Raw genomic sequence first — 144,179 nt, forward strand, 5'->3', positions numbered from 1 at the left:
CGGCGGGAAACGGCAATGGACGTTCCACGTTGGTGGAGTTCAAGAAGCATGCACCACCCACCTTCATCGAGACTGCTGAACCCCTGGATGCAGACGACTGGGTCCGCACCATTGAGGATCTGCTGTAACTAGTCGGATGCACTAAGGACCGTGAGAAGGTGGCATATGCTGCTCACTGTCTCGGGGGAACTGTTAGAGCTTGGTGGGATGGATTCAAGACCATGCATGCTGAGCGAAACATCACTTGGAATGACTTCAAGGCAGAATTCTGCAAAGCCCACATTCCTTCCGGAATCATGGCCATCAAGAAGCGTGAGTTCCGAGCCCTGAAGCAAGGTAGTAGCACTGTCAAGGAGTACATGCAGAAGTTCAGTGTTCTCTCAAGGTATGCCCCTGAAGATGTCAGCACTGATGCTGCCAAAAGGGAGCGCTTCATGGAAGGCCTTAACCAGACTTTGCAGTACTCGCTTGTTGTGTGTGACTACCCGACCTTTCCTGATCTGGTGAACAAGGCACTCATGCTTGAAGACAAGCGACGTGCTTTGGATGATACCCATAAGCGCAAGATGATCAGCAAGGGTAGCTCCAGCAACCAGAAGCCTCGCCCGTGGCAGCCAGCCCCGGTCAAGCCAACCTATCAGCAGCCAAGAGCTCCTGCACCCCGCACCAACTATCCACCCCAGCAATATGCCAACCCCAGGCCAGCTTACAACAACCCCAATAACAATGCCGGCAAGAGCAGCAACCCCAACCAAGTCACTTGCTTTGGATGTGGTCAGCCAGGACACTACTCCAAGAATTGCCCCAACAAGAAGCCAGACGCCCCGCGCCCGAATGCGCAGGACCCAGGACAAGGTCGTGGAATGCCACTAAGGAACCAAGCTCCCCGCAACTCGCCCAACAACGGCAGGGGTCATGTGAATCATGTCACTGCTGAAGAAGCCCAGGAAGACCCGGACGTCGTGCTGGGTACGTTCCTTGTCAACTCAACACCTGCAACTGTCTTGTTTGATTCTGGAGCCACGCATTCATTTGTCACCCAAAGATTTGCATTAAAAAGTGGCATGACCCCTACACCCCTGAATAACCCTATGGTGGTACAAACCCCCGGAGCAGAGATGAGAGCCAAGATAGGATGTAACGAAGTCGGGATTGTCATTAATGGGGTAGACTTCCAAGAAGACCTTATCATCTTAAGATCGCAAGGCTTGGATGTGATCTTAGGAATGAATTGGCTCATCAAGAACCAAGGCTTGTTAGATTGTGCCAACCGGACCATCACTGTGACCAATGACCAAGGAGTCAAAGTTAAGTTTGCTCCCAACCCCTCCTCTGCTCAAGGCGCCCAAGTCAACTGTCTGTCAGAAGTTGGACTGGAGCAAGTGCTGGTAGTATGCGAATACCCCGATGTCTTTCCTGATGAGCTACCGGGAATGCCTCCTGACCGAGACATTGAGTTCATCATCGAGCTCATGCCCGGAGCAGGACCCATCTATAAGAAGCCTTATAGAATGGGATCGGAAGAGTTAGAAGAGTTGAAGAAGCAACTAGAAGAGCAGTTGAGGAAGGGATTTATCCGCCCTAGTGCCTCCCCTTGGGGATCACCTGTTCTGTTTGTGGCAAAGAAGGACGGTACCATCCGCTTATGCATTGAGTACCGCTCCCTCAATGAAGTTACAATCAAGAACAAGTATCCACTTCCCAAGATTGAAGATCTGTTTGATCAACTCAATGGGGCAAGGTGTTCTCCAAGATCGACCTCAGATCTGGATATTACCAGCTGAAAATCATACCCCAAGATATTCCGAAGACGGCATTTGTAACCAGATATGGCCTGTATGAGTGCACGGTCATGTCCTTTGGATTGACCAATGCCCCAGCTTACTTCATGTATCTCATGAATAAGGTCTTCATGGAATATTTGGACAAGTTTGTCGTTGTCTTCATTGATGACATTCTTGTCTTCTCGAAGACGGAAGAAGAGCACGAGCAACACTTGAGGATGGTGCTAGACAAGCTTCGAGAGCACCAACTTTATGCCAAGTTCAGCAAGTGCGAATTTTGGCTGCGCGAAGTTGGATTCTTGGGTCATGTTTTGACTGAAGAAGGATTATCGGTTGATCCCACTAAGATTGAAGCCATGACTGAATGGCAATCCCCAAGCAATGTGAAGGAAGTCAGAAGCTTCCTCGGACTCGCGGGATATTACCGCAAGTTCGTCGAAGGATTCTCAAGCATTGCACGACCCATGACTCAGCTCTTGAAGAAGGACAAGAAGTTTGAATGGACGCCGAAGTGTGAAGAGAGCTTCCAGGAGCTGAAGAAGAGAATGACCACCGCCCCAGTTCTGGCCACACCAGATATACACAAGGAGTTTGTGATATATTGTGATGCGTCAAGAACCGGACTGGGAGGTGTTCTGATGCAAGAAGGCAGAGTCGTAGCTTACCCTTCAAGGCAACTACGGCCTCATGAAGAGAACTATGCTACTCATGACCTCGAGTTGGCAGCTGTAGTTCATGCCCTGAAAACATGGCGACATTACCTCCTAGGGAAGCGGTGTGAGATATACACAGATCATAAAAGTCTGAAGTATATTTTCACTCAGAAGGGATTGAACATGAGGCAAAGAAGATGGCTAGAGTTGATCAAGGATTATGACCTCAGTGTTCAATACCACCCTGGGAAGGCTAATGTGGTAGCAGATGCATTAAGCAGGAAGGCTTGTTCCTTGAATGCTATGCTTAAGGAAAGGCTACCCACCTTGTATGTAGAACTTGAAAGCTTCGGGTTGGAACTGGTTGCACCAGGATTCTTAGCCAACCTTGAAGTCAAGCCTACCCTGATGGATGATATTAAGGAAGCTCAGAAGGGACACGAAAGTATTGAAGGCATCAAGAGGAAGATTAAGGCAGGCAAGGCCCCAGGATTCTCAGAGGATGAGCAAGGAATTGAGTGGTTTGGGAATCGCATTTGCGTACCCAACAAGATTGAGCTCAAGAATTTGATCTTGCAAGAAGCTCATGACACCCCGTATTCCATCCACCCCAGAGGAACCAAGATGTATCAAGACCTAAAGGAAAGATTCTGGTGGCATGGCATGAAGAGAGAGATAGCCACTTTCGTCGCTAAGTGTGACATATGCCAAAGGGTTAAAGCTGAACATCAGCGACCCGCTGGATTGTTACAGCCTCTCAAGGTGCCTGAATGGAAATGGGATAAAGTCGGAATGGAGTTCATCACTGGATTACCCAGGTCAAATAAGGGACATGACTCCATCTGGGTCATAGTCGACCATTTGACCAAAGTAGCCCATTTCATTCCTGTCAAAACGACTTACAAGGGAAACCAGCTAGCCGGCCTCTACATCAACAGAATCGTAAGCCTTCATGGTGTTCCCAAGGAGATTGTGTCAGACCGAGGAACCCAGTTTACCTCAAGGTTTTGGAAGAAGTTCCAAGAGGCCATGGGGACCAAGTTGTCCTTCAGCACTGCTTTCCACCCACAAACCGGAGATCAGACAGAACGAGTGAATCAGATACTCGAAGACATGCTCCGAGCCTGTGTCTTAGCATATGGAGCTAGGTGGGAAGATTGCCTCCCTTTTGCCGAGTTCTCCTACAACAACAGTTATCAGTCAAGCCTCCAGATGGCACCATTTGAGGTGTTGTATGGACGCAAGTGTCGCACACCCCTCAATTGGTCAGAGACCGGAGAAGGACTAGTCTTTGGGTCCGAAATCCTCCGTGAAGCAGAAGAGCAAGTCCAGCTTGTCATAGAGCGTTTGAAAACTGCCAAGTCAAGGCAGAAGAGCTACGTTGACTCACGTCGGAGAGACATGACCTTCCGAGTTGGAGACCATGTCTATCTCCGGGTCACACCTCTCAAGGGAACCCAGCGTTTCCATGTCAAAGGGAAGCTCGCCCCAAGATACATCGGCCCCTTCAAAATCACTGACCGACGAGGAGAAGTGGCTTACCAGTTGGAACTGCCACCTGAACTATCTGATGTGCACAACGTATTCCACGTGTCACAACTCCGGAAGTGTCTCCAAGTCCCAGACAAGCCTAATCTTTACAAGGACGTCGATCACCAAGCCATTGACCTTCAGCCTGATTTGACTTACCGTGAGAGGCCCATCTGCATTTTGGATGAGGCTGAGCTACGCACTCGAAGCCGCACCATCAAGTACTTCAAGGTCCAGTGGAGCAACCACACTGAAGCAGAAGCAACCTGGGAACGTGAAGACTACCTTAGATCCGAGTTTCCGTATCTCTTTAAAGCCTAGTTTAGGAATCTCGGGGACGAGATTCTTGTAAGGGGGGTAGGTCTGTCACACCCTGCATTTTGTAACACTTCATTTGCATTATTAAAGCATGAAAATTTGGACCAACAAAAAACTTTTGCATTGTTTGGCTTTTTATTTTGGAGTTGGTTTTTCTCTCTGTGATTTTTCTTGTGCTCTTTAAAGTCAACTACTCCACCTTCTATACTTCATCTCCTTGCCCCAAACTTCTGCCCAATGATCATGCCATGTGTATAGTACAATATAGTATTTTCTTACAAAAATAATTTGGCCAAAAAGTATTTTCTAAAATTAGATTTCCAAAACCCCTTGAATTGAGATTTGCACTGAAAGTACTTAATTAAGGGCAGCAAAAATATTTCCAAAAGTATTTTTGACTCCTATTAGATATAGGATACCCATAAACCCCAAAAATATAATTTTAAAAGTTATTTTCCAATTTTATTCAAAGGCTTTTTCTTAAGGCCAGAAATGGTCTTTAATAGGGAAAAATTATTTTATTGATTCAAAAATATTTGACAAAAATCAGGGAAACTCAGCGGGAATATATTTCCCATATATAAGAGTTTCAACACATGGTCATGTTCAAAATATGGGACAAAACCTCCCAAAACCATTTCTGCCCATTTCAAGGATTTGAAATATTTCTACAGGAAATATTTCCATAAAAATCCAAGAAAAATCCAGCAAGTCACAAATGCATATTGTGATGATCTTGCAAAGCCTCACTTCAATCAAGGTCATTTTGGTCCACCAAAATGCCCCATAACCCTTTCTGTACAGAACCTAATTTGAGCAAGTTTGTACTACCAACTTTCTCTCCTTGACCTCAACTTTTGTGAGCATGTTCAAATCCCAAAATGATGACACTACACCAAGTGGTGCATCAAGGAGAATGGATTTGCATGACTAGATCTTGGAAAACCCATTTTTGTTGATTTCTAGGGTTTACCAAAGTTACACTGGCAACTTTTCCCAAATGAGCTCAAATTTGGTGGCACACCCTATTTCTAAGTGTCATTTCATCCTGTTAAGTATCATGGCTATTGGAGTTCATTTTCTTTCCCAAACCAACAACAAACACCTTCTGCCATTTTTCCAAAAACACCATTTTGACCACTAAAACTATTCTCCTTGAGCTAAACTTTTTACCACAGCCCCTCCTAGACCTCCTCTACCTCCAGTAACAATGGCTGCACCTCAGCTCAATGATGGAGGGGTGAAACCACTTCATTTACCCCTTTGGACAGCCCCTGTACCCCTCTTCCTCACCTCCCTCCTCACTCCATTAGCCATCCATGGCATCCAATGCTTCCTCCCCTTTCTTTACTACTCCCTAGCACTACTGGACACAAGTGGCCGCGCCCACTTCCCGATTTTTATGCCATGGCATGCCATTTGGGCGCTCTGGAGCGCGCTACAGTGCGCTCCCGCACTATAGCCGCCCCCTTCCAACCGCCTCCGGCCACCTCGGGCCTCCCCAGCGCGCCCGACGATGCGCCTCGACGTTTGCAACATGCCACGGCGCTGTCCCCTTCCTCTCCTCCTCCCCGCACCTCCGCGCTAGCAAACAGAGGCCGCCCGAGCGCGCCAATGGCGCGGCTCACACGCGCGCGTCTCTGACCCCTTCCCGCTCTCTCCCTTAGCTCCCCTCGGCGTAGTCCACACCCAAGAACACCCCAGACACGGCGCCAGCTCCTCCCGAGCCCTGTGGCGACGAGCAGGAGCTCTCCGGCGCACGAGTCCACGGCACCTCGCTGTTCGCCTATTTAAAGGCCTCCCCGAGCCCTTTTCTCCTCACCACTCGCTCTCTGCACCACCAAAACCTCCCCCTGCACCCCCAGTTCCTCTCGAGAGCCGCCCGAGTTCGAGATCGAGCTTGAGCTCCGCCACTTCGGCTCGCCGGAGTTCGCGAGGTATAGGCCTCCCCCGCTCCTCCTCTGCCTCGATCTGGAACCCCTGCATCCCACTGATCATTTCCCCTCTCTCCCCCGCCTCGTTTGCAGCCGGAGTCGACCAGAACCGTCGACACCCAAAGCTCCTCCGCCGCAAGACCTCGTCGCCGGCAAACCAGGCAACTCCGGTGACGTCCACCACCTCCACCCAAACGGCGACACGACGCTGAGCCCAGTCGTGCGCTTGCCCGACCTCGCCGTGCCCTGCATCGTCGCCGGTGAGCTCGCCGGCCTCCTGGACTCAGGGTTAGGGATGACAGGCGGGCCCCGCCTGTCAGCCTCTCCCCTCCATCGCCCCCCTCTCTCTCGCTGATGCCTGGGCCCCGCCCGTCAGGTTTAAACCTGGCACGCGCGCGTGCACTAGTGCGCTGGGCCGCCTCGCTGGCTGGGCCTGTTGCCCTGTTGCTGTTCTGGCCCAGCAGGCACAGGGCCCTTTTTCTTTTTCTTTTCTGTCACTTTTTCCAAAAATTCTACAGGACAGAATATATGTCCAAATGAATTAATTCCAATTCCTAAATTCCTAAAATATTGCAACCTATTTAATGGTGCAACTTTCATTCCAATCCGACAACCTTTTCTTCACTGTAAATATTTAAATGTGATTTTAAGCATTTAAATATGCCTTTGTAAACCCATTTCTCCTATCTGCTACACCAAGTCCAAAACTAGGATTTTTCCCCTTCTTAGTTTTCAACCTAGTATTTTACAAAAATGAGTTGACATTTTTCTGAGCACTTTGGTTTTTCTGTTTTATTATTGCCTTATTTTTCTCGTTATTATTTTGCGACGATAGATTGCATTGCTGACGAAGGAGTTGGACCTGAAGACTTTGAAGACCCAGAAGACCTTGTTGAGCCAGGCAAGCAGCCCTTTGACCATGTCTATGAACCCCTTATTATGCATTTCATGTAGCACTTTATTATTGTTGCATCGGAATCATGATGAGGTGGAACCACTTTGATGGTTTGCCTTTGTTACTTCCTCGTTGATACTTGCATTGTGCATGACCCTACCTCCTCATGAGGGTTATGCCCGTGGGAGCAGATAGGATGCTAAAGTAGTGCTATGCAAAAAGGGACGGGAATATGCATGGTGATGGAGACATAGCATTTTCAAAGGACTTTTCGAAAACCCCATCGGGTGACACTTATGCCCGGGGGAGATGATGAGTTGGGTAGCCACTTGATGATGAAGTGGTGTACTGAGGCAAGTGTGTGTTGTTTTCAAAACGGATTGGTTTAAGTTGCGACCGTTATTCCAACCTTACATGCGCAACCACTCTACCCTTATATGGGAAAGGGCATTATTGATTACCTAGGCTGATACTAGCTTGGAGCCCGCATTACTAGTGACGGGGGAGAGTTGGTGCTCTCTCTCGGGACGGGGTCGTGCTAGGTAGGGCGGCCAAGAACAGTTTTATGGGGCACCGAACACACCGTTGGTACCCTGTGCCAGTGGTATGTGATGAATATGGGAGCGAGGCTCCACAATTTTAAGTTCTGAAATGTTGGGCACGGGGGTTACTACCAATCGAGTGGACTCCATGTTAGTGTCGTCTAGGGAAAGATAGTGATCGGGTGCTTACCCCGGGTACTTGAGGTACCGCGGGTCGTGGATGACACGGAAGTTCCCCGGATCTTGTGGGTAAAGTGTGCAACCTCTGCAGAGTGTAAAACTATTCGAATAGCAATGTCCACGGTCAAGGACAGTTGGGTAACTGCTCTTGGGCTACGTCCACTTGTTTACAAACCAGTGTGTGTGTTGGATAAGTGGGAAGAACTACTTGGGTCAAGTCAAGGACTTGACATAATTGAGTTGGGTTGGTGCCCGCTCTATTTATGTTGATATCTGTAACCTGTCCTCATGGTTCCTTCAATTCTCCTGATGCATGTCTTACGAGTGGTCGAACTTGTCATTGCACTCAAAACTAGCTTTCCGCAAAAATTTACCTATATCATGCATTGTTGTATCTTGAACCAAAACATGGGTTGCTTGCGAGTACATTCAAAGTACTCATTGGCTTGCCACTGGTTATTTAATTGGCCAGGCATGGAAGAACAGGAGTTCGAAGAAGAATTCTGTGGAGACGAACATGCGAACTAGGACGCTTCCCAGTCAGAATGCCTGTAGGGTTAAGGCAGATGGCATGGGTTCTACTTATCGACGAAGATTTCCGCTGCTTGTGTTTCATTTGATGTTCAGCCCTTAAGGCTTTATCAATGTAAGGCTTGACCATAATGGTCATAATTTGTGCAAGACGATATGTATGGATGTAAGACTCTCGTTATTCAGCTTCTGTGTGTTCAGTGAGTATTGATCTCTGGGATCACTGTACACGTGCATTCGGTGATCACGACTTATGAGTCGGGGTCCCCACATACCGACCCCGTCAAGGAATCCAAATTAGATGTGCTTCAAAGTCAACTTGACAAGTTCAAAATGAAGGATGGTGAAGTTGTCGCTGAAATGTACTCTGGGCTTGCTCTCATCACAAATGAGATTGCCGGCTTAGGAAGTGAAGAGATGACTGACTGATTCATCATCAAGAAGATCCTAAGAGCCTTGGATGGAAAATATGACACCGTGTGCACATTAATCCAAATGATGCCCAATTACAAATATCTCAAGCCAACAGGAGTCATTGGTAGAATTGTTGCTCATGAGATGTCACTCAAGGATAAAGAAGAGCTTCACAACAAGTCTAGTGGTGCTTACAAAGCCTCATGTGATGCTCCTACATCATCAAGTGAGAAACAAGTATTCAATGAGGAATTGAGCCTAATGGTGAAGAACTTCCACAAGTTCCACAAGAGTAGAAGCAAAGAAACAAGTTCCAAGTCAAGGTCCTACAATGACAAAAGATCTTCTAGTCATGAGCGTAATTGCTACAATTGTGGAAGCCGAACACTACTCCAATGAGTGTATGGCTCCCTACAAAAGAAGAGAAGACACACCTAAAAGGAGAAGTGGAAGAGAAGAATCACCTCCAAGAGAGAGAAGGAGTAGAGATGATCGTTATGAACGAAGAACCTCTCGCAGAAGGAAGGATTCGGAAAGGAAGGACAAGTCATCAAGGAGCTATACAAAACGAAGACATCAAGCTCGTGTTGGTGAATGGGTATCCGGCTCCGACTCTGACCACCACTCCAAGAGAAGTTATCACTCTGACTCCGAATATACTCAAGATGAAGGTGTTGCCGGTCTAGCACTTGTGTCAACCAACTCCTATGACATATTTGACTCACCAAATGAAGGAATTGGAAGATGCTTCATGGCTGTCGGTGCAACAGACCCTGGGTCTGTCGCCCCAGACTATTCATAGGCACGGGAACAAGATTGAGGAACCAACTTAAGTTAGAGATTGAGGGACCAAGAGATTTGAAGAACCAACATGCAGTTTGGAGGGACCAAGATCAAGCCAGAGGAGCAAGATATCGGCAAGAGAAGGGCCTCCCTTGCCGGGTAGGCGAGCCCGGCAAGGGGCGAGACCACCGCTAGAAGCAGGCAACCAAGGCACCCCGGCAAGGTCTGCCGGGGCTTGCGGGGGCAGAACCACCCCACCAACCACTCAAGCATGACCCACATTATCAATCAGTGTGGTGTCAAGCCGCAAGGTGATTAAGCTGCAGCCATTCACCACATGGCAGCCATTTTCTACAGAAGAAACCCACAGATGACACCCGTCCTGCGACATGTCAAGAGAACAGGCACATAGTTGGCAAGATAGCCCGGCAAGCCTTCCCGGGCAACCAGTGATGTGACACTAAGCGGTGCATTTAATGCACCCTGTCAGCCCGCGGAGTTAGGTATGATAGAACTATTTGCTATCATATCAGTGGATAATGACTACTTCACCATGGTGGTGACCCCTTAATCTATAAAAGGAGGCCCATGGCACCCTTAGGAAGGGTTAGAAGGTTGGAAAGTTGACAAACCCACACCCCCATACGCGTGTAGTCGCCACTGCCCTACGGCGACCCCAGTCGGGCAAGTGTACTGCGTTTTGCCATTCCCATTCCACCATCAATCCACCAAAGCAGGAGTAGGGTCTTACGCCTCGATGAGGCCCGAACCTGGGTAAATTTCTTGTGTGCTCTCTGCCATGCTGCCGTGCGCTGGTCTGCTCTTTGTGCAACGCGATGTCCCCTTCCCGAACCAGCAAGGGGCCTCCTGGTGCCATAGGTGGTCGTGGATATACCGCGACATCTTTTGCGTGCCAGGTAGGGGGCTCACTTTCTCGAACCTAAAAGCATGTGCAGTGCATCATCTTCATCACCATCTTCGTCTTTGACGACACCATCGATCATGGCGCCTAAGAAGAAGAAGTCCGCCCCTGCAGCCCATTCATCCACCTCAAAAGCTCCGCCGCCCGCGGCCTCTAGTGCCTCGGAGGATGCGGGGGCGAGCGAGGATGTGAACCCTACTGGGGGCATGGTTGGAGCGGGTGGCACCATCACCACTCCCCCCGCGGCCGACACGGGGGCTGGAGATGTCGTAGGAGAACAACATCAGCAACACCTTGGTGGTCACGCTCCACAAGGTGCGGACGAGGGGGTCACTCCATTTGCGCCCCCTCCTCCCACTGACAGGCGCAGCCGCAGCAACAACGCTTGGTCCGGGTGAGCCATCGCCCTCCGGCCGCCCCGCTGCGAGAGCGACCGCAGCCCATGCGCCTCCTCCTGGACGAGCCGACCCGACCGCTACGCCCGACGGAGCCGCTGACCCTCGAGCACCACCGCCTCTGACCTCACTGCCTAGGTGGTCATCCCACAGCTGCGTGGACGCGGCACCACCGCCGTCGCCGCTGCTAGCACCGTCTGTAGCCAAGTGATGGTGCGGTTTCCGTCGGCGGCCGAGCAGATGGATGAATGGTGTGCCACCATCCAGAGCCTGCTTAGTTTCATTGAAGCTAGGGGCTCACAACAAGCTGGCCCGCCACGACATCCCAAGCGACAGCAACCGCCCGCACCGCTGGCCGAACGGAGGGGGCTGTCCCCACGGCACAGTCCCCACCACGGCAGTCGACATGGGCACAGCAGAATCAAGACCCCGACGACGTCTCGATGGCCTCTTCTCACCCTCGAGCACGTCTAGGGCAACGTCGAGCCCCAGAGGATAGGCGGCAGGGAGACACACGCGTTGACATAGATCGGCGTCACGACGACCTCCGTTAGACCGATGGGTGCGGCAGCCTCAACGTCGACGAGCCTGCGCTCGGTGTTGGCGGGTGCCTACCTTTCGAGGTCGGCTGCCCTGCCTTTCCATGAAAGCTGCAGCAAGTTAGTTGGCCGTCTGTTCGCATGTTCAAGCCAGAGATACCTGAGAAGTACGACGGGAGGCTGAACCCGGCAGAGTTCCTGAGCATCTACACCATTGCTGTTCAAGCTGCTTGGGGAAGAGATGAGAAGGTGTTCACCAACTACTTCCCTTTGGCGCTCAAGTCCAACATGAGGTCTTACCTGATGCACCTATCGGAGAACTCCATTTTGTCATGGGCAGACCTGTGCCACGAGTTTATCGGTGCCTTCACCGGTGGCCACCAAGAGCCCGGCAGGCCCAGCGACCTGCAACTTTTCTTGCAGAAGGAAGGAGAAACTCTCCATAAGTAATTACGGAGATTTAGTAAAGTTCATAGGAATATTTCAAATATCCATCCGGCAGCCGTCATAGCAGCCTTCCAGTCCAATGTGCACAACCGTCGCATTCGTTCTAAGATGAATGTGAAGTTGCCCAAGACTGGGAAGGAGCTATACACACTGGTGGATAAGTGTGCTCGGATGGAGGAAGGAAGGAAGTTGCCCGGAGAGGAGGATTGCATCAATGTTGATTCAGAGGATGAAGATGAGTCAACCAGTCAAAGAAAGGGCAAGAAGCGCAGTAAGAAGCCAAGAGATAGGGCGGTGATGACTATAGAAGGTTCAGGCACACCTAGTACTGGCAAGAAGGTCAAGGCTGAGGCCCCTAGCAAGGAAGTTTCCGCTTTTGTGGCCTGCCGGGAAGCCGCTGTCGTCGAGAAAGCTGGGAAAGGCGATGGCCCATACTACAAGATCCACCGGACCAAGGGCCATGACCTCCAGGAGTGTTACCAGGTTGAGGAGCTTGTCAAGAAATAGAGAGCAGAATATGATAAGCGTGACAAGGAAAAAGGCCATAATGCCGCTGGCGGAAAGGGCCGAGGCGGTGAAGCAAATCACCCCGGCAAACCCTTTCGGAGCCAAGGAAAACCTACCAGGGGCCAAGAGAAGGAAGTTTGTGATGATGTGACTGATGAAGGGAATGAAGAGGAAACATGAGCAGGAATTTCAGAAGGCCACTGACGCCCTATGCATTGATGGGGTGCATCTTTGCAAGCCTCCCACCGCCAGCTCAAGCGCTAGAGGCCCAGAAACCGCTCAAATGGACCCGCACGCACCACCGCAGTAGGGTGCTTGACATTATTGGTCTCCAAGACAATTCACAACCTCAAAGTCACAAAGATGCTAGTGGATGGCGGGGCCGGATTGAATCTGATTTCCCCAGCAGTCATCAGTGTCAGGACCGGGTTTTCGGGATATTAATTTCCTAGAAAATGGCCCTTGTGCTCACCAGCCCAAGGATTACTGTTAGCTGATGAGACACCAACTTGATACGGAAACTCCAAGCAAAATACAAAATGTGTAGTACAAGACCATCCTGGCCTATGAGTATAACAAATGGTTTCTAGTGGTTGATGGCGGAAGCGGTTTGTGGTTCATCAGCGTCTATGGGACTCCATTTCCCACAGGAACAGCTGACCTGGATAACTCCTATCTTTGCGAGGCTGCTATCACCATTGCGTAGGTTCTGGGGCTGTCATCGCAACGCTCCTCTCCACGCAAGAAATCTGGCCAAGACAATAGCCATGGACAAGCCAGTGAGTACTTTGAAGGTACTCGCAAATATTATGAACACATGTATAATATAACAAATGGTAATCGTACTCTGAGATATTCCATGATGACAGCGTTAGTCACGAAATAAAAATCCATGATGCACGCAAGCAGGTTATTCATGTCAAATATGAATATGTAGTCAGAGAGTAGAATTAGAATGCACCGATCGGGTGTCTGAAGCGACGCCTCGACAGGATAATAATATAAAGCATGCCTCGGTCGGGCGTCTGAGAGACACCACATAAAGTGCTTATAAGTAAATGAATAACAAGCATGCCATAGTCGGGCGTCTCCGCGACACCACATAAAGGGCTTATAAGTAAATGAATAACAAGCATGCCACAGTCGGGCGTCTCCGTGACACCACATAAAGGGCTTATAAGTAAATGAATAACAAGCATGCCACAGTCGGGCGTCTCCGTGACACCACATAAAGGGCTTATATGAGAACAATTACAGTGAATATCCATGAGGTAGAACCGTCGCAGGGATATTCAAATAATGTAAATGGTTAGTCCATAATAACAATAATCATAATCATCATGAGTCACAAGTCATGATCCATGTTATGGTTCAGCAATCTTTCCTCCGAAGACCGACACTAAGACCGACACTTGACCCATCCCAGACTGTAGTCCTTCACCATGGACACGGCTATTCGAATAGATAAAATCTCTGCAGAGGGTGTACTTTTTACCCACGAGTAACGGACTCCTTTAGTCCATCGAGACTAATTCCGTCTACGGTCTTTTAATTGAAAACACACCTGACCGCACACACCAGCCTAACTTACCGGTGTCTGGAATCACCCACGACACCCGTAAAGCGAAACTTTAAGTGGGGAGGCTACAACCTCGAATAGCATGGGATCACAAAATTTATAACGCGCGCAAACAAGGGGAGCTACCCCCTTCGGCTCCAACCGAAAACACCCATGCCCCCGTACTAGGTGGCATGCCTACCGGATGCAACCGGTATATTCCACCATGGTCTCTCTGTACTGTGTGTGCTAGGAAGGGGTTGACAACTTAATGAACCGTACCCTACCTATGGCAGGGACGAGTGGTAGTACGAAACAAGTATGGGGTTACTGGAACAAGACTCGATCTATGGTCAACTCAGGAGGTTAAAGCATTTCCTGCATGATAAGCATAATAAATATATTTCACACCAATCAGAAAGAATCACCACTCATCATACCTCACCATGCCTTACCGGACACAACCGTCTCGATGAAGAACTAGAGACAAGCTCGTGTCTACCCAAGACAAAGGCTTTCCCGGATTCCCTCCGGTAGGCATAAAAGGCATACGAGGGTGATTACCATCACAAACATATCAAATTCCAATAACACTGAATCATCGATATGCACTCATGAGTATGATCATGACACCACATAAACTACCGAATACTTCGCGTCAAGGTGGTGTCATATTTGCATCAAATGACACACAACAAATATTATGCCGGGGTTCAGAATGCTTGCCTTCAAGAGTATGCAAGTGGGAGTGCACTTTTGAAAGTTGCTTCCTTCTTCAAAAATCCTATTTTAAGAAAATCTAAATTAACACATAGTTTCAAAACAGTACAAAAAAGTTGCTTGGAAAATATTCAAATAAATATGAAAATAAACTAGACAAAATTTGAGAAACAACATAAAAGAATCAAGTCAATTGGACTTATATTTAAAAAGTTATAGCTAGTCAAAGTTTAGTCAAAAATCTGTTTTTAATAAAAATCAGAAAAAGAAAATGTTTCGGGGAGCTTACGCTTTTATTTTAGCGAAGACGTAATCGGTGGAGTACGCTTCCACTTAAGCCAGCGCGGGCCGTCGCTGTGTCGCTGACAGTGGGTCCCTTGGGCCCACTGGTCAGGTTTGACCAGTCGCCCACGCCTCCATCCTCCTCTGGCCGAGCAGAGGCGGGGCTCCGGCGATCGCCGTCGACGAACGGCGGCTCCCCACGGGGTCCCGAGGGCAGGGATGGATTCGCCAGTCCAGGGCGGTCCTCCCAGTGGTCGGAGGGCTGGCGGGGATGAAGGGAGTTGCTGGCGGCGAGTTTCGTGGCGGACGGTGGCTTCGGGAGGATTGGGGTCTCGAGCTACGGTGGCTCCCGATCGTGTTTGAGAGGTGGGGTGGCTCCGCAAGGTCGAGGGGGAGAGGATGGTGGTGCTGGAAGGACAGGGGAGGCCCTGCTCACGACGTTCGGCACCGGAGCGTGGCGGCGGCCGAACTGATCGGAGACGAGGAAGAAAGCCTCCCTCCATCGATTGCTGACCGTGGGGGCTCTAGAGGGACGGCCTGAGGTCGCCTGAGGGTCTGGACGAACTCGGGGGTCCCTATTTATAGCGGTTGAGGTATGTTCCGACAGCGGCCGTGGATAGGAACGGCGAACCGCTGTTCTGTAGCCAGGAGGCTGCGTGGCAACGACGGGTGCTAGAGGACGTGTGCGTGGATAAGCTTGTGCTGCTCAGGGGAGAGCTGGCGCGCGGCTGTGGCTCGGGCGGCGCCGTCCATGGCAGGGGCATGCTGTGGATGCCGGCGTGCCGCCAAGGGGCTCTGGCGGCGGCGTTGTAGGGTGCCAGGGGTGGTTTGGAGGGTTCTGGCGAGTGGATGAGGACAAGGCGTGGCCCTACGGGCGAGCAGAGGCCAGGGGCAAGACGCGGCGACTCAGTTGTGCGCGCGTGCAAAACGTGCACTCTGGGCACGCCCAGAGCACGCACGCCAGGTGTTCGACAAAATGCCAACGCGTTCTAGGCCTCTCTGATGCCTCTGCAACTAAACAAAACTAGGCTAATGACTATATGAGAGCTAATAGACATGGTGGTAAGGCCATTAGAGCAACTTCCTAATGCAAGTCTAAAAGCATGCCAAAACTAGCCATGCTCCTAACCTGCTCGACAGAATGCCATGGGGATCTAGGCATCTCTACTGGTGGCCAAAAACTCCAGATCATAGTCTCTTTAGATGTAGGTGATGGTGGCAAGGTTAGTTTGGCAAGACCAGAAACTTGTTAGTGCAAGTTTTTGAGAAAACCAAATTTGGACAGAAAATGAAAGGCATTATTGCATGGACCAAAAATACTCCAATGGGTCCAATCTCCTAGACTTAGCGGTTTGGTAGGGTGGTTTACAAGCAGGAGAAAGATCAAGGGCAATAGGGCAAGATAAAATGTGAATGTAGTGCAAAACACTAAACTGGACCAGAATGAAGATGAGGATGTTTTCCTCAAATTTTTCAAAGAACACCAAAGGGTTTTTGCATAAAAGTGATGTGGGAACATCACATGACATCCCCAATTTTTGGTGGGGATTTTAAAGGAGTATTTGAAAGGGTTGTAGTGCAAATGGAACCCTAAAACTTATGAAAACCCATTTTTAAAGAAATAAAGCTCAGGAAAAATAATTATAGAAATAATTCCACTGATAAAAGAAATGGTCTTGGAAAGATATACAAGTCCAACAATATTCTGAAAGGTTTTCACTTGGGGTGAAAACTCCACAATATCAAAGAAAAGAGTAGTTCTAAAATCAAAAGATAAATCCAGAAAATAAAAATTTAATTTACCATGGCCAAATTTTAATTAATAAATCATGGTTAAAATTTTGGGGTGTTACAACACTACCCCCTTAAGAAAAATCTCGTCCTTGAGATTTACTAAGGGCTGCTTTGAAAAAAAATTACTCCTACTATCTCAAAGTAATATCACAAAAAAATAACCATCCTACCCATTTAATAAAATGTGGCAACAGTGAATGGGCAAATAAGTGGTGTAAAACTACAGTGTGGGATACTGGCGCTGCGTGGAAAAATCCATGGTTGGGGGAAAACGAGATATTTCTACTTTTGGTTACAGAAAATTTAGAATTAAATTCTAAATTTCTAAAATACGCTGGTCGCACTCGAGAGCACAGTGCTCTCTCTGGCTGACGGGTGGATGCAAGGCCCACTGTCAGTCTCTTCTTCTACCTCTGGCTCTCTCTTCTTCCTCTCTCTCGCACGCTTTCCCGTGCTTTCTCCACCAGCGACGTCTAGCGCGTAGGGCATCTAGGCCGTACTGCGGTAGTGCGCGGCGTGCTAGCTGCCGGTGCAGCGTGCACTCACCTCGCGGGCTAGTGCGCTGTGGCACTGCTCGCGGATTCGCCTCCGAACACCGGCGATCGAGCGACGAGCGGCGCTGGTGGACTTCCCCCACCGTACACCGATCTCGAGCTATAAAATGACCGAGGTGCTCCTTTCTTCTTCCTCACACCTGGCCTCGCCTATCCTTCTCCTTCCTCCTCCCGCATTTCAGTTTGCAGGAGCTCGAGACGGGGCTCTAATGGCGGAGGTGATGCCGGACTGGTACATGATCCTGGTGTGCGGAGGGTTGGTGGCATTGCTGGGGTTCTCCATGCTCCTGTGCGTGATGATCCTCGATGATCGTCGTAATGCTGCCGCTCGAGTGTTAGCTCTTCATGGTGGCGGTGATCATGAGGATTAAATGCGGTGTTTGGTGCTAACTGTTGTCAGTGCTAGAGACAACTTGCACCCGAATGATTACCAACTAATCTCTCCTTCAGAGACTATGGTGTGCTAGGGTGGGATCAGTTAGGTTCAAAATGTGCACGTGGATTTGCAATTAGTGCACGTGGTCGAGTGGTTGTGGTTGTGAGTCTGCTGTCGTGGTGCTGCGTGAATAAAAATCTATGTCGTGAAGAGATACATGCCGCAACAAGTCAGGGAAAAATCTCACTTCCGAATTTACCGAGAGTGACGATAGTTAATCAAAATTAACAGCAGTAAAAACTACTTCACATTAATTGAACCCAATTATTTAATTTGTCGCACAAATTTAGGATACCACACATAAGTTGCAACACATAAATAAAGGCTGGGACAATAAACATAGCAGTGACGCCTACAATGAAAAAGGCAAACAGACAGGGTCTTGAGAAAACGTCTCTGGTACTGGGGCACACTATTCTTCTATCGGGGGAAGCAGGTTGACTAGTCGATGAATGCGTCTCTCCTGGTCGGGCCTCAATGGTCTGCCGATGGCGATCTAAGGATTTAAATCAGCGAGGCTCTGGAGATAACCCATTACTCGCTGGGTCAAACGCTCTTGAGCGGTAACATACTAGGCAAGGTTGGCCAGTACTGGGTCTCTCTCAATTCGTCCACCGGGAAACGATGCTACTTCTCCGGGTGCTGCACGACTCGGGAAGTTATAATACCCTCGTCCGCTGGCATAGGGTACCGCGAATCGAAGGCGAGCAAGCACTTCATACCAGCAACTTCTATGGCCATTTGCGGAGTCGGCATAGATTTTCCCATGAAGGAGACTTCTGTTGGGTCTTGGTTTGGGTTTGCGGGAGGGATGTGCACTACTGTCCAATACTTCGAGGTGGATGGGGTGATCCTCGATTTGAGCAACTCGTACTGGGGTGGATGGGTAGAACTCATTGTACCGCAGGTAAAATCCCACAATATTTTAACAAAGCTACCTGGGGTTGCATCTGGAGTTCTGAGATAAATACTAGGGCTCGGCATGGCAAAGAAATGGCTGTGAGGGTTGTGCATGAGGAAAGGGATGCTTGGTAAGGTCACGAGGTGGCCTTTTATATAGCATCTGGGCTGGGTCATTTATCACGGTGAGGGGCAACTAGTTTGTCGGTTCTGCTCTATGGCGCCGGGGTTAATGCCACAGATACACATATCTCACAAAAGTGACGTATTACTGTGGGTGTTGTCGGGGTGGTTTTTGGAAGCTACGCCCGGAATTAAAAATGCAATCGTACACCAACATACTTATGCATGGCTATTATTTAAAATAGGGGCGCACAAGCAGACAACATTTAATTATGGTGATACAAGATCACACAATTACAGGGCGTGGACATACTAAGAATCGGTACTACACGAGTGACTTAGTCTACCTCGTTTATATCTAAGCGGGCGTGCCTTGTGGACGTCGAGGCTTCTCCATGGGTTTCACCGTCGGGGATAGCTGGAGGGGGTTGAGGAGCTGCAGGGTCGGGGTAGCGATGATGACCATCGCGGGGGTTGTTGGCCACGATCCTGTTGGAGCGTGTTCCCAAGAGGTGACGAAGCACTTCTAGGGACACCAAAGTGTTTTGGTCGACGGCTAGGGCAGACCTCAAGGATTTGATTGGTTGTCAGAACAGCACGATTGGGTTATCGTCGTCGGGCTCATCCCCTCGTCTTGCCGGGGCTCGGCGAACCAGTTCCCCACGAGCTGCGATCAGATCAAGGGTGATTTGATCGAATAGTTCCTCTAGTGCACTTACATAGCGCACCAGATGCAACAATGCAGGATCCGTCTCGTGATCTCCGTTGGCAACCTGGGGTGGCCTACCATACTCGTCACGGCTGGGGTAGTAGTAGAACGAGCGACAGTTAACCCTGGGTGACAAGTGCCGGAGTTGAACTATAGCCTCTCGAGTAGCTAGTTGGATGGCTTGTGGCTCAAAGGAAGTTGTCCTTCCGGTGAACCGGTAGGGGCGTTCTGGCGATAGACCCCTACCATAGACGTGCATAGTGTCCCAAAATTGACGGCTCTCACTGCTCATGGGTCCTTGGTACACAACATATTCTGGGGCTCTTCTAATGCAAAGGCACGGCGGGTGAGGTTTGCTAGCACGGTCACAAAACCTCCAAGGTTGGTTGCTGTGGTCTCATTGTGAACAATGGGTCCTGGCATTTTAGCTCGGTTTGGGGTAGAGGCTGTGTTGTGCTGGGTTGAGGCTAGCGTGCCCTTTTTATAGAAAAAAGGGGACGCAGTCTTCCTTCGCACGCTTGCGAAAGAGACAATTTAGGTGTCGGTCACTGGCGCGTGATCGACAGGCTAGGATGATAGGTTGGGCACCGACTGCCAACAGGTGTCGGGGTCACTATGTAGCTATCTTACACGAGAAGCTTGGCCGGGGTTAGGTTAAGGTCTGGTGGGTTGATTTACCTAGGTTTATTGACCTGGCCAAGATAGGATTAGCCAATGGTCAGCCTGGATCTGATACCAAGGTTGTCAGGACCGGGTTTTCGGGATATTAATTTCCCAGAAAATGGCCCTTGTGCTCACCAGCCCCAGGATTACTGTTAGCTGATGAGACACCAACTTGATACAAAAACTCCAAGCAAAATACAAAATGTGTAGTACAAGACCATCCTGGCCTATGAGTACAACAAATGGTTTCTAGTGGTTGATGGAGGAAGCAGTTTGTGGTTCATCAGCGTCTATGGGACTCCATTTCCCACAGGAACAGCTGACCTGGATAACTCCTATCTTCGCGAGGCTGCTATCACCATTGCGTAGGTTCTGAGGCTGTCATCGCAATGCTCCTCTCCACGCAAGAAATCTGGCCAAGACAATAGCCAGGGACAAGCCCGTGAGTACTTTGAATGTACTCGCAAACATTATGAACACAGGTATAATGTAACAAATGGTAATCGTGCTCTGAGATATTCCATGATCACAGCGTTAGTCACGAAATAAAAATCCATGATGCACGCAAGCAGGTTATTCATGACAAATATGAATATGTAGTCAGGGAGTAGAATTAGAATGCACCGATTGGGTGTGTGAAGCGACGCCTCGAAAGGATAATAATATAAAGCATGCCTCAGTCGGGCGTCTGAGCAACACCACATAAAGTGCTTATAAGTAAATGAATAACAAGCATGCCACAGTCGGGCGTCTCCGCGACACCACATAAAGGGCTTATAAGTAAATGAATAACAAGCATGCCACAGTCGGGCGTCTCCACGACACCACATAAAGGGCTTATAAGTAAATGAATAACAAGCATGCCACAGTCGGGCATCTTCGCGACACCACATAAAGGGCTTATATGAGAACAATCACAGTGAATATCCAGGAGGTAGAACCGTCCCAGGGATATTCAAATAATGTAAATGGTTAGTCCATAATAAAAGTAATCATAATCATCATGAGTCACAAGTCATGATCCATGTTATGGTTTAGCAATCTTTCCTCCGAAGACCGACACTAAGACCGACACTTGACCCATCCCAGACTGTAGTACTTAGCCATGGACACGGCTATTCGAATAGATATAATCTCTGCAGAGGGTGTACTCTTTACCCACGAGTAACGGATTCCTTTAGTCCATCGGCACTAATTCCGTCTACGGTCTTTTAATTGAAAACACACCTGACCACACACACCAGCCTAACTTACCAGTGTCTGGAATCACCCACGACACCCATTAAGCAAAACTCTAAGTGGGGAGGCTACAACCTCGAATAGCATGGGATCAAAAAATTTATAACGCGCATAGTCTAGGGGAGCTACCCCCTTCGGCTCCAACCGAAAACACACATGCCCCCGGACCAGGTGGCATGCCTACCGAATGCAGCCGGTATCTTCCACCATGGCCTCTCTGTACGGTGTGTGCTAGGAAGGGGTTGACAACTTACTGAACCGTACCCTACCTATGGCAGGGACGAGTGGTAGTACGAAACAAGTATGGGGGTTACTGGAACAAGACTCGATCTATGGTTGACTCAGGAGGTTAAAGCATTTCCTGCATCATAAGCATAAGAAATATATTTCACACCAATCAGACAAAATCACCACTCATCATACCTCGCCATGCCTTACCGGACACAACCATCTCGACGAAGAACTAGAGACAAGCTCGTGTCTACCCAAGACAGAGGCTTTCCCGGATTCCCTCTGGTAGGCATAAAAGGCATACGATGGTGATTACTATCACAAACATATCAAATTCCAACAGCACGGAATCATCGATATGCACTCATGAGTATGATCATGACACCACATAAAATATCGAATACATCGCATCAAGGTGGTGTCGTATTTGCATCAAATGACACACAACAAATATTATGCCAGGGTTCAGAATTCTTGCCTTCAAGAGTATGCAAGTGGGAGTGCACTTTTGAAAGTTGATTCCTTCTTCAAAAATCCTATTTTAAGAAAATCTAAATTAACACATAGTTTCAAAATAGTACAAAACAGTTGCTTGGAAAATTTTCAAATAAATATGAAAATAAACTAGACAAAATTTGAGAAACAACAGAAAATGAATCAAGTCAATTGGACTTATATTTAAAATGTTATAGCCAGTCAAAGTTTAGTCAAAATCTGTTTTTAATAAAAATCAGAAAAAGAAAACGTTTCGGGGAGCTTACACTTTTCTTTTAGCGAAGACATAATTGGTGGAGTACGCTTCCACTTAAGCCAGCGCGGGCCATCGTTGTGTCGCTGACAGCGCCTCCTTCCTACTCTGGCCGAGAAGAGGCGGGGCTCCGGCGATCGTCATCGACGAACGACGGCTCCCCATGGGGTCTCGAGGGCAGGGTTGGATCCGCCAGTCCAGGGCGGTCCTCCTAGTGGTTGAAGGGCTGGAGGGGACGAAGGGAGTCGCCGGGGGCGAGCTCCGCGGCGGACGATGGCTTCGGGAGGATTGGGGTCTCGAGCTACAGTGGCTCTCGATCGTGTTTGAGAGGTGGGGTGGCTCCGCAAGGTCGAGGGGGAGAGGATGGTGGTGCTAGAAGGACAGAGGAGGCCCTGCTCGCGATGTTCGGCACCGGAGCGTGGCGGCGGCCAAACTGATCGGAGACGAGGAAGAAAGACTCCCTCCGTAGATTGCTGGCCGTGGGGGCTCTAGAGGGACGGCTTGAGGTTGCCTGAGGGTCTGGACGAGCTCAGGGGTCCCTATTTATAGTGGTTGAGGTCGGTTCCGATGGCGGCCATGGATAGGAACGGCGAACCGCCGTTCTGTAGCCAGGGGGTGCGTGGAGACGACGGGCACTAGCGGACGTGTGCGTGGATAAGCTCGTGCTACTCAGGGGCGAGCTGGCACATGGCTGTGGCTCGGGCGGCGCCGTCCATGGCAGGGGCGTGTTGTGGACGCCGGCATGCCGCCAAGGGTCTCTGACGACGGCGCTGTAGGGCGACAGGGGTGGTTTGGAGGGTTCTGGCGAGTGGATGAGGACGAGGCGCGGCCCTGTGGGCGAGCGGAGGCCAGGGGCAAGACGCGGCGGCTCGGTTGCGCGCTTGCAAAAGCGTGCGCCCAGAGCACGCATGCCAGGCGTTCGACAAAATGCCAACGCATTCTAGGCCTCTCTAATGCCTCTACAACTAAACAGAACTAGGCTAATGACTATATGAGAGCTAATAGACATGCTGGTAAGGCCATTAGAGCAACTTCCTAATGCAAGTCTAAAAGCATGCCAAAACTGGCCATGCTCCTAACCTGCTTGATAGAATGCCGTGGGCATCTAGGCATCTCTACTGGTGGCCAAAAAATCCAGATCATATTCTCTTTAGATGTAGGTGATGGTGGCAAGGTTAGTTTGGCAAGACCGGAAACTTGTTAGTGCAAGTTTTTGAGAAAACCAAATTTGGACAGAAAAATGAAAGGCATTATTGCATGGACCAAAAATACTCCAATGGGTCCAATCTCCTGGACTTAGGGGTTTGGTAGGGTGGTTTACAAGCAGGAGAAAGATCAAGGGCAATAGGGCAAGATAAAATGTGAATGCAGTGCAAAACACTAAACTGGACCAGAATGAAGATGAGGATGTTTTGCTCAAATTTTTCAAAGAACACCAAAGGGTTTTTGCATAAAAGTGATGTGGGAACATCACATGACATCCCCAATTTTTGGTGGGGATTTTAAAGGAGTATTTGAAAGGGTTGTAGTGCAAATGGAACCCTAAAACTTATGAAAACCCATTTTTAAAGGAATAAAGCTCGGGAAAATAATTATAGAAGTAATTCCACTGATAAAAGAAATGGTCTTGGAAAGATATACAAGTCCAACAATATTCTGAAAGGTTTTCACTTGCGGTGAAAACTCCACAATATCAAAGAAAAGAGTAGTTCTAAAATCAAAAGATAAATCTAGAAAATAAAAATTTAATTTACCATGGCAAAATTTTAATTAATAAATCATCGTTAAAATTTTGGGGTGTTACAATCAGCAAGCTTTAGATAGGAGAAGAAGAATTAGAGATTACTAGCATGTTTCAAGGAGTTAGCCTCGACAGGAGCCATCCTAAAGGGAAGATTACGTTGCCGGTAACGTTTGGGGGAGAACTGAACTACCGGACAGAGAACGTTGTGTTTGATGTGGTTGATGTCCCTCTGCCGTACAATAGGATTCTTGGACGCCCAGCCGTGGCCAAGTTCATGGCAGCATCCCACTAAGCTTATAACACTCTGAAGATGCCTAGGCCACTTGGAGTCATCACTATCCCATCGGATGAGAAGAATGCAATTATCTTCGTGGACAAGATGTACCGGGATGCAGTCGCGGCAGAGGCTGCGGCAGCAATAGCTCCCGCCAAGGAAAGCAAATGAAAGAAGAAGGATTGTAGGACCTCCGTCAAGGAGTCCGGGAAGCGTGCCCCGGCCGAGTGCACGACACCCCTTGACGATGTGCCGGAGTGTTCCAACAGCAAGAGGTCCAAGGTTGCTGCACCCCAAGTGAAGAAGGTCCCGGCAGGGCTGGCTGGCATTGACGGTACTTTCACCATGAGCGCCACCCTTGATGACAAATAGGAAAGCACGCTCGTTGCCTTCCTACATGCGAATATCGATGTGTTTTCCTGGCAACCATCTGATATCCCCGGTGTTCCCAGGGAGGTAATCGAGCACCACCTTGCTGTCTGCCACATGCCCGACCTGTCAAGCAGAGAGTACAGAAGCAGGCCTTGGAAAGGCAGCAGTTCATTGCCGAGGAGATCAAGAAACTGGAGGCAGCTGGTTTGGTTAGAGGAATACTGCATCCTACATGGCTAGCAAATCCAGTGGTAGTTCGGAAGGCTAATGGGAAATGGAGGCTGTGCATTGATTTCACATATCTCAACAAGGCTTGCTCGAAGGACCCATTTCCCTTGCCGCGCATCGACCAGATTATAGATTCCACTTCAAGGTGTGATTTGCTCTCCTTTCTGGACGCGTACTCCGGATATCACTAGATCTTCATGTCCAAATAAGATGAAGAGAAGACATCGTTCATCACTCCATGTGGTACATACTGCTTGGTCCGCATGTCATTCAGACTAAAGATTGCCTGGTCCACTTTTGCAAGGGCAGTTCAGATTGGTTTCGAGCCACCGTTACACACAAACATTGAAGCTTATATGGACGATATCATGGTCAAAAGCAAGGATAAGACCACTCTTATCCACGATTGGAGGAGACATTTGCTAATCTGCGCAAGATCAACTTGAAGGTTAATCCGGACAAGTGTGTGTTTGGTGTCCCCTCCGGCAAGCTGCCTGGTTTCTTCATGTCCCATCGGGGGACTGAAGCTAACCCTGACAAGATCAAAGTCATCAAGCAGATCCAAGAACCAAGGACAGTTAAGGATCTGTGGTGCTTGACGGGATGTGTTGCCGCGCTAAGTAGATTCATTTCCAAGTCTGCCGAGCGTTCTCTACCGTTCTTTAAAATTTTGAAGAAGGCAGGGCCTATGAAGTGGACCCTGGAAGCAGATGCAGCTTTGCAGAAGTTGAAGGCCTACCTATTGTCTGTGCCAACCTTGGTTGCACCCAAACCCCAAGAGCCATTGTTGCTATACTTGGAGGCAACCAACAAAGAGGTCAGTGCGGCCTTGGTAGCACAGCGAGAAGTGGATGAGGTAGAAAGTGGACAGATAACGGCAGAGTCAAAAAAGGATTAGAACGGCAATGAGCATGGCAATGAGAGAAATCCCAAGGACGCTGCAAGGAAGAAAGTGGTGCAGCGCCCAGTGTACTTCGTCAGCTCCTTGTTACAAGGGGCTAGATCGAGGTACTCTGGCGTGAAAAATTTGATCTTTTGTCTCATTATGGCCTCAAGGAAATAGCGCCACTACTTCCAAGCCCACGAGATCACGGTTGTCACTCGTTTTCCGTTGCAAATGATACTCTGAAACCATGAGGCTATCGGAAGAATAGTGGAGTGGGCTTTGTAGTTATCTAGCTTTGGTTTGAAGTTTGACAGAACATCAACTATTCAGATAAGGGAGCTGGCAGAGTTTATTGCAAAATGGATGCCCACCCCTAATGAGGAAGTGACAGGGACAACTATTCCTGGCAAGGAATCACCCCAAGAATGGATTATGTATTTTGATGGTGCTTTTTCCCTACAAGGTGCAGGGGATGGCATGCTTCTTGTTGCCCCATCTGGGGAGCACTTGAAGTACGTCATCCAAATGCACTTTACCCGGGAAGAAGACACCAACAATAAAGCTGATTATGAAGGGCTCCTTGCCGGGCTCAGAATTGCAGCAGAATTGGGAATCAAGAAGCTGATCATACGAGGAGATTCACAACTTGTGGTCAGACAAGTCAATAAGGATTGTCAAAGCCCATTGATGGAAGCATATGTCGAGGAAGTGAGGAGATTGGAGGAGAACTTTGATGGGTTGCAAACAGAGCACGTACCCCATGCGGAAAACAACATAGCTGATCACATGTCAAGGTGTGTTGCGCAGAAGCTTCCTATGGAACCAGGAACTTTTGTTCTCTATGTCTCTCAACCCTCCGTATCACCAGCCACAATGGCCCGGAAAAGGAGAAAGTTGGACTACGGTAAGCCTCTCCCGGTCGAGCCGTCTTCTCCCGGCAGAGACCCTACTGGAAACAACTCCTCACAGCCTGCCGGACCACCCCCTCCAGCCGGGCCCATGGACCCCGCGAACGAGGCTGGTGCTCCCGTAGCAGAGGAGGTGCCGCTAGTCCTCATTGCCGAGCCCCAGGCTCCAACTTGGGCAAGGCACATCGTCCGCTTCCTCCAAACCAGAGAACTTCCCGGTGACCAAGATGAAGCTGTGAAAGTAGCCTGGAGGGCTAGTATGTATCAGTTTGTCAATGACACTCTATATAGAAGGAGGCCCAATGGAGTCAAATTGAAGTGTGTCTGCCAGGAGGATGGAAAGTAACTGCTAGGTGAGATTCACAGAGGAATGTGTGGCTCACACATTGGATCAAGGGCATTAGTTGGGAAAGCATTCCGGCAAGGATTCTATTGGCCCACAGCCCTCCAAGATGCAGTTGAGCTCGTCACGACATGTGAAGCCTGCCAGTTCCATTCCAAGCACTACAAGAAATTTGTTAATCCATGACGGATTTCTTATGACGTTCTCATAAATTGTCACGGAAACTGTCATGGGTCTGCAAGATGCGAATGGGCCTCAAGACAATTAACCCATTATGATGGACAACGATGGACTGTCACGAAAACCTTCACTGATCAACCAGCTGGGCCTCACTTTTTTTATTTATACACCATTTGGACCATCACAGGTGGCTCTTGCTGTGTGTGCCATTTTGTTTGGCCTATTTGTCAGTCGAATGCAACAGTGAATACGAAAAAAAAGAAACGAAGAGCACGCGTGAGCAGGGCGATTTTAAGTCGCCAGCGCGGGGAGTGAAATTTTTCGAGCCAACCCATTTAACAGTAGAGTCCACACCATCCTAACCCTAGTTGCCCTTCTCCCGTCTCCTCCCATACCCAACCAGCCGCCGCCGCCACTCCACCTTCCCTCCTCGCATCGCTTCATGTCGCCGCCGGCGGCGCCAGCCCCCTCCATCTATCTCTCACCGGATCCCTCCCCGTCTACCCCACCCCATGCCCCTTCCCATTCAGGTCGCGCCCTCGAGCTGCGGCGGCCCAATCCTGCCTCTCGAGATGACGCGGCCGTGGGGGTGGCAGGACCGACTGGCGGGTTTGGAACCCCCCGAGGTCGGGGGCGGCGGGCACGGATCCAGCTCCGCGGTGAGCCAACATGAGTGAGGAATCAACCCTCCCCCCCCAACAAGCCACACACATGCTTCTCCTCTGCTATTTGTTCATCGGGGTTGAGTTTTTACACAGCTTCTTATTTGGCTTGGGGGATTTGCAGGCCAGTCTCGTGGGGATGGTGAGCGGCAAGGCGGAGCTGAAGACGGACGTGCCCTTCACGCTAGACGACGGCATCGACCGCATCAATTGCATCAAATTGTGAGTGCAGCTCGGCAAATGGGTTTGTTTTACTTGGGCTCCAGATGTATTTTAGGGGTGCAGTTTTAGAATTTTGTTTGGACTCCATTGCTGGATGTTGGCTATGGGATTTGTCCACTTCTACAACTTCAATCTTCACCGGATTGAAATGTTGTTGGTTGTTAGTACGACAGTGCAAGAAATCCAATAATTGGAATTAAAACATGTAGGTTCTTAACCATCTCCACTTAATTCAGAAATTGAGTTCCAAGCTGATCGTAGTCTCCTAAAGATTGGATTAATGGGCTGTCCTCCTTCCTGAAAAAAAAAACTGCACACCACCGCCTGCCTGGCCTCGCACTCTTGCTTCCCAAGGTCGAAAAATCGACCCTCCTGTCATGCTGCTGATGTTGCCAGGAAGCCAGACGCCCCTAAAGAGCAACAGGTAAAACTGATGGATGTTGTGACATCGATGTTGCAGTTCACACATGTCCAAAGTAATTGCAGTAATATCTTGCACTGTACATCTGTCCATGGCTGGCCTGCATGACGAGGATGGTTAGATTGATTTACTCCTCTGCTTGGTATGCTTTGCTATTTGCTTTCACTGGGATAGTGTGTTATTCCTCCTTATTCTTCTATGTTTCTAATTGATCTTTACGTTTTGTATTTCCTGAAGTTTCAATTGATTCTAGATTTACGTTAAGAGAAAAAAGCACATTTGGGAATGGATTCTGATTCGTATGTATACATTCAAATTTAAGGTGCTACATTGTTCTTCCCTGGGGGAATTGGTGCAAAATCTATACCAAAACAATTTCAAGTCCAGGACTAAAGGTGATGTTCTTTTGTTACAGTTCTTATGTATATATGTAAGAATTTATCTGTAGTAGGCTGATATGTTCAACCAATTTTCCAGCCTATTGATACTTTAAAGATATCAGCATCATGCCGGTGCAAGGTACGCACCGTGTCTCTTCCTCCAATTATCCCATCAGTAGCATATCACTATGGCATATGTGTGATGAAATAATCTTCGGTCAAGATATGTTATTCTTACCATCAAGTACTAACTAGCCTTCTCTTTTCACCATATCCTGTAACTTTTGTTGAATTAATTGGTTGTGAAATACCCATTATTCCTTGCAAAGAATCATGGTTATTGATCAAGTGAAAAAGTAGAATAGCAGCCGATTTGATCCAACTTATTTCTGTAGTAAGTTTTATTTCAGAAAGGAGGTGCGTGTTGGTACTCTTTAATCATGTCTACTTCTAAATGTTATAGCTCGCAGTTAAAGTTGTAAGCCTGGTAAAAATAAGCTTTACACAGCTACTTTTCATATGTTCGAAGATTATTATTACTCAAAGTACTGCTAGATTGTAGTTAGTATGTAGATGTTGTTCAAAATTATTTTTTGTCAAGTGATCACATTGTACTACGTTTTTCTGGCAGCTATATTTATATCTGTTTTGTTTTTGATTTTGTGAAGTGATCTGCATCCAATCACACACACGAACAATATTTGTTCTGAATTGTTATCATAGTCTATCACATTTGACACCCCCAATATCTCCAGTTCACCGGCGAACACGTTAAATTTATATAGTTATTTTAAACTATGATAAAAGGAGTCCCGCTGGGATGTGTGGAGTGGAGGAAAAATGTTTAGATATATACCTAAATTGATAAGATGTCCAAAGAACATCTAATAATTACATGCATGTAAAACCAGTACAGATTTGTATAGGATGTAGCAGATTTACTGTACTTTGTTTATTTTGCTACCAACTTTAACCGTGGGCTTTTGAACAAGCCAAGTGTGTTTTATACACTAATTTCAAATTATGAGCATGGCGACATATGCTTAAATGCCTTAAAGGGAATTGTAAATGAAACATTTTTTAAACTTGTATATAGTCTGCTTTTTTAGTGTGTGTTGTCCACATTTTCATGGTACCTTATTATAGTAGTGGTGTCTATCGGATGATTTCTTGGAAAATAAACTAATATTATTACTCTGTAGATTGATATGGGAGTTTGCTGTTATAAGTTATTATAATTTTGTATGTCTTTTGGATTCCATGCAGGTTGGGTGGTTAGTCCGTGTTACTTGAGATTGAAGTCTTTTAGCAGGAATTACTTGGGTCCGTATAGCTTCCTGGAAGGGTGCTGGTGTTGGAGACTAAAATCAGCTAGGATATTTTTTCATGGAAGTCATGTTACTCAAAAAAAATTCTCATGGCTCTTTCCAGATATGCTTGTGCTGATTCGATATTAAGCTTTGTTTTGTGAAATCAGACTAAATTGTTGATACTCTGTATTATGATGTGAACAAATGTTAATTTATGAATGAATATAATTTGGTTGTCTTGTTGTAAACTGTGCTGCATTAAGAAAACAAGATGGACTAGAAAAGGGGCTAATGGGTTGGACTAAAAAATTGGTAGGCTAATGGGCAGGAGCAAAATAATAGAAAATGGGTTGGACTGGACTGAAATTATTGTGCAAGACACTAATTGGGCTGGTTACTACACAAGCCACGCTAGCCTCCACGTCAGGACCACACAGATGCCATGTCAGGTCCATGTTGCTTCCACGTCATGTAAATCGGTGATAGTTTGTTCCGTCATAGCCTAGTTTGGGCTGGGAAGGCCTGGGATAGATCCATGACAGCCAACTACCGTCATGGAAGGTACGATGTGAAATTATGACGCGATATACATGACAGATTTCAAGTCCGTCATGGATGGATGCGCATGACAGTTTTTGGCTGATCTGTGACAGGCAAAGACCGTCATGTATTGACAAGTTTCTTGTAGTGAAGAGAACACACCTTCCTGCGCAAGCCCTTCAGACAGTCCCTTTATCATGGCCATTTTCGGTCTGGGGGCTCGATATCCTCAGCCCCTTCCCTCGAGCAATCAGGGGCTTTGAATTCTTGTTCGTTGCTATCGACAAGTTTACAAAGTGGCCGAAGGTGACTGCCATGAGAAATGTTACTGCTCAGTCGGCTATCAAATTCTTGAAAGAATTGGTGTCTCGTTTTTGAGTTCCGGCAAGGATCATCATCGACAACAGCACCCAGTTCATGAGCCACGCATTCATGCAATATGTTCGTACCCTCGGATGTAATATCTCATTTGCCTCTATGGCACCCCCTCGGAGCAATGGACAAGCTGAGAGGGCGAACGCTGAAGTACTACGTGGACTCAAGACAAGAACTTTTGATATGCTGCAGAAGCATGGCAGGCGGTGGATTGAGGAGTTACCGGTAGTTCTCTGGTCCCTCAGAACGACACCTAACCGAGCTACCGGGCAGACTCCCTTCTCCCTGGTCTACGGGGCAGAAGCAGTTATCCCCATGAAACTCATTTGTGGGTCCCTTCGAGTGCATGCCTACGACGAAGTAGCGCAAGATCAGCACCGGCGTGATGATGATGTGCTACTCGAGGAGAACTGTCTCCGTGCTGCTATGCATGTTACACGCTACCTGCAAGCCCTGTGTTGCTATCACAGTCGCAGGGTTCATGCCCGATGTTTTGAGGAAGATGACCTTGTCCTTGGGCGCATTTAGTCCGCCAAGGGTACAAAGAAGCTGTCACCAAAGTGGGAAGGACCTTACCGGGTGGTACGAGTCACCAGACCCAGCGTAGTCCATCTGGAGACCGGAGATGGCACTCAGTTGCTGTCAGCGTCCTAGGAACGGGGGTCCCCAGACTTGCCTGCCTGCGGCCCGCGGTGTGGCTCCACCAGCGGCCCATCTTCACCAGCAAACACTCAAGACCCTCGAGAGGGGCCAAGCCTCGCGAGGCGGATGACGCAAGACCTCCTCGGGGGCGGCCTCACTAGGCTGGCTCGGGAGGGGCGGAGAGATCAAGGCAAGGGGCACCTCGCGAGGTTCCTGTGACGCAAGCCATGACGACAAAGACCAGGCGGGCGCCAGCATGTGCAGTGTCCTCGTTTCCTCGTTGGTGCAAAAGAGACAAGCGCAGGCGCGGAGTCCAGAGGCATCAAGCAAAGGTTTCTATATCGGTGCAACTAGACCAAGACCAGCAGGACGGAGGTCACCGTGGAGCCCAGGACGGCGTCATCACCAGATCCTTTGACATGCGAAGACCATCTTTTGTCAAGATAGCTTGTACTAGTTGTCCCCCTTCAAAACTGGCCATTGTGGGATCCCTTCCAGCCTAATATTTGGGAGGAGGACCCGGACCTCTATATATAGGGCTAGCCACCATCGTAGGAAGGGGACCCGGGAAGGATCAGTACATCGAGAGAGAGGGACAATCCTCTACCGCATCAACTTACCAAGCACAAGAACACCTCTCCTCAGGAGGCTGTTCTTCCCTTGTAACTATTCATCCTCAGCCCCAGAGGTAATCCACCACACCACACTCGAGTAGGGTATTACACCACTTCGGTGGCCCGAACCAGTATAAATCTTGTGTCCCTTGTTCTGCGGGTTCGACGCACTAAGCCTTGAGATTGCGGTGAGGGCGTGAGCTAGAGGGAGAGAGATCTTCGTGCACATCCCAGTGTTCGAACCTCAAGGGTTTTGCCGAAACCAGAAATCCGACATTTAGAGCGCCAGGTAGGGGTGCGCTGAAGCTTTCCTTCCGTTGATCCGCGTCCCACCGCTCCACCACATCCATGTCGGACATGTGCCGAGCCCGCGCCGAGCGTCGGGCCACCCTCGCCGCCCATGTCGCTCAGACAGCCCCTATCGATGGGTCTCCCTGTCGTGCTCCGTCTCCTGTTGCCAACACCGCCACGGGCCCGGCAGCAAATGAGCAGCAAGCGTCCTCACTGCAACCCTCCATGCGGCGGGACGGCCGCACCGTGACCCTATCACTGACTCCGGCCGGCTCATCGTCTCACGCTCGCCGTGCACCCACAGATGCGCAGGCTGCGCCGCTCATGGCACACAAGCTCCTGCGCTACCGCCCGGTCGACAACCTCTACGAGGACTGGTTGGACCGCATCCCTGAGCTCGTCAGCGCCGCTGGAGGCTCTCCTACACCATCCCTCTCGCTACCTCGCCCACCTCCAGCCGCGGGCGATGTAGCTCACGGAGCGCCTCCACCGCCTCCGCATCAAGTCGGCGCCCTCGGACCGAGACGCGCAGCTCATGGAGCACCATCGCCTCCTCCGCATCAAGACGGTGTCCTCGCCCCAAGACACGCGGTCCCGCGGCATGATCCACCATGTCGTATGCCCGCGCACGAAGAAGGAAGCTGGCAAGAGGTTCCCCGGCCGCAAGAAAATGCTCCAGCGCTCTCGGCGCCACGACAAGTCCGCGTGCTGCCTGTGGCGGCAGTGCGTGGACATCAAGGGCAGGCTCCGCCCCTGCAGAGGGCCCGGTCGCCACGGCAGGCTGCCACGCCCTCGTTCCCGAGCTGCGTAGTGTCATCTGGACAGGCAAGTTCAAGGCGGACCTGCCTCCTCGCTACGACAGCACCCCTGATCTCGCGGAGTTCCTGCAGCTCTACGAGCTGAGCATCGAGGTGGCCAACGGTGACGAGAAGGTCATGGCGAACTAGTTTCCCATGGCTCTCAAGGATGGCGCTCGCTCATGGCTCCTGAACCTGCCCCCAGGCTCGATCTCCTCCTGGGGTGAGATGCGCGACCGCTTCGTCGCCAACTTCTAGGGCCACACGACCGCCCTCCAGCCACGGGTGACCTGCACCGCATCAAGCAACAGTCGGGAGACACCCTGCAGAAGTACATCCAGCGCTTCAACACCGTGTGTCTCAAGATCCCCAAGGTGACGGACGAGGCCATCATCTCAGCATTTTCCGATGGTGTCCGCGACATCAAGATGAAGGAGGAGCTCATTATCCACGAGGAGCTATGCATGACTCTGGAGCTGTTCAACATAGCGACCAAATGCGCAAGAGCTAAGGAAGGGCGTCTTTCCCTCCTCGAGCTCCCTGCTACCGACGCAGAGGGGAAGAAGGCCAAGGTCAAGGACATGAAGCGCAAGGGAGTGGCCGTACTCGCAGCAGAGCCAGACACCAAGCGCGGCCGGGACCTGCCCGAGTCGTCCAAGGGTGGCCGTCCGTTCTGTGCCTTCCACAACATGCGCAGCCACAATACCAATGATTGTCAAGAGCTCAGGTCCATTCGAGATGGAAGCTTCGGTCGACGCCCTGAGCACAACGACCGAGGCTACGGCCGAGGAGGAGGACGAGGCGGAGGACGTTGGGACGACCGTGGCCCCCGCCAGGAATGGCGCGACCAGCCTCGTGAGGACCGCTGGCAGGACCAGCCTCATGAGGGCGCCTGGAGGCACCAGCCTCGCGAGGACCGTCCTCAGGGTAATCCTGGTCTCCCTCCGTTGCCGCCACCACCAAGTAGGAACGACGACCACCATCAGGACGAGGGGCTGGGGGCTTCCAGGAGCCGCGCACCATCGCTTGCATCTTGGGTGGTGCTCAGGCCCCGGCTTCCCAGCGCATCTTCAAGCAGTTCTCTTGCGAGGTTAATGCAGCCCTCCCCAAGCTCGAGGCCACGTGCCCGCTCAGATGGTCCAAGTACTCTATCACCTTCAGCTCGGCGGACCAGCTCAAATGCGCAGCGACCGCCGGCGTCCTCCCGATGCCCTGTTCACCTGTCATCAGCAATGTCGAAGTCACCAAGATACTCATCGACGGCGGCGCAGGGCTCAGTGTCTTGTCCATTGAGATGTTCGACAGACTTCAAGTGCCATACGATCAGCTTCAGCCCACCAAGCCTTTCTTAGGAGTGACCGACGGCTCCACCACCCCGATAGGGCAAGTTCGTCTCCCTGTCACCTTCGGTCAGCGTGACAACTACGACAACGAGCTCGTCGACTTCGACGTCGCCCACATCCGTTTGCCGTACAATGCCATCCTCGGGTTCCCAGCATTAGCCAAATTCATGGCAGTGACCCACCATGGCTACAACGTCCTCAAGATGCCGGGAAGCGGCAGAATCATCACAGTCCCCTGTGAAGAAAGAGATGATGTGTGCTCCCTCGAGCGCACCTTCCAAGCTGCAGCAATCGATGATCCTGACAGCGTGGGTGCGCAGTACCCTCCTGAGGCCAACCCCAAGAGGAAGAAGCAGCTACTCCGCACTGGGCCTCAGAGGAGCGGCGCCTCTAGCCGTGTCACCTCAGGATCGGTGCCCGCACATGGGGCGCCTCCCTCCCTCGCATAAGAAGGCGCGCCCGATGCCCTCCTCGGGCAGGGCTCGGGGGCTTTCTTCTGGAGGGCCTCTGACCTGGCCAACATCACGAGGGAGGCGCTCGGGCACCACATGGAGGCATGCTTCATGACACGTTTCCCTTAAGAGGGCACCAGCCAAGGAGCGCCGAGCGCTCAGGAGTTCATCGTCAAGGCCACCCAGGAGCTTCAGGAAGCAAGGGCAATACGCAGCGACCGCCGCCCACCTGGTGTTGCTCCCCACCCAGGCGAGGGTGGCGAGCTGCGCGTCGGCGTCGACATCCCAAGGCTCAAAATGGCTGAATCCCAGGAGCGTTTTTGGCCTTCGTGTGCTGGCCGATGTGAGGCTCCACCTCACAGCTACGTGCGCATGCCGTTTGGCCTGCCAAGCGTGGCAGCCGCCTTCCAGCGCAATCTACAGAGCATCCTGGCAACCTAGGAAGCCAGGCATCATGCGGTCCTGGCGGAGATGGAGACGGTTCTCAGGAGGCCACCTGAGCCCCCAGAACCTCCCGAGGCTCAGGGTCTCGACGGCTCGTGAGGAGCAGCTTCTTCAGCGCGCACCTTCAGCTACCCCAACGCTCCTTCGACGACAAAACCAGGTGACATTTCCCAAGTTCATTCAGCTGGGAGCGCCCCTCGGGCTGCATTATTCCTAGGTCGCATGGGCCAGTCCCTACGGCGTGTATCCTCTTGCATCTTTAGTTTACCCTGCTGGGGGCGCCCCTCAGGCTGCATCATCCCAGGCCGCTCGGGTCCGACCCAGTGGCATGTATCGTTCTTGCATTTACCTAAGCTAGTTTGCTCTCCATGCACGAGTTATTTATGGTCATTACCTACTTGATTATCACCCACCACGGGAGCCACTCATGCCGGCATGACGCTTGTGCTCGGGTCCGTCCCTGCAATGCTAACAAATCTGAGCGGTTAAGCTCTGGCTCGCGGCACACCCACGCACGTCACCTCATCGGACCCTCAGTGCCTTCACCTTCTTGTGGAGCAACCAGTAGCAGACCGACGATCATAGCGGCAATTTGTGTCCCTCCTCACGCTAACCTGCAGGAACCTCCTGAGGGCAACAGCGGGCGGTACCACGGGCTCCCTCTTCTCCCATGAAATTCACTTGCGTGTTAAAAGGGGAGCTCCTGAGCATCGTGACTCAGGAGCTCTTACTAGCTCTCCAGCCCTCACCCCCTGGCCTTGACCACGACACCGCAACCTGGCATACCAGCGGCGACTGAGCTCGCTCGAGGGCCGGGACCTAAGGACGTAGAGCACATAGAAGAGCATGGAGAAGAGGGGGAGGCTTGCACAGTCCTAACCTGGCTACACTACGGCCGTCGGCATGCGAGTCTGGCATAGCACGAGGAAACAACTCCTGACTACGAAGATAAGTTTCACACCAGGGTCGGCCAAGCGCTATGGCAAAAGATTCCCACCTCTCGTAGCCCTGCTGCGGCGGCGTCGCCTCCCTTTCCCACCATTAGGTAGCTGCTTGCACACTAAAGGGGACCTATTGAGCATCGCGCCTCAGGAGCTCTCACTGGACCTCGGGCCGCTCACCTCCTGGCCTTGACCACGGCATCGCGACCTGGCATACGAGCGATAGCTGCAGCCTGCCTGGGGACCGGGACCTATCGGCGTAGAGCATCAAGCTGCTGCAGGGTTGGAAAGGGTAGACCAAGCCGAAGCAAGACATCTATTCGCATATTTTCATAATAAGGATAATATCAACAAAAGACATTACATACCCTTTACACGCCACCACGGGGTCCATCTTGATTCCTCGCAGCGAACAAAAGAAGGAAGTTTCTAGGGGCCCTATCTACACGCGCCAAATTCCGCCAATGCCATCATCAACAGTGGGCCATGAGAGGCCGGCGCCAACCTCTCCAGACCAGCGATGACAGTGGTCGGACGTTGTGGCCTTACTCCGGGCACGGCGAGGGCTCCGAGGCACGTAGTTGCTGTCGCTCGTCTTCGGAGTCTCGTCGAGCTTGGGAGAATCATTAACCCACCTGGAGTCGCCGCTACTGCTGGAGGAGCTGCTGGCGAAGCCAGCGGCAGGCTCGGCGTTGGCCGCTACGCCGTCTTGATGACCCCCTTCAGGGCAGCACTCCAAGCGGCGGCCTTCTTCTTCGAAGACCTTGAAGAATATCATGGTGGCGCCATCGTACTCAAAGTGGATGGCGAGGGCGCCTTCCGCATGGCAGACTCGGGCGACCTCGCCCCAGCCACGGGTCATGAAGATCTTCCCTCGAGAGACGGCATCGACCTCTACTCCAGTCGTCGGGGCATCGCAGTTGGCGTGCTGCAGCCAAAGCTCGAGGGTGCCCCTCGGCGGCATCTCAGCGGCGAAGAACTACGGGAAGCAAATCCAAGTGCACGGAGGCATCGTCGCCCACATCACGAGTTCGCGCGAGGAGTCCGCGGCGTGGGCTCGTGGGGCGACAACGTGCACCACCACGGTGCGGCGACCACGGCCACGGCGTGGGCGGCGCCGTTCGTCGCCTCTCCCTCCGGAGCACTCGGCTCAGGAATACAAGGGTAGCGGATACACGGGAGGTGGCCGCTCGTACCAAGGCCTCGACACCTCCGGCCTCACAACTATGTCGCAGCGATGGGACAACCTCTTCTTTGGCAGAAGTGGCTCAGGCTTGTCGAGGGGGGGTTTTCCCTTCTCTGTGGCTGAGAAGCTCCATCTCGACGCCATGGTTGACGCAGCAAGCGATGAAGCAAGGAAGAAGAAGGTGCAGGAGGAGCGGAGGAAGAGATGGGTGACGGGGTTTCTGCTCCCCCTTCCCATTTATAGCCAAGGGGTGGCCAACCGCCGACCTCCATGATCTAAGATAATAATGATCTTTTGCATGCAGCATGGACTCGTCAAGTCGGGAAGTTGCCTAGGCAGCGTGTGGAAGTGGAGACGCCCATGTCCAATCAACCGCCGCGTGTCAAACAAGGCCGCAGGCTATTGGGGCCCGCGACACTCCACACTTGCTCCTTGGCCTTGCCTCAAAGCCAAGCCTGAGCGCGCCTTGGGCCCGGGGGCTACCATCGGCATCCTAGGAACGGGGGTCCCCAGACTTGCCTGCCTGCGGCCCACGACATGGCTCCACCAGCGGCCCATCTTCACCAGCAAACACTCAAGACCCTCGCTAAGGGCCAAGCCTCGCGAGGTGTACGAGGCAAGACCTCCTCGGGCCGGCCTCACTAGGCTGGCTTGTGAGGGGCGGAGAGATCAAGGCAAGGGGCACCTCGCGAGATTCCTGTGACCCAAGCCATGACGACCAAGACCAGGTGGGCACCAGGCGAGCGCCAGCGCGCCCAGTGTCCTCGTTTCCTCTTTGGTGCTAAAGAGGCAAGGGCAGGCGCGGAGTCCCGAGGCATGAAGCAAAGGTTTCCATATTGGTGCAATGCGACCAAGACCAGCGGGACGGCAGGATGGAGGTCACTGTGGAGCCCAGGACGGCGTCATCACCAAAGCCTTTGACAGGAGAAAACCATGTTCTATCAGGATAGCTCATACTAGCTGCCCCCTTCAAAACTGGTCATTGTGGGATCCCTTCCCGCCTAATATTTGTGAGGAGGACCCGGGCCTCTATATATAGGGCTAGCCACCATCATAGGAAGGGGACCTAGGAAGGATCGGCACATCGAGAGAGAGGGACGATCCTCTACCGCATCAACTTACCAAGCACAAGAACACCTCTCCTCAGGAGGCTGTTATTCCCTTGTAACTTTTCATCCTCAGCCCCAGAGGCAGTCCACCACACCACACCACACTGGAATAGGGTATTACACCACATCGGTGGCCCGAACTAGTATAAATCTTGTGTCCCTTGTTCTGCGAGTTCGACGCACTAAGCCTTGAGATTGCGGTGAGGGCGTGAGCTAGAGGGAGAGAGATCTTCATGCGCACCCCAGTATTCGAACCTCAAGGGTTTTGCCGGAACCTGAAATACGACAGTTGTAAAACTCATGGAATATTGAGCATCTCCGCAAGTACTACCCGTAAGGCTTGAGGCTGTCGGGCACTGCCCAGCAGCCACCCTTTTGTACAGGTCTTGCCTCAGCTGCATGTAACCCCTTGTACAAAGCCGGGGCGATGACCCCGTGCAAGATAAAATGAAAAAGCGTTGTAGGGGGCCCCCCAACTAAGATCGCATGCATGCATGAGCAAACCAAGATCACTGCATAAGCATTTCATGAGCATTTGCATATGCATATAGATAGGATTGCATCCTGCATTCATTCTCATCTACATGGAGTTGCAGGTTCTTGCCATGAACTTGGCTTCGACAAGGGACGAGAAGATTGCACGGCACAACAATCCCCAGCAAGCCAAACAGATAAGTTTTACCTCTTGTATATTAGTGTTCTGTAAGGCTATAACTTTGCATGAGAAAACCTCACCTCTCTTTTGAAACTTAAGTGCTCCCATCCATGACTCGAACGTTGCTTTAGTAAGGATGGTCGCAGTGGCCTTTAGTAAAAAGGAGCTGGCGGGGGGCTGGCCCCTCTGTCTATTCCCTAGCAGACATAGCTCTCCAGAAGATAAAGAGGGTGCCGGCAGGATATCCTGCCGGGGAAAACTTGTTTATTTTCATCAAAGAGGCACTCCACCTCTGCATGGACATACACATGCATAGGTTCCCGGCAAGTATCATCTTTTTCATTCATATGCTAACACAAGTACAAGCATTACAGGACACTAAGATGGACTTGAGGGATTACATTTATTGAATTAAAATTCGGCGATTGCCTACATGTTTAAGATTGAAAAAATATAAGTGCTTCGTAATGCCTGTCCTGTCCCTCTTCTCCTAGGGACGGCTGTTGAAGGCGAGGAGGGAAAAAGGATCGCCAGGGCAGGCATCCAGTCCGCTCCCGTCGGGCTCCAGGAGAGGTAGCCCGGTAGGAACGGGAGCGCGAGGTAACGCCTCAATGGAGAGCACGACGGAAGGCATCCCTGTCAACCACTGTCACCAGGGCCAGCGGGGCTCGGCAGGGCTAATGGAGCTGCAGCCCAAGAGGAAGCCTGCCAGGGTCCAGCTGCAAGGCTGCTGGAGGAGCCCGGCAGCACCATCCACACCTCTGCATCCAACTCCCTGGCAAATCACATTGCCAGGGAGGAGGCGCAGATGCAGATGATGGTGCTATCGCCTAATGAAGATGGTGCGGGCGACGATCAGCCGGAGTCAGAGTCGTCGCTCCTCCGCCCGCTACTGTTGTCATCACCGTCACTATCCTCTTCGCCGCTTTAGTCCGAGGAGGAGGTTTTGTCATCGTTCGAGCTCTCCACCCAACACCCTAAGCGACCTCCTGAGCGCCCGAAGATCTTAATAGAGAGTAGGCCGCTCTCCATCAGTTTGAACTGGAGAACATGCCCCACCAAGAAGCTATCGGCACGGGCGAAGGTCATCCAGCCACGGCGAAGATACATCACATGAGGGGCAGGGAAATCGACATCAACCCACATCCTACCATTCTCACAACCCCTCACGTGTAGCCTCAGGGCATGTGGTTGCTCGAGCACAATCTCCCGCGCGAAGGGAGTTGGAAGACGAAGGTGACCACACAAGGTCTTATACAGCCTGATGATGAACTCTCGAGGTTGGTCCCCAACGTGGTCTTCTATTGGAGGAGGAGCCGTCGGTGGGGGCGCAGCCAAGGCGCTCCCCCGTCCTCCGCGAGCACCATGGCGACCTCGACCTCGCCCCCTCCCTCGTCTCATAGCAGGCTCCGCCGCCTCAGGTTCTAGAGGGGGAGGGATGCGTTGTCGAGTGGAAGCCCTCGTCGCCATTGCCGGAACTCTACTATGCCCTCGCCCTCTCACCATGGCTAAGGGAGAAGAATTGAGAAGAAGGAGAAGTATGTGCAGAGAGGTACTTCCTTTGTCTTTTTATATAGAGGGGACGAGGCATGGGGCTGGCCCCTCGCACGGGGCATAGCCGCCCCACTCCTCCAATACGGCCTCTCTGCACCCTCGATAACTTTGGGAATCAAGGCCGACCCTCTACTCCAACCATCAACGCTTGATTTTCAACCATGGCACTCCTCCCTGTGCCCTCCGCATCCACCACCTACCGCACCCAATGCATGCGGACCACGTGGCTAGTGCATGTGGGGCAGAGGGCGAGTGGGTTTGGCGGTTTCCGCCCCGTGATCATGGGGCGAGGCAAATCCACAAGCCACGATCGAAGTCCCCCCGCGGTGTTATGCACGACGTGCGAGAAAACTAGAAACTGGCCCGAAATCAAGGCTAATGAAGCAGCTATGGAAGACTTCAAGATACCAACCTCTTCAGCAAGCCTTGCCTGTGCACTTATTAGGCCCTACCCCAAAAACACTCAACAGCGCGTTCGGGGCAGGCCTGGGGGCTTCTGTGGGTGCAATAGACCCTGGGTCTGTCGCCCCAGACTGTGCACAGGCACGGGAACAAGATTGAACACCAGCTTAAGTCAGAGATTGAGGGACCAAGAGATTTGAAGAACCAACATGCAGTTCAGAGGGACCAAGATCAAGCCAGAGGAGCAAGATATCGGCAAGAGAAGGCAAGGGGCGAGGCCACCGCCAGAAGCAGGCAACCAAGGCACCCTGGCAAGGTCTGCCGAGGCTTGCGGGGCAGAACCACCCCACCAACCACTCAAGCATGACCCACGTCGTCAATCAGTACAGTTTCAAGCCGCAAGGTGATTAAGTGGCAGCTATTCGCCACATGGCAACCATTTTCTGCAGAATAAACCCACAGATGACACCTATCTTGCGACGTGTCAATAGAACAGGCGCAGAGTTCGCAAGATAGCCCAGCAAGCCTTGCCGGGCAACCAGTGATGTGACACTAAGCAGTGCATTTAATGCACCCTGTCAACCATTGTGGTGACCCCTTAATCTATAAAAGGAGGCCCATGGCACCCGTAGGAAGGGTTAGAAGGTTGGAAAGTTGACAAACCCACAACCCCATATGCGCGTAGTCGCTGCTACCCTACGGCGACCCCTGTCGGGCAAGTGTACTGCATTTCACCATTCCCATTCCACCATCAATCCACCAAAGCAGGAGTAGGGTCTTACGCCTCACGGTGGCCCGAACCTGGGTAAATTGCTTGTGTGCTCTCTGTCGTGTTGCCATGCGCTGGTCTGCTCTTTGTGCAACACGGCGTCCCCCTGCCGAACCAGCAAGGGGCCTCCTGGTCCCATAGGTGGTCGTGGATATACCGCGACAATGGCTAAAGAACCAAAGGTATCACACCCTAAGGATGTTGATTTCAATAGTGATGAAGATTATTTGCTAGGTGATGATGATTTACTTGTTGACAACTCTAGTGATGAAAACTATGATGAACTTGCTATTAATCATGCCAATTAAGACAAAATGAATGATGATGATAAGAAGGTGATTGAGCGTCTAACTAAAGAAATAAACACTCTTAAGTTAGCTCATGAAACTACCTTAGAAGATTATTGAGAACTTTTAAAGATTCGTGAGAAGGCACACTTTGAAAATCTCAACCTAGAGCAAGAGCATGGGCTCTTAAAAGCAATCAATGATGATCTACGTAAGAAAAGTTCTTACATTGCCAAGTGTTTACTCTTGTCTACTTACATGCCACAAGTAAAATCTTGCAATAAGAGTAAGAACGATTCTTCTTCTAGTAGTAATAACAATAATCATGCTAAATCCAATGTTGTTGCTTCTAGTAGTTCTCTTGATTCCACTAACGATTCTCTTAGCCAAGTTACAATTGAGGAAGAAAATAGTTTATTTAAGTGAATTATAGACAAAGGTGTTAACAAGAGCCTTGCTGGAAGTAAGCAATTTGAGGAAACTGTGCGCAAGCAAGGAAGGCACCGGAAGAATCAACGTATTGGTTTTGAACGAAAGTTCAATGCCAATGGAGTTGAGTGGGAAGAAGATCCATACCCAAGACGAAGTTCATTCGTCAACAAGAGAAGTATGATCCTACTTCCTTCATGGGAACACAAGCTCAAGATGATGTTCCACCACAAGACCATAAGCTAAAAGGCAAGGACAAGCTTCAAGAGGATATTGATGCATTTGAAGAAGCTCCTAAGGCATTGGTCAAGTGGGTTCCCAAGACTACATCAAGTACTACTTCATCAAGTACGACAACAACTCCAAGGATTCCCATCAAGATGATGTGGATCCCAAAGAAGAAGAACTAGAGAGTTCTTGAGGGTGACTCCGCCAACATACTTCACTCATATTCATTTTGGCAAGAACAATTGCAAACAACCTCCACATCTTGCACCAGTTCAAGGAGTCACAAACTCTCTAGTTAGTAAGACAAGGGACAAGGTAACCTAATGCTTTCATGGACATCATCTTGTGTGTACTTCACTCTATGTCTATGGATATCTTTGTCTGTTCCTTGTGGGACTAACCCATGTAGGTATTGAAAGTGCAATTCACTCAAATGGATTGCTCCAAATGATCTACATCAACATTGTGCATCCACATCTTCAACATCTACATGAAGTCATTATTGACAAAACCCAAGGTTAGTTCATCCCTCTTAGGGGGGATATCACATCTAGGGGAGCTTTACTCTAAGAATTAAGCTAAAGAAACTCTAATGGTGTGAACACAACAATGCTTTATGTAAAAGTGGTAACCCCACTTGTGCTTAAACAATGAGTATGACCTACGATCAAATGTTCTCATTTGACTCCTCCGTCAATATACTCATATATAGATGACCTATTCATCACCAATTGCTGGATAGATGCTAGAGTGTTTGTGCATGCTTTGCCACATATTTCATTTGCTATCTTATTGTGTGAGCATGCTGAATGCATATTTTTCTCATTCGAGGACATCCATTTGTTGCTTTGATTGTTTGGTCTTTTTCTTTGTGTCAAATGGATGGACAAGAATGCCTAAGTACTCCCTCTAGCTATCTATGTTTTTCTCGTCGCAAACTCTATTCATGACACATCACAAAGTTTGATCAAGTCAGATTCGAACCCTCTGGGTAAGGAGCACTCGGAGTCACCGATTCATCATAGACTTAAACTTCCAAAACCTCTTTGTGTATTTCAGTCTGACCGATTGATTCCTTTCGGTCATACCGAGTTCATTGAGTTAATCTAGGTTTTCAATCTCGGTGCAACCGATTTGAATAGTTCGGTCACACCGAGTTGCATTAATCGCTTGCGATTCTGCATCTCAGTGCCACCGAGTTGTTCCACTCGGTCACACCGATAGTGTCAAGATATATATACTCACGGGTCAAATTTTGGAAATTCCTCCGAAACCTTTCGCCCACATGTGTCCTTCTTTGCCGACTCAGGTCTCCGGGTCGTCTCCTCATCACCAACAACCTTCCGCCGCTGGTCACCACTGCCGTCAATGGGAATCTTCACCGCCGTTGCTGCCGTAGCGAGTTCACCGCCGAGTTAGGGTATGAACTCGACCCCTATGTGCAATCTTTACCCCTGATTCTTGCACTTAGGTCAATGCCATGATCATTACCACATATGAGATCACTCTATCCAGCTAGAACTCCCTTTAGATTAGTTTTGATTCGAAAATTTAGGATAAGGTTTTCGCTGAACTCATCTCAGACCGACCGAGTTGTATAAATTGGTCTCACTGATTTGGCTTAGGCCATTGCACTTGTGATTTTCGGTCTGACAGAAACTTGCAAATTGGTGTGAATGAGTTCGATTCTCCGTGAAAGCCTAGCAATCTCGGAGCCATCGAACTGTGTCTTTGTTTCACTGATTCCACTAGTTCAGACTCCCATATTGCTTCGGTGGCACCGAGTTTAACAAATCGGTAGCTCCGAAATTCTTTCTGTGGAAAACTAAAACTATGTTTTTGACTCAATTGTTTACAAAATTTCTGCACTTTGTGAAGCTCATCCACTCTATCTCAACTACATCTATTCACATGGCCAGCTTTGAGTTTGGAGTATCAGCTATGTCAGATCAAAGTGATAGAAAGAACATGTGTGAGGAGCAAGTCAACTTGAGTGAGGGCACTAGTCCCTCTGACAGCTATGATGATGGAAGTAGAAGCATTCCAAGCAACTTGCCCAAGGCAGCAACCAGGACAAGGAGAAAGAGAAACTCTGATTCCGAGGATGAAGATTATGTTGCTGCTGAGAAGGAGGTCAGCTCCAAGAAGAAAGTTGTCAAGAAGGAATTTGGCACAGTAGCTTCAATCAAGCCTGGTATGCACAAGAAGGCTCCTGCCAAGAGAGTGCCCACATCAAAGGCCAGAGCCTCAACTCTTGAACCCTCCAAATCAACTATGGAAGAGGCTGCTGGTGAGGGCAATAAAAGGAAAGAAACGGCCAAAAAGACTATGGCAAGAGTTATTGGAAAGCCGTCAGTGATGACCCAATCAGATTAGGAAGAGGAAGAAGAGGATGATGCACCAGCATCAAAGACTCAGAAGCTGATGGGGGATGCCATCAAGTCTGGTGCTGCTCCATCGAAGCCAAAGACTGCCCCCAAAGCTACTTCTCAAGCTTCAAAGGCTGCACCAAAGAGATCCACCAGGAATATACCAGCTGCTAAGAAAACAAGGCCCCAGTCCCTGAAATAGAAGAAGATGATGAAGCCCAAGTTCTCAAAAAGTTGAAGCCAAATTTTTTTGATCATGATGACAATCACCCAGTGGCTGAAAACATGAAGGAGAGAAAGGATGTAGGTCTCAGATTCTGGAGACAATCAGGCCCTTATGCTGTGAGGAGAAGGACTGCTGTGGACTACATATTTCACACCAAGGAACATCAGGTCTTCTATGAGACAGTCCTTTTGGATAAGAAGCCCATCGTGTGTGACATGAAGTGGGTGGATTGGAACTACATCGACAACAATGAAGATCACTTCCCTGGAGTACATGAAAGTTTCACACTCAATGGAGTAGACACCTTTGTGGGTCAGAAATTAACCAAGTGGAATGATGAGGTTATTATGCAATTCTATTCAACAACTCATTTTTATCCAGATGGGAGGATTGTATGGATGACTGAAGGTACAAGGTATCAGTCTACTGTTGCTGAGTGGGCCAAGCTTATCAATGCCCCTGAAGAGCATGAGGATGACATTGATGTCTATGCTAAACCTAGGAAGGGTCACAACTCCATGGCCAACATGTACAAGGAGATACCTAACAAGGCCTTGGAGACACACAAGCTAGGCTCAGTGTATTATCTGTTGTTTGGACTGGCCACTATGAACACCATTTTGAGGCACACCTTGCTGCCCAAATTAGGAGATCACAGGATGATCAGAGGCCACTCCATCAACTTTCTTTAGATGTTTGATGTGCCCCTGAAATTCAAAGTGATGAGTTTGATTGTTGAAACCATCAAGAGGACTGCTGTTGATCCGAAGAGATCATGTGGGTATGCTCCACATGTTCAGATGATCATCAACTCCAAGATGGGCAAATGCATGTATCTCTTGGACAATGAGCACCTTCTCTTGAGGCCTGATCATGAGGACAACACGGTTGTTATGTATGCTTCAGATCCTATATCTATAGAGGCTCAAGAGAAGAGAGAGAGAGAAGGCAAAAGCAGAGAAGGCAACCAAGATGCCAAGTGTTGAAGAGGCTTCACAGGTTTTTCTCAAGTCAAAACAAGACCAACTTGGCTATCTCATTCAGGCTACTTTGAGGATTGAGAAAGGCTTGGCCAACCTGACTCAAAATCAGGAGACTCTTGAGAGAATTTTTGAGACAAAACTTCATGAATTGGATGTCAAGCTGACAGAGATTCAGACATCAGTGGGGAAGATCCAAGAAGAGCTTGAGGATAGGAGTGACAAGATCACTACTGATGCCTATCAAAGGGTGCCCAGGAGGCAGAGGTCTGCAGCAGTGCCAGTGACAGATACTAGAGCTATAACTTTAGCTCTTGCAGCCACAACTTTAGTTGCCCCTCCAGTTGCAACTCCACCAACTCCTACAACCTCTATAGATGCATTTGTTGCAGAACTCCTCTCTGTTTCAGCTTCGCACTTTGAAGCTCCCAAAGATCAAGCTTAGAGAGCCGCATAGCACTATGCATTTTCAAGATTTTTGGTAACTTGTTGCCAAAGGGGGAGAAAGTGTATAAATCATAGGCTGAGAGAGAGAGCTTTGCTTCTTTTTGCTATCTCTTTTGCTACTTATTTGCTACTTATTTGTTTGCTTTCTTGATTGATACTCTACGATTGTGTGTGTGAGATACTTGTATGGTCATGTGTTTGATCATATCATATGTTAATGTTTGTGCTTGGATGATGATATTATCTATCTCTCATGTATGATTATTCACTTTGTCTTCGTGATGAGTGTATATTTCATATTCTGTCATTTTGAGCACTCCACCAAGATGTACGTGACATGCAAGAGTAACCCATGATCCTAATCGATTGTGCATTTGCATTCAAAAGCAAATTTTAAATAATGCACAAATTTAGGGGGAGCTCTTACTTATCACATACTTCTCAAAGAAACGATGTATTTCATTCTTTCTATCATTTGTCGAAGCTTTGATCTATATGTTGTCATCAATTACCAAAAAGGGGGAGATTGAAACTGCAACTAATCCCTGGGTGGTTTTGGTAATTATTAACAACATATAGCTCATTGAACTAATATCCATTCAAGATAATCTTTTCAGAAAGTTCAATGATTGTCGTGGCATGGACTAGAGATGTGGATCCCTCAAAATGCTAAGGACACATATTGGCACAAGCTCAAGACTCTACATTTTCATTTTAGTGATCCAAGATCACATTGAGTCCATAGGAAAGCCAATACTATTAAAAGGGGATGAGGTGTTGCTTAATGGCTTTCTTATTGAAAATGCTTAGTGATATGCTCCAAAAGCCCTCAACCACTTTCTCATTTTCCACATTTGTCCCAAACCAAAAGTCAAACTCGACCCCACCGATTTGATCTATCCAGCGCCACCGAGTTCATTTGACATAGCCATAGCCAGAAACCCTAATCAGTTCGGTCTCACCGATAGGGATCTTAGTCTCACCGAGATGGGATTGCAAACTCTCTATTTCCCTTTGTAACGTTTAGGTCTAACCGAGATGGGCGATCGGTCCCTCAGAGTTCGCAATGCAAACTCTCTATTTCATTTTTGTAACGTTTCGGTCTCACCGAAATGAGCGATCGGTCCCACCGAGTTTGCCTGACCAACTATCTGTTTTCCAATTATTGAAATTGATCGGTCTCACCGAGATTAAGTTATGCCCTAACCCTAACAAAATCGGTCCCACCGAGTTTATTGTGTCGGTCCCAACGAAATGCCTAACATTCACATTTTGAACTAAATCGGTCTAACCGAGTTTCACTATTCGGTCCCACTGAGTTTTTTAAATTGTGGGTAATGGTTAGATTTTGTGTGGAGGCTATATATACCCCTCCACCCTTCCTCCATTCATGGAGAGAGCCATCAGAATGTGCCTACACTTTCAGCATTCATTTTCTGAGAGAGAACCACCTACTGATGTGTTGAGACCAGGACATTCCAATCCAACCATAAGAATCTTGATCTCTAGCCTTCCCCAAGTTGCTTTCCACTCAAATCATCTTTCCACCATACGCAAATATGTGACAGAGAGTTGAGTGTTTGGGAGACTATCATTCGAAGCACAAGAGCAAGGAGTTCATCATCAACACACCATCTAATACCTTTTGGAGAGTGGTGTCCCTAGATTGTTTAGGTGTTACTTGGGCGCATCCAACAAGATTGTGGAGTTGAACCAAGGAGTTTGTAAGGGCAAGGAGATCGCCTACTTCGTGAAGATCTACCCAAGTGAGGCAAGTCCTTCGTGGGCGATGGCCATGGTGGGATAGACAAGGTTGCTTCTTCGTGGACCCTTCGTGGGTGGAGCCCTCCGTGGACTCGCGCAACTGTTACCCTTCGTGGGTTGAAGTCTCCATCAACGTGGATGTATGATAGCACCACCTATCGGAACCACGCCAAAAATCTCCGTGTCTACATTGCGTTTGCTCCCCTCAAACTCCTCTCCTTTACCTTCATATGCAATGATTTACATTCCGCTGCTATACTCTTAGAATTTCATATGTAGGTTGATTGCTTGACTTGTGATAAGTTGCTAAAATTTTCCAAGACTTAAAATTGTGAAAAGGCTAGATTTTTATTTTGTCAAGTAGTCTAATCACCCCCCTCTAGACATACTTTCGATCCTACAACCTAAAAGTTGTGATTTGCTTTATTGTACTAACAGATCTAACAAGGTTTTTTTATTATGTTTGTGTGGATGAAGTGTTCGAAGATCGAGGAGTTATCGATATAAGAAGAATAAGGAGAGGAAAGATTTTAAGCTTGGGGACGCCCATGGCACCCCAAGTAAATATTTCAAGGATACTCAAGCATCTACTTGGGGATTCCCAGGTTGGCATCCCATCTTTATTATTCAACAATTACGGTATACCTTGGTTTTTGTTTTGTTCACATGATATGCGTCTTTTGTGTTTTTTTAATTTTATTTTCCTTTATGCACCATGCTAGTATGAGATGGTCCTTCAGTTATTTATAGAATGCTCTTTGTGCTTCACTCCAATCTTTTGAGTATGGCTTTATAGAATGCTTCGTGTGCTTCACTTATATATATTAAGCTTGGATATTGGTCAATCTATATTAATTGTAGAATGCTCTATGAGCTTCACTTATATCTTTTAGAGTATGAATAAAATTTAAAGACATTAAAACTGGACACCTTTCTAGCCTCCTCAGGTCATTAGTGTCCACAACCGTCTGATCGTCAACTTTGAGCATTTTTGGTTGTCAGATCGCTGTTAGTCGCTCCTAATCTGGCTTCGTTCGGTATTAACGATGGGTCACCGTCGTGGGCCGCAGCTCCGGCCACTTTTTTGGGTGTATCACGTTAATTTGGGCCTAATGGGCCTTTAGCAGCCTGCCTACACGTAGCCAAAAAAGAAAAGGCGACCCTGGTTTCCTTGCAAGGTCGCTCGGCTCCACCCTTCGCGTGGCGGCTGTTTCCCGATCGATGCGGGAGCAACGACTCGGATGGCGATCTCTATGGATTTGGACGGACGTGTGAGCGCGAGAGATAAGGTCTCTAAGCAACTCGACGGGGAGGTGGTGGGGGCAAAATGAAGCATCAACCGCGATTGGAGTCGACTCGCTGATGATTGAAGATGCAAATCATAGTTGATGCAACCCATTAGTCGCCACTGATAATTGCAAGTCTGTTACTACCCCGATTCATCTTCTTCATTTATACGCTCGTCTATATATAACCCCACCTTGCAGTTGTTCATTCCTCATCCCCCTCATTACGTATGTACCTCCTTCTCCGGCAACTATGCCGAGGATTCATCTTCCCTGTTTTGTGAGTCCTCCTCGCTCTCTCCTACTAATTCACATGACTCATGATTCATGAAGTTTTAAATTTGTGGCTATCTCTTTTGATGTATCAATCCCTTTGTGTTATCATCAGAAAATAAGTTGATCTTTCTCTCATGAGAAATTTATCCAGTGAGATTTAATTTCACCTATTCTGTACTCAAGATAATTTTGTGACTGCTTGCTCCAGGTGACCTCTCCCTATAGATTTTTTAGGATTTGTCCCGCCCATATAGTTCCCACTTTGTAGCCTTGAATTCTTGATACCTTTAGATAGCTTTGTGTGATAAGACCTAGTTTTTATATGGTGAAACTTGCCTCTGTAATCTTTTGAGTTACATTCGGTATGCAGACTGTATTCTGACATGTCCGCAAGTTAGACCTTGCTATTTATTCTAGGTTTTGGAAGAGAAACTTGGTGGAGTTGAAGGCATTTTGTACTGATGAATGCACAATAATTAAATCCTGATGGTCGGAGATATGTCCTTATTCATATACTATTATTTTGCATTCATATTTAGTCTTATCCACTTTCCTTTTCACACCGTACAATTCATGTTCAGATATGGATAGGGTAAAATCAAAATGACCAAAAGAAATAATAAGGTAGTTACTTTTTGTCAAGCATACTACATTTCTATTTTAGAATTTAGGTTTGTGAGCCCCCTTCCACCAAGTCTTTGACGCCTTGTATCAAGCACTAATCGTAAGGGTATGTACCAAGCAATAGCTCGTAATTTGTTCTTGAAACATTGCAAAACTCAGCTGAAGTTTTCAGTTGCTCCTAAGCAAATAAAGCCTAAATTCACATCTTTTTATGTCGTTGGTGATTATCAGAGAAAGAAGATACATTGGAAAGTTTGTACAACTAAGCTAGATTGATCAAGATTTTAAATAAAGCATTTCAATAGCCATAAATTTGATATATCCCATCAGTGATCGCTAAGGGTATCTATTATTATATGCCAGAACAAAGGTCTTCTACATCACAAGGATGCCAATTTGTTGGAAATCAGGAAGCAAAGCCATGCCTGCACTTAGCACGAATGTTACAAAAATTATCAACCCCTCCTTTTGCTGTTAAATATGGCTAACACGCTAATCTGCTCACTTTACATTATGTGTATGCCTGTAACCAAACCTATTACATATCAGTATACATTGATCTATAGTTTTTGATGGTACAAGCTATGTAAATTCTACTTCTTAATATAATGCTAAACTATGTCCTCCAGCAACTTCCGAGATGAATGTGAGCTATTAGAGTATGTGCTCTCACATCGAACCATCTGGCTGATACTATTTGGTATTCATAAGGAAATAAATATCAATGTCAGAAGAATTATACCCATTAATAGAAATCGAGTTCGCAATGTTGTGCCCAAGGATAACTTGGATGTTGCCATTCCAGCATATCGTGCTCCTATACCTAAAACTTGATGTGAAATTGTAACGCCCCGGACACACCCGCCGGTGGTCGTTACTCCTGGCGGGATCTAGACTGGCCCCACAGATCAATACTAGTCTTTTCTGTGCACTTTGTCCTCACTCATGCGCACCCGGGAGTGAGTGAGGGTGCACTTTGTCCCACAGATCAATACTAGTCTGGCCCCACAGATCAATACTAGTCTTTTCTGTGCACTTTGTCCTCACTCATGTGCACCCGGGAGCAACTTCCCGGTCGGTCACCCATCCTGACACTACTCCAAGCTGAGCACGCTTAACTTTGGAGTTCTGTCCAAATGGGCTACCGGAAAAGAAGGAATTCCTTATTGATATGAGTAGTCTATCATCCCTAATAAGCCAGGCCATCACAGAAATACAATAGAGTATCTAAAATATTTATGTTGTCTAATTAGTCTATATATTTATGAAATTCTGCTCTTTAATTACTACTTAATATTTTTTTGGATATTTCAGTATGGACTACGTATACATTGACAGTATGGACCATGTACAGACTGAAATAAGTGAACAAACACATTAAAACATAACTATATATATCCGATTCAAAAAAGTTAGAACATCTTATATTATGAATAGAGGGAGTAACAAATATAATGGAGGGGTGCGACAACGCGCGCCTTAATGGTCTAGTTATCATCGAAATTGGGCTTGGAAGAGTATCATTAAAATATCACTGCTTAGCTAAAAAGCTTTAAAGAAAAATGGTTGTTGGGAGACAACCCAACATTTATACCTACTGTTTTTGTGTGTCCACATGATTAAGCTACTGTAGTAATGATGTTTTATAGTTTTTATTTCAATGAAGTGCCAAGTAAATCCTTTGTGGCGATGTGGATTATAATTGACTTGATTTTGTGCAAAAACAGAAACTTTTGTGCCTAGTAACATAATTGTTCGAAATTACTGGAGCATTGGAAAATTCTTTTTTTTACAGTTGATTGATATATAAACTTTGTATGTTTTCCTAATTTTTCAGAATTTTTGGAGTAAGATAAGTATGGTTAATGTTCATATCATTACAGATTGTTTTGTTTTTGACAGATTCTGTTTTCAATGCATAGTTTGCTTGTTTTCTAGTTTCTATGGCTTATATTTCTCAAATAAAAATTGTAGAACAATTATGGTACAATAGGCATTGTGTGAGAACAATTATGAATGTTGTCTTGACACTACCAAAGTGAATGATTTGCTCCTTATCATACTAACCGATCTCGCTCTTGCCATGGTGGAAGGTCCTCAAATGCTCGTTCCTCAAGATGTCGCTCTTTGCGTGGAGGAGGGTCTTGAAGCACTTGTTCCACTTGGTTTCGTTCTTGTCATGGAGGAGGACAAGGAATATGCGCCCGGTTTTGCCTTTCTTGTTGTTCTTCACATTGGGCGGCTTCTTCTTGTCGTCCTTGATGAAGTGCTTCCACTTGTTCATGCACTTGGCAGTTGCGCTCTTCGACGGCTCTAGTGTCCTTGTGCTTCGAGTGCTTGTGTTTCACGCTCAAGTGCCTGTGCTTCACGACGCTCTTGTGCTTGTCGGAGTGCATCACCGTCTTGAGGTACTTGACGTTGCACTTATGGAGGTATTTCCTCTTGCTCCATTGCTTCTTGTTATTGTCGTCGCGCCCTATCACGTGCTCGAACTCAATATTGTAAGCCATTGCCATGGAATGGGTTTTCTTGAGCTTGGCTATATTGAGGATCATCATGTCGAGGAAAGCGAGCTCGTGGAGGACTTACATCATAAGAGGAGTAGTCCGAAGACTACCGACTTGAGCGGTGGCTTGATTGGCGCCGTCTTGACAAAGATGTTGAGGAAGACGGGCGTCTCAAGATCATGTTGCGTAATTCTTCCATTTGTGTGGTGAACTTGGCATCGATGTATTCATGGTTCCTTGATTCTAATTGCCGAAGGTCAGTGGCGAGTTGCTCCATGCGTTCACCCAAGTCTTCACTTTCTTGATGGAGAGCCTGTTGCGCGATGAAGAAGTGGCTCTTGGTAAGGTAGTCATGATCATTACCTTGCTCCTTGAAAAGTGGGTTCGCCGACGAAATTGGGCTATCCATCATAACCAAGTCGGGTGAGTAGGAAAATGAGAGAACAATACCGAAGTTACCTTTTTCGAGGATTGAGGATGTATCAAGTGTCACTCAATATAATGCCACAATAGGAGAATTGGTACCGGGTTTGTTTCTCACACCTAGACAAGTAGATCTTATGGAGGAGCTTGGTTAGGATGGTGGCAAAAATTTCAAGAAAATGTTAGTCAAGATATCGATAAGGTTCACAAAATTGCAAGTAAAGCAAATACATCAAACCCAAGAATATCACTAGGAACACACACACACACGGAAGATAGATGGGATCCGCACAACCAAGGAGTGAGCTCAAAATGTGTAACCACGGAAAATGCTCTCGTTGTACGAATGATAGAGAGACGCTAGCTCGATTTCTCAAATGGGCAAGATACGCTTGTGCACCAACCTATGAGAGAAACGTGCCATCTTCAATCCCAACTATGCTATGTATACGGTGACCAAGATGGTATGTCTATGCAAAATGGCTCAATGCTATTGCTTATAAGCTCTTTGTTTCTCCTCTTTTGCTTAAAAGCTTTTCTTTCTTTCTTTTTTTTTCTTTTTTTCACTATGCTTGATGCTCAAGCCAAGTATATATGATATGAGACAAGTATGTAAGATATGCATAGGAGAGACTTATGGCACAAATATGATAGCAAGATCACTACAGTTGTCGGATTCGTGGGTTCTGGCAAACCCTTAAGGTTCGAGCACTAGGGTGCGCACGAAGAACTCTCTCTCTCACTAGCTCGCTCGCACAACGATTCCACGGCCTAGCTCGACGAACCCAAGAAACATGAGACACAGAGGGTTTATACTGGTTTGAGCCACCATTGTGGTGCAATACCCTACTCCAGTGTGGTGGTGGTGGATTGCCTTGAGGGCTAGGGATGAACTAGTACAATGGATGAGCTGCCTCCTGAGGAGAGGAGTCCTTGAGCTCAATGAGTTGGTGTGTGTGCGGATGGTCCGAATCCTTTCTTCTAGCTATGGTGGTGGCTAGCCCTATTTATAGAGGCCCTGGTCCACTTCCCAAATGTTAGGCGGGAAGGGATCCAACAATGGCCAAGTTTGAAGGGGGACAACTAGTATAAGCTATCCTCACTCTGGTGGTGACGCTGCCGTGGGCTTCGCGGTGACCTCCGTCCTGCCGGCCTTGCTCTCACCAATAAGGAAACCTTTGCCTGATGCCTCGGGACTCCTCACATGCACCTACCTCTTTAGGACTAAAGAGGAAACTGGTACATTGCGCCCGTCGACACCCGCCTGGCCTTGGTTGTCATGGCTCATGTCACGTGAATCTCGCGAGGTGCCCCTTGCATACATATCTCCGCTCCTCGGGAGCCAGCCTAGTGGGGCTGCCCCCAGGGAGGTATTGGCGTCGCCTGCCTCGCGAGGCTTGGCCCCTCGCAAGGGTCTTGAGTTGTTGTTGCAGACGATGGTTCGTACTAGGCTGCTGGTGGAGCCACCCCGTGGGACGCAGGCAGGCAAGTCTGGGTACCCCCGTTCCCAGGACGCTGACAATGGTGCACAATAGCGTGGCCCGGCAATTCTCAACTCACTAGTATCGATGGGTAAGTGATGCAAAATGGCTCGGGTTATTAATGCAAAAGCAAGGGCATGAAGTAAGTGTCCTCGAGGTTACCGTCCTTTCTTATGGTTAGCGGTGTCAACAGTGAGGATCGTTGGCAAATATGACTCCGAGGCGATGATGAATGGTGGTGATGTCGATGTCACACGTTCCTAAGTAGCCGAAACACCTTAGGAAACAGAAACCGCAACTCAAAATCGGTCAAATGCGGAAGGTGGGTGCTTTTATAATGAATTTTTTTATGTAGGCTAATGGTGGTGGTAATGATATATGTGGATGGGGGATGTCAAGAGCTTCCAAACGAGCTAAAGAACAAGAAAAATGGACTTGGGAGTTGGAAGTTATGGACAAAACAGAGTTGTAGTTGGGCTGACTCAGGGGGGGGGGGGGCGGGGGGGGGGGGGGGGGGGGCACCGGGGGGTGGAACGTGCGGGTGCCCGGGGTGGTCCGAGGCAAACAGCCCAGGGGTGTAGGTGCCCGGTGGATCGAGGTGTGGGCACCCGATGGTCTCCGATTTGGGCAGAAAATTTTGGGGAAAAGCTAAATTCGATGGATTTCATGGTGGGAAGGATGGGGATTGATGGGTAGGGGTGAGGGAGTCCTGGACTAAGGGGTCCTCGGGCGTACGGCCTATTATCCATGGGCCGGACTGATGGGCTGTGAAGACATGAAGGCCGAATACTGTACCTATGTCCGGATTGGACTCTCCTTGGCGTGGAAGGCAAGCTTGGCAACCGATTATGAAGATTCCTTCTTATGTAACCGACTCTATGTAAACCCTAGATCCCCCCGGCGTCTATATAAACCGGAGGGGTTAGTACGGAAAGGATATACTCATTACCATAGTTATACAGACTACGCTTCTAGGGTTTAGCCATTACGATCTCGTGGTAGATCAACTCTTGTAACACTCATATTCATCAAGACCAATCAAGCAGGACGTAGGGTATTACCTCCATAGAGAGAGCCCGAACCTGGGTAAACATCGTGTCCCCCGTCTCCTGTTACCATCCATCATAGATGCACAGTTCGGGACCCCCTACCTGAGATCCCGGTTTTGACACCGACATTGGTGCTTTCATTGAGAGTTCCACTATGTGACGCCCCCGATTTGACCGTACACTAATCATGCACGCAAATGTGTACGATCAAGATCAAGGACTCACGGGAAGATATCACAACACAACTCTACAAATAAAATAAGTCATACAAGCATCATATTACAAGCCAGGGGCCTCGAGGGCTCGAATACAAGAGCTCGATCATAGACGAGTCAGCGGAAGCAACAATATCTGAGTACAGACATAAGTTAAACAAGTTTGCCTTAAGAAGGCTAGCACAAACTGGGGTACAGATCGAAAGAGGCGCCGGCCTCCTGCCTGGGATCCTCCTAACTACTCCTGGTCGTCGTCAGCGGGCGTCACGTAGTAGTAGGCACCTCCGGTGTAGTAGGAGTCGTCGTCGACGGTGGAGTCTGGCTCCTGGGCTCCAACATCTGGTTGTGACAACCAGGTAGAAGGGATAGGGGGGAAAGAGGGAGAAAGCAACCGTGAGTACTCATCCAAAGTACTCGCAAGCAAGGAGCTACACTACATATGTATGCATTGGTATCAAATGGATTAAGGTTATCATAGGTGGAGTGAACTGCAGAAAGCCGGAATAAGAGGGGGATAGCTAGTCCTTTCGAAGACTACGCTTCTGGCAGCCTCCGTCTTGCAGCATGTACAAAAGAGTAGACTGAAGACCTCCAAGTAGCATCGCATAGCATAACCCTAACCGATGATCCTCCCCTCGTCGCCCTGTGAGAGAGCGACCACCGGTTGTATCTGGCACTTGGAAGGGTGTGTTTTATTAAGTATCCGGTTCTAGTTGTCATAAGGTCAAAGTACAACTCCAAATCGTCCTGTTACCGAAGATCACGGCTATTCGGATAGATTAACTTCCCTGCAGGGGTGCACCACATACCCCAACACGCTCGATCCCATTTGGCCGGACACACTTTCCTGGGTCATGCCCGGCCTCGGAAGATCAACACGTCGCAGCCCCACCTAGACCAACAGAGAGGTCAGCACGCCGGTCTAAACCTAAGCGCCCAGGGGTCTGGGCCCATCGCCCTTAGCACACCTAGCCTAGTGGCCTTCCAGTCCAATCCGGCGCGCGCCACTCAGTCGCTGACGTCACGAAGGCTTCGGCTGATACCACGACGCCGGGATACCCATAACTACTCCCGCGTAGATGGTTAGTGCGTATAGACCAAATGGCCAGACTCAGATCAAATACCCAGATCTCGTTAAGCGTGTTAAGTATCTGCGAACGCCGACCAGGGCCAGGCCCACCTCTCTCCTAGGTGGTCTCAACCTGCCCTGTCGCTCCGCCTCAAAGTAACCGTCGGGGGCCGTCGGGAACCCAGGCCCACCTCTACCGGGATGGAGCCACCTGCCCCTTCAGCCCCCATGTCCGAACAGTATCACATGTAATGTATCAATGTAGAGTATATAGTATATGCCCGTGATCACCTCCCGAAGTGATCACAGCCCAGTAGTATAGCATGGCAGACGGACAAGAGTGTAGGGCCACTGATGGAACACTAGCATCCTATACTAAGCAGTAGGATAGCGGTAAGGGTAACAACAGTAGTAGCAAGGACAGGCTATGCATCAGGATATGAATAACGGAAAGCAGTAACATGCTACACTACTCTAATGCAAGCAGTATAGAGAAGAGTAGGCGATATCTGGTGATCAAAGGGGGGGCTTGCCTGGTTGCTCTGGCAAGAGAGAGGGGTCGTCAACACCGTAGTCGTACTGGGTAGCAGCGGCGTCGGTCTCGGTGTCTAGCGAGAGAAGAGGGGGAAGAAGCAATAAATATCATGCAAACAAATGCATGACGATGCATGACATGACAAAGCGTGATGCTAGGTGTGCCCTAACGCGGTACGAGGTGGTACCGGTGAAGGGGGGAAACATCCGGGAAATTATCCCCGTGTTTCGCGTTTTCGGACAGACGAACCGGAAGGGGAAAGTTGCGTGTTCGCTATGCTACGGATGCGTGGCGGATGAACGGGCTGCGTATTCGAATTCATCTCGTCGTTCTGAGCAACTTTGATGTACAAAGTTTTTCCATCCGAGCTACGGATTATTTTATATTAATTTTTAAAAGATTAAAATCATTTTTAGTATTTAGTTAATTATTTTAATTAAACATTATCCAGAACAGTGCATGCTGACGTCAGCATGATGTCAGCAGTCAACAGAGGCGTTGACTGGTCAACTGACGCGTGGGTCCCGTTCGTCATACTCTGTTTTAATTAACTAACAGTTAATTAGGTTAATTAGTGATTAGGTTAATCTAATTATAATTAATTAACTTAATTAATTCCTTAATTAATTAACTAATTAATTATTATTATTATTATTATTTTATTTATTATTATTTTTCTTTTTTTTTATTAAAACGTTCTGGGGGTGGGCCCCCGTTGTCATAGGGCCACTGGGCCTTAGCGGATCGGGTGCGCCCGATCGGGCGGTGCGGGCGCAGGGACACCCGCACGCGAGGCCACCAGGGGCGAGGCGGGGCGCCAGAATCTGGCGAGGTAGGGGGGAAAGGGGCGGCCAGCTCCGGCGAGCTGCGGGGCCGGGCAGCAGGGGGCTGTGGCCCGTGCGGGGAACGGCGGACGCGACGAAGCAGCAGCGGGCCGCGGCGGACAGAGGAGCAGGGGCGGGCGACGAGCTGTAGCGAGGAGGCGATCGCGGGACCATGGACACGCACTGGCCGGTGGGGAACGAGGTGCGAGATGCGGCCACGGGTGAGGGTGAGCGCGGCCGGATCCGTTCGGTGCGGTGGTCGCAGGCATCAGCGAGCAGCGGAGAGGAGAAGAGGAGGCCGAGGGCCTCACCGTACGGTGTAGGGGCTAGGCAGCGGGTGACGAGGAGGAGGACGGGGACGACGTGCTGCGCGACGGCGAAGTCCGGCGGCGTCCGGGACGGCTTCGGGCGACGAGGTCGGGGTCGAGGCGGCGATGGCGGGGCGGCGCCGGGAGGAAGCAGAGGCGCCAGGAGGCTGGTCGGGGGGGCGGGTTGAGGAGGCGGTGTGGGGAGGCGATGAGGAGGCGCCGGCGGAGACGGGCGGCGCCGGTCGGTGACGGGGCGTAGGGATGAGGCGGCGGGGTCGAGGCGCCGTCTCCCCCGATCCAGATCGGGGAGGGGCGAGGGAGACGCGCGGGGGTGGGACGAGTGGGGGAGAGTGGGGATCGGGTGGGGGTTAGGGTTCGGGGGGGTGGCCTTGTAGGCCAGAGAGGAGGGCCGGCTGGGCCGGCCGGTTGGCCCAGCGTGGGGGGGGGGTTGGTCTTTTTTTTTCTTTAGTTTTACTTTTCGTTATTTTTCTTTTCTGTTTTATTTTAGTTACATATTAATTTTAGTTTAGCAAAATATGACTACAACCCCTAAAATTAACGTTTCAGAACAATCCACTACTGTAAGAAGTTATGGCCCGATATAAAATAGTTTAGTATTTTATAAAATACCAAAGGCGTTTAAATAGTTGTTTTTGCTACTGTTTGAACCATTTTAGTGCATTTAATCCTTCTACAAAAATGTGGTTCCTCCACCATTATGACTTAGGATTTATTTGTCGCACTTTAAACATTTTAGTTTTAACGTTTGAAAACTTTTGTTGTTTGCCATATTTTGAATTGATTTTGAATCGGTTTTGTACTAACGAAAGATTAGCAACAGTAACGAAGGTGATGTGGTCTCATTAGCAGAGTTTTACTGTCGCTTAATTATCCGGGCGTCACAATTCTCCTCCACTACAAGAAATCTCGTCCCGAGATTTAAGAGGGGAGTAAGGGGGAAAGTTCTGGTTACGATGTTCTAACGGATCTTCTCGAAGAAGTTAATCCCCTTCATTGATGTCTTCAATTCTTTATTCCAATGCATCATGATGAAGTTGTCTTCCTTCGGGAACTCCATTGTACTTACGAAAGGATAAGGGGGCATTACGGAAGAACGGACCTTACAAGGTTGACTATCTGGCGGATAACTCAGGGGATGTGGTAGAAAGTAACTCTCGAATAGATACTTAAGAAAATATCGAGAGTAAAGTAAGAAGGTATAGTAATAAGCTTCAAGCGGATAAGCAATCTTTAGATGCCTGAAGCAGAGCAGGAAAGAGGGTTCAGAGCAACGAATAAGCATTGCGGTTGAAACCAGAATAGATCTCCTGGCAGGTGGCTCGTGAATTACATAAGAAGTCAAGCGCGAGGAATAACTTTGACAACAGGGTGTACAGGAGGTCAGGTTTCGATCCTGTGGAACTTTGGGTTATGGGTCCACCATGAGGTTAAAAGTAGGAAGGGGACTGACATTTTGCACGGTCATGATAGCAAGACATGCCATAGGGTAGCCTGTTGATTATGTCGGCAACAACGTCGATACCAAGGGCGAGGGACGAAGAGAACCATTTTCCTACTCGTTGCGACGAGGCGGACCAATATGCAAAGTTCTCGTCCGTCGGTGGCTACCGAAATGTCATCAACAATAGTAACAGGGTCTTGCTGACAGAATTGTACAACGAGGGGTTTACTTAAGCAGGAGAATATTACTGCTTAGATCATATAGATCACAAGAAAGGTTAAACCAAACAATGGAAAGGAAAATATGATTATCAGATTAAACAGAACAATGGAAAGGAAAATGTGTTAAAACACATATTTCGGGGGTATATCCTTCCCAAGAACAAGCAGAGTATGATATCCAAGCCCGGATATTAAGTAGAAAAGCCTCTAGGTAAGGGGAGAGAAATTTCATGACATTATCCATATAGCGTTGTTTGGATAGTTGAGCAAGAAACAATTAGCATTGGGCTTCAAATGTTCTTGTTGATGAAGAGAGTACCACAGACATGCTTTGAGATAGCATTGACATGGTCTTCCATCAAAGGTCGGACTTTGGATATACAAAGGATTCACCAGGAACAATTTATAAAGAAAGTCATTCCATTTCCTCATGGAAGAATGGTCATCCTTGCTAAAAAGGAAACTAAAACATTAGGTACTCCGGTGAGGTGTGCTAGGCATGACATCACCTTACTGAGTCATATAAGGACCAATGTTATGACTCTTGAAAAATGTCCCAATCATCATATATGACCGAGGTTCAGATCCGATTGGTGTCAGGATACCTCAGACATTAGGATGCCTGAGAAGAAAAAGGTCCAACATAATTTGACGAGATGACCATGTAAGATTCTCGGGGAAATGAACTTATGGAAGCGAGTTCCAAAACAAGAGTTCATCATTAAACCAAGAAGAGGATGAGGAGGTAGCTGATGAACTCAGTGACAATTCATTGATATCTCCAAAAGATGGATTTCCACGATTATGTGAACAAGGAGATAACATTTTTAGATCAAATAATATAATGAATTATGCTCGAGGAAAACATACACAATTAAACATTGGTTGAAAGGTGCACCCGAATTATGGGGTTATGTAGCATGATCAATGTTAGAACGGTGGTTCAGCAACCGATAGTCTAAGAATGAAATTTCGATCATTAACTTCAAAGCCATAGGGTTGCTAGAAGTGCAGAATCCATACTCCACCGTTCACTTGTGGGTACCCCGGTTGGAATCAACACGAGGACCAAGAAAGAATGGTGATGGTGAGAAGTATCATTATAGCAAGAATTCTTAAGAGGAGGAGCAATCCTCACAACCTTCTTGACATTAAATATGGTAATACTCCGCGATAGAACATATCATAAGTCGGATAGCAAGGAACTCAAGGTACAACACAAATCAGGAACAAGTTTTGTGTTGGAGGGAATGCAATAATGTTGTCGATGATAACCCAAATCATCGAGGGCAAAGGATGCTATTTCTCATCAAGAATTCAATTGATATCCTGGAAACACTCAGAATGTTGATGATGATCATGACACTTTTGTCGAGAGGTTTCATGAAGATGTAATCAATCGGTGATGACATCTAGTCAAACGAATGATAAACGGAAGGTTATTGGAACCATGGTTACGACACAAACTCGAAATTAAGCTTGCGGTTCAAGGCGAAATGATATGATGAGGAAATTCGACGTAAGCTTAGCTCATCGTCGAGAATTGTGCTTCTTGAAGAAGGACCAGGTAGCACAGTTAAACTTTAGCACAATGGTGATATAGCCGATCAGGCTAGGAATGACTTAAATGATTATTAACTTGTAAGCAGCAACATTTACTTAAGTGTTATTGAATTAGAGTGCGGACTCGATTCACTATTCGGTGTTCTCGTTTGACGACAACCCAGAACCTAGGAACAATTGGATCCGGCAAGTGATAATAGTTTATGAAGAACCCATAAGAAGTTATGATGTCCCATGATATTCCCGAGATACCAGGGTGTATGACTCGTGAAAACTTTCGAGTTCACACAGTTTAGATAAGGCATATGTTCAACCCATATGGGCTTCTTAGAAACATATACCACAAGTTTCAAGAGTAAATATCACAAGCTCGAAAGTAGAGCAAGGTTGAGAAAGTAGATGATACCATTTACCAAAGGCATTATGTATCCGAGGGAAGGCTCACAAGGTTATCGAATATGAAGGACGCCGTCGGATAAAGTCCATTAAAGGATCTGCCGGTCCATAACAGAGCTGACGTGAGCATCGGCACACAACCAGAGGAAGTAACAATGCAAAGGCATTGGATTATGGAAACAACTGACTAATCCAGAGCTCAAATGCAAAGGAATTATGATTTTCAAATCAAGGGATCAGAAGAAATGTTCTGATTAAGGATGGATAAGTTGAATAGCCTTAAGGGTACGATCGATGGTCAATTGATTGGTCGAGATCCAGCTCATGTTTAAACTAGCGTCTGAGCCGGAAGGAAGAATTCTACGATCTGATTGTGGTTTGCGAGCATTCGCAACAAATCAAATCAAGTGACTCGAAATGATAGTGACAGAGGATGTCAACGGAGATTACTAGAAGTATGGAATTAACCATAATGCAGGAAGACAAGGAAATCAAGAGCAATGGGCTGCTGAGGATTTTTAGAAATTCAATTGGTATTTCGAGGACTTATGTGAAACACATGAACGACTGGGGATGATCGGATACTCGGTAAGAGCAAGGAATTATCCGTAGGGGTATTCAGGTGGCGAGGAACTGCAGGTCAGTAGGCACAAAATATTCTCGGAACAATACAGAGAATTTTTGGTGTATCTTGTAATAACAAGATCAATGGGATTCGAAAGGGCAAGTGGATGTAGTTATTCTTAATGATATAATAGTGGTAGGGAATTTTCAAAGGCGACGGGCACAAAGTCTTGAAAGAGTAGCAGAGAGTAACTACGAAATCTTCTGGTGCAGCAGGCGATCATCTGGCCTGAATGGGGCTCTTCGGGAGGAAGTATTTTCGAGAACCTAAACTTAGACTTTAGCAAAATCATTTAACCCAAATAGAAGAGAGATCAGAGTCCCAGAGTATAGGCAAGGAATAAAAGATCCTAATACCACCCAATTGGCGACGTGGGCCTGTAAGCCACACAGCCAATGTTAGTAAAAGTTTTCAATGTCTAGACTCAACTTCGGCCAAGGAGTGTGGAAGGGGGATTCCTACAGGCAGTCGGCTCTGATACCAACTTGTGACGCCCCCGATTTGACCATACACTAATCATGCACGCAAATGTGTACGATCAAGATCAAGGACTCACGGGAAGATATCACAACACAACTCTACAAATAAAATAAGTCATACAAGCATCATATTACAAGCCAGGGGCCTCGAGGGCTCGAATACAAGAGCTCGATCATAGACGAGTTAGCGGAAGCAACAATATCTGAGTACAGACATAAGTTAAACAAGTTTGCCTTAAGAAGGCTAGCACAAACTGGGGTACAGATCGAAAGAGGCGCAGGCCTCCTGCCTGGGATCCTCCTAACTACTCCTGGTCGTCGTCAGCGGGCATCACGTAGTAGTAGGCACCTCCGGTGTAGTAGGAGTCGTCGTCGACGGTGGCGTCTGGCTCCTGGGCTCCAACATCTGGTTGCGACAACCAGGTAGAAGGGATAGGGGGGAAAGAGGGAGAAAGCAACCGTGAGTACTCATCCAAAGTACTCGCAAGCAAGGAGCTACACTACATATGTATGCATTGGTATCAAATGGATTAAGGTTATCATAGGTGGACTGAACTGCAGAAAGCCGGAATAAGAGGGGGATAGCTAGTCCTTTCGAAGACTACGCTTCTGGCAGCCTCCGTCTTGCAGCATGTACAAAAGAGTAGACTGAAGACCTCCAAGTAGCATCGCATAGCATAACCCTAACCGATGATCCTCCCCTCGTCGCCCTGTGAGAGAGCGACCACCGGTTGTATCTGGCACTTGGAAGGGTGTGTTTTATTAAGTATCCGGTTCTAGTTGTCATAAGGTCAAAGTACAACTCCAAATCGTCCTGTTACCGAAGATCACAGCTATTCGAATAGATTAACTTCCCTGCAGGGGTGCACCACATACCCCAACACGCTCGATCCCAATTGGCCGGACACACTTTCCTGGGTCATGCCCGGCCTCGGAAGATCAACACGTCGCAGCCCCACTTAGACCAACAGAGAGGTCAGCACGCCGGTCTAAACCTAAGCGCCCAGGGGTTTGGGCCCATCGCCCTTAGCACACCTACACGTTGCGAACGCGGCCGAAAGCAGACCTAGCCTAGTGGCCTTCCAGTCCAATCCGGCGCGCGCCACTCAGTCGCTGACGTCACGAAGGCTTCGGCTGATACCACGACGCCGGGATACCCATAACTACTCCCGCGTAGATGGTTAGTGCGTATAGACCAAATGGCCAGACTCAGATCAAATACCCAGATCTCGTTAAGCGTGTTAAGTATCTGCGAACACCGACCAGGGCCAGGCCCACCTCTCTCCTAGGTGGTCTCAACCTGCCCTGTCGCTCCGCCTCAAAGTAACCGTCGGGGGCCGTCGGGAACCCAGGCCCACCTCTACCGGGATGGAGCCACCTGCCCCTTCAGCCCCCATGTCCGAACAGTATCACAGGTAATGTATCAATGTAGAGTATATAGTATATGCCCGTGATCACCTCCCGAAGTGATCACGGCCCAGTAGTATAGCATGGCAGACGGACAAGAGTGTAGGGCCACTGATGGAACACTAGCATCCTATACTAAGCAGTAGGATAGCGGTAAGGGTAACAACAGTAGTAGCAAGGACAGGCTATGCATCAGGATAGGATAACGGAAAGCAGTAACATGCTACACTACTCTAATGCAAGCAGTATAGAGAAGAGTAGGCGATATCTGGTGATCAAAGGGGGGGGCTTGCCTGGTTGCTCTGGCAAGAGAGGGGTAGTCAACACCGTAGTTGTACTGGGTAGCAGCGGCGTCGGTCTCGGTGTCTAGCGAGAGAAGAGGGGGAAGAAGCAATAAATATAATGCAAACAAATGCATGACGATGCATGACATGACAAAGCGTGATGCTAGGTGTGCCCTAACGCGGTACGAGGTGGTACCGGTGAAGGGGGGAAACATCCGGGAAATTATCCCCGTGTTTCGCGTTTTCGGACAGACGAACCAGAAGGGGAAAGTTGCGTGTTCGCTATGCTACGGATGCGTGGCAGATGAACGGGCTGCGTATTCGAATTCATCTCGTCGTTCTGAGCAACTTTGATGTACAAAGTTTTTCCATCCGAGCTACGGATTATTTTATATTAATTTTAAAAGATTAAAATCATTTTTAGTATTTAGTTAATTATTTTAATTAAACATTATCCAGAACAGTGCACGCTGACGTCAGCATGACGTCAGCAGTCACAACAGAGGCGTTGACTGGTCAACTGACGTGTGGGTCCCGTTCGTCATACTCTGTTTTAATTAACTAACAGTTAATTAGGTTAATTAGTGATTAGGTTAATCTAATTATAATTAATTAACTTAATTAATTCCTTAATTAATTAACTAATTAATTATTTTATAATTATTTATTTATTATTTTTTTCTTTTTTTATTAAAACGTTCTGGGGGTGGGGCCCCGTTGTCATAGGGCCACTGGGCCTTAGCGGATCGGGTGCGCCCGATCGGGCGGTGCGGGCGCAGGGACACCCGCACGCGAGGCCACCAGGGGCGAGGCGGGGCGCCAGAATCTGGCGAGGTAGGGGGGAAAGGGGCGGCCAGCTCCGGCGAGCAGCGGGGCCGGGCAGCAGGGGGCTGTGCCCGTGCGGGGAACGGCGGACGCGACGAAGCAGCAGCGGGCCGCGGCGGACAGAGGAGCAGGGGCGGGCGACGAGCTGCAGCGAGCAGGCGATCGCGGGACCATGGACACGCACTGGCCGGTCGGGAACGAGGTGCGAGATGCGGCCACGGGCGAGGGTGAGCGCGGCCGGATCCGTTCGGTGCGGTGGTCGCAGGCATCAGCGAGCAGCGGAGAGGAGAAGAGGAGGCCGAGGGCCTCACCGTCGGTGTAGGGGCTAGGCAGCGGGTGACGAGGAGGAGGACGGGGACGACGTGCTGCGCGACGGCGAAGTCCGGCGGCGTCCGGGACGGCTTCGGGCGACGAGGTCGGGGTCGAGGCGGCGATGGCGGGGCGGCGCCGGGAGGAAGCAGAGGCGCCAGGAGGCCGGTCGGGGGGGGGGGGCGGGTTGAGGAGGCGGTGTGGGAAGGCGATGAGGAGGCGCCGGCGGAGACGGGCGGCGCCGGTCGGTGACGGGGCGTAGGGATGAGGCGGCGGGGTCGAGGCGCCGTCTCCCCCGATCCAGATCGGGGAGGGGCGAGGGAGACGCGCGGGGGTGGGACGAGTGGGGGAGAGTGGGGATCGGGTGGGGGTTAGGGTTCGGGGGGGTGGCCTTGTAGGCCAGAGAGGAGGGCCGGCTGGGCCGGCCGGTTGGCCCAGCGTGGGGGGGGGGGTTGGTCTTTTTTTTTCTTTAGTTTTACTTTTCGTTATTTTTCTTTTCTGTTTTATTTTAGTTACATATTAATTTTAGTTTAGCAAAATATGACTACAACCCCTAAAATTAACGTTTCAGAACAATCCACTACTGTAAGAAGTTATGGCCCGATATAAAATAGTTTAGTATTTTATAAAATACCAAAGGCGTTTAAATAGTTGTTTTTGCTACTGTTTGAACCATTTTAGTGCATTTAATCCTTCTACAAAAATGTGGTTCCTCCACCATTATGACTTAGGATTTATTTGTCGCACTTTAAACATTTTAGTTTTAACGGTTGAAAACTTTTGTTGTTTGCCATATTTTGAATTGATTTTGAATCGGTTTTGTACTAACGAAAGATTAGCAACAGTAACGAAGGTGATGTGGTCTCATTAGCAGAGTTTTACTGTCGCTTAATTATCCGGGCGTCACACACTATGCCGTCGACGAAAGGTTCGATGGCGCCTTCAATCGTCTATAGCGACACTGTCCAAGGAGAAACCTTCCTCCCCGGACAGATTTTCGTGTTCGGCAGCTTCATACTACGGGCCATCTCGCTTGGCCATCTGGAGAAGATCGATAGCCGCCCTTGGCCACCAGGTCAGATTTGGAAGCTTGAACTATGTCGCAGATATCCGTGGAGACTTGATCTTCAATGGATTAGAGACCGCAGTGATCGCTCCCCCTCGCCCCGATGAACATGACTTAAATCTGTCATCAGATCACATCCAGGAGATGGTCCTTGTTGCTGCAACGGCCTTAGAACCGGAGCAGATCATGCCATCCGAGGCCACAGAGTCCGCGGCGTTGGAGCCGCACACGGACTCGGCACCCTGCAATATTTGCGCCAACAGAACTCCGGACTCGTCTCCGGCTATAAGTTCCGGACCATGTACGCTTGCGGACACCGAGCTAGATCGGTTATCGATCGTCAAATTCAGCGCCGCAGACGTTTTTCAGCACTAACCTTTGGGTGATGTGCTAAACTCTTTAAAGAACTCGTCATTCATGGGAGACTCGCAACCGAACTATGTCCGGCTCGAACTAGGGGCTGACGACGGAGAATTTCGCTTGCCACCCGCCACCCACTTCATAGCTACCGCCGAGGACTTAACCGACGTGATGCATTATGACTCCGAAGACATCGACGGTATGGACAATGATGCTGATAAGGAGCAAGGCCAAGACCCGCAGCTCACGGGACATTGGACGTCCACCTCTTCATACGATGTGTACATGGTTGATACATCTAAAGAATCTAGCGGCGATGACAAAGAAGACCCAGATGTGAATAAACCTTCTGAGACACAGCCCAAGCGTTGGCGCCCTAAACGCCGCTCTAAGCCACTCCGCTCAAAAGATGGCAACACTGGCACCGGAGAAAATAGCACTCCGTACGACGCCGAAAACAATGAAGACCCTGTTGGAGCAGCATCCGAACAGGAGGAACAGGACAATGAGCAAGCTAACCCTGATAAACAGGACATGTCGAGCGACCCAGAGGACGATAGCTATCATCCACCCTTCGAGGATGAGGAGAGCCTCATCAGCGAGGATTTCATCGTGCCTGAGGCACCCCTAGAGTAGGAGTGCTTCAAGCGCCAGCTAATAGCTACTGCAAGAAGCCTAAAGAAAAAGCAGCAGCAGCTCCAAGTCGATCAAGACCTACTCATTGACAGATGAACCGATGTCCTGGCAACCGAAGAAAACGACCTCAAGCACCCATCCAAGAGTTACCCAAAGCGCAGACTGCTACCTCAGTTCGATGAGGAGGCACCAAAACCCATACTTCTCTCGCATAATGCGGAACGACCACCATGCAGTCGGGATAGTGCGGCAGACCGACCACCCTGTGGTCAGGATAAAACAGCAACTCAGGCCAAACAACAAGTGGCCCCACCGCCTCGCAAAAACAGGGACAGTAGGGCAGGACACACCAGATCAATTTACGGATCGCGAGGACGCTTCCCCACTCGGGATGACAGCCACCTACTCGGACGTGACAAACTTAATTACACCCGGGCCGATAACCGCAGACAGACTTCATCGGAGGTGCGCCGTGACGTGGCCCGCTATGGAGGCGCCGCACACCCTCTCTGCTTCACAGATGAGGTGCTGGATCACAAATTCCCCGAGGGGTTCAAGCCCGTCAATATTGAATCATACGACGGAACAACTGATCTCGCAGTGTGGATCGAAGATTTTATTCACCACATCCATATGGCCCGAGGAGATGACCTCCACGCTATCAAATGCCTCCCATTAAAGCTCAAAGGACCAGCTCGACACTGGCTAAACAGCCTGCCTGAAAATTCCATCGGTAGCTGGGAGGACTTGGAAGAGGCCTTCCTTGACAACTTCCAAGGTACATATGTCCGGCCACCCGATGCCAATGACTTAAGCCACATAGTTCAACAACCTGGAGAATCAGCCAGAAAATTCTGGACTAGGTTCCTAACCAAAAAGAACCAGATCGTTGACTGTCCGGATGCCGAAGCCCTAGCGTCCTTTAAACACAGCATCCGCGACGAATGGCTAGCACGCCACCTCGGCCAAGAAAAGACGAAGTCCACGGCAGCCCTTACGTCACTTATGACCTGCTTTTGCACGAGTGAGGATAGCTGGCTGGCTCGAAGCAAAAACACAGCCAGCGAGATAGGCCCCTCCGAGGCCAAGAACAGCTCCGGCAAGCTCCGGCGCAACAGACACAAACGCCGAAGCAATGGCGACAACACCGATGACACCACCGTTAACGCAGGATTCAGCGGCTCCAAGTCCGGCTAGCGAAAGAAGCCCTAAGGAACAACGGAGGACCATCCATCTTGGAACGCATACTCGATCGTCCGTGCCAGATACATGGCACCCCATACATACCGGCCAACCATCCTAACAGATATTGCCGGGTCTTTAAGCAAGCCAGCAAGGTAAATAGCGGAAACAAGGAAGGGGAATCACAGAGCGAGGACGATCATGAGGAACCTGTTGACACACGAACATGTCACGTGTACCCTCGACACCGGGGGTGATGCACCATAGCTCACGTCGAAGGAGACCCGACCGACAGCGCGATACACAAGACAGTCGGCGGGCGCTTTTGCAGACCCGAAACCCCGCGCACCCGGGAGGGACCCCGTCAGGGATTGCGGCGGCTATGGGCTGCCCTAGGTCGATTCGCTCGCCCCTAGAGCCTCAGGATTCGCAGATCTCAAACACGAAGAACAGCGAAGAACGAGAGAGAAAAACGGTAGAGAGATAAAACGTAGATGAAAAAGTAGTATATTGATTTGTTCGATTGTGTGTTGTTTCAATCGGCCGTCACCCCCAACATATATAAGAGGCGGCTGGACTTCCCGTACAAGCAAAGGATTTATCTAGGCTTTCCTTACAAGAAAATTACATCAATTCACATCCAAAACCCTAGTCAAATTCGGACTGGTTTTATCAAAACTTTTCAAAACTGTTCGGTTTAAACTGGCTGCACCTTGCGGGTATTTTTTGCGGTGGTAAATGATCTCGGATGAAAACAAGCCCAAAAGCAATCTTGACCGTTTTGACGAGACGAACAACTTTCATGTTGAAGGTTTTTTTATCAGAGATCATCTTGAGGGTCAGATCGGTCTCGCAACACAGGCTATTTCCTCGCGCTACCCGTCAGACATGTGTGTGGTGGGGCGCGCCACATCTCGCCTCGTGACAGGGCTGCACTCCGATTGCTCTAACTTTTGCATACGAACTCGGATTTGAATGATTTTTATATCAAAATCGATCATTTCGACGAGGCGAAGACAACCCGCGTAGGACATTTCTCCATCCAAGATCATATGAATTAGCTTCTGAGCCCATCTTCAACTTCTCGTCGGCTTGACTATCACAACCTCCACCCCGGCAGGCCTTCCACCCGGGTAAGCTTTCCGCACCGACAAGGTTTCACCCCGGCAAGGTTTTTACACCGGCAAGGGTTCCTCCCTAGCTCGGCAAGGTTTCTACCCCGGCAAGAGTTCCTCCTCGGTAAGGTTTCTACCCCGGCAAGAATTCCTCCTCGGCAACGTTTCTCCCTCGGCAAGATTTCACACCGGCAAGCTTCTCCGCCGGCAAGCTTTCCATGTCGGCAAGCCCTCACATCAGCAAGGTTTTACCCCGGCAAGGTTTCATTCAGCCGGCAAAGGCCGAATACTTTCTTACTCAGGGCCGGCCCGCGAAGTGTTGCCTCTAACTTTTGCATATGAACCCGGATTCGTGACCATGCCGAAATCTGGTGTCAACACATGCCCCCCTGTTTTTCGGCAAAGCTTGTGTGCCGAAAAATAACTTGTATTGTGTTTGTTCTAAGGACGATGTCAACACTCCATCGGCCATTTACTTTCCTCAGGACGATAATCAGGTATCGGCCATGTTTGTGCTAAGGGCGATAGTCATATATCGGCCATTGCCCACTTAGGCTTCTTGCCACACACTTGGGTGGTATTTCTTCAAGTACTTGCCATTGAGAGCTCAATGTAACAGTGCTCCTTGTACGGATTCCACCAAATAAGAGTTTCCGGGAACTATCCTTGCAATTCTAAAAGGACCTTCCCAACTTGGAGACCACTTCCCGAAATTTCTGTCCCTTGAACCAATCGGGAGAATTACTTTCCAGATGAGATCGCCAACTTGAAAATTCTTCAACTTAACCTTCTTATTGTAAGTCCTTGCTACCCTCAACTTGTCCCTCTCTATGGCCTTCAAAGCAGCCAAACGTTTATCGGCAACCTCATCAATATTGTCCATCATCAAGTTATAAAAGTCTACTGCCGATAAATCATTTTGTTTGGCTATTCTCAAAGCATTCAAATTCACTTCCACCGGTAAAACAGCCTCTTGACTGTATACTAGCTCATATGGAGTCACCTTTGTAGCACCATGTCTTGAGATCCTATGTGCCCACAAAGCTTCAGACAACAACTCATGCCATCTCCTTGGATTATCCTCAATCTTCTTCTTGATGAGCTTGATTAAAATTTTATTGCTAGACTCAGCTTGTCCATTGGCTTGGGCATAATATGGAGAGGAATTGAGCAATTTTATGTTATAAGATTTGGCAAATTCTCTAACTTGGTGTGACATGAAAGAGGAGCCTTGATCTGTAGTCAATGTTTGAGGAATTCCGAATCTATGAATAATGTGCTCGGTTATGAATTTAATCACCTCCGTATGTGTCATGTTCTTGAGAGGTACTGCTTCAGACCATTTAGTGAAATAATCGGTTGCCACCAATACGAACCGATGCCCCTTTGAGGAAGACGGATGAATTTGTCCAATAAAGTCTAAACCCCATCCTCTGAAAGGCCACGGCTTGATAATGGGATGTAACATAGCAGTAGGAGCCAACTGAATATCACCAAATTTTTGACAAGCTTCACACCCTTTGTAATATCTGAAGCAATCATTAATCATAGTCGGCCAATAAAATCCAGCACGTCATAGCAACCATTTCATCTTGGGAGCCGATTGATGAGTGCCACAAATACCTTCATGGACCTCCCCCATAGCAACTCTCGCTTGGTCCTTGTCCAAGCACTTTAGAAGAACATCATTAACCGTTCGGCGATAGAGATCATCATCTCTCATTGTATACTTGAAAGCCATCCGCCGAACAGCCCTGTCCACCCTTCTACTAGGATCACACAGATAATCAACAATGGGTTTCCTCCAGTCTTGACTTTCTCCTGTATTGAATATTTCATTAATGGCCGAAAAGGTGGGCTTCGGTTCGGCCTCCCCTACGTCGGCAAGACTAGACATCGGCTTTTCAGAAATATGAAACACGCCATGATCAACATGGTAGTCGGATGCCTGTTGTGCCAACTCATTTGCTTTCCAATTGTCATGTCTAGATATGTGAGCAATGCTAAAACAATCCAAAGTAGAAATTATATCTAGACATTTATTAAGATAAACATTAAGTGATTCGTCCAAACACTGAAAGACTCTGGATATTTGCTGCACCACTAGTAACGAATCACCATAAGCCTCAATATGTGTAACACCTATAGCAAGCAACATCTCTAAACCGAATAACAATGCTTCATATTCGGCTTGATTATTTGTGCAAAAATATTCTAAGCGGCATGAGGCTTCAAAAACAGCACGATGAGGAGATATGTAAACAATACCAACACCTTGGCCATTGTTATAAACTGAACCATCAAAATATAATCTCCACGGTACTAATGAGACAAGGTTTATATCAATTTCATACTTGTCATCAATCCGATGTTCAACAATAAATTTAGCAACGATTTGGCCTTTCATGGATTTTAGAGATTCATACGCCAAATCATATTCAATCAAAGCATAAGCCCACTTGCCAATTCTACCACTAAGAATTGGCCTATGCAACATGCATTTAATGACATCGGTTTGACAAGCTACTACGCAAGCACTCGGCACTAAATAATGTCTCAATTTTGTGCAAGCATAATATAAGCATAGACATAATTTTTCTACCTTGTCTCGGCGTCCAATAAGCGCCTGCTCAAATATGTAATAGCATGCTCTTTTCTTTCGGTTTCTTGAGTCAAAACAGCACCAATAACTCCTTCTTCTGCTGCAATGTAAAGCCTGAAGGGTTTCGTATGCTTGGGTGCTTTCATCACCGGAGGAGTGCACAAATAATTCTTGATCATATCAAATGCTTCTTGCTGTTTTGCCCCCCAAGTGAAATCAACATCATTCTTTAACCGAACTATAGGAGTAAATGCATCAACCTTCCCTGACAGATTAGCTATGAACCTCCTCAAGTAATTGACCTTGCAAGGAACTTTTGCATATCTCTCTTGCATGTTGGAGCTTCCACTTTCTGTATGGCCTCTATCTTTTTGGGATCAATCTCTATGCCATCCTCATGGATAATGAAGCCAAAAAACTTACCAGTTGACACACCGAATGCACACTTCAAAGGATTCATCTTTAGTCCATAGTTTTTCATTCTTTCAAAAGCTAAATGCAAATCGGCCAAGTGAGATTCAAAAGCGTCCGATTTGACAATAGTATCATCAATATAGACTTCAAGTATGATACCGAGTAAATCATGAAAAATCAAATTCATAGCCCTTTGATATGTGGCGCCAGCATTTTTTAATCCGAATGTCATCACTGTCCACTCGAATAAACCAAGAAAACCAGGGCAACGAAAAGCTGTCTTGGACATGTCCTCTTCGGCCATAAAAATTTGATTGTATCCGGCATTACCATCTAGAAAGCTAATAACTTTATGTCCAAAAGCATCATTAATAAGCATATCGGCTATTGGCATGGGATACTCATCTTTGGGTGTAGCCCTATTCAAATCTCTGAAGTCAATGCACACCCTCAACTTGTCGGATCCTTTCTTTTCCACTGGGACAATGTTAGAAATCCACTCGGCATACCTGCAAGGTCTAATAAAATTAGCTTTAAGCAAACGACTGATCTCTTCCTTGATCCGGACATATGTTTTTGGATTAAACTTTCTGGCCGATTGTTTATATGGTCTAAAACCAGCCTTTATAGGTAACCGATGCTCCACTAGCTCTCGGCTTAAACCTGGCATCTCATGATATTCCCATGCAAAGCAACAAACATATTCTTTCAATAGCTCGATTAACTTAGCTTTATGATCGGCTCTTAAATTTGCATTTACAAATGTCGGCCTAGGAGTTGAACCATCTCCTATATCTATCTCTTCTAATGGATCGGCCGATGTAAAACCTTGTCCTAATTTATCCATATCATCTAACTCTTCTATGGACTCATACATATTGTTCTCATTGGACCGATATTCTACAAGTCGCTTTTGTAACCACTCTGTGTTAGGATCCATTTAAACATATCATACCTTGGAGCCGATTGCATTCAGTCGGCTTTAAAGAGATGGGCACGAAACCATTCTTGGTTGCGCTGAGAAAATCGAATTCCGACAAGTCACGTCCCATCAAGCAAGTAGCATTTGGGTGTTGCCAATCCACTGATGCCTCGGCCAAAGCAACACAGGCCGAGTTATCCGCATGAATGACTTCCACTTCATCATCAACCCACTGGATCAAAAACTGGTGCATAGTGGATGGCACGCACTGGTTTGCATGAACCCAATCACGGCCTAGTATGACAATGTAGTTACCTTGCACCTCAGCGACAAAGAATGCGGTAGCCAAAGTTTTACTTCCCACGATGAGCTCCACATACATCACACCTTTGGCTTCTGTTTTCTCTTTGCCTTCAAATCCATTGAGCACCATGTTGGTCTTTATCAACTCTTCATCATGCAGCCCCAATTTTTTGAAGACCGAATACGGCATAAGATTCACCACAGCACCACCGTCAACAAGCATCCGAGTGAGCGGTGATCCATTGATATGACCTCTGAGATACAACGGTTTCAGATGCGTTACTAGGTCTTTTGGCTTCTCGAATATTGCATTTTTAGGGCCAAAATCTAGCTAAGCCACCTCCCCTTCCTCATTGACAGCATGAAACTCAGCAGGTAAGTAATATACCATATTGATATCCATACCTTCATGAACCGGCGTAGACTCATAGTCCAACATATCATCCTCTTCTTCAAGTGCATCCACCGATTCTGAAATTTGTCCAAGTGAAGGAGAAGTAAGAAGTGTCGCAGACGATGTAATAGCTATCGCATCGTCCTCCTTTGGTGGCGCAAGTGCTGCTGTGATAGGTGTAGAAGCGACTGCATCTTGTATTTGTTTAGGCCTCCACACTTGTTTTGTAGGCACCATGGGCCGAGTGTCATTGAACAACTTATCCCTTTGCTTCTCGGCTTCCTGTTTTGTCATCTCTTGACTCCTTAACCTCTGTAGTTTCCTCTTTTGTGTTTTTGTCAGCCCTGGAGGACACCACTTTGGCTGAGTGTATTTAGGATCTCCCATCTTTACTTGGCTGGTGTTTCCTTCAAGGTCATTAGCCGAGTGCTTTGGCGCGATAGCAAGTATCAGCTCAGTCGGATCGTTATGCATAATCGGCTGTTGTATGGCGAATGTTTCAGTGCCCAAGATGAGTGAGTCAGCATCGGTTTTTTCCTTGCCTTTGCTCGACTCGACCGTTACAGCACTTGGCGACTTAACACGCCATTCTTGCTTGCCGACCCTTTTTTGATTATCTTGCACTGGCCGATTGACACTATTGTTCAAATGGCCTCGTGTGGGATAAGAAAGTCTCTCATGAACGGACCTCCTTGGTTCTACCCAACTCGGATGAAAAGCATAAGGGGCCATTGGGGGCTGCCTCCATCCTCCATTGAAATCCCCCACGTAGTATGGCACATAGGGGGGTGGCGACATCCATGGTCCTGGCGCCCACGACCCATATGGCCTTGCATGATGCTGAAATTCTCCCCGAGGAGGTGACCTTGAGCGCTTCCAATTTGATGACCGGTTAGAGCTAGAACCGGCCGCATGATTGGCATACTTGGACAACAACATATCAAAAGTTGGCTTGATTTTCTTGCGCTGCACTTTTGCCTCATTCCTCTTCCACTTGCCAACTTCTGGACTCTTGGGTTTGACAAATTTAACACGAGTATTTTCTTGCACTTGCGGTTGCCCCCCGAGTGCAGGATTCTTGATGGTGATTTTGATTGTCTCCTTGCCACAGGGTTGCTTGTCAAGCACAACCTGTCTCCCCAAGACCTTGTCGCCCTCCTTGTCTTTCCTGGGCTCACCAATAATGACATTAGCTTTATTAGCAGATCCGGCAACCTCCGGCCGAATGAGTAGCTTCTTTCCCTCCAAATCCATGGTATTCATTGGAAAAGGCTGTTTATCAACTTGCATCTCAAAAAAGTTCAATCGTCCGTCATTAATGGCCGATTGTATCTGCCGTCGAAAAACATTGCAATCGTTAGTAGCATGAGAAAAAGAATTATGATATTTGCAATAAGCGCGCCATTTCATCTCTTCAAACGGCGGTAAAGTATGAGATATTCTAATAATCTTAGCCTGTAGCAAAGCATCAAATATTTTATCACACTTAGCAATGTTAAAAGTAAACTTCATCTCTTCATCTTGATTCTTATGAATCGGTTTCAGATCATTGCAAGTAAAGGGTTTGGCCTTAGATGGCCAAACAAATTCAGTAGAAAAAACATCACCCCCATCGTCCGAGTGATCACTATCATATTCCACCATATTCATCTTTGGACGACCGGCTTTGTATCTATGCACTTCTCTGAGGTCTTTGCTTCGACTTTCCTGAGCCAAAGCCCTTTGTAAGACTTGGTTGATATTTAAGAACTCATAGCCTTCTAGCTTTTCTCTAATTGGAGTTCTCAAACCACTCAGCACTAGGTCTGCCAAGTCCCTCTCGGTTATCACCAAACTAAAACACCGGTTTTTTGTTTCTCTGAATCTCTTGACGTAATCGGAGACCGATTCATCATGCTTCTGTTTAACCGATGTTAGATGTGATAACTTGAGTTCATTGTCGCCGCTATAAAAGTGATCATGAAACTTCTGCTCTAACTGCGACCAAACCCGAATGGAACCATGGGGTAAAGAAGAAAACCATGAAAATGCGGTACCAGTTAATGATAAAGGAAATAAACGCACTTTCAATTCATTCAATGAGCCTGCCTCACCCAATTGTGCTAAATACTGACTAACATGCTCCCATGTGGTTTTTGTTCCTTCTCCATTAAACTTAACAAAATCTGGAATTTTATATCCTGGAGGGCACTGGATGGCATCAAAGTACTCGGGGTACGGCTTTTGGTAAATCCGATTCCGAGGTAACTCAACTCCAAAATTCTCTCGAAGCATCTTAGCCATCTCCTCTCTAAGATTAGCTAGACCATCATCCATAGTGGACGATGAAGCTTGTGGCAGTGGCATAGGAGGAGTAGGGTTACTAGCTGTAGGTAAGAATTGTGGCATGTATGTCGGCCCATAATTTGGTAGTGGTCGAGTGGTTGCAGCTGTAGGTAGGGTTTGGTTCGGCGTTGCCACCGAACCTGGAATGCTCATGATAGGGCTAATGGGTGCAGCCACAATCTGATTTGTTTGGGTAGGATAATAAGCCATCGGCACGGGAGGCGCCGATACAATAGGTAAAGCCAGATTAGGGTTTTGCACACTAGCAGCTACACCATCATTACCACTAGACAATTGAGATGTATTCTTCTGAGCATTAGTATTTTCTATGAAAGTTTGGTAGACTAGATTGTTACCATCAGCAATACGACTTTCAATCTCAGCCCACTGCTCTGGAGAAAAGGCAGTACTTATAGAGGGTTTAACCTGCTCGGCTTGAAGAGGAGGGAACTTGATTTCTTCAATTGGAGTGATGTTGCCTTGGCGATCCTTCTTGAATTTTGCAAGGAACTCCTGCAAGTCCATCTCCTCGCGCGCCTTCTTGTACTCCTCATAAACTTGGCGATGATCGGCCGATATCTCATCAAGACTGGGCTTAATGATGTTATCGGCGTCCACCTCAGATGGCTTGGGAATATCAGACATGGTGGATGATGACGATTGATCTTCGGTCCCCAGCGGAGTCGCCAAAAAGTGTGTTGACACACGAACAGGTCACGTGTACCCTCGATGTCGGGGGTGATGCACCGCAGCTCACGTCGAAGGAGACCCGACCGACAGCGCGATACGCAAGACAGTCGGTGGGGCTTTTGCAGACCCGAAACCCCGCGCACCCGGGAGGGACCCCGTCAGGGATTGCGGCGGCTATGGGCTGCCCTAGGTCGATTCGCTCGCCCCTAGAGCCTCGGGATTCGCAGCTCTCAAACACGAAGAACAACGAAGAACGAGAGAGAAAAACGGTGGAGAGATAAAACATAGATGAAAAAGTAGTATATTGATTTGTTCGATTGTGTGTTGTTTTAATCGGCCGTCACCCCCAACATATATAAGAGGCGGCTGGACTTCCCGTACAAGCAAAGGATTTATCTAGGCTTTCCTTACAAGAAAATTACATCAATTCACATCCAAAACCCTAGTCAAATTCGGACTGGTTTTATCAAAACTTTTCAAAACTGTTCGGTTTAAACTGGCTGCACCTTGCGGGTCTTTTTGCAGTGGTAAACGATCTCGGATGAAAACAAGCCCAAAAGCAATCTTGACCGTTTCGACGAGACGAACAACTTTCATGTTTAAGGTTTTTTGATCAGATATCATCTTGAGGGTCAGATCGGTCTCGCAACACAGGCTATTTCCTCGCGCTACCCGTCAGACATGTGTCTGGTGGGCGCGCCACATCTCGCCTCGTGACAGGGCTGCACTCCGATTGCTCTAACTTTTGCATACGAACTCGGATTTGAACGATTTTTATATCAAAATCAATCATTTCGACGAGGTGAAGACAACCCGTGTAGGACATTTCTCCATCCAAGATCATATGAATTAGCTTCTGAGCCCATCTTCAACTTCTCGTCGGCTTGACTATCACAACCTCCACCCCGGCAGGCCTTCCACCCGGGGAAGCTTTCCGGACCGACAAGGTTTCACCCCGGCAGGCCTTCCACCCAGGTAAGCTTTCCGGACCGACAAGGTTTCACCCCGGCAAGGTTTTTACACTGGCAAGGGTTCCTCCCTAGCTCGGCAAGGTTTCTACCCCCGCAAGAGTTCCTCCTCGGCAAGGTTTCTACGCTGGCAAGAATTCCTCCTCGGCAAGGTTTCTCCCTCGGCAAGATTTCACACAGGCAAGCTTCTCCGCCGGCAAGCTTTCCACGCCGGCAAGCTTCTCCGCCGGCAAGCTTTCCACGTCGGCAAGCCCTCACATCGGCAAGGTTTCATTCAGCCGGCAAAGGCCGAATACTTTCTCACTCAGGGCCGGCCCGCGAAGTGTTGCCTCTAACTTTTGCATACGAACCCGGATTCGTGACCATGCCAAAATCTGGTGTCAACAGAACCCTGGCAGCCGAACACTGGGGGCAGAAGAAATTCCCGCCTCAAGTCAAAATGGTGAACATGATATATGCTACACACATCCCCAAAAGGGAGCGCAAGCGCGCAATCAGGGACGTTTATGCGGTAGAGCCAGTCGCCCCAAAATTCAACCCATGGTTGTCATTCCCGATCACCTTTGATCGTCGTGATCATCCAACTAGCATCTATCACGACGGTTCGGCCGCATAGGTACTCGACCCAATCATCGACAGATTTCACATGACACGAGTCCTAATGCATGGTGGTAGCAGCCTCAACCTGCTCTATCAGGATACAGTACGCAAAATGGGCATTAACCCCTCATGAATCAAGCCCACGACAACTACCTCTAAGGGAGTCATACCAGGCATAGAGGCCCGTTGTATGGTCTCAATCACGCTGGAGGTGGTCTTCGGTTCCCCGAATAACTTCCGAAGCGAAGAGCTAATCTTTGATATCGTCCCCTTCCGCGGTGGCTACCACGCACTGCTCGGACGAACCGCGTTGGCTAGATTCAACGCGGTGCCACATTATGCTTATCTCAAGCTCAAGATTCCCGGTCCACGCGGCGTCATTACAGTAAACGGAAACACGGAACGTTCCCTCCGCACAGAGGAGCATACCGCAGCCCTAGCTAGCAGCAGAAGTACAAAGCAGCCTTCTCAAGCGGCACCATAATCCGGCCACCGAGCCCCTGGACATCGATAAGAATGTCCGGACTACACGGCAACAGGGCAGCTCGGTTCGTCAAGAGCTGAATTAGTAAATTCGGTCTCCGTCCCAGCCCCGATGGGGAAATGGCATCCATATCACGCGTACATAACTATGCACTCAAAACCCCATGGGTACTGATGGAGGCATAACTCGCTCGCGATCCACAGTGCGGCTTGACCGACCCTGGATTCACATGCCTTTATTTTTTTCTCTTTATTACGGTTTTTTCTCTTTTCGAGGTCTATGCGGACGACCCGTTTGTAGAACACACCAAGGAGGCAAGGAGCTCTGGCATACAAGGGAATCCCTAGGTGGTCTCTATTAAACGATTGCCATACTTGTTTTACATACCCGCACGCAGCTCGCCCTTGGTTGGGGCATGTTAAATAGCCTTACTTGCTAATTACATTACTTACACAAAGTACGCCTCGACATACTAATTACATCACAATGGTGAATAAATGGTGGCGTTAGCTTATTACTTAATTTTAGTGTTTCCTCACCTTTGTATATATTACTTATTGCACATGTACACCATGGTACGTATTACTGCGCCAGGGGCTTCATTACACCCCACATTACGGCAATAAAAGTCCGAACACTTTTCCAATATAGTTCGACACCCCGAACTTATAGCATTATATGCATCGGCTCCGAATCATGTCTTTGGTCAATAGTTGGGTTGCCCGGCTCCTGTGCTTACTACCTTACATTCTGCTATATCAACTAGGGTAGTAAAGGGAGAACTACTGCAATTGTGTCCCGGTTCGTCCGAACGAGCACCTCAGTAGAGAAACCCAAAAACTGACTGTCATGATGAGGAGAGAGCTGGTCAGCTGTTCGAGAGGTTCCAAATCATTAAAGATTTTTCCGCTTCTTGCGAAGAATCGGTTCCTCCGATTAGGCATGTACAACGCCCCTAGTTCGGCCTTCCGAATACCAGGGGCTTCACCAACTTTCTTAATTGTCAAACTTATATGGCTAAGTGAGGGCGGTAAAGGCCGCAGTCTGATTGCCTTGTTCGTTGCGCTAAGCACCTCCTTTAAGGACCAGAATGTGGAGTAAAGAGTGTTTATATTTATCCCGAACACCCCCGTACTATCTACGTGGGGGCAGAAGCCGACGACTGGTCAACCCTCAGATTCATAAACGGCAGCACAGGAGATAAAATGTAAAATCACAAGCATTATAATACATAACATCATTGTTCCATATCACAGGACAGGATAATACAAATGTTCTCATGGGAATATGACATCCTTCCAATATTGCTCCACAACAAGGCGGGACCCCTCCAGGACGCCATCAAAATAGAGCTCGAGTCGACGATGCTCCTTGCCCTCCGGCGGCCCCTCGGTCATCAGCTTCTTGGCATCAGGCTTTGCACAATGCGTCTTGACACGGGCAAAGGCCATACGCGCACCTTCAATATAGGCCGACCGCTTCACGGCTTCGAGCCATGGACAGGCACTTTCAAGCCGCTTAACAAGTCCGAAGTAGCTACTAGGCATAGGCTTGGCAGGCCACAGCCGGACTATCAGGTCCTTCATGGCTAGCTCTGCCGACTTGTGCAGCTCGACCAACTGCTTTTGCTGGTCGATGAAGGGCAACGGATGTTCGGGTCCAAGATATTGGGACTAGAATAGCTTCTCCGTAGACATCCCTTCTTCGGCTCTGTAATGCTCGGCATCATCTGATATACTGCGCGGTAGATCCGTGAACGCCCCTGGAAAACCCAAATTCCGATAAGTACAAGGAACGTTTCTTCTACATACATGCTTTGCATGGTGAAAGAATTACCCGCCGCAATCTCCTTGGCCGCCTGAATTTCCTGGAGGGCATTCTGGGCTTCGGCTCGTGCATCCTGTGCGCTCTGGCGGGCCTTTGCCAGTTCAGACTCTTGCGCCTTACAATTGCGCTCCAAGGACTCAAATATCTTGAGCGCGCCCTAGAGCTATTGCTGCGCCTTGCCAACCTGGGCCTCGTGCTTCTCGCGTGCGGCGCGTTCCTTGGCTGCTTTGTCCTCGTCCTCGGCTAACGCCTTCTTGAGGGCTGCCACCTCGGTCGTGGCCCCTAATAAAGTTTATGACACCTCAGTCCAGATGGACTATTCATTTTTTTTTCTTAAAACATACCCACGTGTTACTGCATACCTTGGCTATCCTCCAGCTGCTTCTTCACGAGGCCGAGCTCTTGCTCGGCCCGCTCCAGTTTCTGCTTCGGTCCGGAGACCTCCACAGCATGAGCAGTGGCAGCCTGCAGCGATGCCTGCTTATTCACATAGACAACTTATGTTAGACTCCTGCGATATTTCTTCTTGATCCTCTATTCGGCTTTTTCTTTCCGAACACCGAACAGAGCATCAGGGGCTACTGTCAATACTGTGATAATCCTACAAACGTATTACTTACCTCAAACCCTGATAGAAGGATAGCGCAGGCTTCGGTCAGTCCGTTTTTTACAAACTGGACCTTCTCTATTACCGTGCCCATAAGGGCGTGGTGTTCATCCACAATAGAGACGCCTCGTAACACCTCCAGCAGATTATCCGGTGCCTCTGGTTGGATAGAGGTCACCGGCGGAACAGGCACATTCCCTCCTTTTGGGGAATGCCGTTCGCTGGACTTCGGAGCCGCGTGGATCTCCGGAATGGTATCTGGCTCAGGTCCTAAGGGAACTCGGCCCCCGTCACCAGTCCCCATAGGGGCTTTTTCCCCAATGTGTCCGGCTACTGAGGAATCGTCCTGGGGCGCCACCCTGATGATCTCCGAAAGCCCCCCCCGGTCGGTGAAGGTCTTTTGCGACACCACCTCGTCGTCACCCTTGGGAGAGACGGAATGAGCAGGTGGCGGAGACATGCTAGCCATCTCCTTTGAGTCTAGCGACCCCTCTGTCGAGGATCGCAGGCAGCCGTCGCGTGGTGGACTGCAATAACAAGGTTTAAGGTATATCAATATTATGAACCGGGAAGGCCAGATGTTTTCAGATTCTGGTGCTTACGAGGCGGCCCGAGGCTTGGTCCGGCGAGGTTGCTCCGGACTGCTATCAACATCCCACATGGAGTTATCCGCATGGGAGCCTCTAACCCTCTTAGGCGCTTTCGCCTCTGGATCTACGGGCGCCGCTCTCTTCTTCCTCCCCACTTCAGGTGGGGAGTCCCTTTCCTCTTCCTCTTCGTCGTCATTGTCAGCGGACAAAGAGGAAGTCTCGTCTTCGGACATCACGTCCGGAGCGCCTTTTTGGCGAGGGCCCTTCTTGGCCCCTTTGGCCGCTTTCTTGGCCGTCTTCCCTGGCACCTCATAAGGTGCTGAAAAAGCATTTTCGCCAATAATGGGAATTCTTGGTCTTCGGGCAGCGGAGCCGGACAGTTAATCCCCTCTGCTATCTTGATCCAGGCCTGAAAACACGGGTAGGAAAGCTTAGGCTTTTTCTCAAAATATGCTAGTAAAGGGTATGCCTTGAAAACATTAAAAGAGCTTACCGAGTTAGCCTGGTGTTTTAAGCTAAGCCCGCGATCTTCAGTCGTGGGTGGTGGCATCTCGCTGGCCTTGAAGAGCACTTTCCAGATTTCTTCGTGCGTCGTGCCGAAGAGCTCTAGTAACGTATGGTGCTTGGCCGTATAGTACTCCCACATATAGCAAGTCCGGCATTGGCACGGAAGGACCCGACGAATGAGCATAACCTGGACCACATTGACAAGCTTGATCTTCCTATCTATCATGCTCTGGATGCACGTCTGGAGCCCAGTCAGCTCATCCGAGGGACCCCATCTTAGGCCCCTCTCTTGCTAGGAGGTGAGCCGCATCGGGATTCCGGATCGGAATTCGGGGGCCGCTACCCGGTTGACGTCACGCGGCTCGGTGATATAGAACCACCCCGATTGCCATCCTTTCACCGTCTCTGCAAATGAGCCTTCGGACCAGGTAACGTTGGGCATCTTGCCTACCATGGTGCCTCCGCACTATGCTTGTTGACCGCTCACCACCTTCAGCTTCACATTGAAGGTCTTCATCCATAGGCCGAAATGAGGCGGGATGCGGAGAAAGGCCTCGCACACGACAATGAATGCCGTGATGTTGAGGATGAAGTTGGGGGCTAGGTCATGGAACTCTAGCCCGTAGTAAAACATCAGTCCACGGACGAAGGGGTGAAGAGTGAAGCCTAGCCCGTGGACGAAATGTGTGAGGAACACAACCCTCTCGTGGGGCTATGGAGTAGGGATGATCTGTCCCTTGGCCGGGAGTCGGTGAGTGATCTCCTTGGCCAGATATTCGGCCTCCCGGAGCGCCGTGATATCCCTCTTCTTGACAGAGGAGGCCATCCACTTGCCCCCAGCTCCGGATCCAGACATCTTTGGAGTGCTTTCTCGGATGAGGGAAAAGCTAAGCTTGGGAGCTGGAGCTCAGGGATGGAAGGACTAAGGAGGAGCAGGGGTGTGGGTAAAGAAAGGGAATCCTTATCCTCTTATAAAGGCCATGAAAATCAAGCGTCTCCCCACCGGCCTTAAAGTCGCCTATTCCAAAGGGCCGTGCAAATGGCACGGTTGGGTCGCCTGCGCCCGTATTGATGAGAATCCCATAATAAGGGGACATGATCTCTGCTTCGACAAGACGTACCAATGGCAACCGCATCTTGAAACGTGGAGCGGCAGACGAAAAACGGTTCGAAATTATGACCGGACAGACGTGAGGTCGTCAGCAGATTAGACTCATGTAATAATATATATTCTCTCTACAGTCATGTATGGTGTGTGTGACAGGTCCGGATACTATCATCGCATCCGAAGACTATCTTGAAGTTCAGATAGAAGGGAACTCACATTACAATGCCGAAGACAATCTGCGCGCTGGACTCCTCGTCATTGAAGACAGGTTCAGGGGCTACTGAGGGAGTCCTGGACTAAGGGGTCCTCGAGCGTCCGGCCTGTTATCCATGGGCCGAACTGATGGGCTGTGAAGACATGAAGGCCGAAGACTATACCTGTGTACGGATTGGACTCTCCTTGGTGTGGAAGGCAAGCTTGGCAACCGATTATGAAGATTCCTTCTTATGTAACCCACTCTATGTAAACCCTAGATCCCCCCGGTGTCTATATAAACCAGAGGTGTTAGTCCGAAAAGGATATACTCATTACCATAGTTATACAGGCTAGGCTTCTAGGGTTTAGCCATTACGATCTGGTGGTAGATCAACTCTTGTAACACTCATATTCATCAAGATCAATCAAGCGGGACGTAGGGTATTACCTCCATAGAGAGGGCCCGAACCTGGGTAAACATCATGTCCCCCGTATCCTGTTACCATCGATCCTAGACACACAGTTCGGGACCCCCTACCCGAGATCCGCCGGTTTTGACACCGACAAGGGGGATAGTTCCACTTGCCAAACAACAAATCCATGGACCAAAACAACCAAATCTCACAAAAATCCAACAAATTGCAAGAAAATTTTTAGGGGCTATTTTTGTGGGGAATTTCGAATTAGGACGAAAAACAACAAAATCAAGCTAGCAAATGGGGGGATGGGAGTCCAAGATGTGAATCAACCTTGCTCATGATACTAAGATGTTGTAGGGTGAAACCCTAGAGGGGATATTTTCAGACTTGGAGGGGGAAAGGGCAAGAACACACAAGAACACAAGGAGGAAATCACTCTAACAAACCCAAATAACACATCCACTAGAGTAGCATACAAGAGATCCACAAGAATACATGAACAATTCAAGGAAAATAGCACTAGGTAAAGTTCTTCCCACTCCTAGGAGATGAGGTCTTGATGTTGATCTTCTCCAAGAGGAGGCCTTGACAATCCAAAGGATTCTTCCCAAGGTGGGGGATTGATATCCAAGAGGAGGGGATACAAGGAGCAAAGCTCTCTAGTGTCTATCAAATACTTTGCTAACCTCTCAAATGAGCTAGGGGAGGAGTTTATATAGCCTAGGGACGAATTGTGAGGGAGAGGGGGACAGAAGGGCCAAAAGACCCAAAATGCAAGCGGGCATACGGAGGGGTCCGGGCACCCAGGGTAAAGGGGCCCGGGCAACCGGACCGGACAGAGGCACGTTCTTAGGTGAGTCCGGGCACCCGAACTGGGCAGGGGCCGGCTGGAGCTGGGCCGGGCACCCGGGGTTGGTGGCCCGGGCACCCAGGCGGGGCTGTAGTGACTGAGCCGGGCACCCGGACGGCCTCAGCCAGCGCCAGGAAGTGGCCGGGTGCCCAGGGCCATCCAGGCCGGGCACTCGGGGACATCCAAGCCGGGCATCTGGGGCCATCCAAGCCGGGCACCTGGGGTGCTCAGGGGCCGCTCCCAGTGAGCTGGCCGGGCACCCAGGGCTAGGGGAGGCCGGGCACCCGGGAGGTTCAGTGCCTCTGCGTCTTTGTTTCCTTCTCCTTCCTTCTTCTCCTCTGGTGCTAGGGTCTCCATCCTTGCATCCTCACGTGCTTCTTATTGGTACCTAAGGATGCACAACATTTCCATTTGAGGTAGGACCCGACTCATATGTGATTCTGAATGAAACTCGAAGAGGAAAGAATTGACCTCGTTCTTGATGGCGCATGCGCGAGCTCTTGTCATCAGTCCCATTTGTTCTTTAGGTGGTGTTTGGACGTCCATGGGGATGGTCGCAGGATGCTCTGCATCACAGTTCTTCGTAGAAGGCACCAGTCTTCCCTACCTTCGCAATATGAGCCCATGAGTTTATTTAACACCCCTGGGGCAGGTCCAAGCACTTTGGGCACCCTAGTGAATCCAAGTTAAACCCGAACGGGCCTGGAAGTGGGGCGGTGGCTCAACCTCGCCAGCCTGAGCTGACACAGAGAGAGGAGCGGATACCTAAACCGCCCCCAATCAAACACCGTGTTTCTTGACACCACCGCTTGGTCATTTTTCTAACTCGCTGGATAATATGTTAGCGGTGGAAACACGACTGGCGGCTATTCCGATCGAGGGTGAGTCACCGGTTGCGGTAGAGACCCGTAACACTGTGGAACTACTTCAAACGGCTATTGCTCAGCAGGTGTCTTACTCATACAGTGCTGATCGAGTTCACTCCACCCTGTGCCCAAGTCGAAGTTATAGCCGACATATTGAGTCGTCGGCGGTTTCCAGCAGCGAGGGGCGTCGTAACCCGCCCCGTGGAGATGACCCGCCCCATGATGATAACCTACTGGCCAATGCTCAAGAAATCGTGTATCAGGCTCGAGCTCATCGTGAGGCGAAAGCGGCGGCTCAGCAAGGGGCTTATAAGCAGCCTCCGGTGACCCCTTTAGCTTCAGTAGGAGCTGGGTCAATTTCCAGGATAGTGGGAGTGCCGTGTTTAGTACCGGCCTTGTGTAATGAGTGTCTGCCCAAGGATTTCAAGGGCCCTCGTAAGGTGCCTAATTACACAACTGATATCCCTCCTGAAGGATGGATTGAGAGTTATGAATTGGGCATGGAGATGTTGGATGTCAATGATGCGGTCTGTGCTAAGTATTTTACTATGATGTTGGATGGACCGGCTCGCACATTGTTAAAAAGCTTGCCTGCCGATTCCATCAACTCATGGGCAGAGTTGAAGGCGCGTTTCATCAAAAAAATCAAGGAACGTGCAAGCAGCCCCTAACGATCATCAATCTAGACAACTGTGTGCAGGATGAGGATGAGTCAGCCCACCATTGGGCCCGGCCGGTCTCGGCTATTATTCACTCATCAGATAGCATTGCTGCGGGTCAAGCGGTTCTTGTCTTGCAGAAGAACTACCACTTTACCCCCCTTAAGCAGAAGCTTGGGCGGCTTAACCATTATGGTAATGATATGGATGAGCTCATGGCGGCTCTCATTAAGTATGCAGATTCTGATAATACTAAGGACCCTGTATCAGATGATGAGAAGTCCAATAAAGGAAAGAAGAGTGGTAATGGTAGGGGTCAGCAGCAGAATGTGGCAGGAAATAATGGCAACAACGAGGATAATGGTGGTAAGCGACGAAACCCCGATGGCGGGTCAGATTTCTTAGCTAACACCAACACAGGATATAAAAATCGGTGTCGTAACGACAATGGTAAGCCGTCCTTTGGAAGAAAAAACTTTAATCTTGAAGAAATGCTCAACGACCCTTGCCCAAAACATAGTCTGCCTAATAAGCCAATGACTCATGCCCGAAAGGATTGTTTTATCATGCGAGAGTACATGAATTACAGTTTTAGTCAGAATCATGGTATCAATAATGGTCCGCCTAGCGGGTAAGGATCTGGTGCTCAGGGGTCTAGCTTTGGCGGTGGCGGCTCAAACTCTGGCTATCAAGGTCAAGGTAACCATGGTGGTCATAATCAGCAACCCGGTCAAGGCAACTCGCAGCAAAATAATCAGTTAGGATATCAGAGTAACCCGAATCAGCTTAATTGGGGTCAATACCACGTTTTCACTACAAGTCTCTGCAAGCGAGATCAGAAGGTTCGTAAGCGTGTGGTCAGTGCTATTGAGCTGGCAATACCTCAATACTTACAATGGTCAGAATACCATACCACGTGGATTCAGGAGGATCACCCACCCAGGGTTGAGAATACGGGTCATCTTATATTGGTGGTAGCCCCTTGGGTCAGGGGTTATAAATTCACTAAGGGGCTTATGGATGGTGCCAGTAGTATCAACATCATGTATTATGACACCTTTTGTTGGCTGAACTTAACTGACAAAGATCTTAAGTCATCCTCCACAGTCCTCCATGGTGTAGTACCTAGTAACTCGACATATCCTGTGGGAAAGATTGCTTTGGAAGTTTCCTTTGGGGATGACTATGACTACAGAGTAGAGACGTTGTGGTTCGAGGTGGTTAAAATCAAGAGTCTATATCATGCGTTGTTCGGACGGCCGGCTTATGCTAAGTTCATGGCTCGCCCGTGCTATGTTTATTTACAGCTCAAAATGCCAGGGCAAAAGGGTACAATTACGGCCCATGGTGATCGGAAAATTGCATTGGAATGTGAGGAAGGAGAGCGGCTTATGCAGAGTTAGCTTGGGGTACTCAGGAGCTTAAGTTTATACGGATAATGTTGACCCGGCGGATATGACCCCTTTGAAGAAGCCCACCACTGAGCAAGACCCTTTGTTGAATTTTAAGTCAACTGATGATACTAAGTAGGTTGACTTTGTCCCTGGCGACTCATCTCAGCAGTTCACAGTGGGGGCTAATATGGATCCTAAATAGGACAGCATGCTCATTGAATTCATCCGTTAGAATTGGGGCATCTTTGCATGGAAACCTTCTGACATGCCAGGCGTGTGAAGAGAATTTGCTGAGCACACTCTTAATGTGGATCCTAAGTTTAAGTCGGTTAAACAGTTCCTTCATTGTTTCAATGAATAATGACGTCAGGCTATTGGGAAAGAGGTAGCCTGGCTCTTAGCGGCTGGTTTGATTGTTGAAGTTTTTCACCCTGAGTGGTTGGCTAATCCCGTTCTTGTACTCAAGAAGAACGGAACATGGTGTATGTGTGTTGACTATACAGATCTCAACAAAGCTTGTCCAGCTGACCCGTTCCCCCCCGTACCGACCAGATCATTGATGCAATGGCGGGTTGTGAGAGCTTATGTTTCCTGGATGCTTATTCTAGTCATCATCGAATCTAGATGGCAGTTAAAGACCAAGAGAAGACGTCCTTAATCAAACCTTTTGGGGCTTTCTGCTATGTTTCTATGCCTTTTGGGCTTAAAAGTGCTCAGGCGACTTATCGGCGTTGTGTTCAGAATTGTCTTCACAGTCAAATTGGGCGTAATGTTCATGCTTATTGTGATGATATCATGGTCAAATCTAGAAAGAAGGAGACTCTCCTGGATGATTTGAGAGAAAATTTTGACAATATCCGGGATTACAAGATGATACTTAACCCGGCTAAGTGTGTCTTTGGCATACCTGCTGATACGTCTCCAATGTATCTATAATTTCTGATTGTTCAACGCTATTATATTATCCATTTTGGATATTTTATATGCATTAATATGCTATTTTATATTATTTTTGGGACTAACCTATTAACCAAGAGCCAGTGCCAGTTCCTATTTTTTCCCTGTTTTTGAGTTACGCAGAAAAGGAATATCAAACAGAGTCCAAACAAAATAAACCTTCGCGATGATTTTTCTTGGACCAGAAGACAACCGGTAGACTTGGAGATGAAGTCGGAGAAGCCACGAGGCGGCCATAAGGACGTAGGGCGCGCCTAGGGGGGTAGGGCGTGCCCCCAGCCTTGTGGGCCCCTCATGCGCTCCTAACCTAATTTCCGCGCCTATATATTCCTATATATCCCCAAACCAACAGAGGCATCCACAAAAACACTTTTCCACCACCGCAACCTTCTATACCCGTGAGATCCCATCTAGGAACTTTTTCCGGCACCCTGCCGGAGGGGAATTCGATCACGTAGGGCTTCTACGTCAAGTCTAGACTACAAAAAAAAGACACATTTGTGACATTTTGGGCCGAACAAAAAAATGATGTCATACTTATGACACTTCTATGACAATAATTGTGACAAAACACGGTATCATCATAGATGTGGTGGGGTCCTACTTCTATGACAAAAAATTCATGATAGAAAATGGGCTTTTCGTCCTGGGCGGGTCGGAGACGCAGCTGCATGACATTCTTTGGGCCGTCCATGACGGAAAAAGCCATGGTAGAAGCGAGGGTGAGGAAAATATCGGGGTGTTCCCGGTTACAGTGGGTGGTCGGGGCCGAGCGATGCACGTTTCTCTCGTACACGCATGCGCGTGGGTGTGAGGCGTTGGGCTCTAACTGAACCTGAGCGAGACGTTGGGCTCTAACTGAACCCAAGCGATTGCACTGCAGGCTACGCGTTACTGAACCCGAGCGATCGATCGATGGGTATTAACTGAACCCGATCGAGCGATTCCTTCGCTACAACTGCTAACTGAAACCGATCGATGCTGCCTCTGGATGAACAGTGGGCGTTGCTGGGGGGGTTTGGATGAACAGTTCCCGGTGGGGGTGGATGAAAAGGGCCCCGGGGTGTTGCCTCTGGATGAACAGTGAGCATTGCCGGGGGGTTTGGATGAATAGTTCCCAATGGGGTGGATGAACAGGACCCCGTGGTGTTGCCTCTGGATGAACAGGACCCCGATCGATCGAGCCGGTTGGGGCTGGATGAACAGGCCCCCGTGAAGGGCTGGATGAACAGGACCGCCCCATGGAGGGCAGGATGAACAGTAGACGGTGGAGGGTTGGATGAACAGTAGCCCGTGGAGGGGTGGTTGAATGGGAGCCCGTGGAGAGGGCTGGTTAAACAGTAGCCGATGGAGTAGCGCGCGGTGGAGGCTGGATGAATAGGAGCCCGTGGATGAAAAGTCGCAGGTGGAGGCTGGAGGAGGTCGACGGTGGATGAATAGTAGCCCGTGGAGGCTGGAGGGGGTCGACGGTGGAGATGAACAGTATCCCGTGGAGTCCCGTTTTGCGGTACGCCACACCCCTCCAGATGAACAGGACCCCCGTTTCCACCGTAGCACTCCAACACAAGTCCGTTTCCTCCGTTTTGCGGTACGCCACACCCCTCCCGATCAACAGGACCCCCGTTTCGACCGTAGGAGGTCCCTTTCCTCCATTTTGCGGTACGCCAGACCCCTCTCGATGAACAGGATCCCGTTTCGAACATGGCCGGTCGAACACAAGGCCGTTTCTGCCGTTCTGCGGTATGCTAGGCCTCGTTTACATCGGATGTTCCGTCCAAGCCCTCCCGATGAACACGACGACGCATTCCTTTCCGACCCAGCCGGTTGGCTCCCCATGAACACGACGACGCTGTTTCTCCGTTCTGACCCAGCCATGTACACGAGCCCTGGTCATACGTATGCGCGAGTAGGCATTCGAGACCCTGCCCATATGTACGTGTGTGGCCGTATTTTCTTTCTTCCACACTGGCCGCTGTACGTACGTGTACATGCTACGTGCGTGCCTCTACTACGACACGTGCGCGCCTCTACATCGACCAGTATGTATGTACACGTTTACGACGAGAATGACGATGCTACGTACGCTTCGACCAGGTGGGTCCCGACTGTCAGGCACTTCATTGCGTGCGGAGATGTAGTTGGTGGGTCTCAGCAGTCAGGGGGGCGAATCATTTTTATTCCCGGACGCACTTCCTTGCGTGCGAAGATGTAGCTAGTGGGTCCCAGCAGTCAGGGGGAAACGTTTTTTTCATGAAATACGGTGCCCCATCCGGTGGGTCCCTGCTGTTAGGTGCAGGAATAATTATTTTGCGCGTAATAAGGAGGCACTTCCTTGCACCGGCCATGGACCCAGCTGTCAGCCTCTCCATGTACAGTCCATGTACGATGGAAGCCGTTCCTTGACCACGTTGACCACGCCGCGCGGAGAGCACCAGGGCGATGGACGACGGTGAGGCCTAGGAAGGGGACGACGCGGAGCCGGGGAAGATGCGGCAGTGGATGCCCACACGTAGAGGAGTATGAGGGTTCACTGGTTTGCTGCGGTGTGAGGCTACCGTTGCCGCAGAATAACAGGGGTGTGGGTGAGTAGAGGGATGGCCTGGCCAGCGGTGGGAGTAGTAGGGGGTAGTGAGGCCTCCGCCGCATCGCTGCCGGCCACGGGAGGCAGGAGCACGAGGCACGATTAGCGCTGGTTTGGGCGGCTGGAGCAAGAAGACCAGAGGTTGAAGAAGAACTACGGCCGTTGGATGGACATCGTACGGTCACTGGAGCTAGAATCGTGCATATTGACTAAGTTGACAAAGCCCTCCATCCCCATCAACTTAGTAGGCCCACAAGTCAGCCTCCAACTATACTAGGTCCCAGCTAGCAGGGGGAGTATTCATTTTTTGTGCGTAATAAGGAGGCACTTCCTTGCGTGCGAAGATATAGCTGGTGGGTCCAAGCTATCAGCGGCGGTAACATTTTTTCGCCAAATACAGAGGCCCTTTCGGTGGGTCCCAGATGTCAGGTGGAGGAATCATTTTTTTGCATGTAATAAGGAGGCATTTCCTTGCGTGCGTCCGTGGACCCAGCTGTTAGCCTCTCCACGTACAGTCCACTTCTGATGCATGTCAGTCGTTGACCATGTTGACCACGTTGACCAGGCCGTGTCGAGAGCACCAGGGCAGTGGACGACGCGGAGACCTAGGAAGGGAACGACAAGGAGGCAGGGAAGACTCGCCAGTTGTTTCCCACGCGGAGGGGAGTACGACTGTGCGAGGGTTTACTAGTTCGTTTGCCGTCGCCGGAGAATAATAGCAGGTGTGGGCGAGTAGAGGGATGGCTAGGCCAGCGATGGTAGTACGGTGGGGCGGTGAGCCTGCGCGGTAGCACAACCAGCCATGGGGAGGAGGGAGCAGGCAGTCCCGCCGGCACTTGTTTGAGTGGCTGGAGCAGGAAGAGCAGAGATTGAAGAAGCACGACGGCCGTTGGATGGACATCCAACAGTCACTGCTTGTGCGTCAACCTTTTTTTTAGGGAAGGCTCAAATCTGTGGAAAACATCATACAACCCATCTACCATTATTCTAATAATATACAGCCCATTTGCTAATTCTTAAGGTTTTTTTGGAGCCCATATTCTTTTTGTTAGCATTACAGCCCATATTGTGGCCACGGTTAAAAAATTATACGAAATTTTGCATATTTCGGGGCGGCCCGAACTGTTTTTAATCCCGAAATTTTGAGTCACATTCAAACTGATTTTAAAAATAAATGTATATCAATTTAAAATCCAACAAATTGTCCACGCATAAAAATCAATGCAATTTAAAATCTCGAAATGAAAAAAAAGAAATTTGAAACTAATTGCCGGTTTGATGTGTTTTAAAAATGTACAGCCCATTTCCCATTACTGATAGGCCATTTTCTTGGCCAGCCGAATGAAGGTCTCCTCGTCTTGAAAGATTCGCAGCCCAATAGGCCTGACAAAGCGACTTACTTGGCCAATCACAAAAAACTGGGTTGTGGCCGTGGACCCAGCTGTCAGCCTCTCCACGTACAGTACTCTTCCGATGGAAGTCGGTCGTTGACCACATTGACCATGCCGCGCCGAGAGCACCAAGGTGGTGGACGACGACGAGGCCTAGGAAGGGGACGACGCGGATCCGGGGAAGACGCCGCGGTGGATGCCCACGTGGAGAGGAGTACGAGGGTTCACTGGTTCGGCTGCGGTGTGAGGCTGCCGTCGCCGCAGAATAACAGGGGGTGTGGGTGAGTGGAGGGATGGCCTGGCCAGTGGTGGGAGTAGTATGGGGGTGGTGAGGCCTCCACGGCAACACAGCCGGCCACAGGAGGCAGGAGCAGGCGGCACGACCGGCGCTGCTTTCGGCGGCTGGACCAAGAAGACCAGAGGTTGAAGAAGCACTAAGGCCGTTGGATGGACATCGTACTGTCACTGGAGCTAGAATCGTTCATATTGACTAAATCGACAAAGCCCTCCGTCCCCGTCAACTTAGTAGGCCCACAAGTCTGCCTCCCACTATGGTGGGTCCCAACTGGCAGGGGGGTATTCATTTTTTTGTGCGCAATAAGGAGGCACTTCCTTGCGTGCGAAGATATAGTTGGTGGGTCTGACCTATCAGTGGAGGGAACATTTTTTTCGCGAAATACAGAGGCCCTTCCGGCGGGTCCCAGATGTCAGGTGGAGGAATCATTATTTTGCACGTAATAAGGAGGCATTTCCTTGTGTGCGGCCGTGGACCCAGCTGTCAGCCTCTCCACGTACAGTCCACTTCCGATGGATGTCGTTTGTTGACCACGTTGACCACGCCGCGCCGAGAGCACTAGGGCGATGGACGACGGCGAGGCCTACGAAGGGAATGACACGGAGCCGGGGAGGACACGGCAGTGGCTGCCCATGCAGTGGAGAGTACGAGGGTTGACTGGTTCGGCTGTCGTTGCCGGAAAATAATAGGCGGTGTGGGTGAGTAGAGGGATAGACAGGCCAGGGATGCGAGTATATGATGGGGCCGTGAGGCCTGCGCGGCAGTACAGCCGGCGATGGGAGGTGGGAGCAGGCGGTTCCGACAGCGCTGGTTTCCACGGCTGGGGCAGGAAGATCAGAGACTGAAGAAGCACGATTGCCGTTAGATTGACATCTAACGGTCTGACGCTGGTAGAGTCGATTGTTGACTAAGTTTCTTTTTTGATAAACCTTGTGTACACATGAACTTAGTAGGCCCACAAGTCAGCCTCCAAATATGTGGCAGACAACATAGAGCCCATTTGCTATTTTTTCATAATTTTCAGCCCATTTGCTAATTCTTAAGTAATTTATTACAACCCATTTTCTGCCCAGGACCATGGTCAAAAAGCTCAACCTTATTTTGCATATTTCGGTGGAGTCCAAACTTTTGTAATCCCTAAATGATAAACATTTGTTTAAGAACTTATTAATTTGCCAAAAAATCATTTTATTTTCGTAAGCAAATAAGACGTGGGACAATTGAGTTAGTTTAAGGGAAAACCAGTGGTAAAAAAATCAATGCTAGGCGGGAAAACAACAACAAAAATAAGGATGTTGATATGAAAAGGTTTCAATATAATGATACGTGTATATGAACTAGTAAAACTATAGGTGGAGATTAGAAAACGGATGTAGGACATGCGTTTCAAGAGGAAAATAGAACTGGGCTATGTGTTTGATTCAGTAAAAAAGTGTGTGCGGATGTTGTAAGACAAAATATAACTAAAGCCGGTGGGCCAGAGGCCAGTAGATACCTGCTAGATCTTTGTGCCCCGTTGTCGTCATGGGCTGGGCCTGTTAAAAACAAAACCAAGCATGGGCAGTCTACAGCCCAGTTGAAACTTGCTCGACCTGAAAAAACAATATACGTGCTAAATAAACGGGAGAATTCTGCAAGTACAGACTGATAACTGGGATGCAGCAGGGATATTGTTTTTTCATCGTGATAATAAGAGCATGCACTTGTTTCGAAAAATTTGGAGAACTGGGAATTCGAACGGCAGGTGCTTATGTTACCCATCAAATAAAAATCAGGTGCCTGAAAATTCGTTTCGGAACAAATGATTCAGCTTTATATCCACGTCAACCCTCGGCATGATGGTTGGAAGCAAATGCCAAGTTCATACCAACAGATCGTTAACAACAATACCAACTTGCGGACGACAAGGTAGTACAAGTACCAATACCAAACTAACTTATAATCTTTTTACTCCTGGCCCTAGTTTTCCTCTGGTAGAAAATCTTGCAGAGGACCAGCTCCCGCTCCTTCTCTTGCTCCAAGTCCCCGAGGTGGTACTGGTGCATCACCCAGTTGGTCCTTTGCTGGTCAAAGTTCTTGTTGGTGTGCAGCACCAGAACCTTTTTGCTGCCCGTCTGCTGGCCGTTAACCATCACCGGCAAGGTACTGCCGGTGTTGTGCCACATCGCGTCCATGCCGCAGTCCGACCGTATCTTGCGATGCGTCCACGTGCCCCTTTTGAATGCCCTGGAATTGCGCTGGAAGAAATGCTTTCTTAGGCCACTCTGTGTGATACCTGCACTATTGTCGAATACAGGTTTTAGTGTACGTAGTTGGCATTTTCATAACATCTTTGGCATGTTGCAGTCACTTGTTTCACTTTTTATTAGCTGTCAAATTGTAATTGCTTCACCAGGTCTGCATCTAAAAATAAAAATAGAGTTATAAACAAAGGAATATGTTTGTGCAAGTAGACGGCCGATCGGTGTCTTACCTGGAAGTTTCTCAAGATGGGTGTAGCATATGTCGTGCTCGCTGTTGATGGTTGGTATGAACAAATCGATGAGAGGGTGACATCTCACGCTGTCAGCACTCACTTTGGCCTCAAGGTGCTCGATCAGCTCTTGATCCGTGGGATCGAACTTGATGCCAGCCGGCAGCACCGGCCAATCCTTCTTCGACTTGCATGGGTTAATTCCAGTTATATGGTACTCAATGTATGATCAATCGACTATTTTAAGTGAACCATGAAAGATTTTGACAGATAAGTGGTACTCCAAATCTGAAGTCCAGAATACCCGAATACACCGCCGGGATTCTTGTGTCACCTCACGCGCAGCATGTTGTCACGTCAATTCAATGTGTGGACATGATGAATAATTTGACCGACGTATACTAGTAATGCTACTGTACTACTTACTAGTCGTATTTAGTGTCACATTTTAACCATAGGTTTAACTAACAAGTACGCACTTGAAGCCTAAGTGATATATATATATAGTAGCACTATTCTAATCCCGGGATTAGAATAGTTCTTTGGATCACAGCCAACCCTATAAGGGCCCGATGAGATCCTCCTGAGATCCCGAGAAACCCACCGGACATAATAAAAAAACGCAACACACCCGACCCACTGCCCCGATCCCCACCCCCTCCCTCGATTCCCTGCGCCGAACACCAGATCTCATCGCCGCACCCACGACCTGTGTTGCCGTCGCCACTCCTCCTCCGCCGTCGATGCACTCCCTCCCCATGGCATGTGCGCTCCCTCCCCTGCCAGCGCGCTCCTTCCCTGCGCCCGGCGCGCTCCCTCCCCGCGGCTGGCACGCTCACTCCCCGGCCGGCGCGCTCCCTCCCTGCGGACGGTACGCTCCCTCCCCAGCCCGCGCGCTCCCTCCCTGCGGCCGGTGAGCTCCCTCCCCGGACGGCGCGCTCCCTCCCCGCGGCCGGCGCACGCCTGGAAATTCTCCTTCGCGACCGGCATGGTCCCTCCCCGCTGCAGCCCGCACCTCCTACATAGATGGCCTGCACCGGCCGCTACAACCCATCGAGGTGGTGGCCGTCTTCCTCGACCCCGATCCACATCTGCATGGGCTTCTATGGCTGACCTGCCCAATCGCCGACGGATTCCTTCTCCAAACAGTACAATGGCCACTCCCACTCTACCTCCGACCTCCCTTCTCCCCCACACGGCGAATGTCCTGCTCCCTACCACGCCCATACCGTTCTTTCTCCCCTGGATGCATCTAGTCTCTCTTCAATTACAGGTCAGCACCAGCGCTGCGAACAAAAAAAGGTCAGCATCTGGTCCTCGAAAAGTTCAGTGTGTTGATTTTCTGAAGATCATGAAGTGGACTATAACTATGTATATTTTGTAGGGCCTTGTGATAGGGCATCCATCTTTTTTCATTAGGGTCGCCATCGTCCATCTGCGTCGAGGCCACCCTGCCATTGTAAAATTCTGCTCTCAAAGGTGTCTGTTATTGTGTAGGTAAAAGAACCTAAAGTTTTTCTATACCTAAACAACTTGAACTGGTTATGTATCACTTTAAGTGCAATATACTTCAGTCGAATGTTTGATTATTCAGCGGCCAATGTGTTCATTAACCAATTCTGTGCACTAAAAAATTATAGCAGGTAGAATGTTTGTGAATCTGTATATTAAAAGTAGTTGGTCAGTAGGCTAATGGCTGCACTGTCTCCATGGAATAGTTTTCTGGGTCATTTCTAGTAGTTTCCATCCCCAGCCGCGACACCTTCTCTTCCTGTTATCACCACAAAAAACAGAGCACACAAAAGACTCGGGTGCTAGTCACCGTCCACCTCCTCAGGCACCTCTCTGCTTCTTGAGAGTTAGCTGCGGCTTTCCATGGCCATATACACGCAGTTTGTTGTTTTGCCCAACCACTTATATATGCGTGCATGTTTCCATTTTTGCCAAATTGTATACTGATCTTTTGTTTTGAAAAACAAATGTGCATGTGAACGTGAGAAAAAATTCTATATAAAGAAGTTCATGTATTACTAACCCAGAAGGTTCGTGTATTACTAAGTGTGTGCACATATAATTTCTCCCTCCATATATGTGTGTATGTATGTTTGTATGTTCTGCCAATTCCACTTTAGCTTTGACCACGGTTCACCAGCCATGTAAACAATAGTTCGGCGCATACGTCCTTCACAAATATTATCTATCCTCATTATTCAGTTTAAAATTGTGTTTTCTAGTTCTAGTTCTATTCTATTTTTCTAAAGTTCAATAGTATCAGTGCAAGCAAAAAACTGGGGTTTTGATATGTTGGTTTCAGTTTCAGAAATCCTTCAGGAAAAAATGCAAAAGAAAAATGGAGCAGGAGTCGCAGGTCTCAAGCCTCTCTCCACTTCGTGGCTTCTTGTTCTCAAAGAACAAGCTGCTACTGCTACTATTAGTAAACTGCTTCTGCTCACTATAATGAGCTGAGGGGTGTTTCCCAACTGCGTGGATGCTCGCCTGCTCACCGAGTGTCACGATAGTCCACCCCGAAGCCATCAGCAGGAGCAGCTTGCAACAGTCCCGCCTCTCCTTCGTCTAGTGCTCCAAGAGGCCAGGGTAGAAAAATCAGTCATCTTCTGATGAGCCCTGCCCCAACAGGAACCTCTCCCTACCTCTCTCAGCTACTGATGGGCACCATAGTGTGAAGTTGATGTAGAGAACAAGTTCTGATTATGTGCTCTGTACATGCTTGTTGATATGTCAATGAGAACCAACTTTTTTTCTTCAGGTTGTTGTGATGATGTTTGATAGTTAATATTTTTCGCAAGTACGGAACTCCAGGTTATGAAATTTTGATGGACGTGAGACTTCTTTTGACCTTGCATTGTTAAAAGATCTCCCAAAACTTTCTTACATGTATATGCACCCACGTCCGCATCTTTAACCTTCTTCATATATGTGTTGTGTTTAAAATTGCTCAATGAAAATTATATTCTAAGAAGTTCATATATTACTGAGTGTAAAGGTCATGTATTATAACTACCTAGTAAGTGAAATGTATTATAGAAATTCAAATTAAAAATGACTTCTTTTGAATTCGTGATTCAAAAGTTTTCAAGTTAAAAAAAGTATCACTCCATCCCAAAATAAGTGACTCAACTTTGTACTAACTTTAGTGCAAAGTTAGTACAAAGTTGAGTCACTTATTTTGAGACGGAGGGGGTATAATATAAGAAAGGAAAAAATGTGGGGATTCATCGGAAAAAAGGATCAATTCACCAAAAAGAATTTTGGAAGTTCAAAAGTCAAATACTAAAGAAAAACCCAAGTTTAGAAAAATAAGAAGGAAGCTATTTCATTGAGGAAAATCCAGAAGTTCAACTTAAAAAAGGAGCAGTACTATGTGAGTAAACGAAGAAGAAAGTCGGTCCTTATCCAGAAACTCTTCAACTCTGAAAGTTCAAAATTCATAAAATGGAGAGGTTGAAGAAAATGACAAAACAAAAATGTTCAAATAATTCCCATAGACTGCAATGATTTTTTTCCAATTTGTAAGAAAACCTAGAGCTTCAAATAAAAATAGAGGAGTGTTTTGATGTTTATTACAAAAAACTAGGATTTTTTTGTTTTACTAAGAGATAAAACCAAGAAGTCCAAATTACAAAGATGGAGTAGTTCCATGATTATAGAAAACTCAAATTTTCCTCATCATTATAGAATGGAAACAAGAAGTTCAGAATAAAATAACATAATAGTTTGATGTATAAAAATGGGAAAAATCTAAATCTACTAACGAGAAGATTATCAGAAGTTCAAACAAAAAATAGTAGAGCACTTTGAAGTGGATATTTCACCGTTCCTAAAAATAAAAAATAAAAGAAGTTCAAATTTTAAAATAGAGAAGTTGAAAAATCATAAAAAAGGACTTTCATCATTTCTAAAATTTAAAAACCTCTAGGTGTTCAAATTTAAATAACGAACGATCCAATATTTATTACAAAACTAGGATATTTCTGTTACTAAAAAAATAAACCGAGAAGTCCAATTTACAAAAATAGAGAAGTCTGATATATATAAAAAACTTTGATTTTCCTCATTACAAAAACTTTGATTTTCCTCGTTACTAACGAATAAACCAAGAAGTTAAGTTCGAAATAACATAGAATTTGTATGATGTTTATTACAAACTATGATTTTCCCCGTTACAAATGAATAACACCAAGAAGTCCAAATTGAAAAAATCAAGAAGTTCAATTTTAATAACTAGAATAGTTCCATGTATATGAAGAACCCAGATTTCCAAATTGAAAAAAAACCCCAAGAAGTTCAATTTAAAATAGAAGAGTAGTTCGATGAACTTGGCCCGTTTTCTAAATTACTTTTAAACCGTCCAAAATTGTAAAAAAAACTTTAAACATGAAAAAGTAGCGCATTTTCATAAGATTTCCAACGCCATATCATTTGCCTCAATTGCATTAGCCGCTTAGAAATGGCATCGAAAATACCAACTCGGCTATTCGGTTTGTGAAATTTTACGATTTTCGAAATTACGCTTTAACCATAGGGAATTAGAGAAAACTTTCTATATGTGGAAGGAGCATTTTTGCAGCAGCTTTCCAACGCCATATTATTTGCCTCATTCCGATAAACGGTCTAGAAATGTGATCAAAAACATGATTCACATTTTTTGTATGAAGAAAAAACGGTTTTCAAAACTGCTCTTAAACCGCTTACATTTTGCCAAAAAAAATAATTTGGGTCATGATGCTGGTGTCCATAGCTTTCCAACGGTATATAGCAAGCCTCATTTGGGCAATTTGGCGGAAGTTCAACCTAACACAGGGGGAAGTTCAGGTCGAACCACTCAGGCAGTAAAGTTGCAAAAAACGCAATTTCATCACGACCCGAGTGCAAAATCCGCCAATGGGCGAGATTCCTATTTAAAACTAGTATTTAGTTGCTGAAAATTGTTTCTAGATTACACTAACATCATATAGAACACAACTAACCAGAATAAACCGCTTACCTGCTCGAGAAGTTCAACTACTTCATGGAGTGCGTTTCCGTTCACGATGAAGGCAGAAATCATGATCTTGCCATTTTCTAATTTACTTCAAAATGGCAGGAATATCATTTGTGGAAGTTCAACTCCTCGGTCAAAAAAATGAAAAAATTTATTGTGAGAGAGGTTTGTACAAAAAGAATATCATTTGTGTAACATTGACGAATGGATGAGAAAATTACAAAGGAAAATACGTCATAGAAGTTCAACGTGAGAACAGCAGGAAGTTCGACTACTACACTGATTGAATTTCAGATGAAAAACTTATAAAACCATCGCAAGTATGAGAAAATAATCAACACGGGAAAGTTGCGTGTTTAAAGCAGCTTTTCATCGGTATATCACTCATTGAATTCCGGGGAGTGGATGGAGAACTACGAGTAGTGGATGGAGATCTGCGAGCAAAAAAAGACACGTCAAAAACAGAGTGAAGTTCAGGTAGATATGCTGAGAAGTTCAGGTTCTTCCCGCGGTGCATTTTCGAAGAATCTGTTTCGCGATAGAGGCAGAACGAATGATCCCTCCGTTTTTGAAATTACTTGAAAATGGCTAAGAATCAGAGAAAACCATCAACATGAAAAAGTTTCGCATTTTCCGTAGCTTTTCAACAGTATATTATTTACCCAATTCCGATAAAGTTTGTAGAAATTATGGTGAAAATATGATTTTCGCCATTTTTGAAACTGACTTAAAACCATAAAGAATTGGGAGAAATAATATATACAAAAAAGTTTCGCATTAGTTCAAGCTTTCCAACACCATATCATTTGCTGCATTCGGACGCATGGTTAAAAAATTAGCTCGAAAATACGAACTCGGTAGGACTTGGACCATTTTCTAAATTACTCTTAAACCATTCAAAATTAGAAAAAAAAACTTTCAAGATGAAAAAGTAGCGCATTTTCATAAGCTTTCTAATGCCATATCATATGCCTCCATTGGATTAGCTGTTTAGAAATGACATAAAAAATGAACTCAGCTGTCCGGTTTACGAAATTTTACATTCTTTTCAAATTACTCTTTAACCATAGGGAATTAGAGAAAATTTTCAACACGTGGAAGGAGCGGTTTTGGAGCAGCTTTCCAACGCCATATTATATGCCTCATTCCGATAAACGGTTTAGAAATGCGATCGAAATATGATTCATGTTTTTTGTACGAAGAAAAAACTGTTTTCAAAACTGCTCTTAAACCGCTTATATTTTGCCAAAAATTTAAGTTGGGTCATGATATTGGTGTCCATAGCTTTCCAACGGTATATCGCAAGCCCCATTTCGGCAATGTTGACGGAAGTTCAACCTAGTTCACAGGGAAGTTCAACGTACTAGTAGCAGGGCAGGTCAGGTTGTGATCAGAATATTATTCTGATCCCGTGATCAGAATAGTGTTTATGTGTGTGTGTATATATATATATACTGCACAACATCTCCATCATCATTATCAGTACATCCTGCGCAGGTGAGTTAGGATGCACTTGATCCCAGAAAGGTATCTATCCTTCAAAACCAGAGGAGTGCTTCAAACTAACAACAATACATAATATCCAACAAAAGAGGGTCGTGCTATAGCAGCAGAATACATGGCTCAGTCTACATATCAGTACAAATCAAGTTGTGCATATTTGCTGTTGGCATGAACCACATCACCACATGTCGGGTTTGCAAAAGCCATCCATCGCATGGTAGCTTGATGCCTTTCACACACTGAAGATTATCTGGCAACACGCTGTGTCGACGAATCTCTGGATATGGTGATTCATGAAACCCATGGTATGATGTGTAAACACAGTCCCCCCTGGCGAATGGAAGTTGCATAGCATGGTAATCATCGCCGGTGATATGATCGATGATCGGTTGGATGATCGGATAATTGAGCCTGAGGAACATGGAGTGGTTGCCGAGGCTGTAAACCCGCCTCTAGTTGAATACGCCTGGCACAACGGAGCTGGGATCTTTCTTGAACACGAAGCATCCATAGCCATCAATGTCACGAACGCCCCAGGCATTGTACTGCATGTGGTTTGATGAAATGGTTTGGTTAATTTGGTACATGCAAATGAGCATCAAATGACCACCGTCAGCTGAACAAGCGATAAACCACCGCCCATCGCCTGGTATGATTCCAGGTCCTGGAATCATGAAGGCCAGCGCATTTGCGTCTACTGCAATAATTCAAATTGGAGACCAAAAGGACAAAAATAAACAATCATGTTCAGAGTATGTGTGGAATTAAGATTATTATAACAGTGACACATATCATAGACAGAGAATTGCAATGCCCTGGTCATAATCATACCCCAAGTTAAAAAAATAAGCCAATGGCTTTCATATTCTAGCAATATATCATGGTTCAAACATCATGTAACAATGAGAGGAAAACAAATATGACAGGGCCTACTCATATTCTACCATAGCACTTACTATAGTTATCATATCAACTCTATTTTATAACATGCGTTGTTATAAAAATCCTGGAAATGAGAGTAACATATAGCAATCATGAGGTTATACTCATAATATCTATTCTAACAATCATTATATACCAATTGTTCTCATATCAAATCTAACAATAACATGTGTGGTCATAAAAATCTAGGAAATGAGAGGAACATATAGCAATGATGTGGTTATAGACATACTATATATTCTAAATTTGTAACAATGAACAGGCAGTCGTATTCCTAAGGTAAATATGAGATGAGATAGAACAATTACACGACGATGGATTCCACCAGTATAGGCAGCTAATCTGTGCGTCGACCGCATAAATGATGCCATCATGCACTATAGCATCAGACAGAAGTGTTGGGTAAAGAGGATCGACGATGAGCCATAACCATGTATGGCGACCGGATTCCAGATAGACTAATCCCATGTTGAACACGGCAATGAGCTTGTAATCCATGTAGTCTTTTGATGGTGTGGGCACTTCGCAGATTACAACCTTCAGTAAACAGAGGTCGAGCCAAAAGCTCGAAGCGTCTCGTGCGTAGTAGACAGGAGTGTCCGACAGGCCGCGAGGCTCGATGGCGGCGGTATCCAAAGATGGAAGGGTGATCTCTCGCTGGGTGTAGATATCCACGAGACGCCACGGACTACCGGATTGGTGGATGAGGACGATCCAGTTGGACTTCATACCCATCCAGTAGTGGACGCGAATGAAAGACAGGTGGACGGGTACTGGTAGCATGTCGAGGGGCACCACGGCAACCTCCGTAGGATCGTCAAGTCGGTGTCTTGGCCACTTGCGAGGATCGGGCATCAGCAAGCAGGGTGTCTTGAAAAGAGCCGGCCGGTTGCAGACGAGTAGACGGTACAAAGACACCAAGCATGTGGCCAGACGAACAGTGTTGAGTAGGTCCATACGATTACAGATCTGCTCCAAGAGAACATCAAGGAGGGAATTACAATCACGGCTCTGCGTGTCAGTCGGTTCTGCCATTGGGGTTTTCGGTGCCTGTGAGCCAGCGGGGAAGTGGATTCAGGCGAGCGAGCGAAGAAGCTTCTCCTCGTGTGGTCGAGCAGTGAGTGGGGGGATATGGTACACGCGAGCTACCAAGGAAGATAGTGCAGGCGGGCGAGCAGAGAGCGGGGGGAAATGGTGTGCGGCCGACGATGGGGAAGAGAGGAGGAACAAGAAGAGAGGAGGAAGAAGAGTGGAAGACAGGGAAGAAAGTGCATTAAATCTCAATTCTACTACTACTACCAGGATATACCATCCTTCGGAGTGTAAATAGTTACACCGATGACATATGTGTCTACCACAAGAGGGCCCATATGTCACTTAATGGAGGACAGAAGCGTGCTCTACTGGCAAACATGATGGCAGTACTGGGTAAGGTTGATTTAGTAACACCAACATGCTGGTTCATCTTATTAATTAAGTGTCCCATCTGCTGCAGCGTGTATTGTCACTTCACTGCGAAGACTAGTTGAATAGTTCTCTCTGACCGAGATGGGGAATAATGGATCGCGAAGACTTCCTTTCTACATTATCTCTATGCCTCTACGCTCACTTCACTCATTTTGCTCCGTACGTAGTCACTTGTTGAAATCTCTAGAAAGACAAATACTCCGTATTTGGGAACAGAGGGAGGATTTTACTCCATATTTGGGAACAGAGGGAGTATCACCATATGGAGGGATCAGAGGAAGCTTGAAATATGAACATGTCAATGGGAGGGAGTAAGCACCATGCATGCATGCATGCAACATGCAACACTCACACGTACACATGGACGCACGCAACACTCACGCACCCATGCGGCACACAGCACACGACACAACACACACGCTCACGCTCAAGTGATCAACCTACTCCCTACGTCCGTGAAAGACTGTACATTTAGAGATTTACACATTGACCAGGGCAGAATTAATGCCCAAAAGTAGCAGACTTATGTGTGCATGCGACCATTGAGAGAAGAAGATTAAATGAAGGTCATTGCATGCTGTAATTAAGGATAGACATGTAGCCTATACCTAGAGCACAAGTTGGTGCATTAGTCAATCAATATCGATTTAGATTAAAGGCTAAATGCATTGGAAGTGTAGATGTACTACACTCTTTGGTTTTTAGCTGATTTCTTTGCTCTGCCAACTGACAGGTGGGACCCAGAAACCAGGTGTCAATTTAACCAGTCAACAAAGTGCCACATCGACTATGTGGCCAGTCAGTAGGGTGCAATACGGTGCTCTACGATGAGCTAGTGATCGTATAATCACCGCAATATTATATACTGTGACCGTAAAGAGCGTATTGTTACATACATTGACCGCCAGTGTATTTTTCCCGTTTTAAATTAAGCCATATTAACCAGAAAGGACACAGTATGGACTAGTACTAGTACTGCTTTGATGTGTCCCCTCCACTCGCCGAATAAGGAGAAGCTTGCTTACTACGCCTCTCCCTCGCCCACGCGCGCGGTGGTTCGCACGACGAGGAGAGGGTTTTGTCTACAAAACCCTCTCCCTCTCCCTCACCCTCGCCCTCGCGGTGGACGTGCGGCAGTTCAATCGGTGTCAGATTGCCAGAAGCATAATGTGTACTGTAGTATCATCATTGTTGGACCTTCCGAAGAGGCGAAGAGCCAAGTGCAAGGTTCACACGAGTACGAACTGTTGAATCTCCCGAAGAGGCAAAGAACCAAGCGCAAGGTTTTATAGGAGTTGTCATCCTAGTAGGAGCGTACTACAACTATAGCGAACGATGCTACTGTATGATGCCGCCACGTCACGTATATCCAAAGCTGTGCCACCTTTTTTTCTCAAAGAGCATGTTGGAGCCCGTGCAACAACCACACAAGGTGCACATACACATAACACATTTACTAGTATAAATTCTAAAGGACAAATGCCAGTATGCCTCACAAGTTCATCTCCAATTCATGTGATAAATTTGTGCATGACTAGTCTACATATATTCACAGCGCTACCGTTCACAATTTACCGTACTCCACTTACACGTTATAGATGGGCTACATGTCCTCCTCCTGGTTCTAGTCCCAGGTGTTCTTTATGGATGGCACGATCCATAGCGGTGGGCAACGGGAATCATTGTCGCAGCTTCCTAGTCTGGTTCCACATGATGGAGACTCATCCAAGCTGAAGCGGCATAAATCAGGGATAGCGTGTCCCAGCATGTCGTTCATCTGGCGGTGCGCACTGAAGACACAACCATGCTTCATGACTGGCAGGCCTTCCGTGTCATGCACGAAAGGTGGGATCCGCTTCACAATGGGGTAGATGTCCCCAATGAAAAGCGAGTACTCTCCAAGAGTGTTCCTCGGCACCCACGTAGCATCACGGGGGTCGAACTCGGCGCCGTTCATCTGGTACACGCGGCATCTCAGATCTGGACACATGGTGACGTACATAGTCAAGGTCCATGCATAATAATTTTGTGCTCAAATATGGCGGTCAGTAATACTGTGCAGAAAATAGTACTACTCCAGTATAGAGGAAGTAAAATAACCGGCTTATTATATATAACCACTCTTGGCTACATGGATGAGATAGTAAGACATGGAAAAACAAAAATGGTGGCAGCTAGTGGGTAAAAAGTACTCCAAGGTAAAAAGTACTCCTACTAGTACGTAAGTAGAGTACTAGTACAACAATGAAAGAGAAGGTGAGAGGGTTAAAAAATGGACTACCTGGGTAGATGGTGACGGTCCGATCATGGTACATTGTGTGACCATGTTGCACATCAGTGGTACCATGGGTAACGACTGCTAAGATAGTTGATCCCAATATGCCAAAGTCAGCTACAAGGCTCTAGGTTCGACTGAATTGCAGATGCAAATGCACATCCAGGATCGGCGATCTTATTTTGATCGCGGGATGACTGGTCCCTGCAAAATAATGGAGTACCGTTAGGGATGCAAATGATGGTTTGTGCATTCCGTTTGTAATCTCTCGTATCGTAGGATGGCAGCCAGATGAAACAAGTCCCATAGCTTGTCACCATGAAGATGCAGCCTAGATGGCGCACGGTGTCTTCGAACGTGTAGGGGTACAAATCTGCCGCCGCCAACATGCGCCAGCCTCTGCCATTACTGCCTCTTGCATTGATGGCAATCCTTATGTCGAACACCACGATGAGACAGTAATCATCGTAGCCGCGTCGCTTTGTCGGTGGGCCCGCAATTGCTATCTTCTTCAATCTAATGTAGGCATCATCATACGTATTCAAGCACAGCCAGTCCAGAAGGCCGATCCCAATGGTGGAGAAGGGGTCTACCCGAACGGCCGCACTGCTGTGGATGTTGTGCAAAATGATGGTGGTATCCAGCCGGAGGTATGCAAGCCAATCTTCGTTGGAACCAACCCAGACCTATATATAAGAAGGTGGGCAGCAGAGAAATTACAGTATGGAAATGGACTAACTAAGTACTACATGATCAAACTCCATTAATGACCTGCTCATCGGACAAAATCCGACTACCTCTCAACGTCGGCAACTCTAGCAGAGTCAACATGCAACCATGGCCAGGGAGCGGTGGACTGTTCGAAGACCAACAAGCATGGCCTTTTCCCAATCCTTTTTAAGCACCGTCTTGAAAAAGTTGGTCCAGGAAGCACCGAGTCTTGCGGCAGTGAGGACGTCGGAGCGGCGTGCAATTTCTCCCAGAGGATCGTCGTCCAAGGTCTCCCAGCCCCGACGAGGAGGAGAACCGCCTGGCGAATCCATGGGAGCAGCGACGAACTGCCTTCTCTTTGGGGGGAGGGGAACTGGCGAGGAGGAGATAAGAGCGTAGTAACCGCAGGGCCTCGTCCCTTCCAACTGTAGATTGTTCCTTAGCGAAGGGGTGAGGCTATTATTTACTAATAGTACTAGCATTATGGGACGTTATGGGATTTCATTATACTGTAAATAATAGCACTAGTAAGAAATTTTTGGCACTAGCTAGTAGTTTTTGGCGTGGATTAAAATTTTCTGGGTATGTTTTTGCTATTTTTTGTACATGCCAACTAGTGCCAAAAAACGTCTTGCATTATGTGACGGAGGAGTACGTACTCGTACTTTAGCAGTACTAGTACTACTTTCTCAACTAGTAGTGCGATGTACTATACTTCTAGTATAGTGCACCAGTTTTGAACTCTTGAATCTCAGGGCCAAGGAGCTACAGTTGGAAGTGGAGGGTACTACGTATTGTTCTCTAGAACCATCAATGTACTATCGATGCAAAGAAAGTACACCTGCATAGTGGCCTAGTGGGTACTCTCGGTGCTCTATTCAGCCGCTCCTCTCATGTAGCTGGCCTACTCAGCTGCTCCTCTCATGCACACACTAGCAGCCTGTTTATCAGCGACAGTTACTGCGAGGGCAAAACATTTGAGTTATTTGATATGACGAGACTAGGCTTTTCACTTCCATTTGTGGAGGTGTAATGGATCTCGTCGAACTTTGTTAGTAGTTCCTTCTTTATGAATGAGCTGAAGCAAAGCTTTTGCCTTCGTTTCAAAAAAACATGTCAAGAGGAATTTCTTTCATAGTAGAGCCGATAATGGAGTGAAGTCCATGCGTGCAACGCCACAAGCTACAGAGTAGTAGTAGAGCACTTTACGTACAGAGCCATATTACACAGTTCCCAATGCCCCGCCAGGCTTTTTGGCTCCTCGGGCTTAATTGGGAGGCGCTAGTTTAAATAGGCTAGTACTAGCTGATGAGGAAGCTCCAAGTGAGGTGGGGCTAGGGCGATCACGTGAGCCACGAGATGCTGGGAAGGAAAACCCGTTCACGTGGCTAGGCTATCCAGTGCACCCAGATTGTGGTGCCGCACGTCCCTTTGACTTCAAAACTCAAACTACTCGTGTAAAATATTGGCTCGCGGCGAAGTTACTATTTAAAAAAAGGCCGCCGTGCGTTCGGCCGGGATCGAACCCAGAAGATGAGGTATATACTCCCACGACCACTAGTAGTACTCGTTGGAGTACAACGCAACCTAGAATCGCCTTTTGTCGCTAGTAGTACATTGTTCCTTACAAGAAACCCGTAATAATGCAAGAAACCACTAATAATGCCAAGAAACTACTACCACTTGCATACATGGTAGACTTAAGATAAGACTACCTTATCAACCATTGTACATGATCTTACCAACCAGCCCTACCAAGAAACGACTACTCTACAAATTGTCGTTGTAGGCACGTTTCAACACATGGCCCTGTTTGGATACATTTGTTGTCAATCTAACCCTGCCATCCAAACACCACTTTGGTTAGAGTTAGTTCAGGGTTAGAATCTAACCTCTGACTTAGAGTATCCAAACAAGGCCCATATCGCCCATTAAGTCAACGCCTTATATTCGACCGGGCGTTATGACTTGTGGGACCTACATGCCAGTCTGCACAAAAATCCCCGAGTGACCTCCTACCTCCGGTCCATCCACCTAGTCATCCTCGGCCATGGGACGCAGCTACCACCACCGGCAGAAGGCGAGGTCAAAACCGTCGGCGGTGCGGAGCCCATTTTTCGGCAGCCCTGATGCCAGCTCCATCCGGCGCTCGCGGCCGCTAGCTAGCCAAGATAGCTCCGTCCAGCTGCTTGTCTGCAAGGTTTGCTAGCTAGATTGGCACGGTGGCGCGGCGGCTTGCTCGCGCGCGCCATGCTAAGGCCAGCCATCTGGCTCGAGCAAAGGCCTGCACGGCGGCTTGCTCGCTCGTGAGTCACACTCGGGCCAGCCTGCCAACTCGTGCGGAGACCAGCGCGGCGTCCGGCCCATCCGGCAGTGGCGGCCAACTCGCTCATCACCGGCACCACCGACGAACATGCATCAGTACTGTTTGAAGTAAAGTTCAGGAAAACTAATGATTTGAGGGGGAATAACAGGATAGAAGGTCAGATGTGGGCCCCTCGTGTCAATGGTCAAACAAAATGTGTTGGTTTAAGCTGCCTCATCAGCACAGACATGTGGGCCAACCCTGTCATAAATGGGTTTAAACTAACCTAATCGGTAGGTAGTAGTTTTTAGCATGCATTAAGAAATTTTGGGTATGTTTTTGCTATTTTTTGTACAATAGGTTCTTCCTAGGGCTTGTTGAAAGTGGTGGTTTTTTGTTAAATACTCTACATATTGTAAGTAGGAGTGAAAGTTAAGCTTTGGAACCCAATAAGCAAGGCTAGTTACATAGTGCATATGTGTACATGATTGAAAGTAAATATCAACCATGAGTGACTAATATCTTGATGGAAAACTCGAAACTATGGAATACTAGGGAAAATGTGGATGGTTGAAAATACTAGCAATGTTCATGTGCGTTGCAACAAATCATAATTAGAATAATACTTATTCACAAACTTGATACAAAACACTCTAATTTTGATATACATATATCACTAGAGATATATTATGTTTTAATTAGAATATATCCCTTGGGCTGTTTTGGTGAGGTCAGGGAGGGATGTGGTTGGTTTTAAGATACTAATTATGGGTTTTTCTGCAAATTGGTAGACAAGTGGGATGTTTGTGGGAAAAGCCAACAACTTACCCCACAGTCGTTAGATGTAGATCTAATGGTCACAAACGACGGATGCCAGACACACCATCATCACCAACTTAGTCTTCTGTAGGAGTACTAGAAAGATCCGTGCATTGCATGGAACATCAAGATGCATTTTTTTTATAGAAAAACTAGTTGTGATTGACCCATGCGGGAGTAATCCCATGTGTAAAAACTAATGATATCTCGAGAAATAGGATATAAGGTGAAGAGGAGTGGGGCGTGGTGGTGATTGGTGGTCGGACTGAGCGAGGGCATGGGGATTGACGATGCCGGCAGCGGCCACTAGGCCAGTTTGTTCCAGAGGCTTCCTTTCTTAATTGCTCAACAATGAGGTTGTTGGTGATAAGGATGAACGAGGGAAGGCCTTGTCTGCAAATGTGGAGAGGGGTGCGGGTATCTTTTAGTTTAATTTCCATCAGTCAGATATAGATCAGAAGGTCTATATTGCAACATGGCACGCGTACCATCATCACCAACTTGGTTTTTTATAAGAGAAGAAATATAAGTATGGAGATACAAATGTATTATCGATACCTGTTTCCGTAAACTAGCATCTACATTCTATTCTATGCCTCAGCATGTTAGGCCTTGGCACATTGACTTCTCGACTGTGTAAAACAAAGGTTTTCCCATCGCCGATAAGGAGGGGGTGACGGCGGCACTCTTTTTGGCTTGCTCTAGTCCTAGTAGTCATACTAGGTGGTCTAAGCACGTGTAGATTTATTCTTTTTCACGTGTCGTGTTCGCCGTACTGCCACGACTATTGATGAATAGATGGTAAGTTATTCATGGGGAAACCCTTGTTGAGCGTGTTTGCGAGAGAGAGTAAGAGAGAGAGAGAGAGTGCGTGTGTGATATGTCTAGAGACCGAGGCAACGATAACAAATTCTTTGTGTCCTTATGGTGAACTACCTCTCGGACAACAGGCTGCCGGAGGACTGGCGATTCGGCAAGGAGCCATACTCCCGCGCCAACCCCCCGCCCGTGGTGAGTCACCTTTCTTTGCTTTCTTTGGATTGTCTTCTTCTTGCCGAGTTTTGTTCTGATCAGTCGGCTTTGGTTAGAATCCCCTTCTTCATCCACCAGCCGGAACCTTGGGGCCGGCCCGTGAGTTCGTCGCCGACCAGGCGGAGAGCGACGCCGACGACCCCGATCTGGGGCGGCGGCCCTGGAAGACGATGCCGAGGGAGGAGGAGGGACGACAGGAGACTTCAGGCCCTCGGCTACCTTCGCCGACTGGCCTGAAGACGACGCCGAGGGAGGGGTCGCCCCTCGCCATCGGCCAGGAGCCAGCTAGCCGGGCGCGGGCTCTTCTGCCGCGTCGGGCGCTCCAGGCGGCGGGAAGAAGCGCCATGCTGCGCCGACTTTGTTCGGCAGCCGGCCGAGGAAGCCCAAGAGATCGGCCGTGGCGACCCGGCGGGACGAGGCGGCCGCGAAGGCCATCCGCTTCCGTAAGGAAGTGAAGAAGCCGCCGTTGGTCTCTGTGTAAGTATTCTGTCCTCAAAGTTTATTCTTTCTTCGTGTTTAGTCTGAGTCTCTGCTCGCCCCTCTTTCTTCAGGGCTCCCGTCTCTCTTGAGCAGGTCGCCGCCGCCTCCGTCATCGGGTCAGCGGAGACGCCCGCCACCACTCGGCGGATAGACCCCGCTGCCGACCTCCAGGAGGCGATGGAGCGGAATGTGCAGGAGAAGCGTAACAAAGAAGAAGCCCTCCACCTGGAGAAGGCGGAGGCTGACAGGGCGGAGGCCTCCGCTAAGAAAAAACTAGCGGAGGCCAAGGCCGCCGCGGCGGCGAAGCAGCAGGCTGAGGAAGCCGCACGCCGCTAGTCGGCCTTGCTTGTTACCCCGCTGAACTCTGCGCCACCACCCCCGGAGTACACGGGGCAGACTGGAGAAGCCGGCGGGGAGAACCTCATCGAGGAGAGGGAAGGCGGCGAGCCCTCCACTACGGGCGCGAACGTTCCGCCGCCGTCCGAAGGCGTGCAAGGTGAGCAGCCAGCGGACCCTCCGATGCCGCCGACCGAAGACGAGGCCGTGGCGAGGCTACTCCTCTAGGTCGGCTCGCCAGCGCGCCGTCGTCTGGAGAAGGCGACTTCGGCACCCCGCCCCCTGGAAGCCGGCACCGCCAGCTCGGCGGCTCCAGACGCCGAAGCGATGAGCGCCGCACCTGTTGGGTGGGTGTGAGGAGGCGGCACAGGGCCGCTGAACTAGGCGCTCCTGGATGTCCAGGCCAAGCTCCGCGCTGAGGGCAACGCCCTCCAGAGTTGCACCAAGGCGTTCCTAGCCTCGCGGGCAGCCGTCCGGGTATGTTTTTTCTTTGAGCCTTGTTTTTCTTGTTCCTCTATGTGGGGGCGCGCCAGCGCACCCACTGGGTGTAGTCCCCGAGTTTCGGGCCGGCTGCTGAGCAGGCGGCCCGGAACTCCAATTAATGAACTTCTGGGTACTAACTTTGTCTGAAATGCTTGTTGCAGGATTACCACAACCTCCGCGTCACTGCATTCAACCGTAATGTTGAAGAGCTGGGCAAGCAGACCGCCGACTTGGCGGAGAGCCGGAGTAAGTCCTTCCCTCTTTTTTCTTCTCTGCGGGGGCGCGCTAGCGCACCCGCGGGCTGTAGTCCCCGAGATTTGGGCCGACTGCTAAGCAGTCGGGCCGGATCTCCCCGGCGACCTACTTTATTGACGACTGTTGTCTTTCTTCCTTTCCTTCAGGAGCCAACGCCGCACTTCAACAGCAGTTGAGCGAGGCCAACTCCGCCCTGCTCGCCAAAGGGGAGGAGTGCAGCAGGATCGCCACAGAGCGCGATCTGCTGGCCACTCAGTTGGCGGAGCAGAAGGAGCTGCTTGCGAAGTCGCAGCGGGAGGCGGAGGAGACGGAAACCGCCCTCTTGGCCGAGTTCGCGAGCGAGCGCTCCTCCTGGTCTGACAAGGAGGCGCTGCTGTCCTCCGGCTTCCACGAGATTGAAGACATCGTTGATGGTGAGTCTCTTTATTTTCTTTCTTCGAGCTGCCGACTTAGATCGTGCCGACTCATGGTTTTTGACTTGCTTCTTCGTTTCTTCGTGTCTTTTGCAGACTTCTTTCCTGGGCAGTCGGAGGCTGCTATCCAAGCCATCGAGGCCGATCGCGAAAGTCAGAGGGCGGAGGGCGCGGAGATCGCCGCCGATGCCCCCCGAACTCTTGATGAGCACATCTTGAGCATCGAGGCTCGCCTCCGGCCGGCTCACCGGATGTTGCGCCGGCTTCAGCGCGTCGGTGCCCAGGCGATTTCCGCCCTTTGGCCAGATATGCAGGGTCCTCGCACCCCCAGCCTGACGGCCAACTGGTTGGAGGTCGCGGCTGGTCGCCTCGAGGCCTGGAAGGGCTCTTCGGCCTGGGCTGGAGCACGCCGGGCCTTGGAGTTCGTCAAGGCGTGGTACCCGGGGCTGGATCTAGACCGGTCGGCCACGCTTCGGTCGGAGGCCCAGCCGGAGCTGGCGGCTATGGAAGATGCCCTCGTCAAGCATGCTGCGGCGATCGCCGAGTACACCGACACGAGCATCTTCGTCCCCGAGCGGTCTGAAGACGGTGAGGAGGTACTCCCGGAGTGGTTTGGGATGAACCTAGACTACGGCGAAGACTCAGCGGAGGTGATTGGCTCCAGCATCGAGGAGGAGGACGAGGCGGAGGATGAGGGCGAGGTGGAGGCACCAGAAGACGGAGCAGACGGCCAGCCTCAGCCCGACCGCGCCTCCAGCAACGAGCCGCATGCGACTGACCCGACTGCTGCCGGAGGCGATCAAGCCGAGACTAGCCGGCCAACCGCCCTGACGCCTGACGCTGGCGCCTCCTCCGACCCCCCGAATCCGTCTGCCGCCTCCTAAGCTGCCGCTGTGTCTTTTGTTTTATCGGCTTCAGTAGTCTTTTGAAGAACTTGTTAATTCGCACAATTCCACTCGTGGGGTGTATTTTGAACCTCTACTCATCAATTCGGCCAGGGGCCTATGTTATATATATATATATATATATATATATATCTTTTCTTGCCCATTGTTCTTTTGGCTGTTTTCCTTTGCTGCTTTCTCTTAGTTGCCTGCCTTGCCAATCGGCCAGTCGCTCTGCGGACTGTTGCTGGATCAAGTGCTAGGATACTTTGGGAAAGCAAGTACTTAGCCGATTTCAAGATTGTTTGAGCAAGTTGGATAGAAAACGACAATCCGACTGTCCGAGAGTCGGTTTGCGAGCAAGGCTGGAAGCCGTCTTGAGCTATGTTTTACGCTTTGAGATTTAGCCATTTTTCATGCGAGCACCCATTCTACCTTACCTCTGCCCACCGTATAGTCGCTCTGCGAGCTGCGGGTTCTGACAGAAGACGGCTTAGGTGTTACACACTACTTGTCCGACTGCAGGAAGCATTTCATAGTGCAAGGCGGCAAGTCCCCGGGCCGACTTGTCGAGCCCGGTGCCAAGCGGCATGACAAAGAGTAACATACTTGTAGGCATAACTTTTATCATACAGACAAAAGAGGGCAGTCCCCGAGCTCGTCTCGGGGGGCCCGAAGTCTTGGTACTTTAATACAAAAGGTAGTGTGGTACATACTGCATCAACTGTAAAATCTTCGGAGAAGATTTGCATTCCAAGGCCGCTCTGTCTCCTTGCTGGAGTCTTCCCTCTTGCATGCTCGGGGCTTCTGAGCGTCGATCAGGTAGTAGGAATCGTTGCCTAGTACTTTGCTGATGATGAAAGGGCCTTCCCAAGGCGGCGACAGCTTGTGCTGGCCGGCTGTTCGCTGGATTAGCCGGAGCACAAGGTCGCCTTCTTGGAAAGATCTTGGCCTGACCTTCCTGTTGTGGTAACGGCCCAGGCTCTGCTGGTAGATGCTGGACCGGCTGAGTGCCAACAGCCGGCCTTCTTCCAGCAAATCGATGTCGTCTTGTCGTGCTTCTTCTGCTTCCTCCTCGGTGTACATGGTGACTCGTGGGGAGTCGAACTCTATGTCCGTTGGGATGACGGCTTCGGCGCCGTAGACGAGGAAGAAGGGTGTGAAGCCGGTTGACTTGTTTGGAGTCGTGCGCAGACTCCAGAGGACGGCTGGCAGCTCGTCGAGCCAGCAGCCAGCCGAGCGCTCCAGAGGCTCGATTAACCGAGGCTTGATGCCGGACAGGATGAGGCTGTTTGCTCGCTCCACTTGGCCGTTTGACTGCGGGTGGGCGACGGACGCTAGGTCCAGTCGGATGCCCTGTGTTGCGCAGAAATGGGCCAAGGCGCCTTTGGCAAAATTTGTGCCGTTGTCGGTGATGATGATGTGTGGTATGCCGTACCGAATTGTGATATCGGTGATGAAGGTCATGGCAGTCGAACCGTTCAGTTTCTTAATTGGCTTCACTACCACCCACTTGGTGAACTTGTCCACTGCGACAAGTAGGTGAGTTAGACCACCTCGTGCTATCTTGAATGGTCCCACCATGTCTAGACCCCAAACTGCGAAAGGCCAAGCAATGGGGATGGTCTTGAGCGCGGAAGCCGGCTGGTGCGGCTTGGAGCTGAACTTCTGGCACCCTTTGCATTTTTGGACCAACTCCTTGGCCTCTTCCAAGGCAGTTGGCCAAAAGAAATCATGCCGAAAAGCTTTGGCGACGAGTGCTCTTGAAGCCGCATGGTGGCCGCATTCGCCTTGATGGATGTCTTTGAGGATCGCCTAGCCTTGCTCTGGCTCTACGCAGCGCTGGTAGACACCAGTGACGCTGCGCCTGACCAGCTCTCTGTTGATTATGGTATAGGCTGCCGCCCGACATTGTACTTGCCGAGCTGAGGTCTCATCAGTTGGTAGCTCTTTGTTCACCAGGAATTTGAGGATGGGCTGGGCCCATGAGGGTGCTGGTATTTCTTCGACTACCAGAACTACGACTTGGACGAGGGCGGCTGGGCTGGGAGGCGGCGGGCTGGAGTCAACAGCCGCTTGCTGGGCTGATGAAGTCCCCAAGCCGACTGGCGCGGTCCTTGGGCCGAGTTCTTGAATCTTCAAGTCTGTCACCGTAGTCCCCGGGCCGGGCTCGACTGTGGCAGTTTTGGAGTCGCCCCCAAAGTCCCTGTTCCGACTGCCGGAGCTCTGGAGTCGGATCCGCCGTCTTCGGGAGGAGTCGGCACAAAAATGGAGCCTGATTCTCGTAAAGTCTTGACAGACGGCTTGAGGAGGTGTTGAAGGGCGATGCCAGATGGTATTGCTTGGCGGGTAGAGCCGATTCGTGCCAAGGTGTATGCTTGGTCGTTGTCGTTTCTTGGCACGTGGAGGAACTCGCACCCATCGAAATACCCGCTGAGTTGCTGCACGAGGAAATGGTAACTCGCCATGTTTGTGTCTTTCGCGTCCCAGTCGCCAGATGACTGCTGGACCACTAAGTCCGAGTCGCCATAACACAAGATCCGGCGAATGCCAAGTTCTTTGGCAAGCCGGAGCCCGTGAATGAGCGCCTCGTACTCGGCCACATTGTTGGAGGCGGCAAAATGGATTTGCAGTGTATATTTGAGCTTGTCTCCTTTGGGAGAGGTGAGGACGACGCCGGCTCCTAAGCCGGTGCGCATCTTGGAGCTGTCGAAGTGCCTCCGCCAATGGGTGGAGTCAGGCGCTGGAGGCAGGTACTGGGTCTCGGCCCAGTCGACGAGGAAGTCGGCCAGTGCTTGTGATTTGATAGCGGTGCGGGGCTGGTAGTAGATGGTGTAAGGAGCCAGCTCTATGGCCCACTTGGCCACTCGACCAGAGGCATCTCGGCTACCGATGATCTCGGCAAGTGGAGCCGTGCAGGCCACTGTGATTGGATGCCCTTGAAAGTAAGGCTTCAATTTCTTGGCAGAAAAGTGCACGCCATAGCACATCTACTGGTAGTGAGGGTAGTTCTGCTTGGAGGTCGACAGTACCTCGCTCAGGTAATATACTGGTCTTTGGACAGGTAGCGCCTTGCCTTCCTCCTTGCGCTCTACTACAATGACTGTGCTGACTACTCGGCTGGTGGCGGCGATGTACAGGAGCATAGGTTCCTTGGGAGTCGGAGCCGCCAGGACGGGTGGAGTAGTCAGCATTTTCTTCAACTAGTGGAAAGCTTTGTCCGCCTTATGGTTCCACTCGAAAAAAGTGGTCTTCTTCATGAGTTGGTATAAGGGGAGAGCCTTCTCACCCAGCCGACTGATGAATCGGCTGATGGACGCCAAACAGCCGGTGAACTTCTGCACATCCAGCAGTCAGCTGGGTACCTCCATTCTCTCGATGGCCTTGATTTTTACTGGGTTGCATTCTATGCCGCGTTCAGAGACCGGGAAACCTAGCAGCTGGCCGGCTGGTACTCCGAAGACAGACTTCTCGGGGTTGAGCTTGATCTGGAATCGGCGCAGGTTCCTAAAGGTCTCCTTGAGGTCTTCCAGCAGTGTTCCATGTTTTTCCGTCTTCACCACCACGTCATCTACGTAGACATGGGCGTTCCTGCCGAGCTTCTTGAGGAGGCACTTCTGCATGCAACGCTGAAAGGTGGTGCCGGCATTCCTTAAGCCGAACGTCATGGTGAGGTAGCAGAAGGGTCCAAACGGCGTGATGAAGGTGGTCTTCAGTCTGTCAGCCGGGTTCAGCTTGATCTAGTGATATCCTGAGTATGCATCCAAAAAACTCAACACCTCGCCATCCGGCTGTGGAGTCTATCACCTGGTCAATTCTTGGTAGAGCAAACGGGTCCTTGGGGCAGGCCTTGTTGAGGCTCGTGTAGTCAATACACATTTGCCATTGCTTGTTTTTCTTTAGCACCAGGACCGGATTTGCCAGCCACTCCGGGAAGAAAACTTCCATAATGAAGCCGGCTGCTAGGAGTCGGGCTATCTCTTCTCCGACAACTCTTCTCTTCTCTTCTCTTCTGATAAGCGGCGCAGGGGCTGCCTGACCGGCTTTGCATCAGATCGGACGTGTAACTTGTGCTCGGCGAAATCCGTCGGTACACCTAGCATGTCCTTGGGAGACCATGCAAAGATGTCCCGATTCTCACGGAGGAAATCGATGAGCTCGCCTTCCTATTTGCTGTCGAGGTTTGCACCTACGACGGCGTACCTCTCTGGGTGCTCCGGATCCAAGGGTATCTTCTTTGTCTCTTTGGCCGGCTTGAACGAACCTTCAGCTTCCAACTCCTTCGGGTCGGGCGATATCTCCGGCTGCTTGCCGGCCATCGCCACAACTCGCTCAAGGAGTTGCCTCTCGGCTGCAATCACCAGGGACTCGGATAGCCGACTGCTCTCGGCCGCGCAAGCGGATGACTTCCAGTAGTCGCCGGCCATAGTCAGAATTGCCCTGGAATTGGGCATCTTCATCTTGAGGTAGGAGTAGTGGGGGACCGCCATGAACTTGGCCAAGGCGGGCCAACCAAGTAGCGCATGGTATGGGCTCTCAAGGTCCACTACCTCAAACCAAACAGACTCTCTTCGAAAGTGATCTTTGTCCCCAAAGAGGACGTCAATCAGGATCTTGCCGATTGGTGAGCAGGAAAGCCCAGGAACAATGCCGTGGAACATAGTCCGGCTGTTCTGAAGCTGTCTCTGCTTGATTCCTAACTTCTCCATGGTGTCCTTGTACAGGATGTTGATGCTGCTGCCCCCATCTATCAGGACTCGCGAGAAACGCGCGGCCCATTTGTCCGTGGAAAAGGTGGCGTCCAGGACCAAGGCGTAGGAGCCCAGACTCGGCATCACTTCTGGGTGGTCAGCCCTGCTCCAGCTGATGGGCCTCTCAGACCAGTGCATGAACTCTGGCGTCTCTGAGGCTACTGCGTTCACCTCTTGTCGCTACAGCCGCCTGCTGCGTCGATCGTCAGCCACACTGGTGAACACCACGTAGGCTCCGTGCTCTTCAGGGTATTCGTCTTGTAGTGCGCCGACTGGCCTGACTGCTGGTTGCTGGGGCGGTGGCGGCTGCCCAGAAGGCGGGGGTGGCAGGAGGCCGTCTCCCTTGGCGATCCTGGTGAGCCAACGGAACTTCCAGGTGGTGTGATTCGACGGCTTCGCGCCGTTGTGGAAATTGCAAGGTCCATCCAAGGTCTGCTCGTAGGAGAAGGCCGGCAACCAGTTTGGCTTGCCGCCTTTCTGTCGCTTGGGCGGTGGCTGCTCTTCTGGCTGCTGGGCTTCAACGGTCGCGACCTGCCGGCTGCTGGAAGCCGGCTGCGGGGCCTTGCGCTTATTGTCGCCCTGCTATTGTCGCCGGCCGGCGTCTGCCGCCGGAGTTCTTGGAGCCTGAGGAGCTCCTTTGCCAGTCGTGCTGATTTGAATTTCCGTCTTCATGGAGGAATCGGCCGTAGCGTACTTGTCCGCTATGATCAGCAGCTCGTCGAGGGTTTCTGGCTCGTCGCAGAGGATCTTGTGCTTGAGGAGTGTGCCTTCTCGGCACCCGGCTGTGAAGTACTCGATGGCCTGCACCTCGTGCACGCCCTCGCAGGAGTTCCGGAGCTCAGCCCAACGCGTGAGGTAGTCTCGAGTCGACTCGTCAGGACCTTGCACGCACAAGGAGAGCTGACGAGGCTTGGGAGGACGCTTGTACGTGCTGGTGAAGTTGCGGACGAACGCTTCGGTGAAGTCGACCCAGCTACTGATGCTATGGGGCTTTAGGCTGTTCAGCCATGTCCGGGCTATGCCCTGGAGCATGAGCGGAACGTACTTTACTGCGACACGCTTGTTGCCATTTGCTATGCTGGCGGCCGTGGAGTAGTCGACTAGCCAGTCTTCCGGCTTCACGGAGCCGGTATACTTGGGCGTGTCTCTTGGGAGCATGAACCCTCTTGGAAAGGGCTCGTCCCGAATGCGGGGCCCGAAACAAGGCGGACCCAGCTCGTCTTCTTCTTCCAGCGCCAGGGACCGGTGAAGTCGGTCGATCCGGTGGCGGGCGTCATTCTCTCCAACTCCCTCTCGGCGGCCAAGGCAGTCACCGAGAGTCGGATGGTCAACAGGCAGCGGGGAGACTCGCCTCTCCTTGCGGGGAGGGGGAGGCGGACAGTCGTCCCGTCGTTCCACTGCTCTCGGGCGGCCATCTCGGTCGCGCTCTATGGTAATCCGATTCCGACTGTGGCTGACAGCCGGCTCCTTGTCCTTTCTTCCTCGGGCACCGCCAGTCGGCGTCCGAGACGTCGTGCCTTGATCTCGGTGCGTGTCATCGTTTGGCCGCTGCGGCGCCTCCGTGCGGCAGCCGGCCTTGTTCTGCGTGGCGGCCGCGTCGAGAAGCCGCTGAACTCGCTCCATCATGAGGCGGCGCTCTTCGCCCTCGAAATTGTCCAGCTCATCCGCCGCTGCCTGGGCGGCTCGGATGTTCTCCGCCGGTGTAGCGTACACGGGGCGGCTAGCTCCAAACAGGCTAGCGATGGCTACGCCGCGCTGCTGGACCGCGCCAAGGCGGCTGGGCCCTGTCGGGGCCAGCGAGCCGCCAATAGCGCGATCCATCTCCCACTGGTAAGCTTCTGACAAGCGTCTCATGCTGGCCAGCTTCTTCGCGCCTTCAACAAGCTGAAGGCGGCGTGCTTCTAACGTCTCTGCGTCAGCATCTTCCGGAATGGCGCAGCTCGGTCTTGCAGCGCCGTGCCGAGTGAGTCGGGCGCCCCTCCGCCAAGGAACTCGTCATGACTGATGACCAGCACCTCAGTGACGGTGCTTCCGTCGCTCTCTGCGTGGGGGAGAGGTTCGTCGTAGACCACCACGTTGGTGGGAAACGCGTCGACCGACGCGGTATCGGAGTCGACCAGCATCGGGTCGGTGGAGCCTACGGACTCCAAGTCTATGGCAGGCTCGCCGAAAACGTGGAGTTGATCGAGGAGGCCCGCGAGGAGGTTTTCGGGGCCGCCTGCGCCTGCGTCAGACGCAGGTTCGTCGGAGAGGCGGACCTCACCGACAAGTTCGGCCAAGGAGCTGGCGGTGCAGGCGATCTCAACACCGTGCAGCGCGTCGACGCAAACTTCGTCTGGCGTGCCAGGGAGGAAAAGGGTTCCCGTCCAGAACAGATCTTCGGACGGCGGTGCACCATGCCCCACGGTGGGCGCCAAATGTCGGGGGTTGGGTGTGACATATGCCAACGGATAGCTTATCATGGTGGGGGCGAGTAAAACGTCGCCGGTGCCTGGAAACGGGATGATGCAAAGACATGCACGCCGGCGAATCTTACCCAGCTTCGGGGCTCTCCGGGGAGATAATACCCCTACTGCTGCTCTGCGGGGTCTCTGCATGATCACTATGGTCAAGTGTTTACACGGTTGCTCCTTGAGCTGTGTCTGGTGGTAGGAGAGGGCAAGGCTAGCTCTCTCCTTCTATCTAGTATGGTATAGAACTACTGGGATCCAACCCTTTGCATGGGTGCCCTGGGGGTTTATATAGGCCTACCCCCTAGGGGTACAATGGTAATTCGACTAGGCGCGGGCCCAGCCGTCAGTGCCTTCGACCTCCGACTTCTCGCCGACTGCTGGGGCCCGCCGACTGGTGGGCCCCGCCGTCTGGTCTGGTATGGAGCCGACAGGCCGCGTCCGCCGCGGGCGGGTCTTGCCGGCTGCTGATTACTGTAGCCGTGCTCCTGATGACGCAAGCTTGGTCATGGGGTCGTGGCAACAGCCCCGCCGCCTAGTGGGCGATCACTGTGGCCACTCCCCATCTCTTCTTGATTAATGGCGCGTGGGCCCCGGGGGAGGGCTCGGCCGACTTCCCCGAGCCGACTCCCGATGGGTCCGACTGGCGGTTCTCCCGCCGTCTCCCGAGGTCTCGCTGACTGGTGGGCCCCGCTGCCTCCAGGCCGTACAGACAAGCCGTCGTGGGCGCAGGACCCGGTACAGTGGTGCTGATGTCAGGGCCGGCTGGGCAACAGTGCCACGATGCGGGAAGATCTTCCCAAGTATGGCATGCTGTAGCCATGCCTGCCCTTGGTAAGGGGCGGGGAGTGGGCTTCATTGTAGCCACGCCCCTGCCCCGTCCCCTTCGATGAGGTCACGGTTCGTTGGAGTCGCCGGCCGACTCCCCGAAGCCGGCTTCTCTGGAAGTCGCCCCTGGGACTCGGCCATGAGCGGGCAGTCGGCCGCCTTGCCGTAGATTCCCCAGGAGGTGGCTCTTCGCCCTGTGGTCTTGAGGGGCACAGCCTGCCTCGATGTCTTGAAAGGTTATGGGGCTCGGGTTGGCCTACCCGTGGCCCATTACTCCGAAAATGGGTGCGGGCGGGGGGAGCAGACTATTTGGAAGAGACATTGATTTTGTGTGGGAGAGGGGTGTGAGAGTGAGAGAGAGAGAGAGAGAGAGAGGAAGAGAGGGGGCGAGAGAGGGGCGTGTGTGTCCATAAATGGCGTATAGATAGGGAGACAATGTTGATGTTGTTTGAAATTGGCCTATGTACGGAGATGCAAGGGAAGCGAGTCATCGTGTGTGTGTGATAGGGACTTCATGAGAGATCTAGAATAGATGGTGTAGAGAACAATGTGCGAGATCGAGAACAATGATACATTAAGGAGCTATGGAAAGAGTCACGACATATATGTATACACGGAGGAGCTGGGGCGGGTCCGCATGGGGGAGAGATATAAAGAGGAGAGTAGTGCACAAGGAGAAAAAGTGTGCTTGTTTTGAAGTGGGGGTGGTGTGTGAGGTGAGTGTGCGAGAACCACATAACTAGGGAGATAGACGTTTGGGGGCGACGTTTTGTGTGTATGGGAAAGATACACTCTACATAGTGCGTGTGCTTGGGAAAGAGAGATGCCGGGAGACCTAGCTAGAGAGTGGGGGAAGAGATGTGTGCATGCCCAAGAGACAAAGTGATAGAGACCTATATTGGGGTCCGGACTTGAGAAGAGAGAGGGGTGTTAATGTGCTCGTGTGTTGGTGTTTGGGGGGGAGAGAACGACTTCTGTGTGTGTGTGGGAGGGGTGGGCGACGAGGGGAGGGTGGCTTCAGACAAAGAGTGAGGTGTCTATATTTGAGGGACTTTAGCGTAATTGAGATATACATGGTCAATAGTGTGTGCACTCAAGGTTGATCAATTTGTTTCATAGTTTGGACTATGAGATAACGATACTTTTGAACATGCGTGATATACTTTGATGTACCAGAACTACAAACCTAAGATTGGAATTTTGGAATTTGACTCCATCATTAGCTTTTGTAATTCATTTAAACGAAGGTACATTTTTAAGCTGGGATTTCGTGATTTCAAATTCATATATCAAACCTAGAGATATACACATACAGGCATGTTCAAACTTTATAATCATCCACTTTATTCATACACATACACATTTTTGATTTTTTTCATCATATTTAGGATAAACACAATTGGAATTTCATTTGAATTGGACCATATGATGGTATTTTCTCGTAGTAGCTCAATGATCCATATTTGAATTGAATGGACAATCTAAGTTTCGAGTTGGAGACATTGGTTTTCAAAACCTGCACTGTTTTTGCTTGCAAAACAAACAAATTCTTCGCCATGATATCATAGTCGGTTGTACAAGAGCAGAATATAATTTCAGGCACCAAAAGCTTTCAAACTTCCTGCTCACATTGAAATATCTCGCGCCCGAAAGTTTAGCCCTGTGATATTCCTGTTTTACCCCTGCCACATGAATGGAAAAGGGTTGCTTTGGTAACTCCATTGTTTTCCCCTTTTCCCCTCTTTGCCCCCACATTATTCCCCAGAGCCCCTCCCCAACCCCCCCAACCACGGCAAGCCGCCGAATCTAGTCCTCCGCCGAAGCGGTGGACCTCACGCCCCAAACTTTGGAACCCCCAACTGCCAACTAACCACTTCACCGGAGCCGCTTCAGCGATTGGCTTGTACACCGCTCCAGATCTCCTTGACCGCCATCATGGTCCACCGCACCGGATCAGCTTAATCGGCACCCTCGTCCACCACAGTGTAGGCCCTTCACTGACTCCCTCGTCCGTCCCTTCGCTGGCCCTTCATACAAGCCCTCGTCCGCCGCAACAGATCTGCCTCACCGAAAGCACTATACAACGCGCCCGCCGAAGCCTTCGTCCACTGCACCGGACCCGCTCCACGGACGCCATATTCAACTCCACCGGCCCTGCTTTACCGACGCCACAGCCTCATCAGGTTATTTCGATCTGTACGCCTTCGATTTTTCTCTTTATCGTGCAACTGTTCACTTACCATAGATGAGCTTTATTGTATGTTGACAGGCGCCACAACAGTAGCACCGGAGCCGCTTCAGCGACGGCGACAGCCGGCCGAAACTCAACCGCAACACGAGCACCATCGACGATCCTTAGCTATCAAGTATGCCAACGATACCCATACACCACCGAGAATCAGGTACTATTATCCAAGGGCCGGTGCCTACATCCACTTTCTTAGCATAAGCACCACACCTTTGAATTTCTTCAGGGCATCATTTAGTTTTTCATGAGACACGTTATTCTGCTTGCACCTGTAGGGCCATACTTCTAGCAGTGAACATGTTACATGTGCTAAATTGCATACCAGTGCACATATAGTTAATATGCTTTAGTTTTGTCCTAAGTATTACTGTACTTCCTAGATATCACTGCCTACTATTTTACTTCTTCCATCAGACTGCTTCATGTTCTCTATGCTTAATTACACATCAGCAAACTAGCATGTGGTACCGCTGGTTTTTGTTCGTTTTACCCTACATTTTCTGATGCTACCTATTACATCACTGCTACGAGCCTCTGTTCATTAATTTTGTGTGTGTTCTTGATCTTCCCAAGTTGCATGACTAATTTGATGCTTCTATTAATTATGGAGCTTCCAACCCCATCAAGCAAAACATTTTTTCTTTTGGGGCTGGCACCTCGAACAACCGTAAAAATAGAGGGAAGCAGATACATTGTCGTGTATGCACACACCCTTCTTTCATTAGTTTAGATGAGCCATTGATGATCAATTCAAACCATTGCATGCGATTAAAATTATTTTTACCTAAATAGAGGGTGCAGAATAAACTACAACAAGTAGATTTGGAACCACGGGATGCTGACGATATCTTCAAAGAACATTGCAACAACAGCAAGGCTTCACAACAACATATGGTAAGCCAGTGTGTTTTAGTACATGTGAAATGTAATGCGTGTGGGCTGCTTTCTTGGCTTGTGCCCTCAACCTGTAATCCTACAGAATAACAAATAGTTCAGTTGTCTGCTTTGTTGTATTGCTTGATTCGAATGCTTGTTTGTTACTTGTTACGCTATACCTGAGTTGGCCAATATGTCAGCAGTGCCTGCTGTACTATCGTAAAGAAATGCATGCCTAGTTCATTTGAGTCCTTAACTTTTCCTCTGAACTTCATCACAAGACTGTCTTCATAGTTTATATGAGGCCACACTATTAAGTGCTTTCTCAGATTATTTCAACTGCTTAGATGCCTTGGCAACTTAAATATAGAGGTGGTACACTCCCTTTCAACTAGGGATGTCAACTGGGTCCCGTTTAATCCCGATTAAAGTCCACTAGTGGTATGATAGTTCAAAAGAGTTTTTGTTTTTGAGGAAAATGAACCTGGGAGCTAGCAAAAACTAACTAGATGGGACTGGCGGATGTCGTTTATTTGCCACTTACATCCCTAGTTTCATCTTACCATTTTAATTTCTTTTCGACTAATGCTGCTTCGAACCATTTAAATATAGCTTGCCATGCTCGGCAATAATTCGTATGTCGTTTACCATGTAAGCTTACTGCCTGGATCATGCGATAACTATCTCTTACTTATGTCCATTGGAAACCTTTCAGGATGCCGTTCACACTAGGACACAATGTACAACCCCAGAATCTATTTGTGGAAGCAGTGCGCCATCCATGTTACCAGATGGTAGTAGTTCAGAGGCAACACCGCCGGAGAGCAGTCTGAGCACAGATATTATAGTTCTTGAGGCTCTACTAGAGGCAAAAAGAGATGGTGTGGCTGCCATGAATGAGGTAATCTCGATCTTGAAGCTGGAAATTATGCAATTAGCTGCACGCATTATGCAAGCAACCCAAGAATTGGAGGAAGTAAGAATGTTGCATTTGAAGACGGAGGAGGTCCTACTGCTTCTGCTATCTGAAGGCCAGGGCAATCCCAGTTCTTCTTTAAATAGCAGTTGAAATTGTCATTAGATTATTGTACTTGCATGTTGTGTCATGTCTCTAAATGGATTATATTGTAAGACCCCCTATGTTGTCCATGTGTTGTAATGATCCAAATATTTTAGGCGAGGTAATCCTTAGTACTTGTATAATTGACATAAGGTGAATTGTTTTTCGTGTGAGCATATTGTATTGGATGAAATAAGTGTTTGACTCAAAGTGTATCCAACCTACTGAATTCGAAGATCACGACATTTCTAAATCATAATCATATATAAAGGTGGAATAAATCTTTGTTGTGGTTTTGAAGAAATAAATAACAAAACGTAGAATTATCTGTGGATATTCGTAATCGAATAAAATTGGATTTGGATTTAGTTGCCAGGGCCCAGGGCAAACGTGAATGCTAATTCTCCCAAGTTTTGAACGAAGCGGCTAAACACCCACTATCATTTGTGAGCTGCCCGAAGCAAGTGTTTGCGAGACAGAAATTACTATCTACCCCTAACACTTGACATCCTTATCGACCGAATTTACACTGCTGTCGATAGGGGTAGACTAGTAACTTCAGTCAGACATGACACGACGGCCTCTGAGCCCATTCAGACACGGCGAGCGCCAGACGTGGGTGGCAATCACATTTGATTCAAGCTCGTCCGAAAGACATGTGTCTCTCCCTCCATTTCCCCATTCATCTACGGTGGGCGGCAAAACAAACTCTCCTCGTCCGAAATCGATGTAGGCTAATATTTTAAATAGGGGCAGATGTGTAACTTCCCTCAGACGTGACACAACCGCCCTACCTGTCAACCATGTTCATACACCGTGGGCACCCACCGTGGGCGGCAAAACACCCTCTCCTCGCCCAAAATCGTTACCGGCAAATATTTGGGAGATGCGAGATTACCATCCTATCCCCAGCCGACGTGATGTCCGAAATTTTAAACGGGGATAAGTTCGTAACTTTCCCACATTTCAGACAAGCACGTCCCAAAGTTTGAGATCCCCCCTCCCCCTCCATTTCCCCATTCATACACCGTCGGCGCCACGACAACCTCCCCACTGCGGCCAGCCTCCTCCGTCCGCCACCCCATCCTCCACCTTGCCGGAGCCGCTACCCCTACCCCGTCGTCCACTTCAAGAGATGGACGTCTCTCATCCATGGCGCCAGACCAGGATCCTTTCATCGCGTCGTCTCGCTTCATCGGCGCCGTCGTCCACTTTGCCGTTGCCGCTCCTACGGCCGCCTCATCCACGGCAACGGGATTTATCCCCCAACCCGACCATCTGCCATCTAAAGTCTTCTTCCCTGCCGTCGACAGCCATCGCACCCGCAGCACCCTCAACGTACCAGTAGGGGCCTACACAGTGTCGCAAGAGAGGTGGTACTCTTCCATATGTGTTTAAGTTATTGTTCTCACCCGGAAAATAGATCTTAAATTGTTTACTGTACTTTTCTTGTCTGTACCAAATTGTAGTGGCTAGTTGAATGCAAACATTGGTTGTGAAGTAGCTTCATCCAGTTTGCACCTTCAGATCTGCCATGTCACGGTCACTATACTCGTAAAGCTTATGGTTTCCCCCTTTATATTCACTACCATCATCATAGGTGATTCACTGCTTCGTGTCGTGCTAGCACTGCTCCTCAAGACCTCAACTCATCAAGCGAAACAACATGCCACTCATAATTCCAAAGCTTATGTGTTGAAATACGAATCTGATATGATGCTCATATTACTAAAATAGAGAACGTTTAATTGGTCACCTAATGTTCCTATATTCGTTTCGAAAAGCATGTGTGCCACCCACTGGTCTAGCTAGTTCCACTTTCCTGATTTTACTCTTGATGCTTAGGGTTTTCCCCTTTTATCAACTCTACCATGATATGCGTAGGTGCTTTCTATCATACTAGCATTACTCCACCCTTCAAGCTAAACAACACAACACTCAAAATTCCAAATCTTAGTTGTTCAAATATGATTGTGATATGATACTGATATTAGTTAACAGACACATTTAATTGGTTAGCTAAAGGTCCCACTTGAGTTTCCAAATGCATGTCGCGACATATAGAGAGACATCATAATTGCATTTCTTTGTCACTTGTTGACTGTACTTTCTTGTCCATACCAAATCTTAGTTGTTATTTCAAAGCAAATATCGGTTGCTAACTACCCTTTGCGCGGTTTGCAGCTTCAGATCTGACATCCCATTGCCACACTCAACACTATACTCATCATGCTTACAGTTTCCCCATTTTATGATGACCACGATCAGCCTACGTGGTTCGTGTCGTAATAGCACTGCTCCACCCATCGAGCTAAACAAGCTTAGTTGTACAAATTCAAATATGATATTATGCTGATATTAGTAAAACTGAGAGAGGTTTAATTGGTCAGCTAAATGTTCCTACTTTAGTTTCGAAATGCATGTGAGCCACATATGGAGAGAGCGGAAGGAATAGTATTTCTCTGTGCGCTCTGGTTCATCATAGGTGGCCAACCGACATTGTACAGAAAGACTTGTAATATCTTCAATCTGCTTGCTCTTCTGCTCTTCTTTAAGATGATCCTCTTCTCTTGCGGTCGACTGGTCAGGTTGAGTTATTCTCCCTTAGTATATTTTGAATCTATCAGGTCAGGTCGACTTGTTCTTCTTTACTATATGTTGAAGCTGTCATCTGCGAAGTATCATCACTTTTGGAGCTCTCATATTTTGAGTAGTAGGCCACATTATATTAATGCACACACCAAATTACAGCATGCATGGCACCTCTTAGAAGAATTGCAGAGATAGCACAAAGGGGTTTACAGGGAGGAAGTTTTGGATTAGAATCACTTCTGCATTACAAAGATAATCTCACTTGTTTTTATGTTTTCATGCATGTCAGGTATTGAACATTATCAAAATGAATATGAGAATGGGCGCATGAGAGGAATATTGCGGAACAATCCACTGGCTAACAAACATGGCATGGTGGAGGATGGCCTATCTTATTCACCCATCAAGGTGCATGCTCTAACTTGGCAAGGTTGTATTGGTCGCACATATTTTGCATCTGACCTCTTGCATTACTTCTACTTTGTTACACCATCTGCTTAGTTTAAGCATCATATATGAGTATATGCCATACCTATCCATTTTCTGTACCTATTCCTTGTGTCGTCATACTATGTTTTTCCAGTCAAATGTTGTTCTTTCGTAATAGATGTCCAAAAGGAAGAGGGTGATTGCAGATCCTCAAGGAGTACAAACTAGGTATTTGGAAAAGGTAGTGATACATGTTAAATCAGATAGATCAGCAGCCACAGAAAACACAGGCCCAACTATAACAGACTTTACCCCTACTCCAGTGGCCAAACCCCTATTAGAACTGCTGACAGCCCAGCGTCAGGTACTGTCTATGATATCAATTCAAAATTTGAACTCCTAAATTTCTGCATGTGCCTTACCTTCTCTCTTGTATGAAAACTAATTTCAGATGAATCTCCTTGCTCAAAGGATCATAGGATCTCACGACAATATTGGAAGCTGCATTGCTCTTGTCAGTACCTCTTGCCCTTTGTCAACATACTTACACTCATTGCTGTTTGATTATGTAACATCACTGTAAATGTTCGCTTCTTTATCCTCCCTTTGCTTGAAATTATAATATCTACATTTACTCTTAGATAAATGTAGAATTAACACAATGGTTATGAAGTTTTGGATTGCTCATGTAAGTACCTGTTGTCATGTACTCCCTCTGTATCGAATTAATTGTTGATCAATTGGATGTATTTAGAACTTAATAATGCTAGATACATCCATTTGAGCGACAACTAATAACAGACAGTGGTGGTATTACTTTACATGCATCGCGAGATAGTTGATTGTCTAGCATTACTCTGCATCTTATCTGCCCTGCCCTCCAGTTTCTCCAAATTATCATATCTACATTTACTCTTACCAAAATGTTGAATAAAGCCAATGCCACTACACACGTTGATGTCTGCATTCCTCTTGTCAGTACCTTTTTCCTTGTAACGTTGTACTTAATTAATTGCTATTTGATTATGTATCGTCAGTCTGCACCTGAGCTTCATTATCCTATATTTCTTCCAATATTATTTGATCTATATTTACTCTTTGCAAAATGTAGAATAATGGCAATGCTTATAAAGAATTTTCTTTGGGGAATTTATTGAGTTGTCTTTCCATCAACATGGAGAAGGGCTTTGTCCAGCCCGTGTTAACATGTAATGTAAGTTCATCCTTCTCAAGCCTTCAAACTTTGTTCTAGTATATATTTGGATAGGCATCATTTCCTCCACTGCTATTTATATCTGATTAGATGTTTGCAACAACTACCAGTTTTAAATTGTAGTTGTAAAACATGTTCCTTATGCAGAACAGATCCATTTATTTGCTTATATAATTGTGAAACCTGTTACGTGTCTCCTTGTTTCTCTTTCAGAGTCGTATCTCTTATGCCAGGCAGAACTTTAGGAAAGATAGTGAGCCAAACCATCTTGAGGACAACGAGATGACCCCAAGGTCCTATCTTGATGAAGATAATGAGTTGAAGCTACTCACCAGCATGTGTAAGACAACCTCTGTGCATTCGCTGCCTCAATCAGTTTGTCTTCTTTAGTCTCAACTTAAAGCGGAAAGGCTTGCTTCAGCTCAGCTCCGACTTGAAGTCAAAGATGTAATGAAGATGTCAGGTGACTGCCTTGCGCACTATGGTGCCATACAGCTAGGGATGAAGCATCTATCGTTGACACAACTGAGGTCTCATCAGCTTGTTCCGCTGCTTGTGGGGCCCAAGCTTCCCATGTCTAGTGCCTTCTGAAGTGCTCTCGGTTTTGTATATTCTTTTGTCGGCGCGTTTATATGCACTGGTGGCAACCTTTCATGCTCAGTGTATGTAATCCGCGGTCATGTTGCGCTTTATTATCACCGGTAGCGAACTTTGATTCCCAGTGGATGTAATATGCCCTAATTTCTTTGTTGTATAGTCTAGGTTTATTCTTTGGTCGGTATGTTGTAATTTATGCCGGAAGGTTCAGTGGATCTCAGTGTTGTCGGTCTTCAGGCCGGCCCGTTACTCATATGGGCCAAAACATGGGCCTATAATCATCTTGGGACATTAACAGGCCTAAACCTATAGTAGTTTCCCGCCTTTAACAGGCCATGGGCTACATATTTACTGTAGTGACACTGGGCTTCCTACGGGCCGTAGAAACAATGGGCCTTCTATGGTCCGTAGAAACAATGGGCCTTCTACGGCCCATAGAAACAATGGGCCTTCTACAGGTCATACCATCAATGGGCCTTAGATGGGCTGTATGATTGATTAGCCAAACATGGGCCAAAAACAGACCGCATTATGGCCGTAAACGGGCTAGAGTTGGAGTCGCCCGTTCATTGGCCGACCATAACGGGCTGTCGTTAATAGGTCGTATTTGATGACGTTATGAAAACGGCCCAACGTATTAGCGGGCCACAAATGGGCCGATTGTAACCACGGGCTGAATTTGGCCCACAAGCAGAAAATGGCAGTAACGGGCCGTAAGTAATCGAATGCTGGAAATGAGCCCAAGAATAAATGGTCCCTGAGAAGGCCGAAAGATAACATGGGCTGCAAACGGCCCAATGGATTAATGGGCCATTAATGGGTATAAAATGATACACTGTTCAGTACGGGCCAGTTTCAACATGGGCCGTTAATGGGCCAAGAGTTACAAAGGGCCTTATATGGCCCGAAAGACGTCATGGGCCATACATGGACTAGAACTTAAAATGGGCTGGAATCATATTGGACGGCCCAGATGACGCTACTGGGCCTAATTCGGATAGGTCGTAATGGGCCCTGGGTTAGCGGGTTGTAAATGGGCCATATGTGAACAAGCCGTTAACAGGATTTCCGTGGGCCGGCCCACCACCTTTTGACCAAGTCAAACGGGCCGGCCTTTTCACAGGGATAGGCCTCTTTTCAGCCGTGCCACGTGTTGACGTATCATATGTGCCTTCAGTCCAATGAGTGGATGACATCTGTCCCAACGGTGAGCCGACACGTGTTTCCTCCAGCCAATGATGATTTTACACGTGGAAAATCCCCATTGGCCGGGGCTGTTAGCGAGCTATCCGATCCAAAACCGGACAAGATAGCTTAACGGTGTTCCGTTACGGTGGATGCCACATGTCGGTCACCCTTGACGAAAGCACTTCTGTGACGCGCGATTTATCGTCATGGAAGTGGACACTTCCATGATGATAATTTTGGTACTGTCATGTAACAGTTCTACACAGCACAGGTATGACTATCTTGATTCTGTCATAAAATTGTCATGGATGTACATGCATGACAGAAAACGTCACCTGCTGTGACAAACACATATCATCACGGAAGTGTATTTTTTTGTAGTGCTATTGCCTTTCCGATGAAGCGTGAGTAGTTTACCTCAGACCTACGGGTCCATAGCTAGTAGCTAGTTGGCTTCTTCTCTCTCTTTGATTCTCAATACCATGTTCTCCTCGATGATCTTGGAGACTATTCGATGCAATACTCTTTCACGGTGTGTTTACCGACATCCGATGAATTGTGGATTTATCATCAGCTTATCAATGAATATTATTTGAATCTCCTCTTAATTCTTTTATGCATGATTTGATATCTTTGTAGTTCTCTTCGGACTATCGGTTTGGTTTGGCCAACTAGATTGGTTTTTCTTGCAATGGGAGAAGTGCTTAGCTTTGGGTTCAATCTTGCGGTGTACTTTCCCAGTGACAGTAGGGGCAGCAAGGCACGTATTGTATTGTTGCCATCGAGGATAAAAAGATGGGGTTTTCATCATAATGCTTGAGTTAATGCCTCCACATCATGTCATCTTGCTTAATGCGTTACTCCGTTCTTTAAGAACTTAATACTCTAGATGCATGTTGGATAGCGGTCGATGTGTGGATTAATAGTAGTAGATGCTAACTCGTTTCGGTCTACTTGACATGGACGTGATGCCTATATTCATGATCATTGCCTTAGATATCGTCATAACTTTGCACTTTTCTATCCATTGCTCGACAGTAATTTGTTCACCCACCGTATTATTTTCTATCTTGAGAGAAGCCTCTAGTGAAACCTATGGCCCCCGCGTTAATTTTCCATCATATAAGTTTCTGATATACTATTTTGCAATCTTTTACTTTCCTTTCTATAAACCAAAAATAACAAAAATATTTACTTTATCGTTTATCTACCTCTATCAGATCTCACTTTTGCAAGTAACCATGAAGGGATTGACAACCTGATATGTCTCCAACATATCTATAATTTTTATTGTTCCATGCTATTATATTATATGTTTTGGATGTTTAATGGGCTTTATTATGCAGTTTTATATTATTTTTGGTACTAACCTATTAACCGAAGGCCCATTGCAAATTGCTATTTTTGCCTATTTCAGTGTTTCACAGAAAAGGAATATCAAACGGAATCCAAACGGAATGAAACCTTCGTGAGGATCATTTTTGGAACAAACGCAATCTAGGATACTTGAAGTGGACGTCAAGAAAGCAGTGAGGAAACCACGAGGCAGGAGGGCGCGCCCCCACCCTCGTGGGCCCCTTGCAGCTCCACCGACCTACTTCTTCCTCCTATATATACCCATATACCCTGAAAACATCTAGGAGCACCACGAAACCCTCTTTCCACCGCCGCAACCTTCTGTTCCGATGAGATCCCATCTTGGGGCCTTTTCCGGTGCTCCGTCAGAGGGGGAATCGATCACGAAGGTCTTCTACATCAACACCATAGCCTCTCCGATGATGTGTGAGTAGTTTACCATAGACTTTCGGGTCCATAGTTATTAGCTAGATGGCTTCCTCTCTCTCTCTCTCTTTGGATCTCAATACAAAGTTCTCCTCGATTCTCTTGAAGATCTATTCGACGTAATTCTTTTTGCGGTGTGTTTGTCGAGATCCGATGAATTGTGGGTTTATGATCAAGAGTATCTATGAAAAATATTTGAATCTTCTCTGAATTCTTTTATGCATGATTTGATATCTTTGCAAGTCTCTTCGAATTATCAGTTTGGTTTGGCCTACTAGATTGATCTTTCTTTCAATGGGAGAAGTGCTTAGCTTTGGGTTCAATCTTGCGGTGTCCTTTCCCAATGACAACAGGGGCAGCAAGGCACGTATTGTATTGTTACCATCGAGGATAAAAAGATGGGGTTTATATCATATTGCTTGAGTTTATCCCTCTACATCATGTCATCTTGCCTAATGTGTTACTCTGTTCTTATGAACTTAATAATCTAGATGCATGCTGGATAGCGGTCGGTGTGTGGAGTAATTGTAGTAGATGCAGAATCGTTTCGGTCTATATGTCACGAACGTGATGCCTATATACATGATCATGCCTAGATATTCTCATAACTATGCACTTTTCTATCAATTGCTCGACAGTAATTTGTTCACCCATCGTAGATTATGCTATCTTGAGAGAAGCCACTAGTGAAACCTATGGCCCCCAAGTCTATTCTCCATTATATTATTTTCCCATCAACTTGCCAATCTATATCGCCGTTTATTTTGCAATCTTTACTTTCCAATCTATACAAAACTACCAAAAATATTTATCTTATTATCTTTATCAGATCTCACTTTCGTAAGTGACCGTGAAGTTATTGACAACCCCTTTATCACGTTGGTTGTGAGGTTCTTGTTTGTTTGTGCAGGTACTAGGAGACTTTCGTGTAGCCCCCTTTTGGATTGATACCTTGGTTCTAAAAACCTGAGGGAAATACTTATTCTACTTTGTTGCATCACCCTTTCCTCTTCAAGAGAAAACCAACACATGCTCAAGAGGTAGCACAACCCATTGGGTGCAAGTTGTTTGATTGTGTGTGCAGGTATTCTGTGACTTGTGCATTGTCTCCTACTGGATTGATGCCTTGGTTCTCAAACTAAGGGAAATACTTATCTCTATTTTGCTGCATCACCCTTTCCTCTTCAAGGGAAAAACCAACGCAAGCTCAAGAAGTAGCAGGAAGAATGTGTGGCGCCGTTGCCGGGGACATCTACGCCAAGTCAAGCCATACCAAGTACCCATCATAAACTCTCATCTCTTGCATTACATTATTCGCCATTCGCCTCTCGTTTTCCTCTCCCCCACTTCTAAAACAATTTTTGAAAATATTTTCCTTTTCTTCGCCCCTCTTCCGTTCGTCTTCTTAGTTTGCTTTTTGTTTGCTCATGCATTTATCTTGCCGTCATGGCTAGCCCTTTTCCCCCTCCTTTGTCTCCTGACTTTGAGGTTCTTCATTTCAAACAGAGACAAGGAGAAAATTTAAAGGGTGCTTGGTATAGGATGATAGAATCCTATCGTAATTGTAGTATAGAGGGGGATTTTAAGATTTTACTTCGTAATTTTTATGTTGGGCTAAACATGTCCCATAGGCAACTCTTGGATTTCGTGGCTAAGGGGAATTTTATTTAAATTGATCCCAACATTTCTTATGAGTTTATAGAGGGAGTAGTAAGAATACGACCCCCACAAAAGGGATTAAATCACACTCAAGAAGGAACACAAGTTTTTGAGGAACTATGTGAAGTAACAAAATTTTTGCAAAAATCTCTTGAACCCCTCAAAAATGTTAGTGGAAACCTTCACCGCATGAATATGTTGATCACTCTTTGCAATAAGCGGTTGGATTCTCTAGATCTAAAGATTTCCGAATATGAGGGGAAATGCAAAGAACCTCCTGGATTCTAGCATAATTCCATTAAAAGGATAAAAGCCAAAGATGACAATACCTAGATCTATTCGTGCTTTTATGCCTAGCTAAGGGCGTTAAACAATAGCACTTGTTGGAAGGCAACCCAATTTCTTTTTTGTTTTTTGCTTTTTAGGTTCTATTTTGCAAAAAATAATTCATCTAGCCTCTGGTTAGATGTGGTTTTTTGTTTTAATTGGTGTTTGTGCCAAGTAAGACCTTTGGGATAGCTTACGGTGATAGTTGATTTGATCTTGCTGAAAAATAGAAACTTTTGCGCTCAGGAAATTAATTTTCATTTTGAACAGAAGCGTGATAAAATACATATTATTTTTGCAAAATATTAAACGACAAATTTCTTAGTCTTTCCTAATTCATTAGAATTTTTGGAGTTACAGAAGTATACAAAATATCCAGATTGCTACAAACTATTCTGTTTTTGATAGATTCTATTTTCTTTGTGTTGTTTGCTTATTTTGATGAATCTATGGGTAGTATCGGGGGTTATGAACCATAGAAAAGTTGGAATACAGTAGATATTACACCAATATAAATAAAGAATGAGTTCACAACAGTACCAAAAGTGGTGATTTATTTTCTTATACTAATGGAGATTATGAGATTTTCTGTTGAGTTTTGTGTTGTGAAGTTTTCAAGTTTTGGGTAAGGATTTGATGGACTATGGAATAAGGAGTGGCAAGAGCCTAAGCTTGGGGATGCCCAAGGCACCCCAAGGTAATATTCAAGGACAACCAAGATCCTAATCTTGGGGATTCCCCGGAAGGCATCCCCTCTTTCGTCTTCGTATATCGGTAACTTTACTTGAGGCTATATTTTTATTCACCACATGATATGTGTTTTTCTTGGAGCGTCTTGTATGATTTGAGTCTTTGCTTTTTATTTTTCCACAATCATCCCTTTTGTACACACCTTTTGAGAGAGACACGCATGAATCGTGATTTATTAGAATACTCTATGTGCTTCACTTATATCTTTTGAGCTAGGAAATTTTTCTCTAGTGCTTCACTTATATCATTTTAGAGCACAGTGGTGGTTTTATTTTATAGAAATTGATGAACTCTCATGCTTCACTTATATTATTTTTAGAGTTTTTTAACAGCATGGTAATTTTCTTTGGTTATAAATTTAGTCCTAATATGATAGGCATCGAACAGGGATATAATAAAAACTTTCATATAAAGTGCATTGAATACTATGAGAAGTTTGATTCCTTATGATTGTTTTGAGATATGAAGATGGTGATATTAGAGTCATGCTAGTGAGTAGTTGTGAACTTGAGAAATACTTGTGTTGAGGTTTGTCAGTCCCGTAGCATGCACGTATGGTGAACCATTACGTAACGATGTTGGAGCATGAGATATTTATTGATTGTCTTCCTTATGAGTGGCGGTCGAGGACGAGTGATGGTCTTTTCCTAGCTATCTATCCCCCTAGGATCATGTGCATAGTACTTAGTTTTGATGACTAATAGATTTTTGCAATAAGTATGTGAGTTGTTGTAAGTGCATCTAGTGCCACCCCTAGTTGGTTTTGGAGTATTGACGACAAACCTGGTTGAGGGACTAATGTGTTTGTGAGAATTGCAGGATAACACAGGTAGTAGTCCCTCATTGATTCGGTTTACCTACTAGAGATGACCCCTAAAAATGTGTGAAGACATTGAAGACAATGGTGGTATGTCAAGATATTCACAACGAAGATTGTGACTCGAGAAGACATTCACATGAAGACTATGGAGTGCGAAGACATAGTTGTTTCGTAGTTTCCTTTTCTTCTTTGTTGAGTCATAGGAACCACTGTACTGTTAAGTGGGGTCCAAGTGAACAAAGTCAGAGTGACTGATGTGATGCTTAACCAAATCCTAAGTCTTCGAGCGAAGATAATGAGAGAAAATCTTATCTAGAGCTGGATGATTCAGCTTTACTTGTAACCCAAGTTAAGCTACCGCGTGTGTTTGAAATATGACTGTTGGAACACGTGTTAGTTCCTTAGTGACCCAGGGTCATTTTGGAAAAATCAGATCGTGTTGCCTAGTGGCTATAAATAGCCCACCCCCTACACCGTAAATTGGTGGCTGCTCAGAGTTAGTGCATGACTTTTGTCGTTTGAGAGCAACCCACCTCGAAGCCTTTGAGAGAGAAATGCTTGCGAGGACAAAGCCCTAAACACCCAGAGCCAAAGAGTGTTAGGCCTCACTGAAGTATTTCTGTCTGTGTGATCTGAAGACTTGTTACTCTTGAGGACTGTGAATCCTCCACCCGGTTAGGCGTCGTGTTCTGAGCATCCAAGAGTCATTGTGGATCACCGGTGAACAAAGTCCGTGAAGGTTTGGAGGTCTCCCTTGAAGACTTACCAGAGTGATTGGGCGAGGACTGTGTGTCCTTAGCTCAAGGGGAATAAGGTGAAGATGCGGTCTTCTGAGTTAAATCTTAGCCTCCCTAACCAGACATATAGTTGTCACAGCAACTGGAACTAGTCCAACAAATACATGTCCTCACCGAGCAACTGGTTCTATCTCTTACCTTTCTTTGCTTACTGTTTGTCTTCGTGAAGTCATTGCCTGCTTGCATGATCTAATTGACTTCACTGTGGGAAGACTGTTGTTGATTGGCTTCATACTATCTTTCATCTTGATCCATACTACCTAGCTGCTGATAGTCTTCGTGCTTTCACTTCATTGCCTACTTGACTATGGCTTGTCTAGTGTAGTCTACCTTTCGCTGCATATCAATAGGTTCATTGCTTCTGTTTGTCTTCAAAGCCCCCGTGTTTTGAAGACTTTCATAAAAATCGCCTATTCACCCCCTCTAGTCAATAACTAGCACTTTTAATTGGTATCAGAGCAAGGTGCTGCCTTGTTATGTGTGATTCGGTTTAACCACCTGGAGTTTAGCTATGTTGACTGCAGGGATAATCAAAGTCTCCGCTGCGTGCCCTGTCTTTGATGGCACTGATTACCCTTCCTGGAAGAATAAGATGCGCATTCATCTTGAAGCCATTGATGTCGACCTCTGGTATGTTGTCAAGAATGGCGTTCCCAAGGCCGGTGAAGGCGTCACCCTAGCTGATGTCAAGAAGTTCATTCAATTGGATTCTACTGCCAAGAACATCATCTGTGGTCATCTGACCAAAGGACAATATGGCTGTGTGAGTGCTCTGGAAACTGCAAAGCTAGTCTGGGACTAGCTCTCCAAGGTCAATGAAGGCGTCTCAACCCAGAGAGACTCAAGGATCAGTGTTCTTCGCAATCTCTTCAACCACTTCAAGAGAAATGACAATGAGAATGTTCAGCTGACGTTTGATCGCCTCACTGATATCACAAATGAGCTTCATGCACTCGGCGCCACTGAAATCACCAAGCATGAAATCGTCAAGACACTCTTGAGATCACTCGACACCTCATTTGACACCCTGGCCCTGATAATTCAAGAACGCCCTGACTTCAAGACTCTCGATCCATCTGACATACTTGAGAGGCTCAACACACATGAGTTCCAGCTATCTGAGAAACGAGATATCTATGGTCCCAACTATGGTCGAGCTCGCGCCATGAAGGCAAAGGTTGTTTCCTCATGTGAAGAAGAATCTGACTGCCGTTCTGAGGATCCTGGAGACATTGGAAAGGAGCTTGCCATGCTCATGAAGAAGTTCCAAAGGTTCACTAGGAAGAAAGGCTCCAGACAGTCTTCAAGATCCAGCTCAAGAAATGATGAAGCCTCCTCCCATGACTACAAGAAGAGAACGTGTCACAATTGCAAGAAACCTGGTCACTACATCTCCGAATGTCCTCAATGGGACAATGAGAACAAGAAGAAGAAGAAGAAGAAGAGCAAGGAATATGATTCTGATGATAAGAAGAAGAAGAAATCCTCAAAGTATTCTTCCAAGTCTTCATCAAAGTCTTCATCACACAAAAGAGCTCATCTAGCAAGGGTCGTGCGTTTGTTGGCAAGGAAATGCATTCAGAGGAGCAGTCTGCATCTGAGGAGGTGGAGATGGAGTCTGAAGAGGAATCTAATTCAGGCGTGGCAAGCCTGGCTTTAGCTTCAGCATACGTCGCCAAGTCCATCTTCAACACTGAATACGATGGCCTCTTCACCAATGCTGATGCTAACGAAGATGACTCTGCACCCACCTACTGCTTCATGGCACGTGGTGCCAAGGTAAACTCACATGATGCTCACTATCAAACATCCAGTGAAGATGACTCTGAATGTAGATCTAAACCTAGCTACAAAAGACTTGCTAAAATTGCAACACAGCAACATACTACTATGGAACATATTCAAAAACTGTTAGACAAAAGCGATGACATGTTGGACGAGGAAATGACTCGAACTCGGTCCTTAATTGAAGACATTAAAAATCTTCATGTTAAGTATGAAGAACTTGAAAGTCGTCATGAAACGCTCTCAACTACTCATGAAAAGCTCTCCTACGATTGTCTTCAAAGGAAGCAAGAATTGAGAACTTGAGAGCGGCTCATGAAGATTTTCAAAAAGAGAATGAGTCACTTTGCGCTCAATAGATCAGTCCCGCTCAGGAAGGATTTGAACCACCATGTCTAAAATGCCTTGGCGCGATAACACTACTTCTTTTGCTGGATGTTCTACTGCTACTGCTATTGCAATATCTTCAACTTCTGGTGTGGTAACTAACCCCTCTGCTGAGGATACCACTACTATTGTTGATGAGAACGCCAGGTTGAATACATTGCTTGAGACAGGAATGTACAAATGTCTCAAAGGGCATCAGACACTATGTGATGTCCTCAAGAAACATATTCTGAACCGAAACCCTAGGAAAGAGGGTGTTGGGTTCGAAAGGAAAATGAATGTTGATGGATCTTACTGGAAGCCTGAGCAGTATCCCAAAACCACATGGGTTGCTGCAAAGGGACCTTCAGTGGATCCATCTACCTTATCTGGCTTCACTTGTGCTAACCCGATTATAATTGATGAATCCTTTGATGCAAACTATAAACTGTTTAAGAATCAGAATGGTGAAGTGTTTGCCAGGTATATTGGTACTAACTACACGAATGGACCACCTTCGAAGAAGATCTGGGTGCCCAAGAGTTGTCTTGAAAATCTTCACGTGAATGTCATCATGACACCACCTGGGAAGAAGACAAACCCCAAACCAAAGGCTTCACATGGTCCAAAGGCTTCATACAGACAAAGGACTCACCAGAGTCACCCTAACACAAATTTTTTGCAGGGAAACCATACTCAGG

General features: G+C 48.2%; 1 protein-coding gene across 1 annotated transcript; it reads left to right on the top strand.

Annotated features, from left to right (window-relative positions):
• Positions 1-27,639: 27,639 nt before the first annotated feature.
• Positions 27,640-30,500, top strand: LOC125522230. The gene is made up of 5 exons (XM_048687315.1): positions 27,640-27,925; positions 28,053-28,150; positions 28,894-28,966; positions 29,049-29,090; positions 30,218-30,500. The coding sequence occupies exons 1-5, from the start codon at positions 27,779-27,781 to the stop codon at positions 30,242-30,244; spliced, it is 387 nt and encodes a 128-aa protein (XP_048543272.1). The 5' UTR covers positions 27,640-27,778; the 3' UTR covers positions 30,245-30,500.
• Positions 30,501-144,179: the final 113,679 nt, after the last annotated feature.

The sequence above is a fragment of the Triticum urartu genome, chromosome 7 (assembly GCF_003073215.2).
Source record: "Triticum urartu cultivar G1812 chromosome 7, Tu2.1, whole genome shotgun sequence".
NCBI classification, from domain to species: domain Eukaryota; kingdom Viridiplantae; phylum Streptophyta; class Magnoliopsida; order Poales; family Poaceae; genus Triticum; species Triticum urartu.

Coding starts and splice junctions, on each gene's coding strand:
- LOC125522230 (XM_048687315.1), top strand. CDS start 27,779: ATGCCCCTTCCCATTCAGGTCGCGCCCTCGAGCTGCGGCGGCCCAATC. Junction 28,151..28,893: donor CGCATCAATTGCATCAAATT/GTGAGTGCAGCT, acceptor TTCAAATTTAAG/GTGCTACATTGTTCTTCCCT. Junction 28,967..29,048: donor TTTCAAGTCCAGGACTAAAG/GTGATGTTCTTT, acceptor CCAATTTTCCAG/CCTATTGATACTTTAAAGAT.